Source organism: Lampetra planeri, chromosome 13 (assembly GCF_965212315.1).
Source record: "Lampetra planeri chromosome 13, kcLamPlan1.2.h2, whole genome shotgun sequence".
In the NCBI taxonomy this organism is placed as follows: Eukaryota; Metazoa; Chordata; class Hyperoartia; order Petromyzontiformes; family Petromyzontidae; genus Lampetra; species Lampetra planeri.
In genome coordinates, this window is record NC_136119.1 from 5,719,258 (window position 1) to 5,863,436 (window position 144,179).

At 44.4% G+C, this 144,179-nt stretch overlaps 1 protein-coding gene across 1 annotated transcript; it reads left to right on the plus strand.

Annotated features, from left to right (window-relative positions):
* The first annotated feature begins 22,550 nt into the window (after positions 1–22,550).
* LOC144721967 (A disintegrin and metalloproteinase with thrombospondin motifs 7-like) lies at positions 22,551–114,649 on the plus strand. Its single transcript, XM_078599972.1, has 24 exons — positions 22,551–22,985; positions 23,537–23,886; positions 24,425–24,650; positions 24,756–24,952; positions 25,512–25,595; positions 26,312–26,439; positions 26,950–27,099; positions 44,308–44,451; positions 45,613–45,760; positions 47,831–47,923; positions 50,115–50,260; positions 57,508–57,677; positions 59,815–59,948; positions 60,908–61,028; positions 62,332–62,576; positions 62,912–63,053; positions 68,709–68,835; positions 79,652–79,865; positions 88,184–89,161; positions 89,437–89,589; positions 91,925–92,098; positions 100,831–100,977; positions 101,912–102,071; positions 112,855–114,649. The coding sequence occupies exons 1-24, from the start codon at positions 22,838–22,840 to the stop codon at positions 113,013–113,015; spliced, it is 4,740 nt and encodes a 1,579-aa protein (XP_078456098.1). The 5' UTR covers positions 22,551–22,837; the 3' UTR covers positions 113,016–114,649.
* Positions 114,650–144,179: the final 29,530 nt, after the last annotated feature.

A 144,179-nucleotide genomic window follows, 5' to 3' on the forward strand; every position in this document is an offset into this window, starting at 1 on the left:
TGGCTACCTACCTCCTCGTAGGTGGCTGTGCCGTGCCGTGCCGACCTTCATAGGTGCTCGCTAACAGCACTTGCCCCAACAGTCTTGTTAAGGCTACACGAGGAGATATTTGCCTTTTGCCATGCTGCTGCTGCTGTAAGTGGCTTGCGTGGAGCACTTTTGGCAATGTGCTGGTTCCCCTGCACTCTCGATTCCATCGCTCTGGCTCGGCTCATTTTGGTTCCATCCTTTGTGTTAATTACGCCTGGTGCAGTAATGAAATATGCAGGATTTCAGCCGTTCGTAACGTTCTTACTGCTCTAAAAGTAAGTCAGGATGTTTGGAAAGAGGCCATCAAGTGCAGGTGATAGCAGAGGTACAAAAAAGAGACCGGAAAGCAATTGCCTTGGACTACCTGGAAAGCGTTTTTATTTCACGACTTGTTTTTTGAGTTTTTTTTATATAATTTATCATAAATAAATCGATTTTCTGTTAAATGTCCTTTGAAAAGTTGTATTGCATTAAGTCCGGTTTTAATACGCCTTGCAGACAAGTTTTTTTTCTTCCGTAGAAACGTATCTCCAATTATATAATGGAAGTCAATGGTAACATAAGGTTGGACAAATGGAAAATCGCTTTAGAGACTATTCAGCAACTTACTGTTCCGTATATAGAAGGATCCCCTTTCGTATTCCAGGCGTGCGCTACTTCAATCAGCTTTACATTTTATCTGCAAGACATAATAATAATATGCGGGTGATTGCTTTACAAAATCACCATGTAAATGACTGGTTTGAAGCAATCAGCTATAAATCATTAGAATTCTTAAAAGTAAAATGGCCTGAAATACCAATGTTCCCACTGTGTCAATGTCATCATTTGTGTCACAAAGCGTTTAAAAAACAATCATGATATTTGCTTAAGGCTGATTATGACTTGAATACATTTCTTTATCAACATATGTGTTGTTCAATTTACCTTTTGCCATAGTTTTAAGATGAAGAACATTGCTCCGAAATAATGTTGTCAGGCTTATACATGAAGATGCATGTGACTTATGGTGGTGGTGGTGGTGGAGGAGGAGGGAGGAGGAGTGTGAGTCGGCAACATCAGGGCACCACCGTGGGTTCGATCCAGAACCTGATTGCCTGTATACTTGGAGTTTGCGTGTTTCTCTCTGTCGTCGTGCGGCTTTTTCTCCGGCTCCTCCAGTTTTTCCTCCACATTTAGAAAAACGTGCGTTTAGAGTATTTGACTGTTATACATTTCCACATGGTAAGCCACTTCGTTGAGCTATCATTTGTGGCCAGGACAATTCTGAAAAAAAGATCGAAATAGCTCAGTGGGCCTTACCTGGTAAAATAAAACAAATATCTGTTGTTATCGTTTATGTATGTGTTTAAGGTCAGGTTTATAATAAGGGTTCCTGTGATATACATTTTTCATAAGATACCATAATATATTCTCACGATGAAGCAGAAATACAAAAATCAACGGCGCTATATGTGGGCACCTACAGTACTTGTGGATGCAGTCAGCGGTTCACCACGAACATTAAACCTGTAATCTGCAACACAATTTTCACACCGTCATGACGTGTCATAGATAACGCTGGTCTACAATTTTTAGATTTTGATGTACTGAATTAAAATATGACAATTAAAACAACTGATTGGCTACTGTTCCCAAGATATTGAAGTTTTTTTTTACATTTTACGTCTATGTAGATAGTGTAGATAGTAGAGTTTTACTCACAAATTGTAAACCTAGGTCTTTTCATGTGCTTATGGTTGCTTTACATGATAACATGTCACCTGTCCTGTTCATGTAATAGTTAAAAAATCAGCAAAAGGGTTATATAAATAAAATGTATTATAAAACAAAAGGCAAAAAAACTATTATGTATATCTAAGCACATAGTTTAGTCTTTATTCAGTGTCTACTCGGCGCTTCTTGGCTTGTCTCTTGTATTAATTAAATGGAGCATCTCTTCAGCAATAGTCTGCAAACATTGATGGGCTCCATTTTCCCTGATAGCGTTTCTCCATTGTCGCAATGTCCTGGTGAAATCGCTCGCCATGCTCGTCGCTCACTGCTCCGCAGTTTGGTGGGAAAAAATGTAGATGAGAGTGTTGGTGTTTCACCATGTTTGTTTCAATACCCAAATTGAGCAAATCTTCCATACATTTGTATGTTAAAGTGTTTTGCATTATTCAGTTTGTTTTAAATTACCCTGTGAGCCAGGAAGCTCTTAAATCGGGTTTCATCAACAAGAAAACAACACCGCTTTTCCCGACACATGCAGCAAGTCACGGTAAAATAAATCAATAATAAAGAACAACAGATATGCAAAATAAAATATAGATAGTAAATCATAATTGCAATATGAAAACATTTTAACATAGATTATTATTAAAAAGCATGCTGTATCTCTAAAATTACTCATGGAAATCTGCCATATTAATTATAATACAAATACGGCCTAAAACACGATGGCATTATATTGAGGAAATACAAAAACATAGCATTCACAAAAAAGGTCGCTTACAGGCAATTCATATTTGTACCTCGTATAACTCTTTACACATTGGCAGCTCGGCAGGAATTTACTTGAAAGTCGTGATTTAAAGTGAGTGATCGACGGAAATGACTGCAGATCAGGTTTTGTGGCAATATTGTTCGACAGACGAGGGGCAGCCACCGAAAAAGCTCGTTCACCATAACATGTTTTATATACTTAATTTGGAGCTTTCGTGACTGCAGGAATTACTCTTTGGTTCTTTCGGTGAAGTCACGAATAAAGAGAAAATAATAAATTAAATACTACCATACGACGTTTCGATTGCTACACAAGCAATCATCATCAGGTACAAATGAAATGTTTTATATCTGGAAACGTTCGAAATGCTAAAAAAATCCGTTCCTATTCTACAGAGAATGCTAGCAGAGCTAGCCTGTGTGATGTAAACTAAACTCTTACATCCCTCATCTTGTCTCAATGCATCTCCACTTGTCTCTCTGCAGCTCCATTTGTCTCTCTGCATATCTGCTTCTCTCTCTCTCTGCATCTCCGCTTGTCTATGCAGCCCCAATTGTCTCCCCCTGCAGCTCGGATTTGTATCTGCAGCTGTTTTTTTTGCAGCTCCATTTACCTCTTTGCAGCTCCGCTTATCTCTCGGCAGTCCACCACTCTCGCGAAAAGAACACCGCTCGCAGAGCCATGTCGGAGAGAGACGTGTTTTGGTGACGGAAACAGAGAGCTTCAAAATGGTGTCTCTGTGTTGCGAGGCTTTACCAAAATGTGTTTTTTTTAAGAGCAGGGGCACATGGGGCTTTTGAAAAAAGGTCATTGTCGTGCACTATAAAAACCCAAGCCAGTCTCTATGAAGTGCACAATGCCTAGAATAAATAAATAAAGGTATGAGAGGAATTAGCCGTTTCCAGAAGAGATGAAAAAAATCTGGGGTAAAAACACAGATCTTAGGATCTCCGCCCCCGTAGATTATGGGAGTTGCAAATGTTAGGATGCGTGGATTATTGGAGGGCGTGTTATTTGAGTTCTACTGCATTACAATGATCACGATATCAGTTTCGCATCTGAAATTGTATTTAACATTTTTATCATTTTGTTTTTCTGCGATGACATATTCAAGTATGGCTAAATATTTTTTCAAGTTCTGCAACTGCAGTTAAATCCAACACAAGCCTTTCAGTTTCAGAAATCTTCTATTTAATGTGACTTACAAACCTGCAATTCTTATAATGCACGTGCTGTCAGAAATGGTATTATCATGTAATCACTGTGCCATAATTGCTCCGGAAAGCGTTTTACAAAGCAATACCTCGGTCACAGCATTTTTTAAAAACTTTTATTATTGTTGTTAAACTTCAATTATTAAGTCACAAATATTTTGTTAGCTATTTAAATGTTTGAGAAAAATAAAATGCACCACCTTAATCGTGACATTACAATATTTTGTTAATCTAACAATACGATTACTGTGTCTCTTATATCACAGTATTGCCCCATCACAAAAAACCCTCTATAGCATTTTTATACCGTATTGTTGAAATATTCCCCAGTGAATGACCATGGATAATCCTTTGAAAATACACTCTAATTTAATTGAGTATAAATAGACATATTATTTAGGTCTCAGTAGATGACTGCTGGAACACGCCTAAGTATGACTGCATTGAACTCGCTTTGTCTCTATAGTCACCACAGGGACTCGAGGGTGTGCTGACAGTATTAACAAATACAGATACTACTCGACTTACGAACTGTTTACGTTCCTTAGACCCGTTCGTAAGTTGATATATTTGTATCTCGGAATTACATATTTAACTGTGCATACGGCCAGTGTTATAAAATGTATTATGGTTCAACGTAAAAGGAATAAATACTGCATTGTATATACACCATAAAATAAAGTCACGTGAAAAAAAAACAAAATCTGTTTCATTTACCTTGAGTCCTGATGCTGGTTTGTTTGTCAGAAGGAGGATCGTTCCGCCCAACAAAATAGTTCCACGGTTCCGGTTAGTAAGTACGACCGAACATTCACAAGTAGGATGGTTAAAAAATGATGACGATTAATACGCGCACTAATCAATGTTCCATGTTTCCAACCGTGCATCTTTCCATTGCAGTACTGTTATCACGTTGTAATACTTTTATCACATTGTAATGCTGTTATTACATTGTACTATTGTTATTGCATTGCGATATTGTTATTGCATTCATCAGGTGATGGTGGTAACTGCATGTACGTGTCGTGTAAACGATTCAGAGACATACTTTCTCGGAGGCACTTTCTTAATTAACAACTTTCACGGTCTCGTCCACACACTCTCCACAGTAGCTCATTCTAGCCTGTACACAACACTAGCCTTCTAACACTGACGGCGCTGACTGAGATAGCCAACTACTATCCTTCATAGCGAAATATCCAGCGAAGACGTTTAGAAACGACGGCGACGAGACGACAGCAACGACGAGACGGGTCCATTCCCAAAACCGGCAGCCTCCAGCTCCCCCTCTCAGCTCCTTTTATGCTCCCAGCGCGGCCTGGCTCCGCTCTCCGCACCTCCCTTCTCGAACCCGCTAGCAGGTTCCAGGGGCCTCCAGACAGGGTCCTCCGTGACCCTTGCCCCAGTTCCTCCGCCCTGCCCACACCCCGCACACACCCTCACTGGCATGTGTACTGTCTGTCCACCACAGTTGCCGCTGCTGTCCACCAACTGACGCTATTACACTACATATGTAACATTGAACTTCTTTCGCACCGTACGTAGCCAACCGTGACAATGCAAAAAGCAGTTCAAAGAAATGAGTTCTTAATCTAGACATAATCATGTATCATGCATTCCTAGACATAAGCAACTTTAGTTCAATATTGCTTTGAAGCTTTCGTGACTGCAGGAATCCATACTCTTTGGTTCTTTCGGTAAAGTCACGTACGTATAAATAAAATAAAATAGTTCAATTAATTATTATATTTTTCAAGTTCATTCATTCATCTTCCAATCCAGATTAGAAATTAACATAGTCTTTGAGTAGTTTTATGTTGTCAGGTTTCTATATATCATTTCTGAAGTGGACCAAACGTAATTGCAGGTGGAACCCCATGGCGATATTCATGCCTGGCATTCACAGTGTGACATATCACACCTCTTACTCAACCCGAAATTCGCTGTCGACCTGAATATTGAACAAAAATTCTGCCTCCGGCCCAGTCGTACATAGTAAGACTGCCATTCTTGATTCAAAACTTTCGTGACTGCAGGAATCGATACTCTCTGGTTCTTTCGGTAAAGTCACGTAGATAGAAAAAAGTAATAAAAGAACACGACGTTTCGGTCGCAACACAAGCTGCCATGTAGGTTGTCGCAGCTGTGCTTAGCTTCCCCGATGTGTTGTCGGTATGTACTCCGTATTGTTCGGCACGATGTCCGACGCTCTTTGTGCTGGAAACATCTTGACGGAATTCATCTCCTCAAATTAATATCCTGAAATATATTTTCCGAAGAAGCTCCAAGCTCGTGGAGTGAAATGTCAGACAATGCCAATCAACATGCGGTACACCCCAGAAAACCCATCAGTTACAAATCGCAATCATAACAGCGCAGTGGAAAGCTTCCACTTCCCTGCTGTACTTCAGAATAATAAACTCTCCAGCACACATTGTTAGATTTAATGACAGCACAAACGAAACAGCCTGGCATGGAGAGGCGGAGAGGCCACTTGATGTTTATATATGTGTTCTTTCACCTCCGATGCATCTTGAAAAATATGCATGTTGTATGCTGATGTAATTTGCCAAGTGTATGGTGAACATCGTTCGCACCATACATAGCCAACCGTGCGAATCGTAGGTGTGGGAAAGTGTGAGATTCCATTTGAGCTTGAGATCAATATAATGGAATTTTGGAATGCGAGTGTTACGAGGCTGCAATGGTTGTTAATGCGTTGGTTTGTAATTGTGACTTCGGATAGCTGAAAGGGACTGAACCGTGTATTTATCTGAGTAATTGCTTGAACTGGTTCATTTATATTCAACCTCAGACATTAAAAGACACCTGCCCATTACACGTTTATTGTTTGTTCATCAATAAATGCACACATTACAAGCAGTTTCATTTACATATGAATTGAAAGCTAATGCTGCATACAGAGATGATTAGTGGGTTTCAAAGCTATGAAAATACATATTATAATAAATACAGCAAGTGCACAATAGATTAGATATTCGGAAAATATGTGTGCTGTGTAGTTATAGTGAGACACCGTACCATGGCTTCTAACAGCTGTCTAGATTTGATGCTTTGAATGTATATTTGTCTCATGAAGTGGCGTGCGGTGAGGTCAATGGTTGGGGAGGCACTGGCTAGTATCAGAGCCAGATTTACACATATATGAACCCGATAGAGGTAGCTTAAATTCACCATTAAATTGGCAGGTTGCACAATGACTATTGGTTAGGCGGCCGTATGTTTCATATTTAATATCAGCATTCTTTACAACACACGCATACAGGTCAGGTACGCATTCGATTCACGTTTTATTGGTGAATGCAGTTCCACTATTCATACTCATTCAACACAAATGAAAAAATATATTGCATGGTCTTTCCTTCTGGACAAATATGTCAGTGACTTTGTTGTAGAACTCCTCTTTATTCTCTTTTAGTTTTAAAAGTCTCTCCGTCTCAATAGAGATGATTGCCAGGGATGAAAGTCGTCCTTGGTCAGTCCGATTCCGACTGTATGTTTTCAGTCGTTTCAAAGCAGAGAACGACTTTTCAACGGACGCTGTTGTGGCTGGTATAGTGAGCACCGGCTGGAGTAACTTTGTCGCCTCGGGAACCGTCGGCATCAGATCGTTCTGGGCCAAAAATCTGAGGAGCTGTCCGAGTGATTTGCCTTCGTTCCTCACTATTTGTGAACTATACTCATCCGATGAGGTCAGCCTTTAGTCTAACAAAGTCAAAGTACCTTGCATATTTGATAGGCTCTGCAGTTTTGTGTCATCGAAATGTTGTGACATTTCATAAATTTCGTGCAATCAACTAAACCAAGCAAAGTTAGCTCACCGAAATGATCAAACCTAGCTTTCATTTGAACATTAATATTGTCCAGAATGTTATAAAACATTATTTTCCTCTCATCTCTGATCGGCTGTTTACTTCGGGCATTGTCTGCCAGGCCAAGTGTGACGCATTTCTGCTCGAATCGATCATAGAAACTGTCAAACGCTTGTCTCTGGCGTTCCACAACTCCCATTGTGTCGCGGATTCAGGCACAGCAGAATCCAATGTCCATTACTTTATTCTGCAGCACACACAAGAGTGCATCGGTTTCATTGAAAATGCCCTCATATGCCATTATGAAGAAGCAGGTTGATGTTTTTGACAGCCAGAGATCATATCCGGCGGCCATCATCAGGGTGTCATTGTCCCAACCATTGGGATTTTCGCTCATTATCCGGAACACAGCACGCAGATCAGATTGGTACATGCTGATCGTCTGAACTAGTCTAGAATTTGAGCTCCATCTCGTGGGCGCTGCTCTTGGTAAACGTCGCTTCACAACATCGTCCAGGAGGTGGGTGCGCTTGGTCGACTTATTGAAACACGTCGCAATTCCCACAACTGTTTTAAAAAACTTTACACTCAGGCATACATTTTGCTGAATGCGAGAGCACCAGGTTCAATGTGTATGCATAACAATGGGTAAACGTGGCTTTAGGTACCTTTTCTTTAATCTTGGCCTGCACCCCATTAAGATCTGATGCCATCACAGAGGCTCTGTCATAAGTCTGAGCTACCAGCTTTTCAACGCAATCGTATTTCCCCAACACTCACAAAACATAATCAGCAATAGCCGGTGCTTGTCTGTCATCACTGACATAATCAAATCCCAAGAACGCCTCCCTCACCTCACAAGTCACCTCACTTTTAGCCACATAACGCAACATTACAGAGGCCTGGGCTTTGTTTGTGACATCCGTTGTCTCGTCTACTTCGACTGCAACAAATTGGGCTGCATTCATCTCCTCTTTGATATCCTTTCTAATTACATCACCGACTGCTTCGATTAAATCGTTCTGTATTCTGTTTGATAAGGCAGAAAACACAGTGGATGTTTCCAAATTTCTAGCTTACTTTTAATCTTTCTCAGCAAAAGCCGGTAATAGCTCTACATAGTTGCCACGATAAGAAGAGCTTGCACTCTCATCGTTACCACGAAATGCTAATTCCTGTTTGGCTAGGAAGCAGGTCGCATTAATAAGGATTTTTTTTAAACCTGTCGGTTTTCCTTTATCTTAGCATTGTGGATGCTGATATTTAATCTCCGCTGTTCAAAGCCAGATCTATCCTTGAAGCTCCAACAGTTTCTAAAGCAATTTGGCTTTGAATGTGAGTTGTCGATCTTTCATTTTTTTTTAGGCTCCTAGGTAGATTTTTCAAGTCACAAAATCCCGCGTTAGTCCAAACGTTGTCGGTAGCGGAGAACAGAAGGTAGGGACAGCAACAAAGGCGATTCTTCGTAGCACAGCCACACAGCCAGTCTTTTCGTTGGTACCACTCCATTTGAAACGACCGTGTTATTTTCTGTCCCTTCGTTTGAAGTAGGTCCTTAAGCTCGGGCATTGGTCCTCCATTGTTTTTCACTCACTGTTTTGATTGAAAGTCCAATTTTGAGAATTTTTTAAGGTTAGATATAACGTTTTCCATTTTTGCAGCCGCTGGAATTGTTTTGCTAGAGCTGGCTAACGTGGAGGGAGAGCGAGCGTCAATTATGCAGGCTCAAAACACACCCCCCTCAGTGAGGCAGATGTGATAGCCGCCTAACTGAGGGGGGCGTGTTTTCACTGAGGGAGGCGGGTCTGACACGCCCCACTCAGTGAGGCAGATGTGATAGCTGCCTCCCCTGGTGCTTTTCCATTGCAGTTTCATGACGAGACCAGCGAGCCTAAATATATTTATACACATACGTGAAATAAGTTACCTAGACTATGGAAGGCGAGGACATGAAATGAAGGGGTCTACAAACATTACATTGGTGACATACAGAGAGATAGTACCAGGCACGCGCTTATTGCCCGCGCTCCATCCAGTTTCTGAGGGGTTGGGCAATCAGAGGGGAGGCTGAGCTCGTCGCTGCCTCACCTCTCGTCTCTCTCTGTATTTGCAGCGAAGCTCCGCAAATTTGGCGATTTTGACTAGAAAAAATTATTGGAATCATATAGAAATGACATTTATAACACAAATCAGTGGAAAAATCTTCATATTTATTTTATTATTTATTTTTCGTAACAGTTATTTTCATTGGCGTATGACAGGTGAGGCTCTGCCCCCCCTGCCTCCCCTGACCGCACGTCTCTGGTCTCCTGGTAATAGTTAATTTTGAGAAATTTTTACGCGGCATTCTTGATGACCATGACATACATCATGATGTTATAATGTCAAATCCGAAAAAGGTTAGGTAAGTCTGAACATGTTTCATCGTGCACTTTTATGAGTTCAGTTCATCACGAAAACACACAGTAAGCTCCTTGGAAAAACACTGCTTTAAGTCTCTTGCAAAACTGGCACAGACTCAAAGATGGATTCCGATCATCTGCCGGTAACTGGTTACAGGTCTTCGGGTCAGAGACTCCGAATCTGCGCTGGCCGTATCGCACAATGTTTAAATGCAGGTACAGCAGCGCAAGCACCTTGGGCTGCGAATCATAGAGGGTGTCTAATGGGGTCCATTGATGCTGGCACACACTGCTCGGCAACATAAGCTGTTCTATGAATCACTCATTGTATTGAATTGATTATTAAAAGAGAAAATCCCAACCAAGGGTCCATGGTTCAAAGAATGGTCCACAAAAGTGATTGGCAAGGGTTTGGCGCGCGCATAAATGGGTCCTCCAGATATAATCTCAACATCCTGTCCGATGTGTTTTTCGGTTTGTGCCAAGTGATGTTCTGCACGATGATCGACATTCCGCATCGCATTCCAGGAGCTTCTTCAAGAATCTGAAGTTCCTGACGAAGCTGCCAGCACATGCGGCGACTTCACGGCAAACGCACGGCACAACCCAAAAAGCACATCGGAGAGTGGCGCACAGCACAACTGTGAAAAACCTCTGCAATGGCATCTCCACACCTTGTCCACTCCACTCAGCTCCTGACCTCTCTCCACCGTAACCATGTCCCCAATATATTTACATTTGCTGCCAAGTTTCAATTTAAAGTGGCGCAGCAAAAATATTGCATTTGTGTTAGCTGTTTATTTCATCACACTCACTACATCCCAGAATATTGTTATTCCTTGTGTGCCTTCAGCTCAATGTCATTACCCACTGTACACCTCCACTCTTCTGAAAGTCTCGCGTGGCCAAGAGGCGTTAAATGAGACAATTACTTGCTGCGACCCACTCAAGTCACGTGCGGTGGTGGCTGCAAAAGGGTGAGAAGGACTTGCAGCGCAGCATCCCGACTGCTCTGCTCCCAGCGGATAATAATGCCACGGTGTCACGAGCATTGCCATAGTGAGTGCAGGTATAAGCGCATGTTACAGAGATCCCTCCAGCTATTGCCGGGGCTGCCAGAGACTGTCGTAAGCAATAAAGGTACTGTCGTAATAATACATGTCATGTTTTTATTAAGGAAAGCCTCCTTGAGTGTGGGATACTGTTTTGTTTATTTCCCCCAAGAGGATCCTGTGTCAGGATGTTTCGCTGGTTCTATTTAAGAGTGGTATGTGGGTGGAAATCAGAATTGCCAGGAGAAAAGCCATGCAACATACAAAGGAACAACACTCAAAGCTCCACACAGATAGACGGAATAATGCCCTGCTCTACTGCCGTCTCCTGGCCGCTTCACGGCTGTAGCATACAACGCGTAATATTCTCATGCACTATCCCATCGCAGGGTCAGCTCTACTTAGCGTCCTGGATCTGAACACCCTCTTAATAATGGATCTGTTCAGTGAAGTATCGTGTCGTAGTTGTAATTGGGCCTGTTGTAAACAATGTAATAAATAACAGGTGTTTTAAAACATTGACCCGATTTGAAATCGCTATATCTCTGCAACCACGAACCGCCCATGAATGAAACTCTTACCACTTGAAAGGGCGGGGCATAGAGAGGGCGGGGCATATAGTTTCAAATGATTACCGCGGGATGCCTCTCCCAGCGCATAAATAGCCCCTCCCAGCGCATAAATAGCCCCTAGCCTAAGTCATTCGCAAGACACACTGCCTCAACGTTGGATAGGTCGCACGGGACCCCAAGACTTGGCGCTACACTCTTGGCCCCCAAGATCCCCAGACATCATCACACCCTGCGACTTTTTCTTGTGGGGATACGTCAAAGACCGTGTTTTTGTGCCACCATTAGCGACTAATCTGGATGACCTCAAAAACAGAATCACGGCAGCGGTAACTTCAGTGGAAGAAGACACTTTGAGAGACGTTTGGGACGAATTCAACTATCGTCTCGATGTTGTCCGTACAGCAGGTGGAGGGCACATAGAGCATTTATAAAATGGTTAGTAAAATTTGATAACTCATTAAACCGTTTGTAACTTTTTGTGTAATTGTAACACGTTGCCATCGTTAAATATACTGCTTTTAAATTGTGTCCATCTTTTTAAACACCCTGTACAGTATAATAAAACAACTATTCGTTTAAAGAATCAAACATGTGTAATAAATGACTTGACCACGATCTCTGGCTCAGTGTCCTTTATTTGGTCCGTACTGTATTACCCACACGGCTGTCTCTTCTTATTCTCTCAGTGCTGGTTCCGATGTCACTCCAGTCACCATCAGCAGCCCCGCTGCTGTTCTTTGTCGCTCTTGCAGCCCCCACAGCAGCTCCGCTGCTGTTACTCACTCTCAGCCCCCTTGGCTGTAATCGCTGCTGCTCACTCCGCAGCGCTGACAGCCTCGTGCTGTCTCTCTCTCTCTTCGTCGCTCCTGCGACTCTCTGCAGCCACACCGCTGCCTCTAACACACAGCCTTCCTGGCTGTACTCTCCTCTCTCTTCGTCGCTCCTGCGACTCTCTGCAGCCACACCGCTGCCTCTAACACACAGCCTTCCTGGCTGTACTCTGGGGTCGGCTCCCGCTCGCCGGTGGTGCCCCCTTCCTCTCGTTCGCCCTCGTGGCCTCACCCTTTTCCATTCACAACCCGACTGCCTTCTCTTTCCGGTTTACCCACTTAAGGACCCCAACCTTTCACCCACGTCACCTGGCTCCGCCTCCTTGTGACGTCACATCCGGAAGGTCGCTTTCGCCCGCATTACACCACCCTCCCCCATAGAAAAAACCCAGCCGACCTCGGCTGAACAATACCAAAGCGTAATGCGGTGAACCGACCTTCCCCCTTAAAGGACACTAAGCATGTAATATAACAACAAGAACAACAACAGCACAAAGCACAACAACGCACATCCGCATGTCGTACACGACAGCCACCCGGCCCCAGGATAGTGGAGATGATGTAATTCCGGGCCGCTTAAGAAAACCCCAATAATTACCCAAATAACCGCGATGGACGCCCCAGTATTTACATTTTAACAGCAATATTATTTACACGTGAAAACAACAACAACAAAAAAATTTCTGCTCTTACCCACCAGCAGTCCTCCCTTGAGGACCAACACAGACCTCAGACGTACACAGCATGTATCCACAGTCACTCTCAACAAACCAACAAAACCCCTAATCGCACACCCTCGCGTGGAGAGAGCCACGCTCCCCAGCGGTAACGTTTAATTCGCCGTAACCCTCACCGTGGTCGTCAACCCACGGCAACATCCATTTACCATATTCTCAGCTAGTGCCATTTCGGGGATGAGCAGCACTCGGCCATGCTCCTCCCTTACTATCCCATCAGCGATGGACACACACCAGCCTTGCCAAAAATAATGACGTTGCAACGTCAACAAAGTCTTCTGCACCCCTAAATGCAATAGTGTGTCACAATGGAGAGTTCTAATCAACTCGAATCGCAAGGACGTTGGTAGCACCACACGCCAGCTTTCCTGGAACCCTTCTCGCCACCTAAGCAGACCATCTCGGAGAGCGGTTCGCGGCCCCACAGCCGTACTCGGACTCCCATTGTCCCTCATAGACCGCTTCCGCATGGACAACAACAACTCATCCATCATTTGTTCCCAAATCCAGACAGACCGCGGCAGATTCAAAACCCCGTCAGTCGGTCCCGGTTCCATCGGAGTATCCGACTTCTCGACGGCCAACGTAAGCGGCTGAGGGGGGTTTAGAATCGGCGAACACCTATGCGTCCCCGACGCACATTTACAAGGGGCGCGCCCTGGTAATCTGGAAAGTGCGTCAGCGTTCGCATGGCGCACTCCCTTCCGATGTTGAATTTGGAAGGAAAATGCCTGTAGCGTGTCCAACCAACGTGCCCACTGTCCCGATGGCTGGTCCATTTTAAGTGCATATTGCAAGGCCGCATGATCCGTACGCACAATAAAAGAACGACCGTAAAGGTACGGTCGAAATTGCCGTAGGAAAACCAACCGCCAAAAGTTCTCTACGAGTGACACAGTAGCGTGTTTCCGCAGGCGACAAGACTCGGCTACCATACGCCACGACGCGCTCTACGCCCCCTTTAGACTGTGATAATACCGCCCCATTACCTGTGTCACTCGCGTCCGTATCAAGAATGAAAGGGCGATCAAAATCGGGATAATCCAATGTCGGAGCCGTAGCCAATAGATCACGCAGACTCCGAAAGGCCGCCTCTTCCGGCTGTCCCCAAACAAATTTCCGTCCTTTACCCGTAAGGAGATGCAAGGGCCTCGCAATCGTCGCAAAACCCGGCACAAATCTTCGGTAATACGAGGCAAATCCCAAAAACCGCCGAACATCCCCCACGGTGGCCGGAGTCGGCCAATCCCGGACGCACGCCGTCTTTTCCGGATCCGTGGACACCCCCTCAGCACTCACAATGTGCCCCAGATAACGGACGGACCGTTGCAGTAGGTGGCATTTCTTTGGTTTAAATTTTAAATTCGCAGAGCGCATCCTCGTGAACACTGTCTCCAGCCGTGTTAAATGTTCCTCAAATGTGCGGCTGAAGACAATGATATCGTCCAAATATATAAGACACGTCTGCCACTGCAACCCCGTCAAACGAGCTCCATCAATCTTTGAAATGCGCTTCATAGCCAAGGGAAGATCAATCCCTCGGCAAGGCCAGATATCAACGACCCCCCCCACGGGGTAATGTTCTCTTATAGAGACAATAACGCCCTAACCCAAAACCCGTGAGCCCCCGGCACACCAGGTTCAGTCTGCCACCGCACAACTGAACCATGACTCCCCGAGCCATATGAGCACACGGCCCATTAGTTTAAGACATACCACGGAGGTTTCGCCTCCGGGCTGTCAGGTCAGCCATCAGCCATAGGCCGACGTGACCACCACTCGTGCATCACCCAATCAACAATGGCAGGCATAACAGATGGAATATTTGCCCCACCGAGGTTTTTCCCGCGCGCTCAAAATGGCGGCCCCCTTCGCCCAGCGCGTTCGCGCAATATCTCGCGCGCACTCAAAATGGCGGCCCTTTCCGCAAAGCGCATCGACGCCATACCCCGCGTGTGCGCAAAATGGCGGCCCAACGTGCGAACACGTGGCCAGTTTTCTCCATTCGTGCACCCCAGCTTCCCTTTGCTGGGGGTCACAAATTGCTTCCCCCGTCTTATTGTAACAATCCCAACAACGATAGACGCACAGCCCCAGCTTGCTGCGCGCAGCAGTCATATCGGGGAATTTTTAACCAATATTTTACCAACCACATTGGGTACACAACCCAACTCGCAAAGCAACTCGTGGCTGCATGCGACCAACCGAATACGCGACGCAACTTGGCGCCAATTTACGGTCCCATTAGCATTAACCTTTGAGACACCCACAACGGCGTCATCACGCACCCTCAAAGCGCGCTCTCTCTCTCACAAAGCGCCGTTACCCATAATATACCCAAAATCGCGTGTACATAACATCCATACGACCAAATAATAGGGTCCCCCTCGAATTTGTTACCAATTTCCAAACAGGTACGCACAATTAATAACATCCCAACCCCAATAGTCAATCAATGCATCGCACCCCATAACCGTACAGAACGGTGTAACAGCACATACAGTCAGCATATCGCGATCACACGCGCACATTTAAGCACAATAGCAAGCCGATCTGCAGGTAACCAACACACCATTAATCCAGTCGTAACATTGCAGCAACAACACAAATATTCTCTCTCTTGCAACAACCACATCGCCCATAGCACCTCGCAGCACAATACACCAAAAAAATATATATATAGTTTTCAATTAAGCCCATCGCACAAGGTAACCCACGAGATGATACAGCGCAAGATACCCGACGCTCCCGAGTTAATAATTAACTTCGCCATCAATATAACAACTCCACACCGCAGCGCACACACACAATTTACACTCAACAAGCACAGCATACTCTCCGTCCATTCTCAACACTCGTACACACTTTAATTGACACTGAGCAACAAGCAGATAGCGCGTTCATCGTTATTACACACACATACCCACAGTCCGAACCGCGCTCCGCACAATCGAGTCATGAGAGAAAACAAAATCGCCCCCCCCCGGCCCTCGAAAGATGGGTGAGGTGTGTGTAAGGGCCGGGTGCGTATCGTTACGACCCGCCCGGGGCTGCAACAGGAAGAGGACGGCAGGGCGGCAACTTGAGTCGTCTCGCAGAACTCGTTCGGCGACTTGACTGCTCCGTTGTCACGCACCCGAGCCAGGATGGGAGAGCTCCCGCCCCAGCAGCTGTAGCGTCGTCGTCCTCTCCTCGCAGCTCCCCCTCGCAAAACAGCAGCTCACAGCAGGCTGCTCTCCCCGCGGCACCTCCAGATGGCAGCGCAAGGCTGCCTCTCCGCCGCGATGTTGAAGATGGCGGCGTCTCCCCGCCGCGGTGAAGACAAGATGGCGGCTTCCCGCCGTTTCTCCCCTGCCACGCCCAAGATGGCGTCTTCGTGCCGCGTGGCAGATGGCGCTGGCAGCGCAGGCAAGGCGTCGGCCTGCAGACCACCATCGGCTCTCCCCACTGCCGTCGTCGGCGTGGTGAGCTCACACGGTTTCGCCAGCACGATTTTCCAGGTCTCCAGCTGCGCCATCTGTCTCAATCGTAAGTCGGATGATGTAGCAGATCATGGCACAGGAATATTCTTTCTTCCGAGCCGTCTTGACAAGCCGTTTCACTTCTGACACCAGTGTAATAAATGACTTGACCACGATCTCTGGCTCAGTGTCCTTTATTTGGTCCGTACTGTATTACCCACACGGCTGTCTCTTCTTATTCTCTCAGTGCTGGTTCCGATGTCACTCCAGTCACCATCAGCAGCCCCGCTGCTGTTCTTTGTCGCTCTTGCAGCCCCCACAGCAGCTCCGCTGCTGTTACTCACTCTCAGCCCCCTTGGCTGTAATCGCTGCTGCTCACTCCGCAGCGCTGACAGCCTCGTGCTGTCTCTCTCTCTCTTCGTCGCTCCTGCGACTCTCTGCAGCCACACCGCTGCCTCTAACACACAGCCTTCCTGGCTGTACTCTCCTCTCTCTTCGTCGCTCCTGCGACTCTCTGCAGCCACACCGCTGCCTCTAACACACAGCCTTCCTGGCTGTACTCTGGGGTCGGCTCCCGCTCGCCGGCGGTGCCCCCTTCCTCTCGTTCGCCCTCGTGGCCTCACCCTTTTCCATTCACAACCCGACTGCCTTCTCTTTCCGGTTTACCCACTTAAGGACCCCAACCTTTCACCCACGTCACCTGGCTCCGCCTCCTTGTGACGTCACATCCGGAAGGTCGCTTTCGCCCGCATTACACATGTATGTATTGTCAAACGAGCACTTTCTTACAAATCCAATGTAATAACTTTTAGACCGCAGCAACATCCCCGATTTTAACTCTAAACTTGAGAAAGAACCTGGTTGAAATATCGGCTCGCTGCCTGGATGTGAACACAGTATCTTAGTGGGCTCATTGCTCCAACCTCTGAGCTACCCAGCCTTCAGATTTAATATTAATATGCTTTGTGCTTTGCGTGTATTAATTGAACAAAAAAAAACATTGTCTGGCATGTACCTTTCAGTATCAAGAATTTTAAAGCAACGCATGTTTGGAATTATCAGCCCAGGAGTGTCACCGTATATATTGTGTTTGAGATAGTGTAAATGCAACAAATATCGATACAGATGTAGTCATAATATCGTGAATCAATCGGGCATTATGAATTTTAATATTTTTAATCATAATTTCAGCCGTAAAAACCTACACGTTGAGATAGGTAAAGATAGTGTAAACAACGGATTTTGTGTGTACTGAAAGTCAGCAAATTGTTTCACTGCAGTCTTCAGTGTCCCTTGGGTAACCTCTGACAGACTCAACACCATTATCATCAAAGCAATTATGCAGTGGCTCCATATATTATTTGTGCTGGTCATTTTTACCTCAAAATAATTATTCCATTTGATCTTTGACGTAATGAAGGCACAGTATTTATATTCATAAATTACATTTTTTTTCAAGCACTGTAAAGTTTTTCCCGATTTACGTCTCCCCCTTTCACATCGAATACGTCGTCACTTTACTAGCACCACTACCTGATTTGCGTCGCCTCAAGCTACACTTTCGTCACTGACAGCATCATCCGTCCATGTCCCGTATCCGTCGCCCCTCAGACTTCGCCTCCACCTAGCCCTGCAAATTGCTTTGATTCACGTCGTTTCGAAATTCGTTGCACCTTTCAGGAACGCATGCCCGACCTAAACTGGGATAATACTGTATTGCCCTTTTGATCCTGATTCGATGATTTTTAAAGGGAAGGTTACATCCGATTTGGTGGCGCAGCGGGAGAGCGCACGGATCGAAATTGGAAGGGACTTTGTGAGGAAGTCAACAGTGGTGTGGATATGGATAGCCTCGCCCACAGCATTAGGAATAATCTTGGGTTTTTTCGGTAAAGTCACGTAGGTAAAATGAAATAATAAAAATAATACAAAAAATTATAGAAATAAAATAAATTAAATCACGACGTTTCGGGCGCAACACAAGCGTCCGTCATCAGGTGGGACAACCACAGCAAGAAACAAATGCTGTGGTTGTCCCACCTGATGACGGACGCTTGTGTTGCGTCCGAAACGTCGTGATTTATTATTTTATTTTTATTATTTTTTATTATTTATTTTTACCTACGTGACTTTACCGAAAAAACCTAAGAGTATGAATCCTTGCAGTCACGAAAGCTTCATATCTAGAAGCATTAGGAATGCCGGGTTTCCACCAGAGGCTCAGGCCTGCGAACAGGAGACAAGCACCATCTTAATGCCTAATGGAGTGGAAATCCCTTAAATGTTTTGATTGCAAGGTCAGACCAGGAAGAAATGCCGTGTATTCAGCCTGTTGTCTGCAGTGTTTATTTATTACAGAAATCAATAATACCAGATGCTAAATTGGTCATTACAAGGCATTTCCCGAAAGAATTTGCAATGATGACAATCTGTCTTCAATTCATCGAGTGGATGAAAAGGCGCAATCTGCAGTTCAGTTAGGTTTATACTATAAATACGTATACTGTATACAAAATTCGACATCTTGTACCCTGTGAAATTTCACAACGCCACCTCACATAAACGACTGCGTTTTAGTTGCAATGCTTTAAGATATGGCTGCTGCCGAGGTGTAAAGGTTAACAAACTGAACTTGCAATCCAAAGGTCGCTGGTTCAATCTCCGACCAGGGCAGTTGAAACAACTGTGCATGTTTCTTAAATCTCCACCACCTCTGTTCACCAAGCGGTACAGGTTGGTATTCCACAGTTGGTCAGCAGGTCGGATGTGTGGTGTGGGAAATGTGGGTACTCCCACCCCAAGACGTTTAGAGCAGAGAAGAGTCGACCACATCCCGTCTAGAGGGACTCTCTAGAGCCCTTTCAAGTAAAGGCCCTTATATTCTGTTATTAGTAAGTGGCAATTACAACCGATTTTGTATCCACCTACTTCACGTAATAACCATTATTGCGCTTGTTTACCCAGAAAAGTCTCAACTTTTTTTCAGTTAAGCTTTCTTATTAGGGGATGACAATTGCTACGCAGTTCCCAATTAAGTAATTTTCAAGTTATTATTCTACACTATTTGAAACCTGACCCCAATACCCAATGGCCCGCTTCTTTTAATAATGTCACAGGATCTTGAGTGGCTACCGTGAAACATGGCGCGAATTTTATGGTTTAACAAATCCGCCAGGCGGACTGCTAGGTTTAAACCACGAATCTCTGCAACAAGCCACGTCGCCATCCATTTGGGTAACTTTGTTGACGTTTGGCACATACTACTCGCCTGGCACATTCATTGCAGTGATTAAAGCATCGTAGAGTACTTTGAACGCAGATGGTTGAGACGTTTTCATGTTCCACACACTGACAGCAGTGCCTTGAAATTAATCATGTGTGCCCCCCCCCCTCGAGGTGAAAATGGGTTGTCGGGAGTTGAACCGTGAAGAACAGGCGGTACAACCGGGTTTGGTGTAACCACCAAACTGCCTGTTCATGGTACAACCTGACAAGCCATCGCAGAGTTATACCGCAAAACCGCAACAAAAAAACTACCAACTTGTGAATTAAATAAAAAGTTTTTGTTTCTTCCTGGCAGCACTTGGTTTTATCCAACAAACTGAAGTTTGTATTCAGGTGCATGAATTGGTTTAAAAGTAACGACCGTCCAGTGTTGGCTGGTCATGCAAACTGCAGAAGAACCCATTTTTTTCTTGATGCATTATTTACAACCCAGTATTCATAAAGTAAGCTTGATTGTCTCAGCGCAGTCGCCGCGCTTGAGTTAGTTGTGTCCTGCCCTGAGTGTTTACGACCAGGTACAGATTTCGGGCAAACATGAAAGATGGTCTGCCCAGCAGAGGGTGCTCTTTCGGTGCAAAGATGAGGCACTTTAAAATGACACGTGCATGCAGTGCTGCATGCACGGCTGAGATGCGCTCAGTGCTGACTGAGAGACCCAAGATGCAACACAATGTCTGTTCTTTATCAATCTCTTCGGTTGGACATCAAATCCAGAAAAAAGGTTTCAATCATAATTTTTCCTTCAACGATATGAAAATAAAATATTTCAAGGCACAAGCTGCTGGTAAAGTCATGAATGGATATTGCGTTTCGCAAGAGTTACAATTTTCTTGGTTTTTCCTAGACACAAGCGTAATTCTGACCATGATCCTACATGAATAACGCATGAGGCACCGAAAATGGCAGTTTCATTGCTCCTCAAAACAAATTGCATGACCTGATTTTTTTTCTTTTTCCAGAACACCATTGGCATGTATTCTGCATCAGCAAAGACACGGTGTGAAATCCCCGAAACGCAACCTGATCCTTGTATCCTGGGTAGCCTGTGTGCCTTGGTTTCATGATGTGCTTCTGCGGCCGCCTGGAATGCTCTTCCTTCCGATTTTAGGAAGCCACTGGAGTTACGCACTTTTAAATCTAGATTGAAAACTAACTTCTTTGTGTTTAGTTTGTAGCATTGTTTGCTACGTATGGTGCAAAATAAGTTCAACATACATACGTGGCCCACTCATAAATAGGCTCTTTTGACCCAGGAATGACCCAGGAACAGCCTAACAGCCTAAGGCCCAGGAATGGCCTGTAATAGAGCAGGGCCTTAGCCTACATCCAGGCTGCTTTCTCCACCAATGGAAGTGCTCTGAAAAAGCAAACCAACAAAATGCTTGGGTCCCCAGGCAATTCAAGAGGCCGCGGATTCATGAAAAAATAGAGGTTCATGAATTATCATGGAAAGGTGTAATCCTAATAAGCATTATGAGATCATTACATATAATACAATCAATCTCTCTCATCTCTATCTTGAACGGAACACTCTTCGCTCATATTACTTTTCTACATTTTTTTCATATTTCTCTGTCAGTTGCGTATTGATGCAACATCACTTGTGACCTTGCATTTACACGTAGTTTCCCCTTCCTTCTAGTATACTCTAAACACCACTTAATAATGAAACGATTTATAATGCGTACATTATCACGAAAATCCAAGACAATTTCTGGTCGCGACCGGTGACAATTTATCTTGTGCCAGTCTATGTCCAAACCCAAAACGTGTAAATTTCTCTCAGCTAAATGATAAATAAATAACGTTTGATATATATGTATGCATACTTACGTATGTTTATTCCTGTTATCCCAACAAAATTACACTCACCTGGCAGAGAAAAATTTCCTGAATTTATTCACAATTTTTGAGATGGCGAACGAAATCATCACATTCGGCCTGCTCTCTCATGCCCTCTCTCATGACAATCATAACGTTAAATAAAAGAGCATAAATAACTCGGCAAATGAGGCACTAAAAGTATTTTTTTGTGAATGGAAATTCATGGTTTTGTACAACGAAAAGATTTAAAGACACTGATTACATCTGGTTTTCATCAATATTCTCTTGCGGACGAATACCAATTCACTGCTTCACTCGCATTCGCTTCATCTCAGCGTTTCTGTCTCTTTAATTATTAAACTTTACTTCGTTCATTATGATTGCAGCTTTGAGGTGAAGCGTAAGTGACTTTGTCGCGTTGTTCGAATACTTGACTCGCCCTTGGGCAATCAGTGTGATGCTTGGAAAGTAACCTTTGCTCTTCTCGCAAAAACTCAGACCTTATGCACTTTCGCACTTCAACCACACAGTGAACTCATTGCGCCATGGCACACCACTGTCGCTGCTGTTGCTGCAGCACATGGATTCCACTTGGAATAGTCATGGGTGGGTTGGCGGGTGAGTGGGTGGGTGAGAGAAGGGGAACGAAAGGGGAGTGTGGCTGGAGGAGGCGTGGGGGGGAAGGGCTCACATATGCTCTGGACTGAAACATGAATCCATCCCACTGGGGGCCCCAATGCAAGAGGAACCCTGGACATAAATCCAAACTCCCCTCCCAACTAGCTTGCACCCCAACCCCACTCGTACGAGCACGCCTCCTCCCTCCTGCTAAAGCAGCACAACCAGCGCGTGTGTACACTCGCACCAACTCAACTGTACTCCCCGCCATGGGAAAGGACCACTGACAAACGCGGACCTCTTGCTTCCCTTCTTTGTGTCGTTATTGGATTTTTGTTTTCTTGCAGGCAGCTTGAACCCCCACCACTCACCCACCTCTCCGCCGTCCTTCCCTGCGTGAACCTCGTACATGGGGCGAAGGGGCAGTCCCTGCCACGTTGGCCTGACGGTGTCAGGGGGTGTCCTGCAAGTTTCCGCCGCCGCCGCGTGCCATGCAGGGGAGCTGGGGGTGCCACGAGCCCAAGGGGCACAGCTGCGTGCGCGCGCGGCCACCGCTGCTGCCACCGCTGCTGTTGCTGATTTGCCTCCTCACGTGGTGCGCGGCGCTCGGAGAATTTACATTCCCAGACCAACGCCAAGGTGTGTCGTCGCTAAAGTGCTCTCTTAAAAACGATGCATTTATAAGATGTGTTTGCGTACCAAAACCATATATTGTATACATTCGAGTTTATTGAAATGCATTGCTGACTGCCGTGCGCATTTCTTGTTTGTTGCCGGGGGAAGTGCTTGTTTTTTTGTTTGGTGCCATTAAAGGAATGAACGTCACGAAATATTCCTTACGGCAGCCGCAGCAGCAAAACTTGGAAGGATTACAAAATGAAACTTGCATAACAGTGTAGGAAGCGAGAAAATAAATGTTCCGTTGTGTATAAATAGGTCAAGTTGTGACTGCTGAGTGAGTACATTCCAAACGAAGTCATGTGAATGAGCAAAAGCAAGCAAGAGAGAGGCACTTCGGTGGTTGTCAGGTGGGAGAAAGACTAATGTCTGCAAATAAGTAACCTTTTTTTTATCATCGCCTGCTGCAATATCAACCACGGCGACAGGCTCTTGACTTCAGGCATACGCGTGTGTGTGTGTTACATTGCTGTTGTTGTCGATCTTATTGTTGTTGTGTGTGATGCTGCCAGAAAGTTTCTTAAGAAGTCTACAAGACTTCCAAGTGGTGTACCCCGCGCGAGTCGATGCTTCGTCGCGCTTCTTGTCGCACGACCTGCTTTACCACGAGCCCCTCCATCAACCTGGTCGGTGGCAGGTGCCAGCGGACGCCTCGTTGCACTACGTATTCGAGCACGATGGCAGGCAGCTACACTTGAACGTGACACTCAACAGTGGCTTGTTGTCGGCCGGGTACGTGCTGGAGCGACAGCAGGGTAAGACCCACCGACAGGGCTCCAGAAACACGTGCCACCACACTGGAGACATCCTGGAGGGAGCGGCTGTCCGAGGAGCTGTTGCTGTCAGCACATGTAATAGTTTGGTATGCTTCTCGACACAACTTGTTTTGTTGTTTTTATTTCACCCCTAAATATGAAAAGCCACCGCGTGGCCCAATGTGAAGTTGACTTGATGAACGTAAAACAAGACATTGCGTGGGAAATTAGGCATGTAATGGTTTATCCCTTCACCTACCTACCTGCCAACCCCACTCCCTCCACTCTTGCCTCCCCCACCAAAATCGATTCCATGAATTGTCAAAATTTGGGGTCGCGATTCATTTCAAGAAACACTTTGTTTTTGGTCTCGCTTCTACCATCTTTATTTCTGTCCTGTTTTTACAGGTCTGTTTGCTCCATGAGCCAAATGCAACATTGACAGACTTCTTTTATATAATTTGCCTAAATTCGAAGTAATAGATTCTCACGCATGATTTAATGTATCGCAAGTGAAAGACTCGACTTTAACCGATTCGTAAAAGTTGTATAAACATTCCACTATCTCGCATACAACTCACAGAAAATGAAGAAGAATAAAATCTAAAAATACTTTTCTCATCTTCAAATATTTGCCCTCTCCAGACTGGGGTTCTTTCTTTCTCCCATGGAGAGCACTACTTTATAGAACCAGTCCGTGGTGTCGTCAGAACAGAGGGATCTCCACAACCACACGTAGTCTACAAGCGTGACCCGGCAAGTGGCCATCACGTCATCTCCAAACGTCATGCCCTCGTGCACCCTTCACCTTCAGGCGCGGCGATTCCTGGAAATTCCACCTCAACAAAGGGTACGTCGTGTGGCGTGACGGGTAAGGCTTGAGAACGAGGAGCTCTGTAAGGGCCGGTACAAGGCTCAGCGACAATCGTGCCCATTTGGTTGTAGATTCAGAGGTTGGCAAACGCGTGCATTTCAGATGCCCCACGGCACGCGCAGAATGTGGAAAGGCAGCGGGAGAGGTGGCAGCGGAGGCACGGGCCTCGTCGGAGAATCGCCCCGAGGTCCACAAGCACGGAGCGCTGGGTGGAGACATTGGTGGTGGTGGATCCCAAGATGGTGCAGTACCATGGAAGGAACAACATAGAAAATTACATCTTTTCCATCATAAATATGGTACGGTGGAAAACAAGGTTACCGGGTGGGTAAGGAGGATGAGGCCATTGATAAACCATTGATCAAGCATCGTTTGTAATCTTAAGACTGAAGCGTCTGATTACCATCGAGTACAGAAGTGATGTACAAATAGTCTGTTCTTGCCTTATTACTGTTGCAAATAATTTACAGGTGTGGAATACCTGACCTTTTCATAGCCCTGTCAGTATAGATTAATAGATGTTGACAGTTTTTAGTAATCTGAGAAAAGACACAAAATGTGAATGTGTGGCTCATTGTTTAACTCAGCTGCGTTTATTGTGCTTGTTCCAGTATTGATGAAAACATTCGGTAAATTTTGACTTTATTAAGCCAATATAATGACCAATTGTTTATCATTAATCTCAACACATTAAACACTCTAACCTTAAATGGGAAAAATAATATTGACGAATGAGTTGATTTTTTAAATTGTGCTTGAGCACCACTGCTGTGGCAGTGTCATCAAATAGTGTGTTCATCGTTGCATGACAATTTATTCTCACGAATCTTTTTTGTTATCGCTGTTTCATGCTTGCAGGTGTCTGGATTATATCACGATGCGAGCATTGGGAACCCAATAAACATTGTTCTGGTCCGACTTATCATTTTGGAAGAAGACCAAGTAAGTTGAAATAAGGATTATAATGTCACCGTCATCTGAGCACACTTTTCTGTAACTGCTGAGAATTTTCTTTTTATTTATTGGCAGCTGACAAAGGATTAGTCACGACTGGGAAAATTTAAATGGAAAGAATAAAACAAATGTGTGGAAGTGCACGGCCATGGCTGTAGAGAACCACAGGCAAAATAATACTTTTATTAACTAACGCTGATTTATTTCTGAAAAGGTCAACAAGAAAAATTCAATATTTGGAATACTCTTGCCAAGAGCATATGATAACCCAGCAAAAATGTATTAAAGTCTGGCTGCTAATAAGACTCAGAGGGTTGAAATTGTACAATAGTTGATGGCTTAAACAAGCACTCATTGACATTGGTCTGGAAAGTAAATCAATAGGCTGATAGACAAAACATACTTTTATTTATGGAGAAAACAGAATGGAGTTCTGTTAATACATAACCTTTTAAGGAATGGCACATTTTCAAAACAAAGAAATAATGGTAAGCTTTTACATGTCCATTTATGTTGACGCATAGATTCGAGCGACGTTTTATTGAGTGCCCACTAATGTGGGCAAGCAATCTCAAGCTTTTCACCACAACAGCAGCTTTGATGAAGCAGCTGCAAACCCGGGCGATGCGGTTCAAACATGGTCTTGTGTTTTTATGATATCTTCCAGCGATCACATTTGCGTGCAACACTGTTCCTTCCCGCAGGAAGGTTTAAAGATCGTGCACCATGCTGACAAGACTCTGGCCAGCTTCTGTAAGTGGCAGAAGAGCCTCAACTCCAGGGAGGAAGAGTCCAACGCAACTCGGCACGACATCGCAGTGCTTGTGACTCGGTATTCAACACGCATGCTCCGCATAACCTCTCGGCGCTTGACATTGGCCAAAAAAGAAAACCCCCAATGGGATTAAACTCTTTACTTAGTTTTACTTTTTATCTCTGGGAACTTTTGGTAATAGTACATTTCAGCATGTATTCTTTAGGATAATGTTCTTTTTGCACATAATCTAAGACAAATTACATGACTACATTGATTTGCTACAGCACAATTGGTGCACAGCTTGATGAAGTGGAAGACAAAAGTTTTTACCCTTTTGTGTCAAAAATCATACCGGCCACATGCCTGGTATATTATGTTTTTTTTTGTTTAAGCAACGGTCCCAATTATATCGATTTAACCTGCAGACGCATTTGTAGAGCATAGTTGAGATGACAATAATATATTTTTACATCTTTGACTCTCACAAGAAATGGGTGTTGTTCCATGTGGTTTTGCACTGTGAGGTGGGAAACTAATGAACAACTAATGATGCACGAATGAACGCTGCTGCTGCTGCTGCTGTAGAAAGGACCTGTGCGTTGGGATGAATCGGCCGTGCGAGACCCTGGGACTGTCCCACGTGTCGGGCATGTGCCAGCCGCACCGCAGCTGCAACATCAACGAGGACACAGGTCTCCCTCTGGCCTTCACCGTGGCTCATGAGATGGGGCACAGGTAACCAAGCGTACCTTATTTCAACATCATCAGTATCATGAGCTGGTGGATGAAGGTCCTCTGCGTGACACTGCCATCTCTCGCGATCCTCTGCTATAATCAGTGGCTGGAGCGAGGCATAGGCGAAATCTTAGGGCCCCAGTAAGCTCAATGGGCTCCATATGCATTAAAACAGATATGGATGTGGAAAATACTATATTAGCTTCAATACAGATCCTAATTACTATAAAATGCTCATAATACTAATAACACTACAAAAAAAACTTTAATTGTATATAGTTTATTACAGGGGTCGGCAACCAAAATAACCTTTTTTTTTTATTCCGTAAAACACTCAATATTTCAAGAGCCGCGATGCACGTGCATACAAGACGGTCCTTAATAAATAATACCACTAAGCGGTCCTGAAAAGAAACACATGCTGCTCCGGAGCCGCATTTGCCAACCCCTGGTCTATTAGCTTAATGATTTCACAAAAACTCTGATATTAATTCGTGTAGCGTGTCCATTTACAATGTTTGTTGTCATGTGACACGCTCAAAAATAATGTCTGCTTCGGTGCCTGCAATAGGTTTGCAGCACGAGTGGATGTGACAATCCACCCAGCACCTGCACACGAGCTGATTTCATCGCTCTCTCTCCCCCTGATGTACGTCCTCCCGGACATGTTCCATTTCTTGGCTGTCACTCCACGATTATTCTTGAACCATTGTCCTTCATCTGTGGTCGCGATGTGTCTTGCCGAATCCCGCTTTCTTTTCTTAACAGTTTGTACGATGTCATCAATTGGAGAACATTCTCTAATCACTAGCCTTTTGCCCGTCCAAGGACGGGTGTATTGCAGTAAATCTGAAATTTGCAAGCGAAAAGCAGACCGCGATGTGATATTCATTGCATCAATGCATGTGCAATTTGTAAGGCCGTGGTGACACAGACCTATTTCATTTAAAGGTTATAATCCCTTGTTCATCATGACGTCCTTTTTACTTCTATGTCTCAATAGCGTTACAGAGATCGCGTGACGTGAGGGTTCTGCCTTTGTAGTGAGGGTTGTAAGTTGACGCTGTAGGCGCAGCTTTCTTGTTCCAAAAAAATAAGCTACGCCTTAACCTGTGGGAGCAATAAGTCTGACGTGTGTTTCACGTGAGGAGGCGCCTCGCCCCCCCATGTGGAGTGACGTCACCTGCAAATTATTATTAATGAGGGGGGGGTGCTACATGCGGAGTGACATCACCTGCTCATGATTATTAATGAGGGGGGCTGACCGACGTGGAGTGACATCACTCTAGGGACACACTGACATTCTTGGCTCATTATGGTAGCGAATGATGTTCCTGTCTCAAGTTGTAATTCCATGCACGCATCCCGCCATGCAAATCTATTCATACCCTGTTTACTAAACTTAACAAATTTAAACCCGTTGAACATATGGCATGCCTCTAATTTCTCCTGTTAATTTGCTGAAATTAAGACAGAATATGCGTGTTTTTATTTGTTTTATAATGGTTCCCACATTTAGAACAAATATTGAATCGGCCTTTCATTCAATAACTAGTCCTTTAAAAGGCCGCTGAATTCCCTACTTAGACAATACAATACGTTTCTAATATTCCTTCATTTAATCATTATAAAAGCACATTTTTATTTCTACCTTATAAATATTGTTTTAGGATTTTATATCGCCGTGATTTACATTGTCATTACTAATTACCTTAAATTTATATAATTTGTTTACATGTAAAATATATAATCGTCAACATTTTATTATTTCATTATTTGCTTAATTCATTAATATTTCATGGACGCTGAATTGTTTTGTTTACACTTCTTTGCATTTTGTTTCACGTTACATTTGATCTTGTTTTTATTCTAAAATGCATTAATTTAATTCTAAGCATTCCTTAACAATTCTTCTTCTATTATCAATGGCTTCGTAATAATTTTCAGCTGTGTCAATCCATTGCTGAATGTCGGCCTCCCTGTGCTGTGACAGTCATGGGGGGGGGGGGGGTTGTTTAACCTACTTCACCATGTCGTTCAGTATGGATTGGTGAAGGAAGAGGGGGGACAGGACCGGTTTACCTTCCATTAAATTATTTCAATGGGCTCTAACCTAGTTTTAAATAAAGGATATTTATCTATGTAACCATGGATGCCACAAATATAGAGGACTGATGAGCAGTGTTAGTTCATGTGCTGTCAATGAGCCATCTCCTCAAGAAATAAATGCAATTATTTTATCATCTTATATGACGTGACATTTCATTCAACAAGATGCCATTATCACTCCGGTGCCTTTAACCCACTTTTCCAGATTAGAAAATGACCCATAATTACGCCATTCTGTAATTATTAACGCATCCTTCCCTGCCTTTCTGACTACAATAAAAACATATCTGTGTTTGCGAGTGGTGGCAGTGGCCTGTGCACCCCTGTTACCCAGCACCAGGGAGGCAATGGTTGGTGGATCACACACATTTCATGAAACTCCCTTCCCGTAGGTTTTGAGATCACCATATCCTGGCTTGCCAGGAGATGGCAGTATGGCAAGTTGACTAATATCCATCTAGTTGCATCTGTATGGGGACAGAGTGTTGCCCCCCCCCCTCACATGTGTGGGGTTTTCTCCAGGTGCGGCTGTTTTCCTCCCACGTGTATAATGACTCATTGACGGAGTTGGCAAAACGTCACAATTCAGGTCCACAAGGATTATAATTTCTCTTCTTGGTTCTTTCGGTAAAGTCACGTAGAAGGGAAATAATAAAATAATAAACATTTAACATAATAACATAATTCTCACGACGTTTCGGCCACAACGCAAGCAGCCGTCCTCAGGTGAAGACCAGGTCTGTCGGGGAGACAGACTTCAGACGCTGTCTCCCCGACAGACCTGGTCTTCACCTGAGGACGGCTGCTTGCGTTGTGGCCGAAACGTCGTGAGAATTATTTTATTGTTTTATTTTTATTATTTTATTACTTCCCTTCTACGTGACTTTACCGAAAGAACCAAGAAGATGAATCTCTGCAGTCACGAAAGCTTTAAATCGAGGCTTATAATTTGTTATAATTTGTTGTTCACCGGTTCTGGCTGCCTTCCCACGTGTGCGTGGTTTCCCACATCTGTGAATCTACAGACACAATACCGCTACAAGAAAGAGCTTGACCTCAACAACGTCCCTTACTGCCAACTCAGGTCCCGAGTCGGTGGTAAGGAACGTTGTTCTGGGATCGTGCTGTCACCATCCCGGAATCTCATCCAGATCTGTTAGAAGGCTAGTGAACAGATTGGAACAACGTGGACATCCAGAATGAACACCTAGTTTGGAACCCAATCATCGTACCTCCTGGCTTTGACATTTCTCGAAGACACTGGTGTGACCATGAACGACATCAAAATATCAACAGGCCACTGCACACATCTCCTTCACACAGTCGTGTGTCTGGCCATGCAACCTCAACTATGGACTGTACAATAAACCACTGTAGTCTGCGCTCCTTGAATAGCAAAGAGGAATAGCAAAAGTACACGAACTCTCTCCTGAAGCCCTCTCATGGCCAGCAGATCTCATCATTGGAATTTAGCTCCTGAATATATTGCGATACTCAAGAATAGGATGTAATTGTGACTCAAGCCAAATTGGACAATAGTAGAACATGGTCGGCAAAAATTAAAGCTCTTGTGCATGAGATTATATCAAGGTTGAAGAATGACCACAAGAAAAACATCGGCAGCCTGTGCTTAAATATAATTAATGCATCAATATTTCACAACAACGAATTCCCTTGTCTTCATCATCGGGGTCAAAGATAGAAATGGATTTTTATTTTCAATGACCACTCTCTGTTGGACCATTTCTCCTTATTTAATGAGAATTATTTTAACAAAGGTCCATTATGTGGGTCACAAATATACGTAGCGGTTAAAACCAATTCAGGAACCTTGAATACATCATGACATCGTCAGTGAGCAGTGCTTTGCCTACAGAATTACCTTGGGATTATTACAGAATATAATTTGTTTAAATTACTCACGGGAGATAAATAATAAAAGATCAAAACAGCTAATTAGACAAGGGAATAGAGTTCAGTGTCCAAACATTGCTTGGGGCAAGGTTAGGATGAGGTATTGCGACCAGGAGGGTGACTGTACCTCTTGTTGAATTTTATTTCAACCGAGTACCCCCTTGCCTGACCCAACATGGTTCTGAGAAATACATGTATGAATAATGAACGTGAAAATTTTTACCAAATGTCCATTTTGTGAGGTATCTTAACTGGCTGACAACTGCAAGCAAATGCAAAAACATTTATTCGTGCTCGCTGGTTATTTTTGAAAACCACATTGTTTACGATCAATGAGTTTAGAAATGTATTTTTTTTTATTGTTCTAGGTTACCATATGTTTTTTTTATGTTATCATAGTTACTTTATTCTGTCAGAATCATACATGATTATTCACCAATGACTCTCATGTATGATTTAATTTCATACATATTCTTGGTTCTTTCGGTAAAGTCACGTAGATAGAAAACAAAAAATCTAAATTAAAAGCAAAAAAGCCACGACGTTTCGATCGCAAAACAAGCGGTCTTCTTCAGATGGAAAGAAAAGAGGGCAAACCTCAGATGTAGCTGCTTATACGGGCTCCAGAGGGAGTGGGCGGGGAAAAAGGGCTGCGCGAGAGACAGGGGGAGAGAGAGGGGGTGGGGCACATATAGGGGGGAGGGGCGAAGAGATAGAGGTAGAGACGGGAGGAGGTAGGGATTGCACCTCGTTATACCCATCAGACAATGGGGGGGGGGGGGGGAGGAATGGTGATACACCTGCTGCGAAAGGGACAGGGGGAGAGAGAGGGGGTGGGGCAGAGATAGGGTGGAGGGGTAGAGATGGGAGAGGGGGCATTTAGACAGGGGGAGAGAGATGGGGTGGGGTAGAGATAGGAGGAGGGAGGGATTGCACCTTCGTACACCCATCAGACAATGGGGGGGAGGAATGGTGATACACCTGCTGCAAGAGGGACTGCTGATGGTAGAGGTTGACAAGGAAACACAAATTCAAATCATGACCCAAAGTGGTTGATGACATCTTTCCAATGATTGCTGAGTTTAAAACCGTCGTCTCGGTTGAAATTGTGTCCGCATATATGGATGGCTTCGTGATCGAATCTTTGTTGATAGCCAGTCGGCTTGAAAAGTACCATCGTCTTAGAGAAATCAATTTCATGTGAGCCAGCCACATTCAAGTAATGATCAGCTACGGCAGAAGTATTGGTCCTGCCGTGTTTCAGATCTGCCTTTTGTTCATGAACACGGTCCGAGACGTCGTTTGGTTGCCCCAATGTAACTACTGCCGCAGGTACAGCTTAGCTTGTAGACGCCGGGATATTGCATGTCAGGAATCTTGTCCTTCACAGATGGGATCAGGTCACGAATTTTGTGCACTGTGTTAAATCGGACCTGGATATTGTGTTTGTTAAATATTTTGGAAATCTTTTTGTTATCCCTGCTATGTAAGGTAAGGTGACAGTTTTGATTGGATCTTCAGATGATTCCTTCCTCACGTTTGGGTTGATGGCTTTGCAGATTGTGTAGTCAGAGTATCCATTCACTTTGAGAGCCCGGTGTACATGTTTGAGTTCACTGGTCAGGTGTTCATGGTCGGAGAAACATTGAGCTCTATGGTGTAGCGTTTTGATGAGGGAATTCTTCTGGGATGGATGGTGGTGGGAATCAGGTTTTAGGTAGGCGTCAGTATGGGTTACTTTCCTGTAGACAGAGTGGCTCATTGAGCCATCTGGTCTCCTTTTGATTAAGACATCCAAATAGGGTAGCATGCCATCCTTTTCTGATTGCTGGGTGAATGGAATTGATGTGGTTGAGAAATTGTTTCAGAGCCGGTCGGCCATGTGGCCAGATGACAAATGTGTAATGCGAGCAAGGATTGAGGGGGGGCGGAGTCTGGGTCACGTGGGGAGTGGGTGGAGTTAGGGTCACGTGGGAGAGAGGATTTAGGGGGAGAACCGGAAGGGGAAAAGGTAGTTGAGACAGAGTGAAACAGGAGGAGGCCACGCTGGGCAGGACGGAGAGAGTGGCGCGGTCGCCACGCGGTGGAAGACGTCGACACCGTCAGCCATCGGTGTCAGACGCAGAGAACTAGCGGCTGTGGGAGGCTAGCTGTGTACGGGGCAGCAGTGAAGCTAGAGAGCGGAGCAGCGGTGTGGCTGCAAGGTGGAGCAGCAGGGAGACTGCCTAACGGAGCAGCAGGGAGACTGCATATCGGAGCAGCCGAGTGGCTGTGGAGAGATCGTCGGGAGGGACGTGGGCCTGAGCGATGACGCCGTGGTAACGAGATTCTACGAACCCAATAAAGGACAATGGAGATCGACATCTGAGAGAGAGTCCTTTATTACATTGGTGTCAGAAGTGAAACGGCATGTCAAAACAGCTCAGGAGGAAGACCTTCCCTGCACCATCTTCTGCAGCATCTTCTAACGACGACCTCCCTCCAGCGGTGGCGCTACCGACGATGGAGGAGGAAAGCGGCGCGGGGACGAGCGGGGGTCCGGGCGTGCAGGACGTGGCCGCCTCGGTGGGCCCATTCGCGCGACTGGACGTTGAGGACGGATGGCGACAGGTGGCGGCGCAACTGCAGGCGCTGAAGACGGTGTTGGCGCAGTTGTGTGACCTTGTGACGCCAGCGACGACTTCGGGGAGGCCCGGCGGGGAACAACGGGCCGGGGCCTTGCCGTCGCCATCAACCCTCTCGACCACGCGGCACGAAGACGCCATCTTGGGCGTGGCCGAGGAGGAACGGCGGGAAGCCGCCATCTTGCGCCCTCCGCCGCGGGAAGCCGCCATCTTGCACACGTTGCGGAGTGATGCCATCTTGTCGCTGCCGCGTGAGTCACCATCGGCGGAGGACGGCGGAGCAAGAACCCGCAGCCGTCATTTAACAACGGTCAAAGAATTCTTCATCGGCGGCGATTGGAGCGCATTCGCCTGCCGTTTTCAAGCGGCCGTACGCTCCGCCAAATGGACGGACGCGGAGGCCCTGAAAGTCTTACCAACACTTCTCGACGACGAGTCCGTCCGGTTCTTCCGCTCCATCAAGGCCGACAAGAAGAAGACGCTGCAGGGTGTCTTCGAGGAAATGGCGGGTGCGTACGAGCCTCCGGACGATGCCCATCGTAGATTTGTTCAGCGCCAACGGGCGCCTGATGAATCGCCGGTGGCTTTCAGAGGTGCAGTTCTGGAACTGGCGATGGCAGCATACCCCGAGACGGAGCCGGATTTGTTGGAGCCCCTTGTGTTGGGCAAGATGCTGGAATTGTCTAGAGACCTGGGGATCCCCATGCCGGTGTGCAGCCATGATAAATTGACGTCCCGTGCTGCGGCTAAGTGTTTGGACGCTCAATTTAATCTCCGACGCTGGAAGCAGGTGTCAGCTTGGATGGGGGGCCCCATCGTTGAAGGCGGTGCTACGGGGTGGGATCCTAAGAAGGCGGTCTACGTTCCTGATGACAAGGGTCCGCAGGAGTTGACGGCCGCCTCCGCCCAGTGGCCTGCTCGGGGGGGAACGGGGCCGAGGTCCGGCCTGCTGGCGCGGGAGCGTCGGGACAGAGGGGGTGCCGCGCGCCGGAACGACGTGGAGTGTTTCCGCTGCGGCCGTAAGGGCCACTTCGCCAGGGACTGTTGGGCTCGCATCCCGGGGCCGCCCCAGCAGGAGGCCTCGACCACGGACGTCGCGCGAAAAGACCAGCCAGGACAGGCAAGTCAGTGCGCATCAGACACCCGGCAAGGCCTGTCACCTCATGCATCACCATCGCCGCGCGGTCCGTGTGTCGTTAACAACGATGTGCCTCCGATTGACCCATGTCGCTCGCTGACGCAATGGCGCCGATTGGCACGGAGGGTAGTTGCGGCCACTACGGGGTCGTCCACGGTACCGGGTTCTATTCAGGGGGTCGAGGTGCGTATTTTGGTGGACTCCGGTGCGTCCGTGACCATTATATCGGATGTCATTTTCCATCTTTTGGGCATTCCGCCAGGGAGAGTGCGAGCGGTTTATGATTCATGCATAGCGGCGAACGGGGGAAGTATGGGCATTGTGGGCCAGGTGGACGCCAACATATCGATTGGGGGGGTGTCGGCTTCAGGGACCGTTTTGATCTCTAGGTCCCTCACGGTACCCTGTTTGTTGGGGACTGATTTCCTGGCGAAAGTGCCCATTCAAATAAGGGTTGATCAAAATTGCATTCTATTACCAGGGGGGCATCAAATTTCGTTCCTACCGTTGCCATGGGGCCGGCCTGCCCCTGTTTGCCAGGTGCAGGCGCTGTCCGAAGTATCTGTTGACATTCCACATGGTTCGCAGATGCTTATCCCGTTGAGATATCGGAAGCCAGTACCTGGCGTTGAGGGAGCGGCGGGGGTTCTGTTATCGCCGTCCACGGCTATAACGGGCGGCTCGGTGCTGGTTGGGGCACAAACGATTGTCCGGCCGGGCCAGCCCCCGTTCTTACAGGTGCTAAATGGGAGTGCGGAGAATGTCAGTGTCCTGGCTGGAACGGTTTTGACTCACGCCACGACCGCGTTCACGGCCCATGACAACCGGGCCCGCCGGGACAAGGTAGGGGGGGTTTCGGGGCCTACGGGGCAGGATGACCGTTGGGTTGCCGAGTTATGCGGGGAGAATTCATCCCTGACCAGAGAACAACGGTCCGCGCTTCGCGCGCTGTTGCTAAGTTATTCCGACGTGTTCAGCTCGGATGATTTTGACTTGGGACACACCTCCCTGCTTTCCCACCACATTGATACGGGGGATGCCGCTCCGATTCGGTTGAACTCTCATCGGTTGAGTCCGACGGAGCGGGATCAGGTTTGCGGTGCAGTGGAGGACATGCTGGCCGCTGATATAATATCCCCGTCTAACAGTCCATGGGGCGCGCCGGTAGTCCTTGTGAAGAAGAAGGATGGGAAACTGCGATTTTGCGTCGATTTTCGAAAATTGAACAAGGTGTCCGTCGCAGACGCGTACCCCCTGCCGCGTATGGATGATTCCCTCGATGCCTTGTCTGGAGCGAAGTTTTTTTCAACGCTGGATCTCTCTTCGGGATTCTGGCAGCTTCCCCTCGACGAGTCCTCGAGGGAAAAGACGGCTTTCCGTACGCCGCAGGGACTGTTTCAGTGTAATTGCCTTCCGATGGGCTTGAATGCGGCCCCCGCCACTTTTCAGCGCCGCCGGTGCAGTCTATACAGGTGTCTAGAATTAACGAGTTGGTGGCGCTGGATATTTTTGGACCCTTCCCACCATCCGCTAGGGGTAATAAATATTTGCTGGTCGGGGTGGAATATCTTTCCCGTTGGCCGATGGCTTGGCCCTTACCCGACCAGTCGGCGGCGTCTATCACGGACGCCTTCCTATTTGGATATGTGCTGGACAAAGGGGCGCCGGAGAGGCTACTCACGGATCAGGGGCGAAATTTTTCTTCCAAATTGTTGGCGGAAGTGTGCGCTGCTCTGGGAACCAAGAAGGTTCGTACGTCTCCTTACCACCCGCAGACGGATGGCATGGTGGAACGGCTTTATCGGACGCTGTCGGCCATGCTATGTCACATGGTTGACGAGAAACAAGCTGATTGGGACTTGCATATACCTGGGGTATTCTCCACGTATCGGATGACGCCTCATGCGTCCACAGGGTATTCTCCATTTTTTCTAATGTACGGCCGCGAGAATGTGCCGCCGGTGGAAGTACAGCTGGGTACGGGGACGAAGGGTCCTGTTAAACCTCTCCCCGAATACATTCAGGACACTTCGACGCGTCGCCGAGGCACAGGAAAGGGCCCGATTGGCTACTGCCAAGACTCAGGCGCGAAACGAGCGTTGCGCCCGGCGCTCGACCGGTACATGCCCCTGGCGAGTGGGGGACATGGCATGGCTGCACTGCCCGCAGGTGCGGCCGGGGACCTCCCCTAAGCTTCACAAACCATGGCAGGGGCCGGTTAAGCTTATTGAAGTCCCTAACCCGCAATCCGCACGGGTTCGGTTCGGATCGCGGCACTGGTACGTTCATACGTCTAGGTTGAAGCCCTACGTGGCCCCGCGGACGGATGCGTCATCCCCTGATGTTGCCTTGCCGGTGTCTGTTGCACCCATCGCACCTCTGCCCTTGCCTGTTGACTCTGCCAGCGCGCCTGTCGTGCCTTCTACAGACGAACCAGCCGTGACGCAGGCGGATGTGGCGAATCCTGCTCTGGGTGGGCCTACCACGGCGACGGGGCCACTTGACCCCACTGCCCCTCCAACCCCACCACAGACACGGTTGCCAGAGACCCCGGACTTGGGTCTCTCTGGGGGACGGGACCTTGGCGTTGACGGGCCTCCAACAGCGGCGGGCGGTTCTACTCCCGTCGATCTTAAAACCCTGTCGCGTTCTCGGTCTGTGGGGAGACCGCCGCCCGTTCGTGACGGGCCGGCGACCCGCACGCGTTCCAAATCCCTTTCCTTTCGTTGATTGTTCTTGTTCTTGTTGTTCTTGTTATCGTTGTTATATTCTCCGTTGTCCAGTGATGCCAGATGGTTACAATGTTGCTCGCATTATTTTATTATATTTATTTCAGCCGGGGACGGCTGCGGTTTCATTAGGGGGGGGGTCGTGTAATGCGAGCAAGGATTGAGGGGGGGCGGAGTCTGGGTCACGTGGGGAGTGGGTGGAGTTAGAGTCACGTGGGAGAGAGGATTTAGGGGGAGAACCGGAAGGGGAAACGGGAGTTGAGACGGAGTGAAACAGGAGGAGGCCACGCTGGGCAGGACGGAAAGAGTGGCGCGGTCGCCACGCGGTGGAAGACGTCGACACCGTCAGCCATCGGTGTCAGACGCAGAGAGCTAGCGGCTGTGGGAGGCTAGCTGTGTACGGGGCAGCAGTGAAGCTAGAGAGCGGAGCAGCGGTGTGGCTGCAAGGTGGAGCAGCAGGGAGACTGCCTAACGGAGCAGCAGGGAGACTGCATATCGGAGCAGCCGAGTGGCTGTGGAGAGATCGTCGGGAGGGACGTGGGCCTGAGCGAGGACGTCGTGGTATCGAGATTCTACGAACCCAATAAAGGACAACGGAGATCGACATCTGAGAGAGAGTCCTTTATTACAAATGTGTCATCCACGTACCTCTTCCAGTGCGCACCGAGTGTTTTACCACACTACAGGTGTACCGAGGTGCAATCCCTCCCTCCTCCCATCTCTACCCCACCACCTCTCTCTTCCCCTGTCTCATCCCCCCTTCCCGTCTCTACCCCTCCCCCCTATCTTTGCTCCACCCCCTCTCTCTCCCCCTGTCTCTGCCCATTCCCCCCCCCCCCCCATTTTCTGCTGGGTGTGTAGTGTCTTGTAAAATCACTCACTCGGACACGTTGTTACAGGTCACCTGCTTACACTTTATTACTCTATTCTTGCACCAATTGTAGGCACTTCTGTTTCTATCTATACGGCCACTTTTGTTAACTAACTTCCCCTATCTACTTTACACCTCGCTAACCTGCCTGCGGCAGCTCTTCCTCTCAGCAGCTCCGCACTCACAGCTCCGCACACAGACAACAGCTCTCGCTCTCAGCAGCTCCGCACTCGAGGCTCCGCACAGGGCAGCTCCCGCTCTCGGTAGCTCCGCACTCAGCAGCACTCACACAGAGCTTGCACACAGCAGCGCTCACACAGAGGCTCGCCCACAGCAGCGCTCACACAGAGGCTTGTACACAGCAGCGCTCACACAGAGGCTTGCACTCAGCAGCGCTCATACAGAGGCTTGCACACAGCAGCGCTCACACAGGGCTTGCACACAGCAGCGCTCACCCAGAGGCTTGCACACAGCAGCGCTCACACAGAGCTCACACACAGCAGATCTCACACAGAGGCTTGCACACAGCAGCGCTCACACAGAGGCTTGCACTCAGCAGCGCTCATATAGAGGCTTGCACACAGCAGCGCTCACACAGGGCTTGCACACAGCAGCGCTCACCCAGAGGCTTGCACCCAGCAGCGCTCACACAGGGCTTGCACACAGCAGTGCTCACACAGAGGCTCGCACACAGCAGCACTCACACAGAGGCTTGCACACAGCAGCGCTCACACAGAGCTCACACACAGCAGCGCTCACACAGAGGCTTGCACCCAGCAGCGCTCACACAGGGCTTGCACACAGCAGCGCTCACACAGAGGCTCGCACACAGCAGCGCTCACACAGAGGCTTGCACACAGCAGCGCTCACACAGAGGCTTGCACACAGCTTCCCTCACTCTGCGCCACTGCCCTCGCCTACGTACCCTCAGACCCGCTCACTCGTCCGATCCAGGTGGGGGGATCAACCACCACCTGCCCGGCGACTCACGAGGGTTGAGGTCCGTCCCTGGCTTGAGCGGCAGCGGCGAGATGTCTTCACCTTGGTCCCAGCAACCCGAACTCCCACTCCGCTCTCACGCGCCTCCTTATATCCTCCTCCCAATTATCCAGCTCCTCCCTTGTATCTCTTTAGGGCCAGACAGGCTGGCGCCTGTCAGGCCATCAATCACCCCTTATCGCACGTCTCCCTGGCAACACCTCCGGTGTCAGCGTGCAACCCGGGCCGACCCCTTCTGCACCCGATTCTCCCCTTAATGAGGTGGTTTGCTCGTGCAACCTCACGTTGCACACGCGCACCTGCCTGCCCTCGGTTGCCCTCGGCCAACAGTGCGCACCGCGTGTTTTACCACACTATAGGTGTAACGAGGTGCAATCCCTCCCTCCTCCCATCTCTATCCCTCTCTCCTCCCCCCCTATCTCTGCCCCACCCCCTCTCTCTCCCCCTGTCCCTCTCGCAGCCATTTCCCCCGCCCACTCACTCTGGAGCCCTTATAAGCAGCTACATCTGGAGGTTGGCCCTCTTTTCTTTCCAACTGAAGAAGACCGCTTGTGTTGCGATCGAAACGTCGTGGGTTTTTTGCTTTTAATGTAGATTTTTTGTTTTCTATCTACGTGACTTTACCGAAAGAACCAAGAATATGAATTCCTGCAGTCACAAAAGCTTCAAATCAAGATTCAACTTTAAACAGTCGTTCTCAGGGTGTATGCATGAAATGACAGAAATAGTTTTACATCATACATTTATAAACAACCTGACTACCCCTAGCGGTCCGCGTAACCCCGGTTACGCGGACCGCTAGGAGTAGTTTCTGAGTCATACTGACTCAAAGGAGCTTCAAGAGGTTATAATGGTAAAAGGTTGCTGGATTGAGAGTTTGTGATTGTGGTATGGGTCTGGCAGGGATGGTGGATCAAAATAGGGTGGAAGCCAAACTCGCGCAACTCATTTTACATCGAGCCTTTAACTCAATACAATATACAAATAATGAGTTAAATCTAATGTATTTCGTCACAAAATAAGCATTTCCTCTTGCAAAGCAAAATAGTCAAAGAAATATTACAAATAATAAATTTTATTTGTGAGGTCAAATGTCGTAATTATGTGAACCGATAAATTTAATTCAAAAAATTAAAGTGTGTCGTGAGTGAGAGCTGAACAATTTCTTGGTAGAGAATATGTATGCTCATTATTTTCACATTACGGAATTACGTCAACTTGACTGATCATAAGCGGAGCAGATTAGGTATGGCGATTTCAACCGTGAATGTAACACGGCAGTGTTGAGGGAGTGGGAAGACGTGCCAATCAAATCAGTGCTTATAAAAAGGAGGATTTTTGTTGTATACTTAATGATTGGATTGCACCCATCTGAATGAAGACTTGTGAGATTAAGAATGACATACGTGATTTGATTACCGTGCATTTATGGAGAGGAATTTGTGAAGTAGCTGCGAGGGAGTATTCCCACCGCACATGGAAAAGTAGCCAAACGCGAACTTTTGATGAACCATGCCAAAGGATTGGGAGATTAAAGAAGGCTTTTGTGAACACAGGTACCAAAATTAGAAGTATTGTAAAGATATGTGCAGTGTAAGTACAAGTACAGGACCTTAAGATAATCAAAGGCCACCAATTGAAAGAATCCAGACTTAAGCGGATTTCTGTGTAGAGTGGTATTTTTAAATGGAATACACATTGGACTTAATCAGATTATAGTGCGAATTCTCAAATATCACTTCTAATTGTCATTTCACAGCAGTGATTTTATTTAATAGGATCCACTCAGGACGTGGGACATGTTTTGCGTCATATTTCTCGGTCCATAATGTACTCTCACAGTTGGATGAACCACCTTGACTAGTGGGATGTTTTTTTTCCTTCCCTTTTTAATGAGCTTCACAGCTGCTAGGTGTAATCGCATACTAAAATGCATATTTGACTCTTGCGCTTTAAAGATAGGCACACACTGAATGATCCCCCTTCGTTGTGTCGAGTTTGTGGTGGAGCACTGTGGCAGTGGTTCACGCACTGCACGATGCATCCAGCGAGCCGTGTTCGAGTCCCGGCCACGGTCAATGTTAGTGACGAATTATTTCTGACCCGGGCTTTGTTGATGCCTCTCCTCCGACCTCTACAAACCAACCGTGGTGAAGTATGGTAAAACCAATCCCCATGACTGACGTGGCATGGGGATGCCCTTTTTCCAGCAATAGATTGACAAATTACTGTTAGATTAAGTTGATTGCGTGACTTTATTGTGTCGAGTGTCTTGTAAATGTAGTGGAGGGTTTATTTAAATTGGAAAAGCAGCGCTGACTCGATGGGATTGTGTCATGAACGAAGACGTTCGGAAGCGACTTGGTGTGGCCCCCATTGCGGACAAGATGCTTGAGGCAAGGCTTCGGTGGTACGGCCATGTCATGCGAAGTGAAGAGTCATCAGTGGCCAAAACTGCCATACGTATTGAGCCAGAGGGCCGCCGCCCACGCGGACGTCCGAAGAAGCGATGGATGGATCGAATAAAGGAAGACATGAAGACGGTCAACACATCCCCCGAAGATGCCCTGGACCGAGCCAAATGGAGAAGACAATGCCGAAAAGCGGACCCTGTGCCACAGCGGGAACAACGCTAGGAAGAAAGAAAGGAAAAGCAGCGCACATGTCTATGAAAGGAAAACAAATATATAGAGCCCAAAAATACTGTGGAGCATGACTAAAACACATTCCCAGCGAGTAGTATTACATATCCTTGTTAATACTCTCTTTGGTTCTTTCGGTAAAGTCACGTAGAAATAAAATAAATAATAGAATACGACGTTTCGATTGCAAACATACACAGAAAGAGACGCATAAACAGAGAGACACAGAGAGAGAGAGAAACATACACAGAGAGACAAACACAGAGCTCTGTGTGTCTCTCTCTGCGTGTGTGTCTCTCTATGTGTCTCTCCCCCATGTGTGATGTGTGTCTCTCTCTCTGTGTTTGTCTCTCTCTCTCTGTGTGTCTCTCTGTGTATGCGTCTCTCTCCGTGTCTTTGTTGTCTCTCTCTCTCTATATGTGTGTCTCTCTCAAAGCTTGCATTCATTCACACCTGATGATGGTTGCTTGTGTTGCAATCGAAACGTCGTATTCTATTATTTATTTTATTTTATTTCTACGTGACTTTACCGAAAGAACCAAAGAGTAATCCATGCAGTCACGAAAGCTTAAAATCATCCTCGTTAATGTTTTTTTTTACAGAAGTTATATGTTAAGAAGTTATCTGCTCAGGGCATTATATAAGTAATTAGCTATTCATCAAAGCTAACACAAGAACATCCCTTCAGATCAAGTCATCTCATGGGCTCAAAGCAAAGTTCCCTACTTCACAAATCATGTTCGCCATCCTTGTTTTGATTTGTCTTCTCAGATAAATTTCACCAGAGCTTAGAAATAATATACTGCACACCTGCTACAGGGTGGACTTATGCGTGCACATGAACTTGGCAGCCCGAAGTTGGATTCCCAGCCACAGCTAACATTAGTGGCGTTAAATATCTGAACGGGTCCTGGTACTCCCCAATCGTTTCACCAACCCGTAATGACCAGCATGGTGAGGTATGGACAGACAACCATGATTGACACACGGAGGGGGGCCTTCATGCAGCAGTAGATTGACAACTTAATGAATGCCTGCCCATGCCAAGTTGATCATGGTGGGTTTTTTTCCCCTACTTCACCACACTGCTCATTGTGGGTTGATGGAGATCAGTAAACAAAGGGATAATAATACATGACATACACGTAGTGAAAATACAACTTTAAATACAATTCGAGCTTGTTTATCGGAGATAATTGGAATTTTCATGGATTCGCAAAGGCCACCTCTATTACAGCAACGGGATGTCATGACACCAGGTGTGAGTGACTGAGATCTACGTGATGGTAGGATGCAAAGTAATTGCCCCATGCTGTGGGCATGTGACAAGTTTTAACAACATTCAATTCGATTAAATTAACTTCAAATATAATCATGATGCTCTTTTGAATCTCTGAACCGTTTATTGATTTTCTAATACAGCCATTCGTTTCGTCATTTAAAATATCCGTTTTCCCCAAAAGGTATAAATAATATAAACCTTTTGTTTTTTACAGAATTGCCCCAGAGGATGTCAAAAGCATCAGCTGGGTTACAGATTGATGAGACAGTCTATATATAAGATACAGTACATCGGCACATCATACATAACATGTGCTATAGAGTCAGAGATGGAAGACGTTTTTAAGGCCATATAAATAGACACGGGGATAGGCATGTTTTATTAGCAATGTGTAACGCTCAAGAGACATTCCTGGCTCTGAGTAGGTGGGGCAGCGTTTACAACAAAAACAAGCTTCTGGAAATTTTAAAGGCATTGGGTTATGTACCCTGGATGAGTTTTGGATTTAAACGTTTTAGATTTAGGATTTTCATATATTTTTTAGAGTGATTTGAGATATTTTTTAGGGTCTTCAGATAATTTTGCACCGTGTAATCCTTTCACCTGTCCTCACGCTCACAAAAGTGACATCACCGATGTCGCATTGCCCCACTTTTGGTAATGTAATTCTTTACGATAAATTTGAAACTAACTAAAACAAATTCGGATCATCATTTACATATATATACCCAATTTTGGTTGAGGTCTATATTAGCATGGTTGGCTACGTATGGTGTGAAAGAAAATATTTATACATATACACATTTTCAGATGATCTTGGATTATTGGTAAAAAAAAAATAAGGAACATATCCAGAATATGTAGAACCTACTAATCGCATCGTATGATTTTCATCCGCAGCTTTGGGATTCAGCACGACGGGCAGGGCAACGACTGCGAGCCGGTGGGCAAGCGGCCATTTATCATGTCCCCGCAGTTACTGTACGACACCAGCCCCCTGACGTGGTCGCGCTGCAGCAAGGAGTACATCACCCGTTTCCTTGAGTGAGCGTAGCACGGAGCCATGGCCGTGATCGATCACACATGTGTGCACCGGTGGGGCCGCGAGTCGATCGCAAAACACAAAGCCACGGAAAGCCAGCGAGGGACGGCACCGTCTCTCGCTGGTTTAGACAGCTATCAACCACATAGAGAGATGCGAACTTAAAATAAGTTGAATTGTCTCAAGAATGACATTGTTGGCATCTTGGGGCGTGGTAGGCCACTGCTGTGAATTCTACAGCACTCTGACTGTTAAGTCACCCAACCAATATGGACACATCACCTTTAATGTGGCCCAACTTGGTGGGTCGCAGAAGCTAAGCCGGTTTATGCCTGGTTAGTACCTTGGATGGGTGACTAGCAGGCGTTGTAGGCATGGTTTCTGTGGGGTGGCTGGGCGATGCGAGTGCTGAGTGTCGCCTCGTAGACGTGGGTTTTCTCTAGACGCTAAGATTTCCTCTGACATTCCACACACACATAACTAGTATTGGTCAGACATTCCAATGCAGGACCTTCCTGAAAACAAAAACAAAACATCTTGAGACATTACTGGGTAAATAATTGGCATTGTTATTAGTATTAGATATAAGGTGATCATCTACGATTGGCAATATTAGTGAGGCTGTAGACAAAGTATTAGCGGTAGACATGTTTAAATAACGTTTAAAAAACGTGGCTACAGTCTTCACTGCAATTCATATTAAACCGTTTAACCCCATTTGGGAATGGTATGAGAGCAGCGCAAGTCAAATTTGCTCATTAATATTTCTGTGCAATATTTTAATGTGTAATGAAAGGGAATCATAATGTGCCACTGCCACCACCCATGCCACAGAGTGCAGTGCATACCATATACGTTGTGTCTCAACGTTAATAATCTCTGACGTGGCCAACATCACTTTCACCACAATCCATCCAAAAAAATATTATGTTTTACAGGCCAGAAAGCAACAATAAGAGGCCATGTTACATTCAAGACTGGCTTTGCACAATCACGAAATAAGTTTTTAAATATTCCAAAAATGTTTAATAAAAAAAATCTGCAGCACATTAGCAGCAACGTTCCACACTTGCCTCGGTTATAAACGTAAAATGATGGCTTTGTTCAGTGCAGAAATCCTTTGCCCCAAATCTCGTGACATTAAACTCTGTTATGATGCCCAGCCGAGGCTGGGGATTCTGCCTGGATGATGGCCCAGCAAAGCCTCATGACTTGTCCGTGCCATCCCTGCCTCCCGGGAGCCTCTACGATGTCAACCAGCAGTGCCGGCTGCAGTATGGGCCGGACTCACGCTTCTGCGATGGAGTGGACGTGAGTTGCTGATTTCGACCACAGATTTTAGTGGTGTCATGGTTATCACACTGTTACAAAGTGATAATCAATTACTTCTGATTTATGCAAATGAAATGCCTATGTTACATATAAGCCAGATAATGAAACAAGAGAATGCAATAGTCAATTCAAAGATAACCCATAGAAATTAGATGATACATTCGTACTTAATTTAATCACGATCCTGATTCGTGACAATTCACCAGAGACCATCATTCATTAAATGTATATCGACTTAGACTCCCAGAGAGCATCCTAACTCATGAGAACATGTTTTTAAAATTATATATGCAGGAGGTTGTTAGGTTCACAACATACTTTTTGTATTCGTTTATTTTTAATGAAAAAGGGCCATTCATCGCCAGTGATATATATTTTTCCTTTTAAGGCCAGAGTGTTATTGACGAATGTGTTGAGTGTTTTGTTACTGTCTTTAGTGACTTGAACTGGCATTCTGCTGCAACTGCAATTGAGTTTCTCATCACCATCTAACAACAAGAGATCAGTGTGACCTGCCAATCCTGCCTCCGAGTTGCAGCAGAATAGGAAAACCACACAATTCCCTGAACATTACGAAGTGTTCATTTTCACACCACTGGCATAGTATTTAGCATATTTTTTTCTACTCGTTTTACGGAACCTTAATGAATATGACATGGAAATGCAAATGTATATGTTTTTCATCCCATACAATGCCCTTTTTTATCACTAATTACTCTCACCAGTTTTTTTGTACAGGGAAAGAAAAATGAAAAGCATTTGCAGGCTTCATTTATTTGTTTACGTAGTTGTTTGAATTTTGCCTCAACTTATCTATGTTGTATGTTGTTGAACTTCTTTCACACCGTACTTAGCCAACCGTGCCAATCGGTGTTTCAACTATGAAGAAAGACACATTGAACAACAAAAAAATACGGTCATTTCTACTTATACATATTTAGCTTTAAAAAAACAAAACCCAATTTGCAGAAAAGGCAAGGGTGCCACGGTGGCAAGATGTTAACTACCTTGCCCGGTGTACAGGAGGTCGTGGGTTCGATCCCGACCCTGACACCTGTGTTTGTGGAATTTGCGGTGTCTCTCTCCCCGTGGTCGTGTGGATTTTTCTCCGGGTCCTCTGGTTTTTCTCTCCACATTTAGAAACATGCTTTTAGAATATTTGGCTGCTATAAATTTCAACGTGACAAGCCACTTCGCTGAGCAATCATTTGTTGCCAGGTCGCTTCTGAAAAAAAGCTATATAGCTCAGTGGGCCTTACCTGGTAAAATACAAAAAAAGCATTGCACAAATGCAATTCACGATTTCCTTGTGTTTTTCTCTTTCAAATGTCAGAGTACGTTTAAAAGCTTGTCTTAAAACACGTTAATACACTTCAACTTGAATCATTCCCCCATTTCTTAGTTTTCAGTTTCACGAGTTATCGTCATGCTGAAGCTGCTGTGTCTTGTCCTTGTATTTTTTTTTTCTTTCATACATCAGAGTAAGTTTGAAAGCTCGTCTTAAAACATTAATTCGCTTCGACTTGAATAATTTAGCCATTTCTTAGTTTTTAGTTTCACGAGTTATCATCATGCTGAGCGTCCGCTGCTGTGTCTTATCCAGTGCTTTGGGATCCTCGATGAAAGGCGCCTGATGAATATAATTATATATCAAGCGTTATGTGTTGATGTTGAAGTGAGCCAGTCGAGGGCTACGGGAGGGACGCCGTGAACATTACGAGACGTCGCCAGCGGGCATTGCCGGATGACGCGTTCCACCGTTTGGCTTCGACGGCCGTGGCCGCTCTAATATCCTCCGCCGGTGTGACCGGCGGGGCGCCCTGCTGTGCGACGTCCACGCGCGGCTCGAAGCGGACCGTTGCCTTCCTTGGCAGCTCCTACTCCAGCGGTCTCTGTGCCGGGGTTGGCGGCGAGGCTCTCGGTGGGGACGTTGCCATTGTCCCACATCGTTCTCCACCACCGCTCGACGTCGAGAGCTTGAGGGCACTGACTGGTTGAAGGAAGGTAGTAAAAATGAAAACCAAAATAAACCTCCTTGTGCGCGAGCAGGACGTGTGTCGCACGCTGTGGTGCACCGTGGGATCGACGTGTCACTCCAAGATGGACGCTGCAGTCGAGGGGACCAAGTGTGGCGAGGATAAGGTAGGATGATGCCCATCGCGCTGTGGAGATTACCGTGGCCACCTGTCCTTGTTTTTCCTGGATCGTCCTCTTCATGAGGTAGATATCGTGGAAAATCTGCAGGTCTTCCCGGAACATTAAAAGTCCCAATTTTTGTCAGTTGTGTACTAACACACTGCTCAAGACAATGCATTCAAATGTAGTGTTCGTCTCTTATAGTATTGTGAGATATTTTTCTTGCCATATTTCACATTTTCCCCAATCTCAGGGGTGTCAGCCCTTGCGGGGTCGTGCACAAATGCCCTTATTTTGTAATGCAAGTCATATCCAACATGGTTTCCTCCAAAAACGAGTAGAGCTCCTTTGTAGGTTTTTTTTTGGTTGTGCTGGATAGCTGTCCAGTGGAATTTCAAGTTGTAACCCTTGTTTCAACTTGTTACACAGAGAAAAACTTTGGGAGCAAAATATCAGACGTCATGCCAAACAACACCCGGTAGAACCTGAAAACACATCGGAGTACTATGAACAGAGCCCCTCACCCAAACTTGTTCCCGCTGGAAAACCTCCGATAAGACAACCTATATTGACTTCCCACAATGTAGTACGCGTTTTAGCAACCCCGTGGAATGGAGAGCTGAGTCAAACCCCTGGCTGGCACATGAACTCACAAACTCACGTGAGCCACACATTCTAACCACTGCAGCACCCAGTAAGACTCGCTATGCGTCGTAATCTCAGTCCAAGCAAATCACATGACTAACTTCTTTCCAGGTCCCCCCTCGCAAAAGAGGTTTTTAACCTCGATGATTTTTTTTACCTGGTTAAATAAAGCTTAAATAAATAATCCCCCCGCCACTGGTCCTGATCACATCTGCCGATCAACATATTCGCATGCATCACACTGAATTATACAGGGTGTTTCAAAAACATGTTAACATTTGTATGGGACTATCGTTTTGAATAAAAAAAAGAACGGACAATAATACACTGTGACATGATAACAAATGTCATGTTAATATTTTCAAAAAGTCAAAGAGTCTCCACTTGTTTGCCATCATTGTCAACACATTTTTTTGAAGCACTCTGTACATTATCCAAGTCCTGTTGTTCTACAGTGTCTCTTTCTGTGGGTGATCTTCTAATACATGAGGGGATAACTGCTCTGCAAGAGTTCTGAATTAACACTTCGTTTCATGGCGTTGGCCTTGATAGCAGCATCTTATGCTGTATTTTTTTCAAAGACTCACATTTAAATTTTGGCAATGAGGGACAATTTTAATTGACAGAAACTTTACTTAGAAGTTTGACTTTGCTTAGAAAGGTCATATGAACACAGGATGTAATTATTGATGGTGCCTCGTGGATTAGAAGTGGTGGATTAGATGGGTGAAACAAAGCTCACGTCAGTGTCTATTAAGTTTGTATGTCGGGGAAGATTAATACAATTGTTGTGGTTCCACTCTCGTAGGTGCTAAGCTCAAAATCAAACCGTTGCTTTTGGGTACACTTCTGTAGTTCTAATTAACATCTCAGACAACTTGTATTTATCCATAATAATAATTATCCATAATAGAGGTTTTTGGGTTAGATCGCATAAATATTCACGTGAAAACCTGTATTATGGATAATATTGGTTGTGAAATCCTACGTGTTAAACTAACTTGTATTTAGTCTGACAAAACTCGATGAAAAACGTCAGTAATTCCTATTGCTCTGGATTATTTGGATAATCTATACAAAATCTTCAACGTTCAGAAAAATGTCCCATAATTGTCACCGAGGACCAACAAAACAACATGTTTTAATGTATTTGTGCGTGAATTGCATATCAATAATAAACCATGGATATAATTTCCAAGGCATGTGTAAATTCAGAATTTCATTTCAGCAAGAACTGTCTGCAGCCAGATTTCTGTCAGGGTAGCTTGGTTGTTGTTGGGAGGCACTGTAAAATATCCCATGAGAAATTAAGCCCTGTGTGCTTTAATGCTCTAAGTACAGCTTTCAAAAAAGGGCCACGACCCCTTTTTGCTTCACATTCATATTTTGTTTACCTTGCCTGGCCTCGACACTGGTGCATATGGTTGTGTGCAATCACGTATTGCCATTCATAAGCCTACGTATTAAAATGTATTGCCATGCGTGTGTTCCTGCGTGTGTGTGCGCGCGTGTGCATGCACGTGCGCATTCGTTCGTTCCTGCGTTGGCCCAGTGGTGCTTCCATGGCGAGTGCGTGACCGTGGCTCAACGCTCGGGCTCCATAAACGGCGACTGGGGAGCGTGGAGCTCGTGGTCGCACTGCACGCGCACATGTGGCGTGGGCGTGCAGTCAGCTCTCCGCCAGTGCAACAACCCCACGTGAGATAGGCACCGCACACCCATGCCCGCCAAGTGCACTGCTCCACCGAACCTCTACCCAAGCTTTCGTGACTGCAGAAATTATACTCATTGTCTTTTTTCGGTAAAGTCACGTATGTAGAAATAAATAAAATTGAAATAAATAAAATGAAAATAAAATAAATCGTTTCGAACGCAACACAAGCGCTCATCATCAGGTGGAAATGGGGTGAAACATATAGCGAGGGAACACACAGGGGGACACCACGTACATAGCACATAGAGAACGGCAAACTTCACGTAAGCAAATGCAACAATACCCATGCGCGAGATGAACGTGATTAAAGAGGTGGCTGGGTATTCCTTTCCAGCTCAGACCCCACGTGGTGGCCCATATATAACCTTGTTGTAACGGCTCTCTCGCTGGTTCAGCAGTTCCACTGCTGGATTATATATTTTTATCCGCCTGAGGACGACCGCTTGTGTTGCAATCGAAACGTCGTGATTTATTTTATTTTATACCTACGTGGTTTTACCGAAAGAACCAAACAGTATGGATTCCTGCAGTCACGAAAGCTTCAAATCAAGATTCAACTTTAAACAGTCGTTCTCAGGGTGTATGCATGAAATGACAGAAATAGTTTTACATCAACCAAGAAAATAAGAAGTGAGAAAGACGTTTGAAAATAACTAAACAGAGAAGGCAATTAGAAAAATATTTTCAGTCGAGATTTGAAGATTCGTAGTGTATTGGAAGTCCTGACCTGTAAGGGCAACGAGTTACAGAGTTTAGGTGCCGCAATTGCAAAAGCACCTTCACCTCCAAGTGTGAAGCCGATACCGTGGAAGAGTGAGAAATACACAATCTGAGGCTCATAATGATCTTGATGGTATATATGGCTGAAGGAGGTCATGAATGTAGGGATGATCAATTGCATTTAAGGCCTTTAATACGGGTACAGAGGGGAGCCAGAAAAGGGACATCACAGGTGGGATGTGATCGTTAAAGGGTATACCAGTTAATACCCTGGCAGCCGAAATTTTGAACATACTGCAGCCTGTTTAGGAGCTTGAACGAGGTTCCAAAAAGCAGGGCATTGCAGTAGTCAATACGGGAGGAAACAAATGCATGCATCCGTATTTCAGTATCTGCAATGTTAGGGATGTGATGGAGCCGTGATTTGTTTCTCAGGTTGAAAAAAGAGGTTTTCACGGTTCTGTTGAATGGGACTCAAAGGATAAAGTTTGATTGGCAACATGTGTACATGTGTATGTCCCTGTCGAGATTGTTGAGCGAGCCAATGGATGGCTTCAGGAGTAGCCGACTGATGAATATCTAAAAAGCGAATGAGTTAAGCTTGTCGTGGTATGCTATGTCATGAGCCGGCACCTCTGAGACTGAAAGTTTTGTTGCAAATGATCTATTCAACATTGATATAGAATTATGTAACTTACGGCCAAATATAGCAACATCTTATTTTGTGGAGTAGCTGTGAAGATGTCAGTTCTGGGTTGTACAGGAACACACCTGATGGGATAAGCAACCATCCTTTTAAGACTGTGACCCTACTGTCAAGCAGCCAGCAACAAACAGCACTAATGAAGGTACAATAGATACTGCGTATATATATAAGACTACTACTGTGAGCTCGGAAGTAGATCTGTAACATTGTCTTCCACACTATTCTCTGACACGGGGTGATGCAGTGCTGGATGCAGCTTTCCCACATTGAAATGTCTTCGTCTCCATGAAGCAACGTTGATCAGAGTGCCATCGCCATGTGATTGGGGGAAAGGGCCAAAAAATTGACGAAAAAATAGACCAGCCCAAAAAAATACAAACCAATCAAAAAGCTAATTATAATTGTATTGTAATTTTAATTACTGAACTATAAATGTGTAAATTAGTTGGTGGTTGTTGACCCCTTCAGCTATGCTCTTTTAATAGTTATTATTTTCTAAAATAATAATCTTAGTTTTGTGTATTATTGTGTTTCTCAAAATATTTCATTCTGTAGTCCAAGAACGAAGCAGAGAAGTAGTTCTGTCTATTTAAATGAATGATGACAATAATCATCATTTCTCAATTCTCGACCCAGCCATTGCATTTCCTTTTCACGGTGTGCAGGTAAAATATTCACAAAGGCACTTTTCAGAGAATTCTACAGAATCACAATACATGCTCCTTTGAATTTAATGAAACTGTCACGGTAAATATAATCAGATGCATACGGTGAGGGAAAAAAGTATTTGATCCTCTGCTGATTTTGTACGTTTGCCCACTGACAAAGAAATGATCAATCTATAATTTTAATGGTAGGTTTATTTGAACAGTGAGAGACAGAATAGCAACAACAAAAATCCAGAAAAACGCATGTCAAAAATGTTATGTTCAAATAAACCTACCATTAAAATTATAGACTGATAATTTCTTTGTCAGTGGGCAAACGTACACAATCAGCAGGGGATCAAATACTTATTTCCCTCGCTGTACATGCATGAACAACAAAGAATGCAATGCCAAATTTAACATTATATATTATAAAAAAAAGTGTCACTTTTACTAGTTTTACTACATTTCAGAAAAATGTTTATTTGTATTTTGTGCACTCTTAATAATAATTTACAGCCCCTTTTCAATTAACCAGTGAATGACGGCTTCCCTTCACCTCGTCATGCTGGTCATAAGAAGGTTGTTGAAGCATATTTCACCATGCTGGTCAGTGCGGTCCTTTCAAGGTGGGAGAAGCTCAAGACCAGTTCGTATATCACTCACTAATGATGTGAGCCATGGTCGGGAATCAAACCCAGGTTACCGGGTTCATAGCGCAGTGATTGAACGACTATGCCAGCATAGATTTACAAGCAGGAAATATGCCGGTCTAAATTACGTAATTTGTTATGTTTTTCATTCTGTTGTAATTACTCTGGGTGGGGGAGGAAATTTAGGGAGTAGCTGTGAAAATCTGAGTTCTGGATTATAAAGGAACACGCCTGAAGGAACAAACAACCGTCCTTTATAACTTATTTTTTTTTCACCCAAATATATCCTCTTTTATATGTGCAAATGGCTCGAGGTCAGAAATAAGAGACGTAAGTAATAAGATGTGTGTGTGGGGGGGTAGTCTGTAAAATGTGTATTCTGCACTTATGCTCATGTATTCTCTCAAAAAAGCATTAGCAGCTTCGTTAGAATGAACTTTTGAAAAATGGGTTCGAGTTTTTTTTTCCTATGCCGTTGAGTTCCTAACTGCCTGCCAAGTACAAACAGCAATGTGGCCATATGTCACGCAGATGTAGCTTGAAAAATCTTGAATTTTACAAACCCCCCACCACGTCACGTGGCTCACTCTCTTGGGTGCCTTATATAATGCAGATTATAATTTCCCCTTCTGTTATTATAGTTGGTTTTCTAATTTAAAAGACATTCTAGTGGTTGGTTAGCACATTGGACTTGCGATCAGAGGTCGCCATTTGGAACTACGGCACGGAAGTTGAAACAATGGTGCAAGTTTCTTAAATCCCACCTCACCCCTCCCTCTGTCCACCCAGCTGAAAAAAAATGGGTTCACCGCAGTTGGATGATCGTTAGCAAGTGTGGGGTGAGGTAAAATATGTGTAATCCCACCTCCCCCATGAAGGCATCTGGGCAGAAGGAAGGGGAGGCCTCCACTACAGAGGCCCTTCCACCAGCAGTAGTGTGATCAAGCAGTTGCAGACCTGCACCTTTACCTTGGCCTCTTACAGATATACAAACACGTGTTTACGTGAAACAGATTTTTTTTTCTACTCCCATTTCTCGGCATTGCATGAATCTGGAATATAAACACAGCAGTCTGTGGCATGCATTATAGTGCCTCGTATATTAAATTGGCTGGAATGGTGGTGGTGGATTGGTGCTGTGAACCTGGTGACAGGATTTTTATTCCTGGCCAATGGCAAACATTACTGACAAATTACATCTGAACAGGTCCTGGTTGCCCTTTCAAAAAACTGCACTGATCACTATAGTGATGTATGGACAAAACTACCAGCATGACCAACGACAAAGAATGGAGGCCTTTATCCAGCAGTAGATTGGCAAAACGGGACAATAAAATAGTATTTCTTATTACGCACATACTATTATCATGGTTGGCTATGTATGGTGTGAAAGGAGTTCAACATACATATCTATTAAATATGCAGGGAACAAAAGCTAAATCACAACTCCTAAAACACCAAAACATAAAATGTCATATCTATCAATGATGAGAAAACGCATCATGTCTTGCAGTGCACATTTTTGCATCCTGTTGAAACTATCTCTTGTTATGCCATTGATTGCAGAGGATTGAACCCCTTAGCAGTCCCATGTGTTAGTACCCTTCATTTAACCAATACATTGAGACTGTGATATATTGCCTCGTTTGCAAGGGGGACCTGAGTTGTTATAGTGATCATTAAAGTAAAGAAAATGTATACACATTTTTAAATGTGACACATCTAAAGACTAAATGTTACAATAATTTAATACAGATTTTAATAAGTGGGACGGGAAGTCAGCCAAGAATGGAAGACACATGGGAGGAAGCCGGTGTTGGCAAAGCACGTGTTACATACACATGAGAACACGTGATACGGACGGTCGAGTATGGAGGCTGGCGAACATTCGAGTGGGAGGATGTTCACTGGCGAGCACGCACATGGATGCTGTTATACAAATTATCAACAAAGGGCCACGTGCTTTATTAATGTGCACCGGCCACCATGGAAATTCTGCCACAATTCTATCATCAGTGACCACGTCACAGTATTCAGCTGCCAGGGTGGATTATGGAACACGTAAGCTCATAAGCCTTGGCAAAAAAAATTAACGTTTAAACTGCAGTGAAAATGTTGTGCACAGTGCCTGGCGTGCTAATGACTAAGGTTTTCAGTCTTGAGTTGAATTACTTCATGCAAATTCACCTCAGATGTGATGTTTTTTGTCGCTGACTGGACTGTAGTCGTCCTTGTGTGTAGAGATGGAATCTGATCTGATGAAGCTGCATGAAAGTAGTCCTTGTTGCCAGTCATGGCCTTTAGCCTCCGACTTCCCCACGCGCGTTCCCACCCCCGCGCTCCATTCAACTGTTGTTCAAAAACATTTCACAGCGGTCACTTTTATTTTTTCAAACACCAGTTGCTCTATAAAGTAGGGTTGTACCATCGGATCAGATTGGATTGTATCGGAAAGTGTGCAATCCCCGACCCATCCTGTCTAGCAGTTTGGGAGATTGCCTTTGCCTTACCATTACAGCGGATTGCAAATTATGGAAAAGAAAATAACATCATATTAAGTCCAATCTCTATCTTAAAAAAAAACATATACCCGCATTCATTGATTTCATGTGCAGCGCAACAGTTTTAACCTTTTAAAACACATTCAAATGGCTATAATTCGTACATAGAATAGTAGTTAATCACGTAAAATGTAAAAAACACGTTTGAATAGAAATATCATTAAATTGTGAATGAGTAAACTAACTTGTGAACAACCTCAGAACCGCACAGTTATGTCATTGCAGTCGGTGGAGTTTCAGGACAGGTGGAGAATATGCATCATGTGCTGAATTTTATGTTGAAATAAACCATGGCAATTATCATTGACCCCTCTTTGAACGTGGATATGGAGCAAATAACTTTTTTTGAATGACATTAGAAACAAACTATTCTGCAAAAAAAAATCACCCGCCACTGTTGACCTGACAATATTTCTTCTTACAACATTGAAAAATATTGTATTTCACTCGGCAAAGATGAAAAGTTCTTTGATTTTTTTTTTCATCGGTTGGGTCCATGTGTGTGAAAATAAAGTCCTTCTTTGATCAAGTCCTTTGAAAATCACCAGAGGTTAACGTGCTTCTAAAATTCTAATTTCGGTTATATTTTATTCTGAAGCATCAATAGTGACGCCGGGAGCCATACAAACTCTTAATCCTGCCAACGATGTCATACCCTCCAGGGCAATTCCACGTCCACTGTGAAGCAGATGGCGCATATTTTACAATCATTACACCGCAGTAACCAAGGCGGCCTGCGGGATTTGACCCGCAAACGTCTGCAACAGATGCCGAATGTGTTACCCACCATTTTGAAATGATGTCCAAACCACCTCGGTCTTGTTGTCTCCAGCCAGTGCCTAACGCTGAGTTCACAGTCAACATATTTTCTTTATAATTAAATTTAAGTACTCTCATAGTGAATACAGTTGTTCATTCAATTGGTTTCCCAGTAATGTTTCATGTACAGAGTGGCAGCGCTAAGCATAAGCAAACCAAACAAAAGCTTACGGTCCCATTCAGCTAAAGGGACCCAAGTTCATGAGAAAACTTAAAATAAACTCGTTTTTATAAAAGCCTTTTTTTTATTCACGAAGCGCTGAACAATTATGCAACAGTATTGTGGCCACACGAGTGGTCGTCCGGGCCGTACGGAAAAGAGAGAGACGTGTAAAAGCTTTAACAATCACAGTGGATTATGACGAGGGAGAACCAAAAGCAACAGAAAAAACATTGATTTTGAAGCGTCCCTTTAAATTATGAACAGAGGCTGAGTTACGGATGTGAATCGTGAGTGCATTCCATATGCGGGAAGCCACGGCGCAGAATGCTTTGTTACCCTTAGATGCAGAGGTGGGACAAAGTCATTGTTATGCAAGTCCAAGTCGAGTCGCAAGTCATCAAATTCATGACTCGAGTCTGACTCGAGTCCAAGTCACATGACTCGAGTCCACACCTCTGCCTAGATGGAAGACGTCTCCTCGCGATGTGGAAAATAAAACGTTCTGAGGAGCATAGGTGTCAATATGGTGCACGTTGATTCAATAGGTCACGACTATACTGCAGGTCGATGCGAGCCCTCTAAATGCTTTAAAAGTTAATAGTAGAATCTATGCCTTACTAAAAGCCAGTGGAAGGAGACCAGCACTGGTGATGTGTGTTTGGAAGGAGCAGTTTCGATAAGAGGTTGCATTATGAATCACCTAATTTTTCAAATCATAATAACAAGATCGTTCATGTTTAAAAAAAACCTAACTCATCTCTACACACATCTCTTCTCTTATTACGCTACATCTCAATTTCTGCCTGCATTTTTCTTACCTCGCTACATCTATATCTCTTGTCGAAATGTCTCCTGTCATCTCAATGGAGCCCAAATATTACTTCTATTTCAGCACCACCGGAGCAAGTCCATTGCCCTCGCTTTTTTGCCAACCGTCGCGTCGGCTCTCCGTCTGCCCTCAGGCCTCGCTTCGGCGGACGGTACTGCGTCGGCGAGCGCAAGCGCTACCGGACGTGCAACGTGCAGCCCTGCTCCGCAGACGCCATCTCATTCCGGCAGATGCAGTGCAGCGAATTCGACACGGTGCCCTACCGCAGCGGGCTGCACGAGTGGGCGCCACTGTTTGGCACAGGTGAGCAGCGGGTTCGCCAATGTTGCTCTGCACGGGCGGCACCAATTAGCCGTGTCTTCCCTTCTGCGGTTACGTCAATATGTTGCTCGTGATAGAACGGTGTAATGCTGTAAAACTGGGTAAGAACACAGAAGATAGATTTATGTATTGTATTTCGCCGAGTTAAAGATTCATGGCATGCACCGATCATGAATCATTCAGTTTACACTGATAGTATCTGAATTTTTTGGAAAAACTGCAATCTTACAAAATAATAGATTTTTTCCTAAATGTGAAGCAAATTTAGCTCCCAAATGTAATGAATTTGACTTTAAATGTTAAATGTCATTTTCAGAATGCCTTAAAAAGTGTAATCCCCTTGCTGTCATGTGTCCATTATATTTATTTATTCATTAATCAACTTTGAAATTTCAGTGACCACTTTTATTTTATAAATATTAAAATAAAAAGTCAAACGGTTTCAAACTCCATTGTTGAAAGGCATGTATATACTTCATCTAATCTACACACATAATCCACAAACATTGTGTCCGTTGAGTTCGGTTAACTGTGAAGGAATGTTAAGTTTTTCAAATTATAGACCCATTTTGTTCCACATAATATTTTTATAACGAAACTATTTTTTTTTCCAGGTAAGGCCGACTGAACTACTGTATGTAGCTCTTTGTCAGAAGTGACCTGGCCACAAGTGATAGCCCAATGAAATGCCTGAGCATGTGGAAATGTATTGCAGCCAAATACTCTAAACGCATGTTTCTAAATGTGGAAGGAAAACCAGGGGACCTGCAGAAAAATCCACGTGACCACGGGGAGAACATGCAAACTCCAAATATACAGCCATCAGGGTCAGGATCGAACCCACAATCTCCTGTATAGCAGGCAAGGTAGTTAATATCTCGCCACCGTGGTGCCCCATGCCATATAGGAGGTATTATCTCAAGTTAAATTGCTCTGACATAAGATGGCATTGAGTACACTGCCTTTCGACCAATCCACTTCTGGATGAAGGTTTTACCACGCTGTCAGTTATGGGTAGTTCTTCTTGGTTCTTTCGGTAAAGTCACGTAGAAATAATAAAACTAAAATAAAACATAATAAAATAATTCTCACGAATTAGGGTGCCACTTCCGCCAATTTCAGACTCTGTCTTATCGACAGACCTGTTCTTCACCTGAGGACGGCTGCTTGCGTTGTGGCCGAAACGTCGTGAGAATTATTTTATTATGTTGAATTGTATTTTTTATTATTTTATTATTTCCATTCTACGTGACTTTACCGAAAGAACCAAGAAGATGAATCCCTGCAGTCACGAAAGCTTTAAATCGAAATTGTGGGTAGTTGTTTGACCGTACTCCACCATGCTGGGTAGTGTGGACTGGTGGATGTGGGTGGGGGGCAACTAATGACCGGTTCATCTACCACTCTCCACTGATGTTAGCCGTGAGAGAAAATGAAACCCGAGGCCTCCAAGTTTCATAGTGCTGCGCATGAGCCAACGCACCACCCTTAAACCCAAGAGGGAATCACTTTCACCACAGAGCGATGCTAGTTGTGTCCCTTGAAACCAGCGCTCGCGTGCTTTACTTTGTTTCATTTTTAATCACCAGGGGACACTTGTTTCGATGAAATGCCCTAATGCATGGCATGATGGCAAACTGTGCAACGTGAGGGTGCCACTTTCGCCAATTTTAATAGCAACAAATTGTGATACTGCATTAGCAGTAGTGCACAAACAAGGAATAACAAAAACGGAACACGGAGAGATAATCTCTGTTATTTAAAAGGGCCATTGCCCAAAACATTGGTATTTTTTAATATATAAATACTGTTATATACATCAGCGGTGGCCAACTGATGTCTCCCGAGCCGCATGCGACTCTTTCATCCACCACATGCGGCTATCTATCGAAGTGGCATAACGTAGAACATACTATCACAGTAGCAAATAATAATACATTAACGTTATATAAGTTGTATGATATAATAGTATATATATACACTTGGCTCTTTGCATAACTCAAGGGTACATTTTGGCACTTGGTCTGTTACAGGTTGGCCAGTTAGTGATGTCTGTGTTGAGTTCTGTTACTCACCAAAGTTGGGCTCACGATCTCTCCTCTATCTCTGCATGTGCCAGCAAACTTGTGTGAGCTGCACTGTCGACCTATGGTGGGCTATTTTTCCGAGAAGATGCTGGATGCCGTGATTGATGGAACACCCTGCTACGAAGGCAATGCGAGCCGTGACGTTTGCATCGATGGCATCTGCAAGGTGCCGGCTGCTGGCAGGATTCCTGCAATTTTATTTAATGCCACACGTAGGCACAAGAGTTATTCCTAATCAACGGACCATGTCTTTTTAACTCTCAGTAATGCTGAAAAAAGAACTTTGTAAATACCACTTTTAGTTTGCAAGGATATTGCGATTTTCTATTTGGAATTGAACTATCTTTGTGCCACTATGAACTTTATTGCACTTTTCTCATCTTATTGTAATTTATATAGTGTCTTTGCCAAGGCGCTTGACAGATAATTACCAATTAGAATTCAAAACCTTGAAGACGTCAAATTCATGAACAAAATTACCTTACAACACAGTTCACAATGATACATTTGTCACTGTGTTAAAAGTATTAACATTTTTTACTTTTTTGCAGTGAATGCTCACAAAATAGATTGTTTTAAACTCAACATAAAATTATTTATTACATATATATAGAATGTTGTCTTGCTAATTGCATCGTGCTCTTTGAGATACGCTTCTGACAGCCACTGGAGCTACACACTTTTTAATTTAGATTGAAAACGAATTTCTTTAAAACTGCTTTCCGTGTTGAGTTTGTAGCATGGTTGGCTACGTACGCTGCTAAAAAAAAGAGTTCAACATACATGGCCTACTCAGAAATAGGCTGTTTTGGCCTAGGAATGACACAGGAACAGCCCCCGAACCTCTAATTAGCACGGTTGGCTACGTACGGTGGGAAAGAAGTTCAACATACATACACACATAGACTGACACAGATACCAGTAGGCTCACACAGAGACCCACAGTATGTTGTCTTTCCCCCGCACCTCCGATTAGAACAGTTGGTGCAAAATAATTTCAACATACATTATGATTATACCTAAACCGCCATCCCCACCCCCGCCTCACATTTCCACAATGTGGGGATGAATCCTGAATGAGTTCTGTGGCTAAAGCGGACGTCTTTTACAATTTCCCGTTGCCAGAACGTAGGATGTGACTACGAGATCGACTCCAACGCCATGGAGGACCGCTGTGGAGTCTGCCAGGGTAACGGTTCCTCCTGTGAGACTGTCAAGATGACCTATGAAGAGACGGAGGGGCTCGGTAAGGGAGTGGCCACCATCGCACAGATTTTAATGTCCGCCTGGCTGTGAGCTGCAAACACATGTCAATGTGTATTCGTGTGTGCGCCATCTCAACATTGTAAAAATAACATTGGTGCGAAAACCAAAAGATAGTTCCACAGCCTGGCAATAATTATATATCCTGCTTGCCGCATCACGTTGTTGTTGTTGTTAATAACAATGCAAGCGACATGTACTCAGAAGTATGCCGTGTTGATCAGCCAATGTGTGCTTTTATAATGTCATTGTTATTTGTGACGATACATTATTTAGAATAATAGTCACAGTATAACGTATATGACATCTCACAACATAACAGAAACTCCCAACTTGCTGTACCTGTCATGATGACTGTACCATTCCTGTGGATATTGAGCACACAGCCTTGCCAGCTCCAAAGGGGAGCTCGTGTGTGGACTTTTCATTTCTGGCAGCAATTGGACAACTCAACACCCGAATTCTGGTTTCGTTATTATTATGACTCATCAGTGCATTGTCTACATCTACCATTTAGGTCTTAAGCAGTGAATCTCCCCCACTACAGTCAGCCAGCCAGCCAGTCAGTTGCTTTTAACCATATTGGCTATCGTCCCATCTGATCACTACCAGTTCATACAACCCCCTCCATAGATTTTTTTTGCAGATGGCACCCACTGCATATGTGATCTCGACACCATCATCTACGTGTGACCTAGATACTGTGTACAAATCTGGACACTGTCTCAATATTGGATGTTAAACAAAGAGTGGACTTTAGGTAGGACACGTTGCTAGAGGGCATGGTGGCTGGTGGCAGCTAAAAGAGGGCGATCGAAACTCGTGGTTCGTTTTTATTTTTCATTTGTATTTTATTATTATTACTGAAAGAACCAAGAATAATTCTACATTATACACTGCCAGTACACTCATCCAGCTTAATAACCATTGCTACAGTCTACATTATAGACTGCCAGTACACTCACCAAACTTAATAACCAGGCGACAGTCTACATTATAGACTGCCAGTACACTCACTCCGATTAAGAACCAGGCTACAGTCTACATAAGTGTTTTTATTTTTTATTATATGTATTTTCTTTTATTCACTTTATTTTCTATTTTTATTTTTCTATCCACGTGACTTTACTGAAAGAACCAAAGAATAAGCCTGACCACTGCAATGAATAAATCACATCATAAAGATGATGAATAAATATATTAATTTGTAAGTAAACTATGTTCAAGTGTTACCAAGGCCCCGGTGCATATTTTACACATCCGGTGGCGACCATTCGTGCTGGCAGGCTACGTGGACGTAGGCCTCATCCCCGAGGGGGCCCGGGACATCCGAGTGGAGGAGGTAGCGGAGGCCAGCAACTTCCTGGCACTGCGGAGCGAGGATCCCGCGCGCTACTTCCTCAACGGGGACTGGGTCATCCAGTGGAATGGAGACTACAAGGCAGCGGGCACCACCTTCACGTACGCACGCAACGGCAACCTCGAAAACCTCACCGCGCCGGGCCCCACCATGGAGCCCGTCTGGATACAGGTGGGGGCTTCTCTGCCACTCTCGAGGTATCCGCGTCGTTACACACGCCACACGCGTGCAAGTGCGGGTCTTTTGATACAACACCAAAACGCTGGTCAGTGCGGGTTTGGAAAAGAGGGGTCCAATGACCGATTCAAATCTCGCTGGTCATTGGCATTAAATGTGGCCAAGAATCAAACTCAGGTCACCAAGTTCCTAGAAAGCATGGATTCATTGTTCATAATTGCGGTGATGGTACTGCTTTGGCTGCTGCTGGTGGTGGTATTGGCAACTCTTTCTCGATATGTATTAAGACTTGTCACCTTGCATTTGTTGCCAATGTGTGCCTGGAATAGCTGCTTTTCCAGGAGAAGAATCCAGGCATTCGCTACGAGTACACCATCAGGAAAGATACCGACTCCGACAACGAGATTGATCCTCCTGAGCTCTTCTGGCACTACATGCCGTGGTCTAAGTGCACAGTGACGTGTGGAGCAGGTGAGACGTGGATTTCTACTTTCCGTTGTGTTTGTTGCTCAAAGCAAGCCCAGGGAAGCAGAGTGCATCCCATTAGTGGCTCGATGTTTATGTCGATTTTAATCACCGAGCAAAATGAGGGTGGCGTGGGGGGTGAGGTGATATCCTCAATTTTCAGCTCAAAACGAGATTGACCATGTCGTAATGTAATTCTGACTCTAATGCTCTTCAGTGGGTGGACAAAAATAAGGCACTGGGTCTATTAGAGGGGAAATTAAGCCTGATTGCTCATTTCCATGATAATGCTGAAAACGCCACGTGCACTTTTGGCTGTTATTCATTTGTGCCATTAATTATACATGTGTTGTTTTCAGTGAGGAACGTGGCGACCAAATAAATACCCTCAATCCCTTCCTCCCTTTCCAGAGATGTCATGAATTGCTGTGACTCATGGCCTCAATGACTATCGAAGAATATATATTATTGGTTTTTTCGATAAAGTCTTGCTGTGGTTTTCACACCTGATGATGATTGCTTGTGTTGCAATCGAAACGTCGTGATCATTTTATTGTTTTATATTTTTATTATTTTATTGTTTCCCTTCTACGTGACTTTACCGAAAGAACCAAGAATATGAATCCCTGCAGTCACGAAAGCTTTAAATCAAAATATTGAAGAATATATTTGTTTGGCTTACCACCATGGAACTTGCGTTATCTCTTATTTCGTAGTAGTAGTACTGGTAGTAGTAGTAGTACAAGTAGTGTGTCAATTCACTGCTTTACCACATTTGTTAAGTCCAGGTTGGTGTTGTTCCAAAACTAAAACTCGGATTGCCCGGTTTATATAGCAATGCGCTCTTCACTGCGCCACCATTCCACCGTCGTGCCAAAATAAACTAAGGAAGACAGGTTTAAAATGCACCCTTTGCACTGAACATTTGACACGGCTATCTTGGCAAGGCAGATGCCAAATCAAGAGCAGACTTTCATTCACCTGGGCCACATTGGCAAAATATCCTTATTATTAAATAAAAATATAAAGAGCGAATATATTTGGAGCTCTAAAATACCAACTGCTTCATTTTAAGTTTCATAAGGTGTAAAATCATTCACCCCCATCTGTTTTTTTTAGAATCCTGTTTCTGAACCCAATAGCTGAAACACATTCCTGAATCGATAAAGCCCTGTCAAGTCTGCTGAGTAGCAATTAATATAAGAGCTTTCTCCCCATTTTTGTGGCTGTGCAAAAGCACGCTTGAATACAAATAACAGTTCAGACAAGAGGCCGCTGGGTTTGAACCATCACCTCTTGAGTTGTGTATAAAGCGACAAGGCGAGCACTATTTTATGAACATGCATATGCACAAAAACGTTTAATTACTGCACTCTTAAGTACCGTTAACTTTTGACCTATGTTATTTTAAAGTTTAATAGAGCATTTACATTTCTGGAAGCAAGCCAAAAGCTCCCATTTTTGCACATTACTCTTACAACGTTTGCCAATTGATTCCATGTGAAAAGCATTAAAATGACAGAGGCAAATATGTAAAACCAATGGAAAATGTATCAAAATTACACATGAACTTTTATGTTAAAAAACATAATCCAACTGTAATAATTGTATGAAAGAATGTGTTAATTATTATGAGCCACAGTTAGCTATTCAGATTAATATTTATAATCGTAAGCTCGAGTATATACACAAGTTAACGAATATATGAGTTATACCGCTTATTCTTAGGTTTTTTCCGGTAAAGTCACGTAGGTAAAACATCAAAATTAATAAAAATAAAATAAAAAATCACGACGTTTCGGAGGCAACACAAGTCTCCGTCATCAGGTGGGACCGTTTAATTTCAGAGTTAATGTTGTTTTTCTCATGCAATTAGTTTAGCTTTTTCCACATGAATGTACGTACCAGAGGTGGTCTAACTTCTCGATCCTATAATCCACATACAAACAACATCTTCATATGGCCAAGAGCTGCAAGACACACAAGACTTTGCACATGGCTGTGGAGTTTTGAATTAAGAAATCTGAGTACGCCCCAGGCGTTCTCACTTCTAGCTACACTGCCAGGGGGCTAGTGTCCCGGGCTGCTTTAGAAATCTGCGGGAGCACTCTAGGAGTGGCTCATGGATAGCTTCACCGCCAGGGATGAGTGACCCCCGATCAGCGCTACTGCCGCAGGATTTTTTTCCTGTTTGAAATAAAGATGTATTGAAGTTAGAATTACCAGCGTTTCTCTCTCAAACTCACCGAGAGCCACATGCAGACTCACGAGTCGCGGTTTTGACCACCCCCAGTTGATTACTCTCAGGCTTAGAATGCAGACACGGCAGTTGCCACAAGGGCAATATTTTTTTGTATCCAAGCATACCTTGCACAGCCATAGGCAGGTGACAAAGGCACAGGTGTACAAACTAAATTACCAGTGTAGCTGCTGGACATGAGTGGAATGTACTGAAACCCACCACACGGGTCTGGTTCACTCCACACGAATCCATACTTCAAAGACCCCCCCCCACTACCTCCAAACCTCCACTCCACTCCTCCCACTCTTGAAATTGCCTCAAGCACTCAAAGAGCCTTTTGCCCCACTCTTAATTAAACTCTAGATGCCTTGGCTAGACAAGGTAAGACAAGGTACATTCCTAAACCTCATGTAATAACAAAGCACCATAAGACAAATCCTGAGAAAGAAAATTTACCAAATGTCAACACATAACTTTTAAAATATAACCCTCTACTTGCCGGATGTTTTAATCTGTGCACAAAGCTATAAATAATATTATCTCCAAAAATCTGACACGTTTTTCAGCGTGATGATACATTTTTATTGAAGGGATAGAACAGCGGCGCATTCGTTACCACACTGCACTACGAACATCGGATACTTGAGTTCGATTCTTGCCCACATTTAGCACTGATGGCGAGTGAACTGGTCCTGGGCCAATATTTTAATCAACATGCACTGGCCAGCCTGGTTAAGTATAGTACTTGTGTTTTTGCAAGAGTTTGTCGTCACTGGCAAGCCCTTGAGTTGTATCTGAAAATAATGCATGAGCTTTACTGGACATGCGGATGGAATGTAGAAACTTGCAGATAAACCCACGAAATAAAAAAAATGTTAAATCTATTCCAGATGGCGGTTTAACCAGACAGCTTGAAGTCTTTCAATTCGCCTGGAAAGGATTCAGCAGGAACTTGTAACGATAAGATTTTCCGTAAACTATCTTGCGGTTTGTTCTCCTATTTATTATAAATCACCATATTTATAAAAGGCAAAGTTGTGAATGTGTGTCTGTTCAAATTGTTTAGCGTACTTCCCGACATGCAACAAACTGGAAATTTGCCATGTGGGTACTTTTCAGACTGTACACCATGCAAAAATTATAACAATACACTTTAGTTTTTGTTTTTTTGGGGGGGGAGTTCAATAATGCATATATTTTTTGCACAGCAAGTGAGCTGTGACGTCAAATCTGTCACGTGACGCACTCATGTGGAAGCGTAATGCATTGTAGTGTAGCGGTTAGCGCGCTGCGCTACGAACCCGGCGACCCGAGTTCGATTCCCGCTCACGGCCACCACCGGTGACGATTATTTGAACCAGTCCTGGGCCTCCCCTAGGTCGACTCAGCCTCAAACGAGTAAATGGTGTGGTGGGGAGACAAAGGCAGCGTGGTGAATCCAGTGATGCTAGTATATTATATGGGTCATATTTTCAATTACATGAATGGGTGTTTCATTCAGACTCTGTCTTCCCGACAGACCTGTTCTTCACCTGAGGACGGCTGCTTGCGTTGTGGCTGAAACGTCGTGAGAATTATTTTATTATGTTTTATTTTTATTATTTCCCTTCTATGTGACTTTACCGAAAGAACCAAGAAGATGAATCCCTGCAGTCACGAAAGCTTTAAATCGAAAAATTGGATAGAGATACTAATGGTGTAACGATTAATCGATTCTTAAACTTGTATCAATTCTTAAGATTCCAACTTGAATATATGTAATGGATTCACATTACCCCTGCATCCACTAAAGGCAACTACATTCACTACAATGTAAAAACAATAATCTGGAATGGAAATGTGACCCTAAATTTTGAGAAGTCACAATAATCATTACACCCCTAAGATATACAATTTGTCTTCAATATTCACAATCATTCCTGGACTGCACATGAATGAGAACAAATTAATACAAAATATTTACACAAATACTTGAAATCCTGGGGTGGAGTGGTGATGCAATGGTTAGCACACTGCACTATAAACTCAGCCCAGAGACCCGACTTTAATTCCAGACCACAATATCTGTGCAGAGGGATATCTGTACCAGTCGTCATATCTCCCTCTTCACCAACCAGTAGTGACCCATAATGGTGAAGTATGGTCAAACAACGCCGACATCATCGGGAGGCCTTAATCCAGCAATATTGATCAAGGGCAGACTAAAAGAATGATTGTTATTGACTTGAGCTCTTGCTGCTATACAGTGCCAACTGAGAATGTGTTGACATGGAGGCATTTATTTTGAATTGTATTCATATCAGTAAGCAACAGTTAGTTGTTCAATAATGATATGAAAATGTGGTAATGACCTTTGGATGGCTTGCATGGTTTTGAACAGAGATCAGTGTCCTGTAAATATTTATTTTGTCATAAAGGGCACTCTCTAATATGTAAATATAGAAAAAAAATAAAAAGCTCCATCTCACCCCAGGCCAGATTTCTATTGCATGTGTGAAGTGTGTCAAAGAAAGCAAATGAAGACAGTGTCCATCAAACTCCTCTAAATCCAGCAGGCAATTCCACCACAAAGCTTGCCTCTCAACATTGTAATTACATTACCATGTTTTCTGACAGCACTGTACATTTTCTGCAATTAAATTAATTTCACTAACCTTTACTACAAAGATTGTACAGCTTCTGGAAAAATTTCGATTTGTAGAAATAACTTTATAACTATTTTTTTTACTATTTTGGTTTGTTATTTTAATTGGGGAAACTAAAGTGTAATTTTATGCAATGTGTATGAAATCCATAAAAATGGTCGCCTTTGTCTCCCCACCACACCATGTGGTGCCACGTTGCATTTTTTTTTCTAAACCGTGTACAAGATAGCATGGTGCTTGACAGTTTGATGAATAGTTTCATACAAGACTATCGCATCACTTTTTTGGGGGTACTTGGGTCCTTTTAGCGCAAGATATGTTACAAAGAAACCATAGACGGGTGATGAGTGGATGGTGATGGATAAGATGGGTGGCAGATGGTGATGGAGATCACGCGTGGTGAATGTGATGGAGATGACGAGTGGTGATTGAAAAAGATGGTGGTGGGGATAATAAGTATATTTGTCATTCACTACATTCTTATAACACAAAAATATCATGAAGGTACAAGCTAGGTGTATACCTCGTAAGCTTTACAGAACATTTATGTCTTGAGTCTAATGCAGAACTGGCTGACAGTGACAAATCACGGACAGTGACCTGCACTAACTTACATGTAGATGAATGTTATGGATGATGATGATGATTATGTAATTCGTGATGAAGATGATGACACTGAATGTGACTGATATGATTACATAATTGAAGACAGCATAACCGCTACATGTCGTTCGTTGACCAGGCCAGTGTGCGCGTTCGTGTGTGTCCCACCAGGTGTGCAGCGGCAGACAGTGAGCTGCCTAGAGAGGACGGCTGGCATCGTGGAGGAGAAATTCTGCAATTCCACAACACGACCGGACGATCGCCAACGTGCGTGCAACGAGCAGGAGTGCCCCTCCCGGTGAGCATTCCTTCGTGCACGCCCCCTACCACCCCTCCTGTATGGCAAGCGGCTATTTATATAGTTAGCTAGCTTTTTTTTTATGAATCACAGTTGCTAAGCACAGGCCCAAAGGCCCAGCATGCCAAAGTGGGAAGCAACAAACAACACTCCTGATCGTTTTGAAGGTGTAATAGATGGCTGAGTAGTGTGCGCGGCTCGCAATCAGAAGGTTGCCAGTTCAAATCCTTGTTGAAAATAAGTATCACTTTGTGTGGCGAAGTCAGCAGTTGTCCGTTGGATGGACTTTCCCCCGCCATAAGAACATGTACGCTCCCGGATTGGTTGAAGTGCGTCATGTGACCGCAAGCTGCCCACTTTGAGAAGCAGCAACATGACGGCCACAGCTTCGGAGACGCAGCCACGGAAAGCTGACGGTCGATCCCCTCACACACGGCTCACTCATACACACAGCTCACTCACACTCACACACAATCGCATGCACCTCAGAGGAGACGGGTGATTCAGAGTGAGGTAGAGCCGTGCTCCGTCCACTGCTGCCCTGAGGGACCCCCGTGCTCTCCACTGCTGCCCTGAGGGAAAGCCGTGCTCTGTCTACGTCTGCCCTGAGGGTCACCCGTGCTCTCCACTGCTGCCCTGAGGGAGAGCCGTGCTCTGTCCACTGCTGCCCTGAGGGAGAGCCGTGCTCTGTCCATTACATTAGTACTCGCGGTTTTTTGGTGCTTAAATCCACTGCTGGATGAAGGCCCACCGCACGCTGTGCGAGTGGATCATAAGGATTTACTTGACCAGTCTGTTGGGGTCCGCCGTACGCTGTGGTTGTTGGGGGGTGCCGCAGGCTGTGGTTGTTGGGGGGTGCCGCAGGCTGTGGTTGTTGGGGGGTGCCACAAGCTGTGGTTGTTGAGGGGTGCCGCAGTGGTTGTTGGGGGGTGCCGCAGGCTGTGGTTGTTGGGGGGTGCTGCAGGCTGTGGTTGTTTGGGGACGCTGCAGACTGTGCTTGTGCGGTGGCGCCATAGGCGCTCCCCAACAACCTAATAATATGCAGGTAATCAATAGCAGGGAAGGTGGATCTCTTCAGCCTTGGAAGGCCGTCTACCTAGGAGAAGGAAACTCTGATGTAAAACCTACGGCCCGAGGACCTCGCTGTCACCGTCCCAGCTTGCTAGGCCATGGCAGACGAACCCCGGGTTTAAAGGGTGGGGTCAGTTCTGCGCACACTGCACTCCACTTGAAAGCTCCTTTGCGCAGGCAAGAAGGAAATCTTCACGTCTACCCCCCCCCCCCCCCCCCGGTCTCACTAAGTCCTGTAGCGATGGAAAAGGGGCGAACTCGGCAGGTGTAAGATGACACTGGCAGCCGCAGTTTCAATCCTGCATGCAGGCGGCTCAGGCGCAAGTGGTCGTCTGATGATGACCTGGAAACGACATCATCACCCGGCAGCACCCTGAGCGACCAAGCAGCCTTTTCTAGGGACAGCACTGCTTGCTCCACACGGAGAGGGGCCTAGAAAAGGTGGCCTAAACAAAGCTCGTCTCCTCCTCCCTCAGTTGGCTTACCGCCGTCAACGGGCATCTTCATATGCGGTCGAATTACATCAAAGAATCGACGGCGCATCCCACTCGCCTTAAAAGGTGGGAAAGGACTCAAACTCGCATGCTGGAACATCAGAACCATGCTAGACTCAGCTGACAGCACTCGACCTGAGCGACGATCCGCTTTAATTGCACACGAACTCGCTCGGCTGGATGTTGACATCGCCGCCCTCAGCGAAATCCGCTTTTCAGAGGAAGGCAGTCTGCGGGAGCATGGCGCAGGTTACACTCTCTACTGGTCAGGTAAACCAGCGACAGAGAGACGCCGTTCAGGTGTCGGCTTCATGATCAGGGACTCTATCGCTACCAAGCTTGCAAGCCTGCCAACTGGTCACTCTGACCGCATGATCTCAATGCATCTACCACTTTGTGACCAACAACACGCAACGCTGCTCAGAGTGTACGCTCCAACTCTCCAGGCAGATCCCGCTGATAAAGACAAGTTTTACTCTGACCTACGCAGCCTTCTGCAGGATATCCCAGCTGACGACAAGATTGTCATCCTTGGCGACTTCAACGCCAGAGTGGGCAGAGACTCGGAAACCTGGAGAGGCGTACTTGGAAGGCACGGCGTGGGCAGCTGCAACGACAATGGACGCTTGTTACTTGAACTCTGTGCGGAACAGCAGCTTTCCATTACCAACACCATCTTCCAGCAGAAAGACAGTCTGAAAACAACCTGGATGCACCCTCGGTCAAAACATTGGCATCTCATAGACTACATCCTTGTGCTCCAGCGTGACCTAAAAGATGTCTTTCACACCAGGGTAATGCCCAGCGCCGAGTGTCACACAGACCACCGTCTTGTCCGCTGCAAACTCAGCTTTCACTTTAAACCCAGACCAAGGAACGGTGGCGCCCCGAGGAAGAAGCTCAAAGTCTGCAGCCTTCAGTCTGCCGCGGTCAAAGCAGCTTTCCAGAAAAGCCTACGATCTAGGCTAGAGGAACCGAGCTGCCTAGGAGACACGCCTCCGGTTCCTGAAGTGCTGTGGGACCGCATCAAAACTGTTGTTCTGCAAACATCTGAAGATACCCTCGGATTCTCCACGAAGAAAAACAGAGATTGGTTCGATGAGAACAACTTAGAAGTCCAGGAGCTGCTGTCAAAGAAGAGATCAGCACACCAGGCCCACCTGGCCCGACCATCCTGCCCGCACAAAAAAGCAGCCTTCCGCCTGGAATGCAGCACCATCCAGCGCAAGCTTCGAGAGATTCAGAACGAGTGGTGGACCAACCTCGCAGTAAAAACTCAGGTTTGCGCTGATACTGGCGACTACAGGGGATTCTACGAAGCTCTAAAAGCGGTATATGGCCCCTCGTACCAAATCCTGAGCCCCCTGCGGAGTGCACACGGGAAAGAACTGCTCACTGAAAAGGACTCAATCCTGAACCGCTGGTCTGAGCACTTCTACACGCTCTTCAATGCTAGCCGCTCAGTCCAAGAACCAGCGATTGACCGCATCCCACAACAACCAGTGAAAACCGAACTGGATGTGGCACCAACATTACAAGAGACTGAGGAAGCCATTAAACAGCTGAAGAGTGGTAAAGCTGCAGGAGTGGATGGCATCCCTCCTGAAGTATGGAAGAACGGAGGCCCAGCACTGCACACCAAACTCCATGAATTCTTCGTCTGCTGCTGGGAGCAGGGTAAACTCCCTCAAGATCTCAAAGATGCAGTCATCATCACCCTGTACAAGAACAAAGGGGAAAAATCAGACTGTTCCAATTATCGTGGCATAACACTTCTGTCCGTCGCCGGCAAAATCCTCGCAAGAGTACTGCTGAATAGACTGGTACCCGCAATAGCTGAAGATCACCTCCCAGAGACCCAGTGTGGCTTTAGAGCCAAGCGGGGAACCACAGACATGGTGTTTGTCCTGAGGCAGATTCAGGAAAAGTGCCGGGAGCAAAACAAAGCGCTGTACGTCACCTTTGTGGACCTGACAAAAGCGTTTGACACCGTGAGCAGGCAGGGACTTTGGAAAATCCTGGACAAGCTAGGCTGCCCACCGAAGTTCCTCACCATGATCGTCCAGCTTCATGAAGACCAGCTTGGACAAGTCAGACATAGCAACAATCTCTCGCAGCCCTTCCCTATTGCAAACGGCGTGAAACAGGGCTGTGTTCTTGCTCCCACGCTGTTCACCATTTTGTTCAGCATGATGCTCCAGCAGGTCACAGAGGACCTCGACGACGCTGATGGCGTATACATCCGTTTTCGTCTCGACGGGAGCGTGTTCAACCTGAGGCGTTTGCAGGCCCACACAAAGACCATGGAGCAACTGATCAGGGAGCTGCTTTTTTCTGACGATGCCGCCCTCCTTGCTCACACAGAGGCAGCTATGCAGCGAATTACGTCTTGTTTCGCGAAAACAGCTCAGATCTTCGGCCTTGAAGTCAGCCTGAGGAAGACTGAAGTTCTTCATCAGTCCGCACCCCATGAGGAGCACCATCCACCAAGCATCTTCATTGAACAAACAGAACTGAAAGCTGTCCACCAGTTCAGCTACTTGGGGTGCGTGATCTCGTCTGACGCCAAGATCGACAACGAAGTCGACAACAGGCTGGCCAAGGCAAACAGTGCATTTGGCAGACTATACAAACGTGTCTGGAACAACAGAAACCTTAAAAGAGCCACAAGGGTCAACGTCTACAAAGCTGTTGTGCTGACCACTCTCCTGTATGGCGCTGAGTCCTGGGTCACGTACCGTCGTCACCTGAGTCTCCTCGAGCGTTTCCATCAGCGCTGCCTCCGCACAATCTTCAATATTCACTGGAGTGACTTCGTCGCCAACACTGAAGTCCTCAAGTCAGCGAAGGTCATCAGCATCGAGGCCATGGTCCTCAAGACACAGCTTCGTTGGGCAGGGCACATCGCCAGGATGGAGAACCACCGCTTACCTAAGATTGTGCTGTATGGGGAACTGTCCTCTGGCCATCGCGACATAGGGGTACCACGAAAGCGATACAAAGACTCCCTGAAGAAGTCCCTCACTGCTTGCTGCATCGATCAACGTCAGTGGGCAACACAAGCAGCTGATCGCAACTCCTGGCGGCACACAGTCCACCAGGCCACCTCCTTCTTCGAAGATACCTGCAGGGCCCGTATGGAGGACAAAAGGAGAAGGAGGAAGAACCATGATCCCTCAGCACCCATCCCAGATGAGACCTATACTTGCAGCTGTTGTGGCAGGACCTGCTTGTCCCGCATAGGCCTCTTCAGCCACCAGCGTGCCTGCAGAAGACGTGGATGTCCTTCCTAGATCTTCGTTCGCGAAGCCAAGCCATGATGATGAATCAATAACACATGGGCTTTTTTAATACATGAGAACTATGTTGCAATAGTGAAATATAATTAGTATTGATTTTAAAACATCATTCGTAGGGGTTGCTAGTAGAAAATAACTTTTCCGGTGGGAATGTGTTCAGGAAAAAAAAAGGGTCTAGCAAACTTATTTTGAAAAAAAAAAATACAACTAGGCGCGTAAACATGCATCAATTCATCGAATAAAACACAATCTTTCACATTAACTTTTATTTTTTACTTTGCCTCATTCGTACAAACTCTATCGTAACAATGCTGCACATTCTGCAAAGCACGAATGGGCATATTGATTTAAGATGTTTTTAGCAAATTACTGAGTGTTTATACCTGTGGGATAATACTGGAGCACCTGGAGAAAACTCACGCAGAAAGGGCAACACGATATTCCATAAAGATGGGACAGATGATTTCAGTCTGCTCATCGCCGTACCGCCTTCTGCTGGCGAGCGAGGGTACGGCATCTCTATGGCAACAGGACGGAAGTTGCCGTACATTTGTGTGGTTCCCCCAACCCTTGTCACCACAGAGCTGCATATTGTTGCATGCCTATGTAATTATTATCATTTACAGTGTACAACGGTCTATATATGTACGACACAAAATAGACATTCGTACAAAAGCAATGTTTTCGCATTTGAATTGTCTGCATATTTGCATAGAATGTATTATGTTATACCCAGGGGCTGGCAATCAGTGCAAGCTAGTGAGTATTCATATTCTTATGTGAGTGATGGGTTTGAATTAAATATAATGAAGTGGCTGAATGGCTCAAGAGGTCAGACCACTGAGTTAGTACCGCTGAGATCCTGAGTTTAAATCCACGCAGCTACCTGTGATTAAACCGGGTTTTCAAGTGCAGTAAGTTGACGGTGTCAGCCTGATCACCAATAACTACAACAACAACAACAAAATTCAACACATTACAGTTTTTGTGAGTGTCTAATTTGGCAAAATTCAGCTGTGAGAATTCATATCGATTTGACCGTTATGTGAAGAACATTTATCTCATCTTATCTGAACGTAATTTATATAGTACCTTAACCAAGGCGCTTTACATAGAATTAAGAATGGTACAAAATGAATATAATGGTAGAGATGAGGTGAATACAATATATGAGAGGAAGTAATGGACAAATCTGTGATGCGTGAATTAGGTAAAAGCAAAATTGATGAGAGCAAAGATGATTAATCGATTTAATGGATGGAGAATGAGTGGTGGCCATGTAGAGAGGTGATGAAGAGGGAGCCGGAACGATAGTGGTTATTAAGGGGAGATTAAGGGGTCGTGGGGTGAGCTAAAGAAAAAAAGTGAGTTTTGTAGAAGGAGCAGAAACTCCTGAGCGATGATGACTGCTTGAACGTGCAGCGTTAGTGGGAATGTGCTGCCGTTTATATTGTGGGCCAGAGGTCACTTGAAGGAATCTCACAGGTAGCTCTGTGATTCCTGCATCTGTGTCCCATTCTCTCACGAAGAATCGCATTGCTCTGCAAAATATCTGAATGAAAATCTTTGTCTCATTACATGATACCAACAGCACAATTGGTATAAAACTAGGGGAAAATGACAAAAATTGTAAAGTAAAAAAATTGCACGTAATCTTCCAAAGGGATTATTTTAAGATTGCTTCCTGCTGTAATAAATTTCACCACAGCTGCATACTGACTTGCGAGTGAAAACAGGTGCAATTACCCCAATGATGAATTGCTAGATCTGTTAAGTATAAATTCCGTTAGGAAATTACAACATGGGTTTGCACATTAATGACAGATCAGGCGCTGTATTCATACAACAATACCAGAATAATAACTTCAGCACTGTGGTGACAGATGGTAAAGGTTTGTTGATTCAAAAATGTATGCAATTTCTGCTCAGGAATGCTGAACTGAGAGACCTCATCAGTGTACACCATCTGTTGGAATGTAGGTGTTAATAGATTGTGTGAAACTTACATTGAATAATAATACTATGGTAAGAAGACCCCATGCCAAATTTTGGGGGGGGTATCCTTTGGAAAAAGTGAACTTAATGAAATGCAACCTACGAATGTGTCTCAAGAAGAAAGATAGGAATCAATGCGTGCTACCGGCTATAACGTGGCAAAGAAAAATGTATGTTGACGAAGAAAATATAAAACAAAGCTGAGAGAATGTGCAACACAATTCTGAAAGGTGCATGATTGGAATTCCACCGAGAGATGAAAAGAGCAACACATGCACAAGTTAGAAATACAGTGATTGTTAAGGAACATGAGTGGGCTTGGGCACGACGCGTCATGGCTAAGAAGGGGACAACGGAGGTGGTCGCGTGTGATGGGGTAATGCGTGTGTACATCTGACCAGCATGGAAGGATAGGCAAAAATTCCCCTTTAGAACTCCCTCGAGTGGAGATCTGTCTGCCAGCATTAGCAAGTAATGTCAGGACTGCACCTTTATCCTCTTACCTGTTATCCATATGTATGTTTTACCGTGAGGATAAAATTAGTAATTTGTATGAATAACAAATCAGATAAAATAAGTATTTATCTCTGTCGCAGTAATAAATGATCAGAATAGTAACAGAGAATATTTAGCAAATAAAACTTTGTAAATACTGTAGACACAAAATGATAAGTTTCTACTTCCTACAATCACAAAAAATAATAATTAATAAATATATTCAAGTCACACAACATGAACTTAATTATCACAGATTTATTGTGAAAGTCCCATTGTGCAAAAAATAGCATTTTATTTTATACCCAAAGTATAAATTATTCAAAAATGGAAATGCAATTGTAAGGCATACAATGCTTGAGCAGCTCATGTCTGAGAGTTCAAATACACGCAGGCTTAACTTACCATAAAATCTGCATAAAATAAATAATAAATAACTAAAAAAGATTGTTAAGCCGGGAAATGCTTTGTAGCCTGTTGCCTACCACTATTGTCCCTGAGATGAAGAACATTTGGTTCAGAAATAAAAACCCCGAAGGCATTGAACATATTTATCTGCACATATAAAATGAGAACTGCTACAAACTATACACAACTTCAATCAAGGAAAGAGATATGTGAAAGTCAAATATCCACATCAAAAAAATGTGTTTCAAACGAAATACAAAAATAGACCTCACGTCGTATCTCCACATTGAAATAAAATTTACATTTTGTCCATCATTATTGGAAATTTTATGTAACCAGCAGAATTTGTTTAAACAATTATATTACGTCTTGATTTGAAGCTTTCGTGACTGCAGGAATCCATACTCTCTGGTTCTTTAGATAAAGTCACGTAGATAGAAAAAATAACAAAAGAAAACACGACGTTTCGGGCGCAACACAACAGCAGATAATTTTCTCACCTGAAGACGGACGCTTGTGTTCCGACCGAAACGTCGTGTTTTTTTGTTCTTTTTTTCTATCTACGTGACTTTACCGAAAGAACCAGAGAGTATAATTATATTATGGCCTGCTTTCAATACTCTGGATCAACAAACCCGTCTGCTGACGACACCTAGGAGATCAAAACCGCGCAAGAATTTAACTTGCTTGATTAAATGGTGCTGAATAAAATATGTGTGGAAGAACTAAAATATATATTTTATGCATTATTCCAAAAGAGTGATCGATATACTTTTTATTTAGACTATATTTAAAAACAAGCAAGCTTCCCTATTAGCAAGTCGCTGTCGCCTGCCAAAGTGTGTGGAGGTCAGGACAAGCAAAAAAATAATGCAATTCAAGAGAGTGAATCGTGTGTTTAGGATTGGCCTTCCATGCAATTATTTTGTTGAAAATTATGAAATTAGAAATATACGAACAAGCATCGCCGCAAATGTGAAATCTTGGCAAGACCCTCCTGAAAAACAGTCACGAAACTCGTGGTAACAAAAAATTAATTGGGATAATAATGGGGCCTTGTGAGTTTTGCAGATTCTTGCCATTATGCTGTTTAACCTAAATATTTTGCTTCCGCACGCATTACAGGACAATACTGTATATTTAAGTGAGTATAACATACCTCGGAAACCACTCCCAACTTATAAATTGCATGCATATACTGCAACTATTGAACAGTTCTGAAATTGTATAATGTCAATTGTTTCCCTGGAAAAGCATCACTGAGTCTCAAACACTAATAATTAGGAGGGTCCAGCTACGTACATTGAGATATTTGGCCAATCCTATTACAGAGTGTTTGGCTTTGTAGGAATAAACTGGAGATACGACAGGGTGACATTCACAATTGCCATCTTATGTCCACCTCAAGACACATGGTGTATTTTTTAAATAAACATCACCATACAGTTTTGCCATCATTTTGAAAAATTATGTTATGAAGTTCAGTTTATCTTCTTGGTTCTTTCGGTAAGTAATAAATAATAAAAATAAAACATAATAAAATAATTGTATTATGTTTTATTTTTATTATTATTTTTATAATTTTATAATGTTTTATTTTATTAATTTATTACTTCCCTTCTACGTGACTTTACCGAAAGAACCAAGAAGATGAATCCCTGCAGTCACGAAAGCTTTAAATCGAAAATTGAAGTTCAGTTTGTTATTTTTCTATCTTAACAGAAAGGCACACGTGTTGTCAGCTGTATTTGACAGTAGTCAAATATGGCACAACATATCACACATTCTGGCAGAAGACCATGTACCAGAGCTCAATCTACACACATCCACTCAATAAAATTGAGCAATTATTTTGTCTTTTGTCTGCCTTTAGATGGGTGGAAAAAATTCCACGACACACCTGCATGCGTACGTTTGTTGGAAAATATTGATTTATTAAACAAATATTGAATGATATGGACAAAATTGCGGCTCGTGGGACATTAAGGATCTTGAGCTTTCCTTAATTATTAAAAAGGGGGAGATGGATGACAGTATCCTGTGCACAATTCTGCCGCAGATTTTCCATATTGGGTCAAGAATAATGTTTAAAATATGTATACACCCTCTGTATTCAAACGTGCAAAGGTTGCTTACGCTGTACTTAAAATGATACAGACGTTTCAATGTAAGACTCGCTATCATCATTGGTGTCACCTATGACTTCAGTGGTAATTTTTATTAGATACAAGAAACCATGGCAATATATGAAAACATTAATCGCTTTATTAATGTGGCAGCTAACCTATCCATGCTGTTTATGGTAGTCAATACTTCATGTTGAACATAAATCAAAACCAGAGGCTCTTCCAAAATTTTACTTACATCTTGTTTAAAATTATAGTCCTGTCGGTCCACTGCTGGGTGAAGGCCTCCCATACTGTCAGTTATGGGAGGGTTTTTGTTTACCATTCTGCACTACGCTGGTGAGTGTTGATTGGTAAACGGGATTGGTAAAAGAGTCCAGCACGTGTCCCAGTATCACTCGCCACTTCGTTAGCCATGGCCAGGAATTGAATTCAGGTCACCATATGCAAAGCACAGTGAATGAACCACTGAACCACCATGTCTGCATTTGTTACGGTAGTCTGCTTTTTTATTTGACCCATACATGTGTTGTAAATTAGGCAAAAATTTAATAAATCTCATCATAATGTGATGTGTGTACAGCAGACATACAACTGTAGTAATAACCTCTATTCTTGCAACAATGTCTTTCTCTTTCTGATATTAACCTCCCCGCTGCTTAGGCCCTATCTACTCCTGTGTCCTCGGCCATCCACACCCAATACTCAGCTATCCCCGCCCTTTGCCCATTTCATGAGTCGAGCATGAGTCCAGAGAGTGTTAAACCAGGACAAAAGTCCAGAACATCACGAATACTTCATGAGACATTGGAACAGCCTTTCAAAAACAGGACTGATCGGGACAAACCAGGACATTTCGTAGTCATAGCAATGCTTTAGCAACCGCAAATTGAGTTGGTGCCCCTCTCCTCCTCCCTCATTTCATCAGGTGGTGGGCAGGAGACTGGCAGAAGTGCTCTGCCACGTGTGGACGTAATGGCACGGCGCATCGCACAGTCCTGTGCTTGCGCAGCATCGGGCCGGATGCACAGAAGGCTCTGCCCAACTCCGAGTGCGAACATCTGCCCAAGCCCAAGCTGCAGAGCCCCTGCAACCAGCACGTGCCGTGTCCCTCGCGATGGGTGGTCGGCAACTGGACTGAGGTCAGAACGGGAACCCGCAATGGCATTCAATCACTGCGGGAGCAGCCATCCACAGCCTCTGCTCCCTTGCCACCCTGTGTATTTGCTTTCAAGCATTTGCGTTGGTAGCTCTGCGATGTGATTTTTACTTTTACCACATGTTGTTCAGCAGGGTGTTTGCCATTTCGCTCCACGTGCTCAGATCTCAATTCTGTTTCTGAAGAAGCACCCAGCAGGTGGAGCATAATGTTGGACATCATGCCAAACAATACAAGGTGCAACCTGAAAACATCAGAGCTGTAACAGAACAGCCACAAAGATCTAAGTAGCTGTATTTTTTGTTGTTGATAACCGATGTGGTGGAATGTTGCCGATGGTGAGCAAATAAGGTTGAATGTGGGTCAACAACTCACATATGTGTTACAAATAATTTTGAAATGTATTTGTTGCACATACAACAAGTTCCCTTGTTTACCCAGTGGGGTCATGCGGTGATCATGGCAACCCAACTTCTGTATCCATCATGCTGTAAATGACGTAGCCTCAATTGTTATTTGTTATGTTCACATTTTTTTCTTATTCTGTATATTCAGAGGCCGAGCAGACACTTTCCCTTGCCTACATTGGCTGCGCTCCCCAGGCCAAACTGCCCAGGCAACAGGGGAGGGTAGGGGTCAGGCCTCCCAGGGGTTTTGTATCATAGACATCGTCTGCTGTGATTTTGCAATTGGGAGTAATTTTGTTGTGTCTCTTCCCTGTTGATTTGTGCAGATCATTTTCTAATTTGGCAAAAATGGACCAATACGCCAGCTCACGTGGCTATACCTATACATTATTAATAATTATCGATTTCGGCTGAGATTAACTTTAATGGCTCAGTAACGTGCAAGCATGTTGGAAAAAAAACAGAAGCAATAACGTTCCATTGTTCAGAATTGGATTTGTAAAACATTGGAATGCATGCAACAAAGTTGTACATCAGGAACTTAAACCTGTTTATCGTCGGCTTGACACGTACTGTTACATTGCTGTTCAAGTACAGTGTACAATGTAAGCATACAACACACAGGGTCACACGTATACAGTCCTGGGCATGTACACATGCTTGTGCATGAACATATACCTGTGCACATATATTTGTCACGTCTATGCATATTCACACTCAGACACACGTGGAGGTTGTGTACATTGGGGGGGTGTTGTAAACCTGGTTAAAAAATAATTATCCGCAATCAGGAATGCAGCCAGTATCGTGACAGCCCGAGAAAGTTGTTCTACATAGAAGAGTACTGAGTGCCAAGACGTGAGCATTATTTACACAGGTTTTTGGCCAACACTGCCGAGATCCGCAGGGTCATAGTGCAAATAATCAGTGAGGAGCTTTGAGGGAGCCAGTGGCATGCATGGAAGGGAGCTCATTTAGCGCCTCTCAAGAGAGTGAGCATAAAAGCCTATTCTGTAAACCCAAGTTTCCATGACGGTGAGAAATGAGGCAGGAAAGGCAATGGTCTCCACAGGATGTGGTTGATTCTTTGCAGCGCGTTATTTTAGCTTAAATGTGTTTTTTAAATACATATTTTTGTCTAATCTGATGGTAAAGTGGCACAGTGCTAATACGTGTGCCTCACAGCAATACACACCTGGGTTCGATTGCTAACTCAAGTGTCTTTTCTGTGAGAAGTTTGTATGTTATCCCACTGTTTTGGGTTGGTTTCCTCTGAGTTGGCCAACGATCGAAATGCTGAAATATTACCTGCAAATTACTGAATTGGGTTTACTCCCCTCAAGAATCTTGAGATTCAATTAGGCTTTCCTGCGTGAACAAGTGTATATATGATAAAAATTAATATGGACAAATGAATATAAAATAGCCTTTGTAGACTATGAAAATTAAATTTAAAGGAAATTAATTCAGTTTAACACGTAGGCTTTCGCGACCAATATTGTTCATAATCAACGATTTTTGGGTTTAGATCGCGTTATTTATAAATGTGTCGTAACAGGAGTGAATTATCCAGCATTTCTGAATCGCTAAAGCATTTACATTTAAATATAAGCAATAGTGTGTCCATGCATGATTGGAATATAATCGATACTATAACACAACAATCGGCTGATAATGTGTTTAATCTAACAAATGCTAACCAAATTAACAAATTTTCTAGACTTTACAATAAACAAATCCCTATTAAAAACGAACAATTTAAAAACAAAACCGTAATGAACTTGACTAACACTGATTTAACCACTGACATGATTTCTGTCCTTTCTAAAGGCCTTAACTTTGCCGTTACCCCACGCACAATTCCAGTGGATGAGATAATTGCTGAGGTAGAATCAGCAGTAAGACTCCTTCCACATAATGAGGCAGAGATGACTAGACACGAGGTTGCCAAAATAATTGAGAATAGTAAAGTACCGAAAGTAAATATTAGCTCGAACGAGGCAAAAGCCTTAAGAGAGCTTCGTCTAAATAAAGATATTCAAATCCTAGCAGCTGATAAGGGCCGCACTACTGTAGTGATGTCACGAGCCGATTATGATAATACAATTAAAGATTTATTAGAGGAAAGTACCTACATTAAAATTAAACGAGATCCAACTAATACTCTGGAACGTAAGACTACTGCAATCATTGCAAATTCATTAATCCCAAAAAATGAGCAATTCCTAATTAAGCCAAGGGCTTCAAAACCACCTAGACTGTATGGGCTACCAAAGATCCATAAAATCGGCATCCCTTTACGACCCATAGTCAGTACAATTGGCTCTGCCACATATAAATTAGCAAAATATGTAACTAAACAAATACAGCCCTACATCGGTAGGACATCATCATTCATAAGAAATTCAGAACATCTTGTGAATATGATCAAAGATATTAAACTTAACCCTAATGATATTTTGGTGAGTTTTGATGTGATTTCGCTATTCACTAAGGTTCCAGTGAGCGAGTCGCTTAAATTACTTGATACACTGGTAAAGAATACAGATTTACCAAAAGATATTCCGAAACTCGCTGACCATTGTTTAAATAACACTTACTTCTTATGGAGAGGTGAATTCTTTAAACAAAGGGAGGGAGCAGTAATGGGCTCTCCTTTATCTCCTGCTATAGCAAATTTGTACATGGAAAACTTTGAAACCAGAGCACTTGCCTCGAGCACATTAAAACCATCCTTTTGGTTTAGATATGTGGATGACACTTTGGTTGTCTGGCCACATGGTAAAGATACACTTAACGATTTTCTAAATCATCTCAATGCACAAAACCCGGCCATTCAGTTCACCATGGAAATGGAGGTGAATAACACACTCCCGTTCCTGGATATTTTACTTGGGCATGGCCTAAATGGTAAAATAACACACAGCGTTTACAGAAAGCAAACGCACACTGATGCCTATCTGAATGCAAAATCGCATCATCACCCAGCTCAGAAATCCTCTCTTATCAAGACGCTCATACATCGGGCTAAAACAGTGTCAGATGATGAAAGTCTAGTGAGAGAGATTAAACATGTTAAAGAAGCACTAAGACAGAATGGCTACAATAATGCTCAAATTAACAGAGCACTAAATGCCAAATCACGATCGCAAAGCAACACTGCTGAAAGCGATCAGATTATTAAAACAATAAAAATACCATTTATCTCAGGAGTAACTGACAAATTAGCCCGTGTTTTGCAAAAGCAAAACATTACAGTAAGATTTGGTACAGTACACAAAATTCAACAACTAGTAACGTGCACTAAAGACGAATTACCTAAATTATCAACAGAAGGTGTATATCGGATTAATTGTGTATGTGGCAGATGCTATATTGGACAGACAGGGCGTAACGTTAGTGTAAGACTAAAAGAACACCAGAGAAATATTAAACTATCGCAAACACAACTGTCGGCAGTGGCAGAACATGCTTGCCAACAAGGACACTCAATTGATTTTGACAACGTTGAAGTGTTGTGTAAAACTAGTTACTACTGGCAAAGACTAATTAGAGAATCCATTGAGATTGAGAGAAACAGAAATAACTTTAATCGCTCAGACAGCTACAGGCTTAGTGCGGCCTGGAAGCGTATTATTAAATAAGATGCATTACAATTCCTTATAAGGGAAACAAGCACTAACTGATTATTAATGTAGCATAATCACAATAGAACACATTCCAAATGATTACTAATCTACAACTCGCATCGTAACAATAGCCTTATTACTAATCAAGTATATAATTACAATAACCCCCCCCTCAAATCTTTGCACCTGATGAGTTAATGAGTTAATGATGACGTCACCCTGCTGCTGCTCTATATAAGAACGGGAGACACAGCAGAGCCTCACCATTCTGGCGAATTGCCCGATGATGCTGGATGCAATTACCAGCGAAACGTCGTACTCAAACTGTAAATGTTGTGGTTTCACGCTTCAACACACCGGTGGGCTAAAGCAGTGAACTATTTGTCTTTTGTCAACGTGACACTTTTTTACTGATTGGCCGTGTCGGGTGGTGGAGGGTTACGACACATTTATAAATAACGCGATCTAAACCCAAAAATCGTTGATTATGAAATTAATTCAGTCATCAAATTGATTGAAGCTATCACAAACCAAGGCCTAAGTTTAGAATTTACAAAAATCTAGAAATGACAAATAGTATGTACAAGTATGAAATATGCACAATGGGTTTGCACGAATAAATAATACAGTTTGTAATAAGAAGAATCAGGCAAAAGTTACACGTTCTCACCAAAGTTATTCACAGTAACATATTGTTTTCCAAAATTTATAGATATACTTCAATGGTAGATGTTTAATCATGCATTATTATACTCATATTACGTACTCCTCGTTATTAACGAGAGGTACGTTCCGGAGATGCTCGTGAATAACACATTTCATGGATAATTATGTTGGCTTATGAAAACCAATCTTTGAAACAAATCACCTTAAATAAATACATAATACGTGAAAATTATCTCATCACTTTATGTAATTACTTTATCTTACCACTTTTTCGCATCACATTCTCTCTCGTAGATTTATCTCATCACTTTCTCTTCGTGAAGAACGAGGGAATACTGTTTCGGGGTAGAGTGGGACAGTTTCTGGGAAGCGGGACATGGGATTGGCCGAGATGTTCATGGAATTGGGAAAAAAGCGAGAAAACAGAATGATTGGTGGAGAAGAGGAGAAGATGACAGATAATCTGTCCAAAAGTATTTTTCAGGCAGCCTAGGGAAACGTTATGTCTTGTGCAACGTAAACCACTTTGATTCAGTCCGGTAAATGGCAGATTTTTATTCCTTTAATTTAGGAGCTCCCCCTTACAAAACTCAGCTCACACAAAAGTTTAGGAAGTGACGCCCTGCTATGGCCAGGGGCTTGTTCTTACATGCTGTGTGTACATTAATATGCATGAGCACACCTCGCATGAATATGCATAACATGTTACATTACATCGAGATGAATATACATGAGCTTGCTCCATGTCACACCTAGGTCCATCAGAACGGTGTACAGTTCAACACAATACCACCAGATCTCAATACAAATCAACTCCTGCCACCTAAACACGGATGCCATTTTCCGAGCTGTTCGGGTCACAACGGACTCATGGCAATCCAGAATGTTGGCAACCCGACATTAACACGACCGCTGCAGTGTCTAGAGGCCACTATATTAATGACAATGTTGAAAAAAATCTGATCTTAATTCACATCATGACCATGAATTTCAATAATTTGTCCCCTAAATTTGGAAAAGGGGTGGGGGATCATAATATTTCTAATACATCTTATGAAATGCATATTTTCAACAAGGGGCCATCTTGTACATGCTTCTTCTTATGTATGGCTGACGTAAATGCAGAGCAACAACTACAATTTAGCATTGTTTGGCTCTGACGAGGGCCCTTGGCGTGGCTTGTGTTGTTGCTCTGGAGACCGGGAAATCAATGGTTGATGTTCGGTCGCCGCGTTGATGCCATTCGATGTGATTTCTCACTTAACAGAGTGGGTCGCATGAAGTCTGCCATTAGCAGCGTGAAAGTTTCCTACCACCATATCACCTTGTCCCAGATTTCATTGGATTTCTCACGATTCCCAATGCTAAAATGGACACGTCAATTGCACACAGGAGCCCATTTAGCACGGCCTGAAAGCAACCCCGTTAAGGAGACATTGTCACACCAATTATTTCCAGATGCCAAAATATGGGTAAAAAAATATCCAAATGTCATTAACCCTTCACCGAGAGTTGCAACAATGAGGTTCAAAGTACAATTTAGTTCTATATATATATTTTTTCTTTTTCTCTCTTTCCATTGTTTTTGCGTTCTCATTGTTTCACAGATGATAGCTGAGGACTACTGTTGTGCTGGTTTGCCAAGGTCTATTGAGAGCATTGCACCCTGGTTCTTTGTCTCTTTGTACATTCATAATGAAAGGAAATGTTACAAGTGGGTCAGTTTGGTTGCTGATTACTAGCCTGATAAACTAAGCATACAAAAGATGTTAAGTTATGATAGCAGTTGATGTAAGTTTGCTGTGAAATCAGTGATAATTTGCTGTTTCACACCTTTGTTCCATAGGGCATTTAACATGGCTCATTGGGTGCTGGCTAACTGTAATGTTCTACATTATGCCTGAAGCAAAGCTTCTTTCTCACCATCTTCCATTCTTTCCCTTGAACTGCAGATATCCAAAAGTGCTCATTAGTGGTAAATATTTGAGCAAATATTACTTTATTTCATTGTGAGACAGAATTGTCTAAGTTATGGCAGTGGAACCAAAAAAAACATACTTCAAAAACAATTCTGATTGCTGTTTACGACTGGATATGCTGAAAAGTGCCGTACTTTTCAGACGTTAAAATAGAGGGCACAGCTCAATAATTTGTGTGACAATTCCCCATCTCAAACTTTTGAAATGCAGTGAACGCTGCCGTGCAAAGTTGAGAAAAACTGTGCAGTTAAATGCATAAAGCGCAACTTAAATAGTTCTAAAATCGGCATTGAGTTTAACATTGTGATTGTATCATTCAATTGGGTCGACTATTCCTGTTGTTAAAATGTTCATCAAAGAGCAGAATTGCGTTACAAATTAATCCTATATCAGCATTTATACTTAATTAATTTTACATTTAAGAGGAATTACTTTCACAGACAATAGGATGAAAACTCCTCTTATCTGCAAATGTAATTATCCGTGAACACCCACCACCACAAATTCAGTACAAAATAGAGTTCCACATCAATATGCCGTGTTAATAAATAACACGAGAAACCAGTGGGCCTTTGCAGTACCAGCAGTACACAGAATCAATGTAAAGCAGTCAGGTTTGACTGATGACCTGGAACACACAGATTCACTGCGATCACTCGCTCGTCAGTGGCCAGTCGCATCCTTATCACCCTCGTATCACTACTATCGCCATGGTCACAGCAACACATTCCTCCACCCACATTGAGGAACTCGCTCTCCCAACCAGACTGACGTTCATGTCACCTGTGACGTGTTCAACCACCACACTGCAGGTCAAAATAATTATCTTTCTGCTTCTTCTCTCAAATTGCTCGACTTTGGAATCCCTCTTCCATTGTTTCTTTTCCCCAAGTTCGTGTAATCTTGCTCAATTCACAGAACACATAAACGCTCATCGCGAATAAATTAAAGTGCTCTTTGCCCGTGGGAGCTTGGCATTTTGAAGCTTTGGACCCTGTGCTCAGCAAATGTGTTAAATAATTTTTTTTTATATAGAACTACCAAGCTTTTGAATTCCCATCTGTAGTCTCTTCTACAGTTTTTATAATCTTACTCACCTCAAGATTAGTGTAAGTATTTAAACTGACGATAAGCTCACTTGGTGCGTGAAAGTGTTTTTGTTTAGTGGATTTGTTAAGCGCACTTCCCCTTCTCCCCCCACCCACCCCTTTTTCCCTTTACTTGTGTTGCTCTTCCCTTGCCTTCCCTTCCTCGTATAAAACTCTAAGCTCCTGCTTGCAGTCCCTACATGAGCGGGGCATTGAGCCCAAACGTCTCCCCTTCCTAGAACCCAGGAGCAATGAGCTCAGGCATCGGGCTGAAACATTTGTGTACCTCCCCCCCCCCATTGGTACAGTTTGTGCCTTGTACCAAGTTCTTGTCAAAAATATAGTGTAAGCCTTATGTATTACAACTTCAATAGTGCTGTATTATTGCTGAGCTTGTGCTCAACAACTGTGATTTGATTTTCTTTGTTAAATGTATATATACAGTCAAAACACAGTGCTGCGTTGTGTGCTGTGTGCACAATGACACCTTGCTGCCGGCTCGACGATCCTTGTTCACTTATGTGTGTCTCAGTGCTCGGTGACGTGCGGTGGCGGAGGGGGGAAGAGGACGCGCTCAGTGGAGTGCGGTGACGATGCTGGTGCCACCTGTGACCGTGACACGAGACCGTCCTCCGAGAGTGCCTGTAGCACGTCGGCGGCCTGCCCTATTGGCGGAAAGGAGGCAAACTCTGGCGGTCCCCTGAAAAAGCAAAACAGCAGCTTCCCGGGGAAGCAATTTGACGGCCTCGCTAATCGCAGATTGGAAGGCGACCAGCTGCCCATTGCGCATGGGACTGTGCCTTCCTTTGTTGCGCCCCAAGTCTTTCCATCTAATAATGTGGCATCAGGTAATGATGACTATTATGTGCAGCCCACTACAGAATCCATAGAAAATAGTGTCCCAAACAGCCAAGCCACACATCCCACAGTGGGAAGTTTGTATGATGACTATAATTTTATTGGTTTCCAGGAAGACCTCCTCTATGATGCTGATACTAATGACCCGATAATCAATGGCAGCAAATTACCTCTTGTCTATGACGATGAGTTACTCAGGTCATCCAACAAACCACTGGGGGAGGAGACCACAACTACTTCAGCTACGTTTGCACATTCACCAGCCCATGTGGGACAAAAATGGCCGTCTTCAGAATCTAACGAATTAAACCCGACTGGCAATCCAAGCACGGTCACAGGAGGGTTAGTAGTAAATGTTGAAAAACTCCACAACAATTCATCATCTTCCAAAAGTCAAAACAAGCTGACAAGGAATAAGAGTGGCCACAAGAAGAAGAAAACTCCCCTCGGGGCATCTGTGGCTCCCAGTGCGAAGACCGCAACGTCGACCTCACTGGACACTTCGCTGCCACCCAACGGCAGTCGCTTTTCCCATCCGACTTCTTCTTTCCCAACTCGGCCTCACATTGAAAGCACTGTGTCAGCAGCAAAGAACATGGTCCACCCTACTCAAGATCGAGAACCCCGCTGGGTGGTCGGCAACTGGAGTGAGGTACTGAGAATTTCTCGAACAAAATACAAAGTGGTCAAAGACTCCCCTCCTTTTCTGCCACTCTGTCGTTAGTCTCAACCACTAGCCATTGTCCCGTCTAGCCACATCCTGTTCAAGCTCACTTACTTTTCTTAACAGATTATCCCATTTCGACTTCAGGGGAGATGATTTGTAGAGGAAGCATTCAGGGAGGGGACAGGGCAGATGAGTGGGGGAGGTGAGTCAGATTCTGAACTTTCTGCGGCATGAGAGTCTTGATATGCGCTTGTTTGCAGTGCTCAGTCACGTGCGGCCTGGGGTCCATGTGGCGCCGGGTGGAGTGCAGTGCAGGGGAACCGTCGCTGTGCACGGCCACAAAGAGGCCCGCCCCAGCCCGGCGCTGTCACGTACAGCCCTGCGCCACCTGGATCGTCGGCGAGTGGACCAAGGTGGGGCGACGGAATCGGTGGCGTAGCCTGGTTGGTATGGGCACTGGTTAGGTTTGCCACTTCTGATGTGCCAAAAAACCGAGATAAATCATGGGAAGAAGAATATCTCACAATACCAGAATCGGGGAGAACTACACGTGAATGCGTCGTCTTTAATGGTGTATTGCACAACTGACAAAACTGGGACGTTTGATGTCCCAGGGGAGATTTACAGATTTCCCAGGACATCTCCCTCGACGAGAGGACAATCCTGGGAAAACCAGGACAGGTGGCAACGCGAGTCCTGGTCCAAGGAATGAACCGGAGCCCCCTGTGCACCCTCTCCCTCTCCGCTGCCCGGTGCCTGGGTCTCTGCAACCCGAGAGCCCAGTTGCACCACCTGCACCATTGATAGCTGCAGCACTGGTTACAGTAATTAAGGTGGTCTGAAAAGTGGTAGGTGGGAATTGTTTGTGCGGCGGTGCTAAGATAATTAGTCTCCCCTCTGTGCATGTGGGTTTTGCCGATCATCCGGCATAGTTAATCGTTAAGGCGGACGAGTTTATTACTTGTTTTCATTCATGTATTCATTTGAGAGCAACAGGAAATGCAGCTGCTTCCCTTTGAAAGTTTTCATCCCCATGGCTGCGCTCATTTTTCCCTTTACAACAGGAGATTTAACAGGCAGTCAGAGCAGTGTTCAACCAACCACAGCATTGCAATAATTTCCCATAAAGTAGGGCTGCCATCATTCACCAATGCCCCGCTGCACAGTGATCTCTAGGCACGTCAGGCAGGATAGAAAATGTTTACGTTGAAGGTCCCGCCATTTTCATCAACACGTTTTCGTCAAGGCTACACAATTAGACAACTGTGTTGTGGATAAAGCGTAGAAACAACCATACATTTGGTTTTATATAATAACAAACTCAACTATATGTTTGAAAATCTCTTAAGGTTTATGGACTTTTTCTAAGGATTAAATGAGCCTTTAGAAAATTTATTTTTTTACATTTCGTATGCCTTACACTTTAGAGTGTTTTAGCGCGAGCTATTATGAACATGCCATCAAACCCAACCTTGCCTTAAAGGCCCGATTCATGACGGACACAACCAAATACACATTGCACGCAGGCTCTGTTGAATGCGATTCATCACGCCTCATCACGTTCCGCACATCCACGTTCAGTTTGACCGATTCAGAGGCAAGTTCAGCTTTTGCACACAACAGGAAAAATCGTCTTAGACCAGAGAACGCCAAAAGGCGTTTTGGCGTCCTTTGGTCTAACACCGTTTTGAGACTCGGCTAAAAAGAAAGCTGTCTCTGGTGTGGACCAATCAGTTTCAAAGACAATGGCATATATTATCAGAGTATGTTTTTTTGTTTGCATTCTGACCACAAGTATTGTGGTTAATGCAGACATGATTCCTTGTAAAACGTTTTAGTTTCGTATTCTAACATCTTAACACCTGTTTTTTGCCAGAAAAAAAGGGGAAAACTTATTCTCATATTTTGGTACTGGCAAAGGAGGTCCCATGATGTAATTTTTATAAATGTTTAAATGTATTTGTTCTTACCTTGTCTACTTCCTTGCTGTGCTTAAGTGATTTGACCTTTAAAAATAAAACTCACTGACTTTCTACTACGTTGTACAGTCGAAACATCACCATGCAAAAATATGTTCAGTTATGTTGGAAGAGGTCATAAATGACATTTCCGTGTCGTAAATCTATCAATGGTGGCCTCATACTGTATACATGTGGTAAACGTGTGTCGCATTACATGCGGGTTTGTAAACCGGATGTAATGTTTCCCAAATTTTTAATCAACATCTTTTTTTTTAAGATTACACACACAGTTGCTTGCCACAAATGAACCACAATACCTGGCTGATCTCGTCAAGGAGCATAAACCATCACGCGAACTGCCGGCATCCTCGCAGTCGCTTTTGGCTCGTCATCGAACAAAGACGGTCACTGCATCACGCGCTTTTAGATGCGCTAATGCGGCTGTCTGGAACGCTCTTACGATATTAGGAAACCACTGCAGCTATGCACTTTAAATCTAGATTGAAAAGTTATTTATTTAGAACTGCTTTTTATGTTATTTGTTGTCCTTCCCCCTCATCTCCAATTAGCATGGTTGGCTATGTATGGTGCGAAATAAGTTAGTTATATATATTTGTACACGCATACCTAAGGGTAAACCAAATGCCCTCTAGAAAGGTTCACTGGAGCTTTCTCTAGTGGAGGCCTTTCTGCCAGCAGTGGCATGAGCGAGCAATTCATTACAGGACTGCATCTTTTGACTCGTCCCAGATGTAGATTGTTGTCTCCTACGTGGCACGTGGTGCAGTGCTTGGAGGGCTGCGGAGGAGAGCGGCGGACGCGCGAGGTGCTCTGCGTGGACAAGCGGGATGGGCGACCCTTGCGACCCTTCCACTGCCAGTCCCTGCTGTCCCAACCGCCCGACTCCATGTCCTGCAACACCCCGCCGTGCCTTGCCTGGGACGCTGGACAATGGAGTCCCGTAAGTGGCAGGGACTCGGCCCATTAGGGCGTGCAGACAGTGAGTGGATTGACGCTGCATAGCACAAGCCGCTTGGGGTATTCGCGAAAATAATTTCAACAGTATGGTTGTGAAATGCGGTCATGGAATTGGAATATTTTGGGCAGTTTTTTGCAGGAATTACCATTTGTTTTGTGTGACATCTCATGGCTCACTCCCTCTTTTAATCGGAGGTGATGACAAGAGTGAATGTTTGACATCCATTTTCATCTACTTGTCTAGACAATGTCGGTACATGGTTAAAGGCTGTTGAGTAACAATGCAATAGTTGCCAGAGAGGAATTAAACAACGAGGTGTAAGTGCTTGGACTACTCAACAAGAGACGATGCTTTCCACAACAGTGAAAAAATATATTTTCATTCAACTCACAACTGCATGAGACAATATAGTGCATTTTAATTGGTTTCTATTCCAAACTTTGTTGGTTTCTTGAGAGTAATTCTTTGTATTGTTTAGAACTTGACCATGAGGAGCTGGTCAAAGCTGAAGATGAGGGTATGAATTAGTTATTTCTTCCTAAATTTGAAACAGATGATACTGGTATACATTTGTAGTGGCGATACGCGCTGGGGTAGCGATCAGGTGCCAGCGCGTCGGGATTGGATGTGTGTGTGGTGACGCGCGCTGACGGTGAGGGATCAGGGGTCAGCGCGGGATCGTGTGTTGTGTGGTGCTGATTGGCTGGGTGCCGGTGACGCGCTGGTGTGGGAGTGATCGGGTGGCAGCGCGGCGTGATTGGGTGATGAGTGGAAACACGCGCTGGGGGAAAGCGGATCGTAGAGATAGCGCGTCGTGATTGGTTCACTAAGGAGCGATGCTCACATCGAGGTCCGCATCCGCTCCGTCTCCTGGGAGGAGGGACTATATAAGGTGATGCGCACAGGCGCACGGGGAGAGTGTAACCAGCGAAGACTGAAGACGGAGAGGAAGAGACAGGGCCCTGCGGTACCCAGTCCCGCTGTCCTGTGAGGACCCGGACTCGGTGTAACCCAGAGGCGGAGTGTAGGGGGAGCATGCAGTGTCAGCATGCGGAGTGTGTAGCCAGAGAGCTAGAGTCTACATGAGACGAGTGATGTGTGTAGCCAGAGAGCTAGAGTCTACACGAGACGAGTGGAGTGTGTAGCCAGAGGCATAGGGTCTACACGAGACGAGTGATGTGTGTAGCCAGAGAGCTAGAGTCTACACGAGACGAGTGACGTGTGTAGCCAGAGAGCTAGAGTCTACACGAGACGAGTGATGTGTGTAGCCAGAGAGCTAGAGTCTACATGAGACGAGTGATGTGTGTAGCCAGAGAGCTAGAGTCTACACGAGACGAGTGGAGTGTGTAGCCAGAGGCATAGGGTCTACACGAGACGAGTGATGTGTGTAGCCAGAGGCCTAGAGTCTACACGAGTTAAGTAAGAGTGTAGCCAGAGGCAGAGAGTCTACACGAGTTAAGTAAAGTGTGTCGTCGGAAGAATAGAGACCACACGTTGTATTGTGACAAGTCAAGATTTAATAAAAAGTGTGTTACCCGTCAAGAAGTTTCCTGCCGTCATTTCCGATACTTCAACTGGCGTCAGAAGTGAAACTGTCTTCCAAGCATGGATACAAGGAAGACCAATCGGACCCACGGGATTGACCGCGAGGACAACCTTGACGACCCGGGCCAGCTGCCGTCGGGGGGTGAGGATGAAGAATGGCCCACGCTGCAAGATCCGCCGACGGTGCCGGAGGAGCGACGGGGGACCGAGGCCGTGCTCCGTGAGGCGCACTCTCGTCTGGCGGAGCTGCTGCTCGCCGCCGCGTCCATCCTGGCGGAAATCAGCTCGTCGGCTGGAGCGGAGACGGCGGCGGAGATTCTACAGGGTCGCCCCGCAGATTCCCGCCAAAATGACTTGGCGATTCCCGCCATTTCATCGGCGTCGACTTTTGGCGGGAACGGCGACCGCCACGTGGCGGCGGTTCTCCAAGCGCGCCCTCTTACGTCATCAACGCGCGCTGCGGACCGCCATCAGTCATCCGCCATTGGGGCCGCCATCTTACACACCGACGGAGCGGCGGGAAGGAACCACGACGCGGAGGACGACTTCATTTTTCAACAGCGCCTCCCCGCATTGTCAGCCTTCAAGGCGGAAGGCGGGGACTGGGGCCAATTTCAGCGCAGGTTTTTGGCGCATCAGGAGATGTCTGCCTGGTCCGATGCTACGGCGCTGCGGGCACTGCCTGCCATGTTGGACGACAACGCGCTCGCGGCCTTCATGTCTGCTCGGAGGTCGGGCCGCTCTACGCTGAAGGCAGCGCTGGGTCTCATGGCCAAGGTCTACGGACCTCCCTCGGCGTGCCGCCATCATTTTTACGCGAGGCGGAAGGCGGACACGGAGACCGCGCTCGCCTATCGCACGGCGTTGCTGGCTCTCGCCGATGCTGCATTCCCTCGGATGGACGAGGAGGGCCAGGATGCGATGGTTTTGGAGCAGCTGCTTAAGTTGGCGCAGGACCTGGGGGTCCCCATCAACACGGCCGACGAGATCGACATTTCTTCCTTACGGGTCGCTACGAGTATACAAGCGCACGAGGTCCTTCAACGCAAACAGGGGATCGTCTGCAACGCTGCCGTGGCCTCAGCTCCGGGTCCGGTGATCACCGAACCCCAAGTCGTCGGTCCGCGAGAGGATGCGTTCGCCGCGGAACGACCAGGGGACTGGAGGTCGGGGGGTCGGTCGCCTCTGCGATCGGCCCGCAAGCTGGAGCAACCGAGATCACCGACGACCCTCATCACGTGCTATAACTGCGGCCTCCGGGGCCACGTGGCGTCCGGTTGCCGCGCTCCCCGTCAGCGCGCCATGGGATCTCGGCTGGACGACGACCAAGGCCCCAAGGCATCTCTACAAACCCCGGCAAGTCGCGGCACCTCACACGCTCGGCCCACACACTCGACATGCATGGGCCGTCGCGGGGCGACGGAGGAGGGCCGGTTAGGGTTCGGGGATTCGGTTCGGCGAGGGGGTTTCGGCCGGGACCGGGGAGACATTAAATGGTCGGAGTTGGGGCACAGAATTGTGGCTGCTTCAGCGGGTTCATCCGTCGTCGCGGGTTCTATTGATGGGGTCGAGGTCAGGGTATTGGTGGACACGGGGGCGTCGGCGACTATTATATCGGACCTCATTTATAACATTCTCCCCGTACAATGCCGTCCGCTGCTCCCAGTGGATGTGCCATTTTTCGCCGCAAATGGGGGATCGTTGGGCATTATCGGTCAGATTAGGGCATCCATTTGCATTGGAGATATCAAATTGTCGGGACCCGTTTTCGTTTCGTCTTCTTTGGCGGTTCCTTGTCTATTGGGCACTGATTTTTTGGCTAAGATGCCCATTAAAATTCTAATCGATCAGCGTTGCATTGAACTACCATCGGGTCGCCGTATTTCATTTTTGACGAACCCTACTGAGATTCGGACGGCGTGCGCCACGATACAAGCGTTGGCGACGCAGACCGTGCACGTGCCCCCGGGTTCACAGATGCTAATTCCCCTCCGGTTGCGGAAACCATGGGTGGAGGGGACTTTGGAACAAGGCATGCTTTTGGGTCCTTCTAACAGGGCTGTCGGGGGAGTCGATTTGTCGGTGGCTCACACTTTGGTTCGGGCGGACAAGGATCCGTTTGTAATGGTTTTAAACGCTGGGTCGCGGCCAGCCGTCATTCAGCAGGGTACCGTGCTGGCTCACGCGGCGCGGGTTCCTGCGGAGGAGCGGCTGGTTGCGCACGTTGATCCGAGCCCCACGCAAAACATTGAACCAAGGGAGGACCTTGAATGGGTCCATTCGCTGTGCACGGGCTCGGACGATTTGTCAGGTGTGCAGTTGGGTGCGCTGCGCGAGTTACTCAGGGAATTCTCTGATGTGTTCAGTAAACATAAATATGACATTGGGTGTACGGATTTGTTGCGCCACCACATTGACACGGGCGATGCGGCGCCGGTCAGGCTAAATCCCTTCCGACTGAGTCCTGCGGAGAAGGTACTTGTTCAGTCGGCCGTTAACGATATGCTTGAAGCCGACATTATTTTGCCTTCCTCCAGTCCTTGTGGAGCACCTATTGTGCTGGTTAAGAAGCAAGACGGGTCCTTGCGATTTTGCGTAGATTTCCGTCGCCTGAATAAGATCTCTGTGGCTGACGCGTATCCGCTCCCCAGGATGGACGAGTCCCTCGATGCATTGTCTGGTGCGCGATATTTTTCGACTCTTGATTTATTATCGGGATTCTGGCAGTTGTCACTCGATGAAGAGTCTAAACCTAAGACAGCATTTCGGACTCCAGGGGGCTTGTTCCAGTTTAACCGGTTACCCATGGGACTTCACTCCTCTCCAGCGACGTTTCAGCGTCTTATGGAGTTGGTTTTGTCGGGCTTGCAATGGGAGAGGTGCTTGATTTACCTTGACGATGTCATTGTTTTCAGTAGAACATTTGAGGAACACCTCCAGCGATTGAGAGGGGTGTTCTTGCGAATGCGATCGGCTAAATTGAAATTTAAACCGGCCAAATGCCACCCTTTTCGTAAGTCCGTTAGATACTTGGGTCACATTGTCGACTCTTCGGGGATCTCTACCAATCCCGCGAAGACGGACTGTGTCAGTTCATGGCCGACACCCACGTCAGTTGCAGACGTGCGCAGTTTCATCGGTTTTGCTTCGTATTACCGCCGATTCGTTGAGCACTTCGCCACTATTGCAAAACCCTTGCACGCTCTAACGGCGAAAGGTGTGAAGTTCCGATGGGGACCGGAGGAGGAGGCCGCGTTCTGCTCCCTCCGGGACGCCTTGGTGGGTGCCCCACCCTTGCGTTATCCGGATTTTGCGAGTCCCTTCTTGCTAGATACGGATGCTAGCAACACGGGCATTGGGGGGGTACTGTCCCAGGTCGTTGGGAGAGTCGAAAGGGTGGTCGCTTATGGTAGCAGGGTGTTGTCTCCGGCGGAGCAGCGCTACTGCGTCACCCGTCGTGAACTGCTCGCCATTGTATTTTTCGTACAACAGTTCAGACCGTATCTCTATGGTCGTCACTTTACGGTCCGGACGGATCACGCGGCGCTACAGTATTCGTTGAGGGTCGCCCAGCCCTCAGGCCAATTGTCACGGTGGTTGGAAGTCCTCCAAGACTATCAGTTCACGACCACGTACCGTAAGGGGTTGCGACACACAAATGCCGATGCCCTGTCGCGATTGTTGCCTTATCAGAAATGTGCGTGTCTATCGGGATCGGCGCGCTGTAAACCGCCGGTTGGGGAAGATAGGGGGGCATTGGTTGCGACCGCGGACACACCAATCGGGGATGTTCCCGCTACCTCTCAGGATCGGGACTCGCTGCTCTCACTGTCGCTGAGTGAGTGGGGCCGCCTCCAAATGGCGGACAGCTCCCTGCTAGCGTTGCGCCGCAGGGTGGGAGGTCCTAACGAGGACCAGGAGCGAACTGGCTCCTATGTACTTAAACAGGGCATGTTGATGAGATGGGACAGTTTGTCCCGGCGGCATGCACTGGTGGTGCCTTCTGCTGTGAGGGGGAAAGTTGTTTTGGCCGCACACGAACGCCTCTTGCATTTGGGGGTAAACAAAACGCTTGCCCTGCTTCAGCGTGATTATTATTGGCCGGGAATGGGGGGCGACGTGGTAAATATTCTGAAGGGATGCGTTGAGTGCGCCAGGTGGAAACCACCGCCCGTGGCAGCTAATCCACCGCTGCAATCCATTCAAGTCTCGCGCACTAACGAGCTTGTTGCGCTCGATATTCTGGGGCCCTTTCCAGTCACGCCTAGGGGTAATAAGTACCTGTTGGTGGGGGTCGAATATTTTACCCGGTGGCCTATGGCGTGGCCACTCGCCAACCAGTCGGCGGCGGCTGTGACGGACGCCTTTGTCGAGGGCTACGTCCTGGACAAGGGGGCTCCCGAACGCCTGCTGACCGACCAAGGGAAAATTTTTTCAAGTAAATTGCTGCAAGAGGTGTGCGATCTGTTGGGCACTAAGAAGGTGCGTACTTCCCCGTACCACCCGCAGACGGACGGGATGGTGGAGAGACTCCACAAGACCTTGACTTCTATGCTGTGCCAGCGGGTGTGTGAGGCACATGTTGATTGGGACCTGCAGGTCCCGGGGGTCCTCGCCGCGTATAGAATGGCCCCCCATGCAGCCACGGGGTTTTCCCCATTCTATCTGATGTACGGTCGGGAAGCCGACCCGCCAATGGAAACGCAGCTTGGCCTGTCCGCACCACGACCTAATTCTAAATTGGCAGAACATATTAAATTTAATATTCATAAGCTGACAGAGGCAAGGGAGGCCGCACGGCTTAATTCGCGGGCTCGCCAAATTGCTAACGAGCGGTTGCGTGCACGAAAGGTGTCCGTGCACGACTGGAGACCGGGTGACAGGGCCTGGCTGCATTGCCCTCAGGCGCCTTTGGCTACGTCGCCTAAGTTGTTGAAGCCATGGCGGGGACCCGTGGAGGTCGTGCGTGTTGCACGCCCCCAGTGCGTTCAGATAAAATGGGGAAAGCGACGGTGGTACGTCCACCCCTCCCGACTGAAACCGTTCTCGCCTCCATATGGCCTCCCCTTGTGTCGTGAGGGCCGAGCATGTGACGTGACCGACGACCCAAAGGGGAAAATGTCCTTGCCTGATCCTCACATGCTTCCGCCTGATCTCCTCCCAGGTCTCTCGGAACTGACAGCTGCCGACCACCGGCGGCCGGATCTTCACGGCGGGGCCGGTCCTTTCAGGCCCGACCCGCGCCGTCTAGAGCAACCGGAACCACCGGACGGTCGTCAGCGTCCCGTCCCATATGACGGACCGGCCAGACGGACTCGCGCCAAGGCGCGCTACTTTTCATGACCTACCATGTGAGGAGTCGAGGAAGTTGGAGCGCCTCGTCGCTGCGGTAGTCACGGGGACGCCGGGCGCGTTCATTTTCTGGAAATCACTTTTATTATGTTGTTCGTCGGGCTGTATATAGCTTTTTATAAGGTGTTGTGTGTTATTGTTGACTTTTCTTGTGTTAATTGTCAGATTGTACATAGGTTGCTGTTGTTGTTGTGTTACGGGGCACACTGGGGGGGTGGGGGTTTTGTTGTGTTAACGGTGTGTGAGGTTGTGGTTAGCAGCCGGGACGGCTGCGAGCTATGTGGGGGGGGGGTGATGTAGTGGCGATACGCGCTGGGGTAGCGATAAGGTGCCAGCGCGTCGGGATTGGATGTGTGTGTGGTGACGCGCGCTGACGGTGAGGGATCAGGGGTCAGCGCGGGATCGTGTGTTGTGTGGTGCTGATTGGCTGGGTGCCGGTGACGCGCTGGTGTGGGAGTGATCGGGTGGCAGCGCGGCGTGATTGGGTGATGAGTGGAAACACGCGCTGGGGGAAAGCGGATCGTAGAGATAGCGCGTCGTGATTGGTTCACTAAGGAGCGATGCTCACATCGAGGTCCGCATCCGCTCCGTCTCCCGGGAGGAGGGACTATATAAGGTGATGCGCACAGGCGCACGGGGAGAGTGTAACCAGCGAAGACTGAAGACGGAGAGGAAGAGACAGGGCCCTGCGGTACCCAGTCCCGCTGTCCTGTGAGGACCCGGACTCGGTGTAACCCAGAGGCGGAGTGTAGGGGGAGCATGCAGTGTCAGCATGCGGAGTGTGTAGCCAGAGAGCTAGAGTCTACACGAGACGAGTGATGTGTGTAGCCAGAGAGCTAGAGTCTACACGAGACGAGTGGAGTGTGTAGCCAGAGGCATAGGGTCTACACGAGACGAGTGATGTGTGTAGCCAGAGAGCTAGAGTCTACACGAGACGAGTGACGTGTGTAGCCAGAGAGCTAGAGTCTACACGAGACGAGTGGAGTGTGTAGCCAGAGGCATAGGGTCTACACGAGACAAGTGATGTGTGTAGCCAGAGGCCTAGAGTCTACACGAGTTAAGTAAGAGTGTAGCCAGAGGCAGAGAGTCTACACGAGTTAAGTAAAGTGTGTCGTCGGAAGAATAGAGACCACACGTTGTATTGTGACAAGTCAAGATTTAATAAAAAGTGTGTTACCCGTCAAGAAGTTTCCTGCCGTCATTTCCGATACTTCACATTGATAAAAATGAAACGTACCGGCTGTATACAAACACCACTGTCCCTGGTCGTCTCACAATCAGGGGAAGAGTGTTAAAGGACATCCACAACTCTGTAGCGTCACCATGTGTAAAGGGGGAACCATGCAAAAACTAAAGGGGGCTGAGCCTTCAGAAGGTGGGAATCAGCCCCCCTCAGCCCACACATTATGGAGGTGGATATCCATTATTACACAAAAACAAGTTTAACGTTTACTTTTGTTTAACCAGATTAGAACTCATGTGACCACGATACTCTTATTATGTATATATGTTGAACTTATTTTGCACCGTACAAAGCCAACCGTGCTAATGTCATGAGCAACAGTGACTTGAGGCATTTGTCTGCCAGTAGGGGGGTGATACTTGCCATGTATAACCCCGGTTGAGTAATTTGTGGCTACATTTCAAAGTTGGCAAATTTTGACCCTGACTCCAGCACACAATGGCATAGTCTTGCGTATGTTCGCTGCAGGGGCCAGACACAAATATGATGGACGACAACCATGAGTGAATGCGTGCTTGTGGAGAAATTAACAACGGAGTGATGGGTTCCTGCGGTCTCCGTTCCGTGGCGGCAGTGCTCACGTGCGTGTGGGGGAGGGACGCAGCGGCGCCCCGTTCTTTGCCCCAAGCCGGGACGATGCTACAAGAAAATGAAACCTGACAGCAGCCGCGCTTGCAACCTGCAGGCCTGCGCCGAGTGGCTGAGCGGACCCTGGGGCGAGGTGAGGGAATTGACAATTGCAAATCTGTTATCTTATAATGTATGCAAACATATGCACAAAGCTTCTTTGTAAATCACTAATTATGCTCTCTTTAACTTTTTTTTGTTTAATTTCAGGTGCCTGCAAGTTTAATGTATATTGCTGATTTTATCCAAATTTGTAGCATAATCTTGGATTTATATTGCAAACAGATTTGATAATTAACTTTTTATATTCTTCCAATATTCAAATTGTGCCATCAGTCTCATGAGACAGTGTCCAATCGGAACTCTTGCAGAGCCATGTATCACTCCCCATACGTTCGAGAGTGGTCCATGGAGAGATATATCACAGAACCGCGGCACTTTTGACATCCCTTAAAGTGACATTTTTAATCAACACTCAAGGAGTTGCACTTCCCACATGCCGTGCTCCAAAAAAGTGTTTGTCTCACAGTAATCAAGCTAATATTGTTTTAATTCTTAGAGCTGGAATTCGGCCAAATTAGGTAGAAAACCAAATTTTACGTGATGGGATTTTTTGTTGCATTAAAGGGTCGAGACCATCAACTTTGCTTACACTTGAGAACCTAGTTGATCACAGGCAGGTTACCCAGATCTGAACAAAGAATCTCAGTGGTGCCAGCTCAGGCCTCTAAACTCTGATCCACCAAGCCACGACAGTTTACAAGTGTATTACAAAAAAACGCAAACGTGTGACAATAAAAAAAAAATTCTGCGGCACATATGAACACATCAACACAACAAAAAAACTAATTTATAAAATGCCACGCCAACAAGGGCATTGTACAGATCACTTTGAGTCCCCCACACACACAGCACAGACAGTCAGCACATCTGTAAAGCATCTCAGGCACCTCTTTAACCTCGCTGACACATCGCTTCTCAATGTCCCACCCCACAACTACCCTCCTCCCAACCCCGTGTTTTCACAGTGTTCGGCAGCCTGTGGGGGAGGCGTTCAGAGACGGCTCGTGAAATGCGTAAATGCCACAACGCGCAGAGCAGAGGACAACACGACCCTGTGTGAGCACGTGCCACGGCCGGACAATGCTCAGAAATGCAATATCCATGAGTGTGAGACTCATGACCCAAGTAAGTATAGGCAAGGCTTAACCCCACTCACCTCTGCATTCCTATATCCTCTTAAGTGTTTGGTGTGCTGCAACACTCTTAGAGAAATTGATTTGATTAAAATAAGTTAGGAATTCTATCCTTGCACGAATCACAATTCTCCAGGCTGTGCGCTACAAATTCCAGTGATCGTTGTATCTCCAAGTAATGGTCTGCAGAAAAGCTTTGGAAAATAACTGTAGATGCATCATCACTCTGGCACTCGCATGCAGGAAGTGATTAGGTAATGCATCAAAACGAAACGAAAAATATAAGTTATCAACACTGCCACATTGAACTTGAGGATTTATATACTACGAGCTATATGGTGTGCCTGACCATCCAAAATCAAGTTATATACATTAATTAGATTTCAATCATAACTACAAAAGCTAGAATTGTATCTACTACTTGGTTGATCATTGTAAAACCACTCACTTTGCTTTTATATTATGTACTCTATAACCTGCCGGCTCACGAAATATAATTTTAGATTTGCTTCTCTCTCCAGTTAAACTAGACTTTGCATTTACATGAGAAGTGGTGCATGAGTGTGGATTTGTTATACTGACAGTTCCAGTTTACAAACACCTTATAAATCTGCAGTTTGGCTGATAAGACAGCTGGTAAAGTATATCAGAATATATCTTTTTTTGGGTGAAGGTCAGGCTGGGGGAATCGTGCAGTTGTCTTTCTAAAATGCCACCCAAGAAGCATGGATTGGACGTATGTAAACATTAGATGGCACTGCCTCTATTGGAAATGAAAAACAAATTTTGAAAGCCTGCAAGACCCAGGCAGCTTTGTACAGTGCCGAGAAAACGTTTGTGAACCCCTTAGGATTTTCACATATTTTACATATTTCAAACCTAAAATGTTATTAGATCTTAATCTAAGTCCTAAAAATATGTAAAGATAACCGGATTAAGCAAATTACACAAAACATGATACTCTTTCAACGTGTGTTTATCCTCAAATTATTCTACATTCAATAACCATGTGTGAAAAAGTAGGTGAACCTTTAGATTTGATCACTAAGCAGCAAAGACTGCAACTCAGAATTTCCTGTAACCGTTAGTCAGTCTCTCGCATCGGATTTGTGGAATTTTGGCCCATTCCTCCTTACAGAACTCATTCAACTCGGTAACATTTGAGGGTTGCCTTGTATGGACAGCTCGCTTCAGGTCCTGCCACAACATTGTAAATGTGGTTTAGGTCCGGACTTTGACTAGGCCATTGTAAAACGCAAATTTCATCTTCTTCTTATGCAGATATATTTGTATGTTTAGGATCATTGTCTTGCTGCAAGAACCACGGTTCAGCTTCAGCTCACGGGCAGATGGCCTGACATTCTCGTCTATAATCTTCTGATACAATGTAGAATTAATGGTTGTGTCAATGATGGCAAGCCATGCAGGTCCTGAGGCAGCAAAGCAGCCCCAAACCATCACATTCCCACCACCATGCGTGACGGTTGGAATGAGGTTCTTCTGTTCGAAAGCGGTGTTTGGTTTTCGCCAAACATAACATTTCTCATTGAAGCCAAAAAGTTCTACCTTTGACTGGTTTGTCCAGAGAATAGTTTCAGAAGTCTTGTGGATCATCTAATGTGCTATTTGGCGAACTTCAGACAGGCACCAATGTTCGTTTTGCGTTTTGGAGAGCAGTTGTTTTCTCCTTACTATCCATCGATGAACACCATTCTTATTCATTCTTTTTCTGATAGTTGAGTCATGAACACTCACATTAGCCAAGGCGAGAATGGCCTGTAGATCCCTGGATGTTTCTCTGGGGTTCTTTGTGACTTCTTTGATCATTTTCTGGTTTGTTCTTGGAAAGATGTTTTTAGGAAAACTGCTCCTGGGTAGAGTGACTGTGGTCTTGAACTTTCACCATTTGTAGACTTTCTTACAGTGGTTTGGCGGAGCCCCAAATCCTTATAAATGGTTTAGTAACTCTTTCCGGACTAAAGCGCCCTGGAAAGGACAGTATATAAATCCGAAATAGAATAGAATAGATGAACATCAATCGTTCTTTTTCTGAGGTCCTCAGAGATTTATTTTGATCATGGCACGACCTGTTTCCACACACCTTTATGGTGAAGACCAAACTCACAGTTTCTGATCTTTATATTGGGTGGGCCTCCCAAACTCACCTCTGAAGATCTAACTAAATATTTAAACACCTGATTCTTATTATTCCCTTAATTGAGCTCATTAAACCAGGGGGTTCGCTTACTTTTTCACATACCCTGAACCTTAATTACTCAGTTTGTTGAATTCATATATGATTTTGTTTCAAAGAACACGGAATTGTTTAATATAAATCCTATTGTATATTTAAGAAAAAAACGGTTTTGATTCAAGAACGCTATGATGGTAGAACTATGGAATTTCCATAATTATCATTGGGGTTCACAAACTTTTTTGGCACTGTATGTATGTAAATTGAACTTATTTCGCACCGTATGAAGCCAACCGTGCTAATTGCAGCTTTCAGTGCGATATATAAATCTAGACTATTGTTGACAACCATTTGGTGCTGTTATTTGTGCAAGAAAGAAAGGCCTTGATTTCCGTGCACACAACAAATGAAAATTAAAATGCCCTTTCCTTGATATATTCCATTCAATTTCTCTATTTTAAATAAATATACGTCTTTCGGTAAAGTCCAAAGAACCTATCTACGTGACTTTACCGAAAGACCCAAAGAATATGAACACCGTGACATCTTTCATTACTTTGGGTTCAAAAAGTGGGCTTTAAAACACACACACTTACTTGAGTGACATGCTGCGTGCGTGGCTGTGTGTGTCAGCAGTATATGTGCTCGCCAATAGCACTTTACTCAACAGTCTGTAAAGGCTGTACGAGGGATGTTTGTCTTTGTGGGCAGCATTAGCGCAGTGTTTACACCTGGCGACCTGTGTTCAATTCTTGACAACGGCTACCGTCAGTGGCAAGTAGGCCTCGGCATGGTAAGGTAAAAGTTAAAAGGTAAAAACAACGAGCCTACCTTTACCCTACCTTTTACCTTACCACAATACAATCACTCTACCCTACCTTTTACCCTTTAGCATGTAAGGTAAAAGGTAAAAAGCAACGAGCCTACCTTTTACCCTACCTTTTACCCTTACCCCATACAAATTACCCGATTACAGGGTAATTACTAGGGAACTACACATGAACAAGGTTTATAACGGTAAATGCTAGGTAGAGCGCTTTACTCATATAAAATACTCTCGATGATTCCAATTTTACACGCTTGTTGTTGTTGTCATTGTTGTCGTTGTTGTCGTTGTCATTGTTGTTGTTGTCGTCGTTGTATCCTCAAATCTTGTAACTACATTTTTACCCACTTCCTAATATGGTATCGACTGCAAACTTGGTATACTTATGTCATACTGATGACAATATTATATTCTATCATAAAATCATTTTTAGATGTTATGTTTCGGCTTGGGTCTAATTGTCCACGGTCAACTGACGTTGGCTGTAAATCACCACGGCCCCTTACGTCATGGCAAGCTTCGGGGCCACTTCCTGGAGTCGTGGAGTTCTGCCATTACTCGTACATTTAATAAAAGTGTGTTTTTTTTAAGTTGTTTTTAATATTACTTATTAAATGGAGGCCACGGACTGCGCCACGGAGCTTTTAGCGGTAAACAAGGCACCGTATTTACCGGGTAATACTTCACACTACCTTTACCCTACCGGGTAATTCTTCCGAGCTACCTTTACCCTACCCTTTACCTTACCCCTTGGCATGTCGACATCTTTACCCTTTACCTTTACCCTTTTACCCGGTAAAAAGGGTAAATTACCTTACCTTGCCGAGGCCTAGTGGCAAGTAATATCTGAACTGCACCTGGGCCTATTTAGAATCACAATTTTATGAGTATCTGGTGCAGTGTATCAACATCGCCACTGGGGAGACAAAAGCACTGGTCTTGGGCACACCACCACACTCTTACGAGCCATGTTGACGTTCATAGGTGCTCACTAACAGCAATTACCTACTATAATCACCCAGAAATGTCTGTCCGTCCCGCGCGTGGCGTCCCTCCACATGAGAACCATCCCCCAACCTGACGTCACTCCACACGAGGCCCACCCCCACCATTAATATTCATGAGTGAGTGGATTTTTACACGAACGCAGAGGAAGGTCGAGCCGAATTAAATAATTTATAACACAAAGTCGCTTCAAATATGACGTTTCTTTACAGAAAGTGACGGTAAAAAATAAATCTACGCAGCACAGTGCGACATCCGTGCATGACGTCACTGCAAAAGACCCCCCCCCCCTTCATTAATATTCATGCACGTGTGGAAATTTACACTAACGCACAAGAAGGTCGCGCACTCCACATGCCGCACCCCTCCCCTCATTAATAATCATGAGTGGGTGACGTCACTCCACATGCCACACCCCTCCACATGCCACACCCCTCCCCAATAACCATTAGCGGGTGAAGTCACTCCACATGGGGCAACACCCCGTCCTCATTAATAATCATGAGCTGAACAATTTTTCTATTGAATATTTCAGATTTACTGCAATATACCACCCGTCCTTGGACGGGCAAAAAAGCTAGTTGCCCCAATAGTCTGTTAAGGCTATACAGGAGATTTTTGGTCTTTGTATGTGTAACGACATAAATGGCGACAGTGGGTGTACTATGCACAAAGGCTCACTAGAGGGCAGATTCCGGATGTCACGGAGGTCGGGTCAGGACATGATACTGTGGGTGAACCCGTGAGAGCACGTGACCGGACGAGGGGGCACTGGGGCCCCCAGAAAGGGGGTGAGCGGGCCACGTGATGTGGACCTAGACTCTTCGTGAAGGATCGAGAAGGGGGCGTGCCCAGTGGCGGAGCCCGGTCACGCCACAGGAGATATAAGCTGAGCCCCGAGAGGGAGCATGGCTGTTCAATCCGGGGAAGAAGTCGTCTTCTCCGATCTTCGCTGCTCAGTACACAACGAGACGACGGCGTGTCGGCAGTTCTCGTTCAACCATATCGGGAATCTGTTCAAGTGGTTAGGTGGTTAGGAACGGTGGCCACCACTTACGCAGTTAACCTGTAATGTACATAGTCGCTCGGAATGTACATAGTTAACCTTGGAACGTTGAATAGTGTTGGTTGTGTTAGAGAATACAACGTGTTGCCTCCCAGTCTTGGTGTGTGCCTGATTAGAACCCACTACATGTGGATATGATTATGTACATTTTTGCATATAAGTCTGTGTTTGTGTGGGTGGGAGCGGTGATATTGTGCTTATCGCACTGCGCTACAAAACCGGCGACCCGAGTTTGATTCCTGCTTATGGCCAACACCAGTGATGATTATCTTAACCGGTCATGGGCCTCCCCTACGTTGACTCAGCTTCAATTGAGTACCTGGTTCGGTGTGTAAACTTCGCCACTAGGGAGACAAAGCCAGGTAGGCGTGGTGTTGGCCACCCACTCCCTTGTGTGCCGTGCCGGCCTTTATAGGTGCTCGCTAACAGCACTTGCTCCTTCAGTCTGTTAAGGCTATATGGGTGATCTTTGTTTGGTTTTTGTGTGTGAATTTCTCAGAGCTTTAATTTTCTGCCACAAATGGGAATTCTTTCTTGATGCCAGTGCCTCCATTTAGTTATGGCAATTATCATTAGAGCTTTTCAGAGAATTACATTCATAAGCACTGCCCCATTGGGCACTGCTGTTCTTGAACTCACGGATAAAAGGGAAGCAAAGAGGAGTTTTTTTAGTTTTCAGTCAAAACATCCAGAATCTGTTCTGACAGCCCAGATTTCAGAAGGCAGATGTACTCTTTATAGAGTTCAACAAATTTCGCCCAAGGTCCCTGTGTCTCATAGCTGTGGCATGAATCTCCAAGGGATCATTCACACTTGTCTGCTCCTTCTATTGTGCAGCAGGCAATCAATTAAAGCGTGAAAATGTGCTTTTTTACAAGGGCACAATTTATTTCATGCTCATTTGTGATGGCATTGTATGCCTATTGTCGACATTCCAGTTATTTTTCAGTACCATTTTTTCCCCGTTCGGAAATTATTTGACAGTTATGATGAGGTCAAGGATATATCATTTTTTTATGAATGTCAAAAAAGCAGCCTCAGTTGCAGAAATATAACAATAGGCACTAACATTATTACAACTCTAACGCTATCATAATATCACAGTATCCCAAATGATGGTGCTTTAATGTAATACGTAAAATTTTTACTTAAAACTTTCGTAACTGCAGGAATTAATATTCTTTGGTTCTTTTGGTAAAGTCACGTAGATAAAATAATAATAATAAAAAGAAAGTGAATAAGAATAAAATAAAAACAAAAAACCACGACGTTTCGATCATAACACAAGTGCTCATCATCAGCTCTTAAGGCTAACTGTTTATAAAGGTTTAGAGATGGGCGTAGCCCAAGTGTGTCAGCAGCATGGGCGGAACAGCTAATGTTAATGTAGGAGAAAACAACGAACCGGCAGTGGGTCTCCACCAATCAAAGGGCCGCTAGGCAATCATTGCACCTCGCTCCACACACCCACACTGCTGACGGTGGAGGTTGACAAGAAAACACAAATCAAGTCATGACCCAAAGTGGTTGATGACATCTTTCCAATGATTGCTGAGTTTATAACCATCCTCTCGGTTGAAATTGTGTCTGTATATATGGATGGCTTCATGAACTAATCTTTGTTGATAGCCAGTAGGCTAGTAAAGTACCATCGTCTTAGAGAAATCAATTTCGTGTGAGCCAGCCCCATTAAAATAATGATAATGAGGCTAACCCCCCTTCTCCTGATGACTACCACTTGTGTTGCGATCGAAACGTCGTGTTTTTTAAATCACTTTACTTTTTATTATTATTTTATCTACGTGACTTTACCGAAATAATGATAGATTACTTATATCCATCCACAACTGCCTTTTATGAAGTTATACCACAATTGCAATATGGGAAACATTTTACATCTCATTATCTCCCTCCACTCATACATTGCCTGTTACCAAATCACCTGCAATGGGCCCAATCTTTGAAGCTAAGCACGGGTTGTGGTTGTTGTTTGACTTGCATCCCACTGGGATTTTTGCCCACAGTGTTGGTGTACGGTGCTTTTTCTGCAATATTTTGCTGTCTTTTCTTGGATTTTCTGTTTGCACATAGTCACTTTAAGATGTCTTCTTGTTCATGTTTTTGTTTTTTTGTTTGTTGCGGTTGCACCCGATTCAAGAGCCGAATGGCTCACAGGGCTATACCTAATAAATTAAACTTGAAACTTGGGTTGAGCCTGGATAGCGCGTGCCAGGTTGTCACGGGGGACTGTGTGGTCAGCAACACAGCAACTCCATTGTTATACAAAACTGTACTGTAGTTCAATGCTCCTCGCCCTCACTAACCGGCACTTATCAGTGCGGTTGAAGTTTGGTCAAATAACTCCCATGACCCAAAGGGTGTTAAAATAAAATTTATAACCTAGGATATGTTTTTGTTACATCACAAATATCTGCCTTGTTACTGACAGTTCTGCCTTGTTTATAACAGTATTGAGGTGGGAAGGGGGGACATTTTATTCTTGAAAATATTTAATGGTTCAGTGTAATTGTAACCATTTGGATTTGGCGTGGGTTATGTATGAGATGTTGACATCTCAGTTTGCTGTGTACATTTGTGGCTTCATGTGGATAAAAACAAATCACAAAAGTTGTGTGCACACATGCTGCTTTGACCTTCCTATTCAAAGCAGCAGAACTGACAAATTTAACAACATGAGTGAAACTTTCCCCTGAGAATGTAATAAACTACCACTGTGCATCTCCGTTATTTCTCCATCCACAGCGCACTGCATAATAAGGCATACTAAAGTAGTAACCTGCAGAAAAATAATTACAAGCTCCCAGGTGTTTGTAATACGTACTTTGTTCCAAACGGTATTTTATATTCAGAAATACATATATAAAGCTGAGATATATATTGTAAATATGTAACAATTAATAAAAACTCACTGCCATATCACAGCTGATGCCGATAATTATTATGAACATGAGAATAAACTAAGCTCGAGTCTGCCTAACGATTTTATTCGGAACGTTATATATGCAGCACTTAACAAATAACACAATATTGCTCATAATATACATTTCTCTCCTGAGATTTCACTTGCTTTGAATTATGCAATTAATATCAACAGAAGCTTCAACTTAAATTCCTCCCCTGGGAAGGAAGGTCATCGGATGCAGTATGCCATGTTCAGCCTGCTTTATCATCACTTCAATATTTCCCCTTCCAATTTAGCTTTCATTTCGAGCCTTATAAGCAGGATTTACTGGAAATCCCCAAGTGTATTGATGTGTGTTTGCTGCTATCTGTCATAATGAGTTATTTAATAGTACTTGCACGGTAATGGCATCATGCAGGTATACTTTTATTTATGCGATTGAGAGATTAAAAAATATATTTTGCTCCAACACACCTCATTAATTTTTTATTCTTATTTCATCTTAATATTGTAATAGATGCGTATTGGTGTTTATTCATCTCGTAACCTTTGTCCTCCTTCACGGTTCGATACATTTTCTGAATTCAGGATTCGATTTAATATTAAATTAGGTATTGGCCATTGTGGTTAATTTGTCAGTAGTCAGAAGGTTATTTCCAGCCCGTTTAGCTACACATCTCTTTTTCAAGAGTAACCCAGCCAGTGTCAGCAAAGTGTTATTACACATTACAAGTTATACACGTGCTTTATATGTATTTATATATCGTTAATTACAACATAATCTTTAAACTAAGTTTTTCTGCAACTATCTACATTCACAGGATTGCTTTAAGAGTGTATCTGGTGGCTGCATGCTTTACAGAACCAACCGAATACAACACATACAAATAGAAAAAAAATCATCATTCAACTGTGCACAGTTCAATACATGTATCGTGAACATAGCCACTGATCGATGCATTAATGCAAGCATCGTGCTCATGGAGAGCAATTTGTTGGCCGAACTTAAAAGTTAAATGTTAAAATACACCAATAAAAAGTGTCGTACCAAAATGTTGTGGTCAGGAAACATAATTAAGGAGATGTAAAAAAAATGTAAGAAGAAATTAAGGAAGGAAATGGCGTTCCACCGTGTAGATCATCACAAGCATAGAGACACTGTGTGTCTATGTTGTGTGTCTCTCTCTGTGTGTCTCTGTGTTGTATCTCTCTGCTTGTGTGTCTGTCTGTCTCCGTGTTTGTGTTTTGTCTCTCTCTAATTTAGTTCTACCTGATGACGACTGCTTGTGTTGCAATCGAAACGTCGTATTATTTAATTTATTTTCTTTCTACGTGACTTTACCGAAAGAACCAAAGAGTAAGTCATCTAACTCTTAGATATGAATTGATGCCGTCCTTCCATGTCTGCAGTGGTCTTCCTCTTTGAGTTTAGTTTGTTGTCCTTCCCCCGCACCTCCAATTAGCAAAGTTTGTTACGTACGGTGCAAAATAAGTTCAAGATACTTACATACATAGGCATACTGTATTCCTTCCTTGGCTTGCAACAATTAACCATAACAATGTTGGTTTTGTTGCATTCCCTACACTGCTGCTCCTGCTGTCACTGAGAAAAACGACAGGGGGCAGTAAAAAAGGCGACAGCAGTTCTAGTGTGAACTATGCCTGCTACTCCTATGCAGAATGTCCCTAAGAAGTGTGGATAATACAATATTTCAATCCAATTTCCCATCGAGTGTTCAACTGCTCCATTGTGCAATTGGACTTGGTGTGGCAGTGAAATGCATTGATGGTATCAGAGCTGAACCCCCATTTCTTCTTCCTGCATGTGCTTCTTGATGTTAACTACAGGAGGTCGTGGTTTTCCATTTCCGACCCTGATGCCTGTATATTTGTAGTTTGCACGTTCTTCACGTGGTCACGTGGATTTTTTCCGGGTCCTCCTTTTTCCCTCCACATTTTGAAACATGCGTTTTGTGTATTCGGCTGCAATAACATTGCACAAAGATAAACCACCTCGTTGAGTTATCATTTGTGGCCAGGTCCTTTCTGAAAAAGAGTTATACAGCTCAATGGGCCTCACCTGGTAAAATTAAATGAGTAAATAGTAGTAATAGTCTACATGGATCTAGAACTTTACCAATCAGTGAAACCTTGTTTCGCATTGGTCATTTCTCAGAAGAATTAACAAACCCAGTCCATTTGAAAAACATTATTCAAGTCAGCATGATCATTTTCAGTTTTTGAATATGGGATCCACGGGCTCATGGAGCCAAGGTGCCAGGCTATGAAGAGGGTGGCCTAAAATTACAATTCTGTGGTTGAACTCTGGCCTGCCTGCCTGTTAAATCTCCGGTCTTAGAAGCAAGGACGAGTGAGGCCATGGGTGCGAGATCTTTTCATGGGAAGCAGCTGCATTTCCTGTTGCTCCCAAATAAATACATGAGTGAAAATGAATACACTTTTCCTCAATAACACTTAATTGTGCCGGATTATTGGCGCCAGATGAGAGACTCACGATCTAAGCACTGCCGCCATGACCACTTTTCCACTCATTGCTTTGCAGATCGCCTTAATTACTGTCCAGCTATCGCGTATGAATGCTGTGTGACTACACAGGGGTCCACAGCACAGAGGAGTCCAGGTGCCGGGACAAGTTTTTTGTCTCCGTGCCACTGTTCCGGCACCTGGACTCCTCTGAGCTTTTACTCATTGCACGAGGCTCAGCAACTGCCCCCATTGCTTGTTGTTGATTTGTCTACAGAGCACACGTGCGAGAAGGACCGAATGTCGTTTACATTCTGCCGGCGTCTCAAGCTGCTGGGCCGATGTCAAGTGGCAACCGTGAGGCTCCAGTGCTGCCTCACGTGTCACCGAGACATTCAACGCAGCCGCCCGAGGGGCAACGAACACGTCTCCAAATAACGACCAAGGCAGCGTCTGTCAAAACCTGTGCTCTCCATTTTAGTTTCATCCAGTCCGGCGAGACTGCTTAAGAGTCACATTAACACCACCGTTCGTTCCCTTGGCCCTGTCGAAACGGCTGTGGATGAGCGATGAATAACTCAAGGACGCCGACAGCAGTAAAGGGTAAAATAAGTCCGTTCATGTTCTGTATGCTGGTTAAAAAAAGTGTTCAAAGTGGTGCCCGTGTTCTGCTACGTGTGTACGTATGTTGAACTTCTTTTGCACCGTAAGTAGCCAACCATGCTAATCGGAGGTGCTACAAGCATGGAGTGTCTCATATGCAATTAGAAAATATTTGACAAATAGGACAAGCCATTGAGGGCAGTTGTAGCCTTGTTCTTGGACCATGTGATTTAGTAATCTTTTGTCCTTCATGTACTATATGCTATCCAGAGGTCCTTAATGACTGTAATACATTTCAAGTACTTGGAAATGTTTGTACGTCACACTATTAATATGTTTATATCGATTTTGACTGTAACCACTACAATTCAAGATGAAATGTGCTCACATATTCAAAGAGCTTACGTGCACTCAAATGTTTGGTTCCAGGTTTTTGTTTTGTTTCAGTGGTACCGAATGAATTAACACGTGGTGCTATGAAAATGAATTGGTGTAAAATCCCTGTGGTTCAAAGGGTAATAACCATGTCAAGTGGTGCTGATAGTGTACTGTATATCCACATGCATGCTTGTAGCTGAGTAATGTATGGCTTTGTTATTTTATTGTGTACACCCTTAAAACAACTGAAGTTTATACCGGATACATAGTGCTTATTTCTTTGTAGCTGTAAATTATTTCTACACTTGTGCTAAAGCAGGTTTCATACCGATTTCTTTTTTTCAAATTTAAATCGCCTCTCACTGCATATGTACTCAGGAGGCAGGTGCCACCTCATCTGGGTTCATCCTCGGGCTCCAAATTAATGCATTGGATAAAATATAAATTAAAATCTTGATTTGAAGCTTTCGTGACTGCAGGAATCCATACTCTTTGGTTCTTTCGGTGAAGTCACGTAGTTAGAAAGAAACAACTGCTGAAGAACTCTTCAGCAGTTGTTTCTTGCTGTCGTCCCACCTGATGACGATTGCTTGTGTTGCGATCGAAACGTCGTGATTTGTTTTATTTTATTTCTAACTACGTGACTTTACCGAAAGAACCAAAGAGTATACAATTAGATTCTTGTGGGTTTTCAGATTACTTTTATTCATTGTTGCAACATCGTAATTGTTACCTATCACCTACCACTGCTATATGGAAAATGAAAATCTTGATAATGGTAAACAATCACAAAGAATGGTTAGGGATTCCATAATACAATTGAAATCGTGAGGTATATTACTGAATCCAGACTGACAGGAAGTGCGAGGGATTAAAACAAGTATAGTCTTCAGTTTTATATTACTATAACATAGTTTATATATGTAGACTTGAAGTTCATGGTTACTGATTTTAATCGGTAATGATTTGTGCCTTGAATTTCCTTGTGGTGCTCTGCTTTGGACTTCGTATGGATTTCTTTTCAAAAAGTGTCATCTTTCCACTGAATGTTGGTAAAAAAAAATATTTAATAAAGAAAATCAAAGACCCTCCAATCACGTTGATTTAATTATTTGAGGAAAATGCTTTTCAGAACTCCGCCAAAGTGAAAATTCTCTTTACTCAGCAGAAGGGAACATTCACCCCAAGAAGCAAATAAAATGTGGTGAACGGTAAAGGTGCAGCCCTCCAATTTCTTCTTCTTGCCACTGCTGGCATAAAGGTCTCCAGTAAGGAGTATTTTGGCCAACTCTTTCACGCTGGCCAGACGTCTTAGAAGAGGCGAACGTACATACACTTTACCCCACCAACCCGACCTCACGATCGATTGCAGTATACCGATGTATACTGCTGGGTGGACAGAGGCAAGTGGAATTTGAAAAGGTATTGTTGTTTCAACTTCCATGCTGGGAGATTGAACCTGTGACCTCTGGATTGCAATTCCAGTGTGCTAATCCCTATATCATGACAGTAATCCATCAAGCATTGTCATTTATAACACAAGGGGTGGAGTTGGTAGCAAAGTGATTATCACATTTCACTAGGAACCTGGTAACCTGAGTGATTTTTGGACACAACAAACAACAGTGGTGAGTGATAAATCAACTCTGGTCAGTTCTGGGTCCTACCACCCCACTTCAACCCACAGACTAACATGGGGAAATATGGTCAACTAACTCCTGTGACCAACATGGCATTGGGAAGGCTTTAATCCAGCAGTGTTTTGACAAACAGCTCCAAAAATAAAAATACAAATTTATTCGTACGTCTATGACACCAGAGCAGCAAACAAATGTCCGTTTTTTATAGACCATGTTCTGCATCCTAAAATATGTGTAAAGAAGAGCCGACACAAGATTGCAGGGGGTTCGTCTTTTAATCCTTTTCTCCCATCCACACCTGTCCCCAGCCGTCCCAATCTCGTTCCCGCCAAAGGCCCCTTCTTCCCGCCCGTTCTCCCCTTATATCTCCTCGATTACCCCTCCCACTAACCCTCCTATTGGTGGGAATCCTTCCCCTGACACCCCTACAGATGTTTAAAAAAACATTTCCTGAAGAAGTGCATTCTGGTCCTTTTATCTCAGGTCACCATCAAAATACATCAATAATATAGGTTTTTTGGGGGGTTAGATCGCATAAATATGTGTGTCGTTAAACCCGCCACCACCTGACAGAGCCAACTAGTAAGGGTTGTCACGTAAATAGAACATGCCAATTCGTTACTTGTATAGCACACTGGTGTGTTGGAGAGCAAAGCCACAACATTTGCAATCTGAGTACGATGTTTCGCAAATAATTACAATTAGCTTCATCAGGCGCTCTCCAACACACAGGTGTGCTGTACTAGTAACGAATTGGCATATTCTGTTTACGTGACAAACCTTACTAATTGGTTGTGTCGGGTGGTGGCAGGTTTAATGACATGTATATGTACGCGATCTAACCCAAACAAAATCCTACATTATGAATTTTCTTGGTCACAAAAGCCTATGGTGTTTAAATACATACATTTAAACAATTGTGACTAGGACTGCTGCTGCGACTGAAGACAAGATGAACCACAATGCACTTTCAAACTAAACTAAAACTTAACAGGTAAGGCCCACTGAGCTGTATAACTCTTTATCAAAAGCGACCTGAACACAGATGATAGCTCAACGAAGTGCCTTATCATTTGGACATTTATAACAGCCAAATACTCTAAAAGCATGTTTCTAAATGTGAAGGAGAAAGCCCTTAGGACCCGGATAAAAATCCACAAGAGTACGGAGAGAATATGCAAACTCCAAATATACAGGCGCCAGGGTCGGGAGCGAACCCACGACCACCTGTATCCAGGCGAGGTAGTTAACATATCGGCACCGTGGTGCCCAGGGAACAAAGGATGTGTGCTTTCAGGTGTTTGCATAAGGCACAGAGTGCTTTATGTACAAATGTCTACGTGTTGTTTTAAAATCTTGGGGTTTCCTGCCTTCGAATTTATCCGTTACGATGGGGGGTTTTTCCCTAGAAAAGAAGAGATTTGATTCTGCACACGTTAGTATATTTAACTTTATTTCACATTGTGAAATTATATAAATGTAGTGCTTGAGATAAGCGTCACACGCTGAAGTCGGTGTGCGCGCACACAGCGTATAGTGGGAGCAAATGAGGACACTGGGCGCTGATTGGCTGGTCGTTGTTGTTGTCCCAAAGGAGGTGGCGTGATGTCTGAGGATGGTAGTAGGTGGCAGGGAGTAATTAAGGGTACAGGGCGTTGATTGGCCGAGAGGGTGTTGTTGTCGGAGAATGGCGCCGCAGTGTCTGGAAAAACATGGCACGTGGCAGCGGGGGCTGGGGCGAGCGGCGTCCCAGGGGATGCCTCTGATTAAATGGGAATTAATTGGCTCGGGGATAAAGTCAGGGGTTTTAGAGGAGACGGGAGTTCGCGCCTGGGAGGAGACAGAGGATGGAGAGTCAGAGCAGCAGAGTGAGTAACAGTATAGGGTAGCAGTGGAGAAGTGTAGGGTAGCAGTGGAGAAGTGTAGAGTAACAGTGAGACGACGAAGAGTAGGAAGCGGCTGGAGTGTGGAAAGAGAAGCTGATGTAGTTATGACGGAGCGGGACGGCGGAGCTGATAAAGAGCAGCCGAACTGTGGCGGAGAGAGTGGAGAGGAGAGTCGACGGAGGAGTGAAGGGGAGCGAGTGAGGCCAGCGGAACGCGGCAAGCGAGTGGAGAGCGTGGAGGAGAACTGTGGATCGGTGTTAGCAGGAGGAACGTTGAGCGATGTTGGATGGAGGAGTGTTGAGCGAAATACGCAAAATAAAGTAACGAGGAAAGACAAGAAGCTGTCGTGTCGGTTCGAGCACTACATATATGCACGTGTATTCTAATTAGGTTACGTGCCATTTTCAATAATGTAGTGCAAATAAGACTCAGCTTATGAAAGAATTTATTAAACCAACCAACCGTGCAAGGTTGATTGCAAGGTCGTGTAAATTTGTAAAAATTGCTAATCCTTTTCATTACATGTATCACTTCGACACTGAATTGTAATTATACTTAAAGTTGATTAAAACAAGCTATAATTTGAGCAAACATGAATATGATTGTCATTAATACAGCCACACATGTTTTATATAATGACACATAATTTGCACTTTCCTCATATAATTTTCAGGTTTTTTTCAAGTTCTGCAAATTTATTTCTATCAGACAGTGTCCATTCAAATCAATCACACGTTTCATCACGGCAACCTCTCTATCCCTGCAGGCAATGACGCTTTATTTCGTTCCACATTGTGACGACGACGACATCAAGACCAGTGATGCTGTTGCACCATTTCTCAAGAGCAGGCTTTCTGAGTTGTGTTTTCCACACTTGCACCTTCATGAGCCACATAAAACGCACATATGCATTATTGAGCTCCCCCCCGCCCCCCCCAAAAAAAACACACACACACAAAAGTGTATTTTAAAAAATGTTGCATGGTGTACATTCTGGAAAGTACCCACATGGCAAATGTCACGTTTGTTGCATGTCGGGAAGTGCGCTAAACATTTTGAACAGACACATTCACAACTTTGCCTTTTATATATATGGAGATGTATCGGGTCAGGAAGACGGCTCGGAAAGAATATGTGTAACGGTAAAGCTCATTACGAATAACATACATGCGCACTATTTTTTTCTTTTTAAATTTATTCTGTCCTCTTGGTTGATTAATTAATAAATAACTGAATAGATATCTCTTCACTTTTGTTATGGATGTTTGGGAATTTGGGCAAAATGCCATTGGCACATTTTGGTCTGCTCATTGTACATCAATGTCTGGTCTGCTCATTGTACAATTCTGCATAAATTGCTGGATGATGACAGAATCCTTATCGTGAAAGCCACAATTACCGGCTCAGCAGCAAAGGATGCCAAGAACAAGGTTGAAGACTTTTATTTATAAAAGATGCACGCTAATTCCCAACATTCCAAATGCCAAATTTTCAATTAGCGATGTTTATCTGCCTATCATTTATGCAAGAATTCTAAGGTAAACACAATGGTTGCACTGTAATGCGGAAAATATTTTCAGTTTTATCCTTTGTGTGTATTTATTCGAATAATAATCCACTTCTTTTAGTGGCTATTTACAGTTCAGATATTGCTCTATACTTACGTGATCCGTAGCTTGAAAATTGTTTCCCCCCCTCCCCCCACGTGGCACAATAATGGATATATTTTTCACGGCAAGTGAGCGGTGACGTCACATCTGTGATGTCACCCGCATGCGGCAGCGTCACGCAGTGTGCCTGCTGACGTCACGCATCACCCCCACTTGGCTGGGGGCAGTGAGCCCAATTTTTTTGTCCCCCTTCATAGGGCCCTGTCGTGCCGAGACCGGGTTGATGTCGTGAAGTTTTCTGTATCCCCTCTTGTTTTGCGAGCGGCGTATATTGTGCAGGGCACGCGTTGAGTTGAAATGAAAAAACAACAGGTCAAAAGAAAAAAGGGTTAGAGGCAGGCTGTGCCAGAAATCAGTCTGTACTTTGGTTGGCCATCGAACAAAGAAGGTCACTGCATCACGCGGCGCTTTCAGATGCGCTTCTGCGGCCGTCTGGAACGCTCTTCCTTCCGATATTCGGAAGCCACTGGAGGGATGCACTTTTAAATAATTTAGGTTGAAAACTGATTTCTTAACAACTACTTTTTGTGTTTAGTTTGTTACCCTTCCCCCGCACTTCCGATTACCAAGGTTGGCTAAGTACAAGTAAACACGCATACATTTTAACATGCAGGATTTCGCGACCAATATTATTCATAATGAAGGTTTTTTGGGTTAGATCGAGTAAATATAAATGTGTCCATAAACCTCCAACACAACGGTGGGCTGAAGTAGTAACTATTGCCTAGTTGTTTACGTGACAAACCTTACTGGCTTTATCGGGTGGTGGAGGATTACAACACATTTATACTTACGCGATCTAACCCAAAACCTTTATTATGCACGCATAAATTGTCTGCCAGGCGAGTAGCCCTTGAAAAAAAATATATATATATATCTCTTTACCTCAATCGGCTTTACTCGGGAAATATACTTCTGATTTTGAGACATACAGACAAGCCGCTTATCATGTAGAACGAGTGAGTGTCCGACTCCATTCAACTTGCGCTGACCACAGACGCCCTGACACGTTTGCCTGTCGCGACGCACAGACGCAAAGGGGCGCAAGCAGGAAAACGACTGTGAAGTGAGACGAGCTTAAACGATAGCTCTTTTCACGCGGACATCTTGGCAGGACGATGCTAGATTAAGTCTATTGTGCGACGAACGTCCCAACAGCTGAGTTTCATATTGATATTTCATTTTGTGACATTCAATGGATAAAAACACTGGCTATGAAATGGAAGTCAAGGCAACGTGACTCGCTCAAAGGATGACTGACCAAGGCTACAATTCGTCGATCATAATTATAAGCCGACAAGAAGTCGGTGGTGCACATCTGTTGTATGCATTGTGTTACATGGGATACATTCTACAAGGTAATGATATATGGTCAAGCAGTTGAAAGGGGGTTTTCATTACATTTAAAGGTATCTAATAAAAAAATGGTAATTCCTTTGGGAAGTCTTCAGGATCAGCATATGCATTTATATTGGAGGAATCTGATGAGCTATAAAGCTCATTTTCACAGATGTTCAGTATGGGCAGGTCAGAACGTTACAACAATAAAACAATACAAAAAACATGATAGGAGTGCAAAGTGAAGGAAAGGTAAGAAAATTACTTTTTATAAATAAACAAATAAAAATCAACTATGTTTTTCTTACCAGGTAAAGCCAACTGAGCTTGGGAGCTTATTTTTCAGAAGCAATCTAGTCAGAAATTATAGCTCAACGAAGTGGCTTATCACGTGGAAATGTATAGCAGCAACATAATCTAAACGCATGTTTCATACAGCGGCGGATTGATGATTGCTGATGATGGCTGATAATGAAGAGTTTATTGGATACAGTCACTGGAGTATAAACAAAGCGAAAGGGAGCCAGGGCGAAGTAAGACAGCAAGATTAACATAATGAAGCCCTTAATAGTCTGGAGGGCCTGAATGATTGATAGTACTGAAGTGTAAATACGAGTCCAAGCTTAAGTGCCGATGCTTCGGAGTTAAGAAAGAACATTGGTTATAATTGCATTCATCTTTACAATGGTGTCATTTGACGTTGCAGACAATGCATTGTAAAACGCTCACCTTCCTCCTGTTGTATGAATAATAATTGAGACCTAAAACCTAATTTGTCTAAAAAAAATTTTATTGACCTGATATTTTAAAAAATGTATATGAATGCAAATGTGTTGATAATCTTGATATTTTTCCACATAGTATTCACATTGTTCTGTGCACTTGTGCTAATTAGGAAGCAGAGCCCGGTATTCCTTCATTGTAAGAGGATTAATTAGCATCGCATAACCGTCCACAAATAGCATCCTGTACAGCAATGTCAGGTACATAATGTTTCTTTGGCCGGCCTTCAAAGGGACACAGATCAAAAGTTAAGGGGAGCAGATCTGGACTTATATTGGGTTGCCAACTGATTTTCCCACGATCATGGTCCCCTTGTTGATGTGCTGGGAAAACTCTTAAGTCTTCCCCGGGGACATTGTAAGTCTCATTGGACCCCACAGTACACCACTTCAATCATCCACTGGCAGCATCTCAGACATTCATCAGGCTATTTTTTTGACCCCGACATGGACAAAGACACGCTCCTGATCAAACTCCCCACCATGAGAAAGAAGAAGACCCCATCTTAACGAGGTCTGTGGTGGTCACCACAGAACCTCGTCCACAAAAAAATATATACACACAAAATAATCAACAACAGTGCAAAATATACAGAGCTAAAGGTAAAGGTGCAGCCCGGGAATGCATTGATAAAGCCACTTCTGGAAAAAGGGCCGCCAATAGCCTACTCTTCCACGCTGGCTAGGAATATTACAAGAGGTGGGAGTACCCACACTTTACCCCACCACACGCGACCTGCCAATCGACTAATTGTGGTGTACCCATTTACACTGCTGGGTGAACAGAGGCAGGGGGTAGGGTGGGTTAAGAAACTCGCAACGTTGTTTCAATTGCCGCGCCGGGAGATCGAACCGACGACCTCGACATTATAAATCCCGTGTGGTAACCATTGCACCACGGTGGCAGTAGGCTTTATACAAAGTGCCGAACTAGAATAATTCGCAAATATTTTTGAACCATTTACATAATCATCTCATGTGTTGTGCACAACCTTTTAAAGAGAGGTTAATCATTAGTATTGTAATGAACACAGCTACGATCGACAACTTCGCGACAACATGTCTATATTATTCCAAAGTACCAAAACACTGCCAGAGTTGTTGAATTGAAATCTGCCTTCCTTCTTCATTCGATAGTCAATTAATAGTCATGTGTAACTGAACTCGGTGTACTTGGCTCGAGAACCGGCGTTTATACGGTTCCATAAGCAGTCACGACTTTAACACCTAACGGAGGTGCGTACTTTCCTCGTGTTGACACTTTCATATCCCGTTCCCACACCTGCACATGCTGGATAAAAATGGTTGTGATAAACCCACTATAGTAATGACCCTTGGAGACAGAGATGTGCAAGCAGAAGATTAAATCGTAAATGTAGAAATGGCTTTTAAACTAAATCCAAGTATGTAAACAAATAACATGTCGATAATTAATTTTTGTGTCGCTATAAAACTCCATGCAAAGCAGAATGCGTTAGTCGGATTATATTCCTTGCATGAAATTTCACGACTGCTAAATAAATATTTGTTATTATTCTGGATGGAGACAGGAATTAGCAACTTGACTTAGGTTTCACCTTGAGAATAGTGTTGTAATAGCAATGCATATTTGCCTCCTGATTTAGCATACCTGTTTAAGTGTCTGGCTACGATGTGTTATCACATAGAGGCAGTGCTTGCACATACAAAACAGAACACATGACATGTAAATTATTTCAAACGACAGTATTTGAGAAATAAAAGTTTTTTAAAGGTTTAAAACCTATGCAGGATTTCATACCAAGTTTGAAGGTATTTTTATTACCCAAACCATTGTTTGGCATGCTCTACCGTATAGCATTAACAGACTATTGGGGCAAGTGCTGTTAGTGAGCACCTATGAAGGCCGGCACAGCACACTAGGGGGTGGGTGGCCAACACCACGCCCAGCCGCCTTTGTCTCAGTTAATCGTCACTGGTGTTGGTCGTGAGCGGTAATCGAACTCGGATCGCCGGGTTCGCCGCACAGCTCATACACATTCATACACACACAGATCTATCTATATAAAAGTAAAAAATTGTCTTTGGATTTGTTTGTGGGTTTGTGTGTGTTTGCACGCTTGCGAACAATTTGCCTCTCCAACGGTGGTTTTACGTAAAAAAAATATCCAGGTACCACGCTGTAAACCCCACGGTGAGCAAGCGCTATTCCTTTTTCACATCCGTCAACTTTAAATTAGTTTAATTAGCGATTTAGTCCGATTTTTGTGCGCTTCCCTTTTATTTATTAAAGACGCGTGCACGACCATACCAACTCACGCGCCTTTGGTGGGGGGGATGGCCCATGCCAAGTCGCACGCCTTCGGTGGGAGTGAGAGGGACATTTTATTTTGCGTAAAAAATGCTATAAAATACACTAAACGCTGACGTTATTTCTTCACTGTGTGATGTCCCCCCCACCCCGATGCATGAAGTTATTACTACTATACAGTCGCTAAATGCTACCACTATAGGCCGTAGATATTACTGCAGAACGGCCGGGGAGATCGTGGCTGGGGGGAGGGGGTAAGGGGTAGCAGCCCAGCCTGCCAAGGAGCCACCTCAGCCGGCTGGACAATCTAGGCGAGGCCGGAGGCTCTGCATGGGACTAGGCCTCACCACACCACTCTGTCAGGTGAGTACTTTGTGCTATACAGTCGATAAATACTGCTATAGAGTCAGCATGTACGACTGTAGTGATAGCAGGTACCACCACAATCGGTATGCACTGCTGTAATCATAGCAGGTACCACCATAGTCAGTACGCACTGCTGTTAGATTTTTAAGAGTAGTTTTGAAATATTTTTAAGACCCGGGCAACGCCGGGTACTTCCCGTCAGTTAAATATAAAGCCCAATTAGACAGCTTGAATACAGACAGAAGATTTTTTATTCTATATAAACTATACATATATACGTCGAATATTTAGCAAAAACATCGGCTCGTGTGCAAGTGCTGGAGGGAAAAAAATGCTGCATGGCACGTTGACAAAGCACAGCCAATGAATTCTGACAAAGTCCCCGCTCCCAGCTGCCTGCAAAAAAAAATCCGCCATTATGAACCGTCAAACAGCCACAACTGAGGACCCTTTGTACTCTGTCACCCTTCGCAACCGCTCAACGTTCTGCATCTTTCTGCTCAGGTGTTTCATTACGAGAATTCAAAGCATAGATACATGCGTGGGTTTTCTTTTTCTGACCTCAAAAAATAAAAGTTGACAACCAAATGAACTTGAACACGCGTTCCCCTTATACTTGGCACTCCGATCGTTTTTTTTGTACTGTTCTATCTTTCTGACCTGCCACTGTTGGGCATCTGTGAAAAAGATCTTCATAGCTCATCGGATTTCTCCACGATGAATAAAGATTCTGAGAAAGATTCTGATTCTGAAATATATCGGAATGGAACCCCAAGCAAACTGGCCATACAGTAAATACACTTAACTGCACTGGAAGTGGGAGAAACTCTGCTCAGTGGTGTCTTGTTCATTTGTGTCCATTTAGCATTTTAGAAATGTCTCCTGGGGTTCAAGGGCAGAATGGTAATTGGTAACCCGGGCTCATTCGGCAGCACATCGATGCCCACTTAAATTCCCTCGTCGGGAAACCTATTGTTAACCTCGTTAGCAAAGCCCTCAGCTGGAAGTGCCAAAGTCCCACTACAAGATAAACAATTGATTTTGTGTCATTGCTTATGTGGTGGGTAAATGTCAGGCGTAATACACCGGTCACCACTACTGGAAGTATGTAGCTCCAGCCATGGGCCAACAGGGGGCAACAGCGGGTCCGTCCTGTACCAAGTAGGGCTGTTGAGTCAGGCAATCTGGAGGGCAGTTAGGAACCGGAGGTGGACACCCCAAGCCCCCAGTGGGGGCTGGGGGATTGCACAACAATCTAGGTCCATCCAGAAGGTTCCAGAGAGTGGGCGTGGCCAAGGGCGGAGTGACCCTGGGAGCCCCATAAAAGCCGGAACCCAGAGCGGCTCTGGCAGTCAGCGTCAAGCCGAGATCGAAGAGCTCGCCTGAAGACTGGACCCTGAAGATCCCCGGACCCGAAGTCCTTATCAGGGCCGGGTCTAAGTGGGCCAGTGGTCGAGACCTGAGGCCCTTGGCTGGGTCTGCTGTAATCATAGCATGTACCACCACAGTATGCACTGCTGTAATCATAGCAGGTAACACCATAGTCAGTACGCACTGCTCTTACGTTTTTAAGAGTAGTTTTGAAAACAAATTAAGACCCGGCCAACGCTGGGTACTTCCTGCTACTTGTTAAATAAATACGTGTTGCCTCCTAAAGAAGACTCCGTCTCCATACAACCCACTACACTTGTACCAACAATGCGGCACTCACATTGGAAGGGGCAGAGAGAGATTAACAAATTGTTCTCCGACAACATGACATCACAACTCAACGACAACTGTGCGACAGTTCAAAGTGGCTCTCGCGACCACGCGTGGCATCTTTTGTAAATGTCATCGAAGGACATCGGGATGAAGATTTGTTTATGTTTGTAGTACTAGTACATGTAGACATACATTAGATTTAACCAACCCAGGGACAACTGAGATGACGGGTCTCGTTGCAAAAATGTGCAAGATGCAATAGCAAAGGAAGAATATAAATACATGTATGTACAGTAATTGTACCCACGGGATGGATATGTGGCAAAGTAGTTAGCGGACTGCACTATTAATACACCATGTTACGTGAATTTCATTCCTGGTCATGGGCTAACATCAGCGGCAAATGATATCTGGAGCAATCCTGCCCTCCCGATCTCCTTCACTCACTCTGCACTTACCAGCTTGGTGAAGTATGGCTAAACAACCCCTATGGCCTAAAGAAGTTGGGAGGCCTTTATCCGACAGTAGATTCCTGCACTATGCTCAATAGCAATATCTTGAGGATTATAACATTATTTGTCTGAGCGTAGTGGTGGCTCATCGATGTATATTCAAGTGTTGCGTGCACAACTTCATAAAAATAATCAATCTAATAAATGTATGTATTTGCAACACCTTTTATTAATAATATACTGTTAGCTTTTCATTGACAGCGATGATAGAGGAGCTTTTTTTACTTTATCACATAGAAAAAAAAGCAACACAATTACACCCTACAAGTGCAATGCGAATAATCTAAAGGCTGGACAGAATTGTGTACACGTAATGTTACCCTCTTCAGACCGCAAAGGATTTGCCTCTGATATCTCAAAACTGTCAAAATGGACATCAAGTCAGTACTCATCTGTCATTTACAGCCCTGAGCCAGTGGTGGAAATTCCACTTTCCTATGGCAGGGGCGGGTTTATCTAAGGGATAACCGAAATACCCAAAAATATGGAATAACCGCTGTTGCTCTTCCACGCAAAGTTTTTTTTTTCCCCCAAAAGTATTTCACTGAATAAACGATTCAGGGACACACAGAAGGCGTGTATGGGAATTGATACCAGTATAGACACAATGTGAAGTACAATGATTATTGATAACGTTTGATATTTGAACCTGTCTATGTGTTTCAATAAACTCTATATCCCTGGTGTTTAATTCCTTAACTCGGAAAACCCTCTAGGAGTCTAGGGAAGGATGGGGTGGGGGAGAAGTAAATGGAGGGTGGGCGAAAAGGAGGGGTGGGCGAAGTGGTACAACTTTTATCGAGGGAGCTAGCCGAGCGAAGAACAGACGAGTGAGGGTTCGTGTGAAGAACCCAGTGTAGGACCCCTACCCCTGGGGAGTGTATCGGAATCCCTTAATAAACCTCTGGCGAAAGTCCTTAACCAAAGACCTGCCTTAGCATCGTCATTTGCACCTCAACACATTGACTGCATTTCCGTGTGTTTTTTGTGAGGTTGTAAAAATCGCAGGCTTATCATTTGCCGGTTTGTTTTTTTCTCCGGGTTAAATGCAAATCTCGAAACCACCTATGGGAGTCAATGATCGGTGGGGACACTAACACAACTTCACGCTATCCCGCAGGCAATATTTTTACGTGGCATTGTCGTAATTTCAATTATTTCCAAATGCAGCGCGCAAGTTGTATCCCCGCCCACCCCTGAAATATTATTCGCTCTGTGAAACATTTTGTTGTTAATGAAAATAACGTATACACCACCCTATAGGGGAGGCCTCTTAAAGCTTAAGGAGCTTTCAGCTTCAGGAGCTTTCAACTGCAGATTGTGATAATGAAGAAGATTATGATGGTGGGCCAGTATCATCCATCGTTATATTAATTCCCTACGGAATTAGAACAATACGCAACACGACATTCACATCTCCAGTAAGGAATGCATTATACTGGAATTCAAATTGACTTTTAATTTGCTTCAAAGGAGGTTAATAGTTCGAATATTATCGTCACAATTTCGATGTGTTCTCCACTGCTGGACAAAGGTCTCCCTGCATCGTCACCATCCCTCATGATTCAACCCTGCAACCCCATCCATTTCACTCCTGCACATGAACTCATCTCATCGCTCCATCTCCACAGTAGTCCTCCCGGAGGTGTTCTCTGTCCATCGGTCATCGTCCCGGCAAGTGGTGTGTCAAGCCAATTTACTTTTCTCAACAGTCGGTGTAATGTGAGACAGATTTGTAGATGTGCCTTCGGTTCACGTGTTCCCTTTTCTGTCTCCAGGTGAAATTATAAAAGTGCATCTCTCTCCATGCACGTTTCCTTTATTCTTCAGACGTACTGGTACATTCCTTTGAATCAACGCCTTTTCACAACTGAAAAAAAAGCCAACCGTAATGCTATTTGCTATTCATTTGTGTTTTTTCTTCTTCTTCTTCAAAGATTTGATTAACAGTTCCGTAACTGAATTATCATCTTACCGAAATGCAATTTATTTAGTGGTTGGTCGACCTCTAAAACCTCCATTCATCGGTTCCCTAAAATCCTTGTGAAAAATGCATATACCTGCATTCGGAGGCTGATTGGTCTGTAATTCTTTGTATTACGTTTTTTGTCACCCTTTTTGAAAAGAAAAATGATTGCGACATCATTGCACGACCAAGAAATGTAATTTCTGTGCAAACCTTTTCATGAATACGTTAAGACATGTTATAAAAGAACACATCCCTTTAACCAAGTGATAACAGGGTTTTCCCAAGTACATTTTGTTCTCAATGTATTCGAGCAATGAGTGTTTCATTTCCTGGCGAAGTTTGTACATTGAAAATGTAATGGTTTTATTTTTATTTTGTATGCAGGAAGGATTTATTTTTCATACTGCATAGGGTCTTGGGGAAATTATAGCAAGAATAGACACATCAAAACAATCACTTTTCCAAGAAAATACGCCAGGTACCATAATTAATAAGCCAAGCTTGCTAGGCGTTTTCTGTGAACTTCATTATACCTTATTTATCCAATAATTTATTCCAAAGTGCAATATTGGCATTCTGTGATAATTAATGTTCCGAAAGCAAGATTTAGTATTAAGTTGGTTCGGATGTTTTTTTTAGATGTAACGGAAAAAACCTAAGAATATTTTTTTAGATGTATTTAAAATGTGAATCTAACTGCATAAATATGACAATTGTCCTATTATAGGTTTCTGCGTACTTAAAAAAATTCCACTCAATTTAATCTTCAAACAAACATGGGAAGCAGGGCTCATCTACTGTTCACATCCCTCAACTGACGGTGGAAATTCCACATTCCTATGACAGACATGCATTTATCCATTGGACGACCAATGTTAACATTTCAGAAACTTCACAGTTCCTGTAAACCAATGCAGTTCATACATTCTCTCCGATTCTATGATCTTCATATCAGGTCGTTGGGGCCATTACCGAGCAGTTGTTTTCAGTCGTGATCTGCCACGTTTTTTCGGGTCCTCCTCTCTCATCATTTTTACCGATGATGCCCATTCCACACACGTCCTCTCAGCTGTTCTATCCCCGCTATCCTCATTACATGACCACAGCACTTCATCCTCCTCTTCCTCTTACAAGCTTTTAAGAATCTCAACCTGGTGACTTTTTCGAGCCACTTCATTCCCATTATTCCCACAAAGTAGTGCTCGTCTTATCAACGCTAGAGGAGAGGCATCAAGGTGTGATTTGAGCCCTGCCAAGCTTTGCACTCGCAACCGTGCGACTTCAACACAAGGGTTGCCACCCCTGAGGCCTTGAGGCATAAAACCACCAGGACATATCATGGGGTGGGGGGGGGATTACCTCCTAATTCTGGAAGAGGGGAAAACTGCATGTACAGTAAATGCCCTGTCTTGAGTGGTGGAATATTATTATGCAACTGACAAAAAAACGTGTTTTTTGGGGGCGGGGGGGGGGAATGTCTTTTGTCAGATTTCCCAAGAGGACAATCCTGGCAAAACCAGGCCACATGGCAAAGCGATGCGAGCCATGTGCACCAACTACTGCAGCGGACAGCAGAATGAAATCATTAAGCGTACTCTTTCAAAATAATAGTACAACAGCACACACTGGCCTGCGTGCTGATGTATAGTCAACAACAAGATGGCGATTTCATGCAACGGTGGATTGATAAAAGGCTGTAAATTGTAATTATTATACATAAGCCTTGATCAATCCACTACTGTGGAGGCCTCTCCGAGCGGCTGCCACCTCTCACGATCCTACGATGTGGAATCAGGAGGCGTCCAAGACGATGCCCGCTTGGTAAGATGGAGCAATGAAATCAGCTCATTTGCAGTTGTTGTGTGCATATGTAATGCGGGCGTAAGCGACCTTCCGGATGTGACGTCACGAGGAGGCGGAGCCAGGTGACGTGGGTGAAAGGTAGGGGGTCCTTAAGCGGGTAAACCGGAAGGAGAAGGCAGTCGGGTTGTGAATGGAAGAGGGTGAGGCCACGAGGGCGAACGAGAGGAGGGGGGCACCGCCGGCGAGCGGGAGCCGACCCCAGAGTACAGCCAGGAAGGCTGTGTGTTAGAGGCAGCGGTGTGGCTGCAGAGAGTCGCAGGAGCGACGAAGAGAGAGGAGAGTACAGCCAGGAAGGCTGTGTGTTAGAGGCAGCAGTGTGGCTGCAGAGAGTCGCAGGAGCGACGAAGAGAGAGAGACGGCACGAGGCTGTCAGCGCTGCGGAGTGAGCAGCAGCGATTACAGCCAAGGGGGCTGAGAGTGAGTAACAGCAGCGGAGCTGCTGTGGGGGCTACGAGAGCGACCGAGGCCAAGAGAGGGGCTGCTGGAAGAGAAGAGAGAGACATCGGAGTCGGCACTGTGGGGACTGAGCAAAGAAGAGACAGCCGTGTGGGTAATACAGTACGAACCGAATAATAAAGGACACTGAGCCAGACATCGTGGTCCAGTCGTTTATTACACATACAATAAATACAGTATGTGCAAATCAAAAGGCCGAAAAAAATCCGTTATCGAAAAATTTACTTTTAATAGTGCTTCGTGTACAGCTCGTAGAGATGAGTCGATTGCCGCATCGCCGACTATCAACAGACTAAAATGCAGAGGTGTGGACTCGAGTCATGTGACTTGGACTCGAGTCAGACTCGAGTCATGAATTTGATGACTTGCGACTCGACTTGGACTTGCATAACAATGACTTTGTCCCACCTATGAGATGTGGACTCGAGTCATGTGACTTGGACTCGAGTCAGACTCGAGTCATGAATTTGATGACTTGCGACTCGACTTGGACTTGCATAACAATGACTTTGTCCCACCTCTGCTAAAATGACTGCATCACGGACATCATGCGATAGCCGGGGTCCTATGGTACCCCGGGGTGCCGCCATAAGGTTATTTTGCCAAAATCATTGCCTATTTAAAAATTATATAATTTCGTTTAATGGTAGTGTTATTGACGAATCTGTTCACTTTTGGTCGTGTTCCCTCTTGTGCAAGACTGCGAATGCGGTTTGACAAAACAAATGTGCACTCTATATGAAGGGCCTCTTTTCAGAACCACACATTGTAAAATTCCAAGGAACAAAAATTACCAAGTACAGGTACTGTAATTCGATTCTTTGTAAGCAGTTATTATGACCCCCCCCCCGCCGCCGCGACACGATGCAAACTGCAAATTGACTTAGACCACAACATTCCGTGCAAATATAGAGCGTTAAATGCCCCTTATTGAAAAATAAGACCAAGCTTCAATTACCATCTGGGAATTGTGTAGTAATATATATATAAAAGAGTATTAATCATAAATATTGGGGACAACTGTGGTGCAATGTTTAGTACACGGCACTATGAACAGTCATCCGAGTTTAATTATTTTTCGTATAATTAATTTATTACAAACAATCGAATAAGACTACTATATGAACATTTAATTATTATTAATATAAGTAAACTACTGTATTTGAAATTATAACATTAATAATCAGCATCACGGATAAAATGCCATTTGCTGAACATGTGCTTCGAGGCTCAAGTGGAAAGATATTTCTGAATATATTGGAAGGAAAAAAATGTGCAGCTGAAGCAAGTGGACTGTGTAAAATAGATTGATGGTTGTCATCAGATAACTGATGTCAGAGGTGTGTATCCATTAAGAATACAGCAGAAATCACAGACGCTTGAAGGTACATGACAACTGATGATGATGAAGATCATGATTTATATTAGCCCCAGTATAGTAAAATATGAAGGTACAGCCCTACAATCGCTTGCTCACACAACTGCTCGTGGAATGGTCTTTAGAGATTGAGGGTTTTTGGCCTACTCTTCCTTGCTAGCCAGGCTGCTTGGAAGAGTACCCACATTTACCCCACACCGCACACGCCTATTGACCGTGTACAGTGTAATTTTCATTGGTGAGCACATTTCATTAATTAAGTATTCTAACAATTATTTTCTTGAAAATAAAACATAATTGTCCAAGTGATTTCACAAAAAACACAACTACCACACTCCTATTACGATGGTGTCTCATTATCTATATATATAAAATCGCAAATTCTCTGTCTGTATGTGTGTGTCTGTCTGTCTTTGTGTCGCCGGACCATACGCAGTTTCGTTGGACGAAATGTGAGGGATTTGCGAGAAACGATTGGTCCGTTTGGTTTACCACGGCGGTTGCTCCTGGCAACGGGTAGCGACGCATTCGCTGCGGGGTGGACGCCATTTTTAATTCCCGTTAAAAATATGCGCACGCATTAACACGCGACTCTGAGGTAAATTCATCAAAGTTTCACGTCCTCTTCACTCCCCCCCACCCCAATGTGTGCAATTACTATTATAGGGTCGGTAGATAATAAAATTATAGCGATTAGACAGTATTATTGTAGCGCGGGGGGGGGGGGTAACGGCCCCAGTACCCAGCCTCAGCCGGGTGGGCAATTTAGGCGAGGCCGGAGGCTCTGCACGGTACTAGGCCTCGACACCCCACCACACTATAGGCCGTACATATTACTGCACAGCGGCCGAGGAGATCGTGGCTGGGGGGGGGGCAGGGGTAGCAGCCCATCTGTGTATATATGTAAGGTTATTAAGAAATATATTTTTCACCCGGGCAACGCCGGGTCCTTCTGCTAGTATACATATAAACTACGTGCGCATATCATCTGGCATTGTGATACACAGAGGCTTAGCACTGCTGAGGCGAGCAAGGTCAATTTATTAGCTTCTGGCTGGCTATGTGCTGGCCAATTCAAAATTAACTGCATTTTTCAGAAATGAATACACATGTTTGAAGCAACATTGTTGTTATAGTAATAATTATTACTGTGAATGCAGCATTGAGAAACAAGAATGGAAAGCATGTTTTATTGTATCAAGCATTTTTATGATGGAATTATCAACCTCAAAGCACAATGCGCAAACGATTTCTATTCACGCACTCATATTGATAAATAACACGTCACTGGGAAAAGTGGCTAACAGTCTCGGGGAACTGGTGTTGATTGCCGCATTGCAAAGTGGATTTTTTTTTCATTATCCAGCTTATGATTTCCGAAAAAGCACTTGTTACATTTCCAATGGACAAATCAACGGCATTTTATTTTATATTTGAATGGATGCATTGCGTATGCAACACTGGCAGACATCCAGATCTACGTGGCATGAATTCGTATTGATGAAGATAATCCCAAAAAATACGTGCAATTTGTTATATTTTTTAACTATATATAAATATATTACAAAGATTAATCATCACAGCAAGACAATGTATGTCTCCGCTACCTCAAAACCTAGATGACTAATGTAGTACTCGGATTTTTTGTATTCTTTACTAAAGGAAATACAGTTATTTAACATCTTTTGTAATGCATTTTTGAGCCGACCTTGAGAGTGATTTTATTTCAGTTTTCAATCAGCAATTTAGGGTTTTAAATGTGCTTTGATGGTTGGTTGAGTGACGGACATAAACGCTTTTTTTCGATGCGTGTAATTTCTGCATCAGCAAATCTTCTCTGCATCTTACAAGGACATTCGTTGAGAAAACACGTCTATAATAATAATATTTCTGCCTGTCATTACTTCACAGGCAAGTGCTTGCTCGCAAACCAGATTGAGAAGAAGTTGAGCGCAAAAGTTGGAGTAAAGCCTGCTATTTTATGATTGTGGTCAACGGAATGCCGACTTTAAAAAGGTGGAGAGATTGCACACGTTCACACACATCGCTCCTCGTAATTAAAATGTTAACACATTTGTCATTTTAGCACAGTGTCATACTGTGCTTCAAATATTGACGTGAAAAATGCATTACACTCACTCTCCATTGGCAAGTTCAGGGAATTCCATTTCCAGGAACAGCAACTGTGCTGGCTTTATGCACGAGTTACGAGAGAGAAGTTGTCACATTTTAGTCTTAAACATTAAGCAAACCATCCGAATTGTCGCATGGGAGTGTCAAGGGGCGTAAATGGAGGGACAGGCCAAATCTTGTGGGTGTGAACTAGAGATGTGTTCCCGATGTTGGTATTCAGTTGAAAAATCTAAACAACTGGAGTAGATTCATAATTGGTTTATTTTGGGTTCTAACGTGTGGGTATGGCTTTTTTTTATCAAACTATATCACCTGACAAAGCCAATCAAATCAAGTTGTCACGTGGGAAAATATACAAATATATTTTAGTTTATTAGCAAAAAAACATGAAGTTGAAATGCAAGCAAAATGTTGATTATATCCAGCATCATCAGGTTGTTAACAAGAGCACCGATCGGAAGTGAAAGTGCTTCCTGATCAGGGTCCTTAAGTCGATGCCATGAGGTCATTGGTACATTCATGCACGTAATGTTGCACAATTTGTGGTTTGTCCTGGCGTCCATGCCTGTGCCACGTGGATTGTGCCCTCCATGCCGCCCACGCTTGGTTTGGTCCGTTTCAGGTCAGTCCGTGTCTTGATCAAGCCTGGTTACTGCATAGGGTGGTTCAGATTGAATTCTCTAAAACGTAATATTTTATTAAGCGACGTTTATTTAAAACAGAACTCAATATGGAAAGAGGAAAAGCAAGTTTAACATGGAGGTTTTCGCGAAAAATATCATAATACAGGTTTTTTTTTAGGTTAGATCGCATACATATTTACGCGTATTATGGGAAAAAACTAATTAGGGGTCAATTCATTGGGGTAAAACGAGACATATGGCCCACCCTGTACTGTGCAGGATTATCACCCTTTTTTTACATTCTTCAGTAAAAGTCAAGATGTCTGAGGCCATTAAGTGCAAGTGACAGCAGAAGTGCAAAAAGAGACGGAAAAGAAATCACTGTGCCATATCTTGCTGCACCACAACATCATAGGGCGATCAACACTTTTTCTGGTAATTACTGTACAGTATTTTTATTTTGTGACTTATTTTGAGTATTACGACCATATTCATATACTGATGTAATGACGACTTGACTCACTTCTCTTGAGATGGCGCTTTTTTGAAGACACGTTCACTTGACATCAAGCGGAGGCCCCACTGCAACAGCCCCGAGTCTCCTGCGCATCTCCCCCTTTTATATACCAACACAAGGCCACGCCCTCCTTCTTGATCATTCTCGCTGACTCTGGACGCTCGCTCTACCGGCAGACTCCACCGTCCTCTTCCGTCACCTGACTACGTTGCCTTCGCGAACATTCCCGTAGCCACCAGTCCCTTCGCACTCACAACTGATACCCCTGTCATAACCTCCCGTGGCCATTAGTGCATTCGTACTATAAGCTGACTTTCCTGTCATTACCTCCCATGGCCACTAGTCCCCTCACACCGCATGCAGGCTCTATTGTCATTACACTAGCAAAACATTATGAATTTCCCATTAAATGTGCTTGTAAAGGGTTAGCTGCATTCTTAAGTGTGACTATATTATGTCTTGGGGCTCAAATGCTTTTTGTAGGAACACGTCTCCACTTATATAATTGTAATGCGAGCGTAAATGGGGTTGTTGCTGGGCTCGGATCCAATCACACGGCCCGGGGTATTGGGGGGCGGAGCCTGGTCTGCGGGGCGTGTGGGAGGGGCCACCGTTCACCTCGGCTCCAATGGGAGGCGAGGTGAATGGGGGCGGAGCCAGCGGGGTAGTATGGGAAGGCCGGATCTGACGATCCGGAAGGAGAGGAGTCAGGGTCACGTGGGGGGAATGTATATAAGTGGGAGCCCGGAAGAGATCGGGGCAGTCGGGGGAAGTTAAGAGGCTGAGCCACGTTAGGTGGTGAGGAAAGATCCGCGCCATCGGCCACGTGGCCGAAGGACCTCAGCACGCCATCGGCCAGCGGTGTGTGGAGTGCGGGAATAGAGGAGCTAACGGAGGAGCGTGCGGGGCACGTGAGAGAGAGCGGGCCGTAGCACGCGAGAGAGAGAACGTGCGTGGCACGCGAGCGAGAGAGCGTGCGTGGCACGCGAGAGGGAGCGTGCGCGGGCGCGCGCGAGACGACACTGGTCTGAGAGGAGGCCAGTGGGGGGTACGGAGAAGAACCTACATAAAAGACAAGCGGAGACCAGCAGTGCCTGACGGAGCCTTTTATTACATAATGGAAGTCAAGGGGAAAAGAGGTTTGATTTACAGAATTTTGCTTCATGGACAACTTCTGAGGATCTGTTCCATATATCGAAGGACGCCCATATTGTGATTATATTTAAGTGGTAATTGAGTTAATTAACTAAAATTATCTGGATGAGCAATATGTGGAATCGGTGATACAGATTTAAGATATTGGTGATATATTATAATAAATGGTCAATCGATTAAGTCTTAATGGTTAGAGCTCAGCTGCTGAGCTCTCCCGCGATATTTCTCACCTGATGACGATTGCTTGTGTTGCGATCGAAACGTCGTGATATGGATATTTTTATTTATTTATTATTATTTGATCTATCTATGTCACTTTACCGAAAGACCCAAAGAATATGGTTAGAGTTGTTCAGTCATAATGAATTTAAGGTAAACGCTTAGGCTTTTATAAGCAGTATTATTCATAAGGTTGTCATGATAATGGATGTGGGTGTACACCACATTTGCGTGGTCTAACCGAAACCATTTTTTTTTATCATAAATTTAGCTAAGTGTTAATTTAGCACTATGGGCTGAGCACAATGAGGATTTTGTCATAAGGCTGATTGTAGAGGTTTAGTATGTAATTATGAATGTAGTTAAGTATTATTGAATTTGGTCAGTTAATTTTTTATATCATAAAGATTATTTATAATTAATTTCCATGCAGCATAGCTGTCGGCTCTGTTGGAGTATTTTCTTTTCCATTTCAATTGATTTTCTAATTATTTTTTGCAAGTAATAATTTATTTTAAATACATGCACATTATGCAACCACAGATAATTGAGTCAGATTATTAGATTTGTTATTTAAGGTGTGTGCTAATTTTACAACTTGTCTCACCAATGTAACATTTGAACCTTAAGGCAGGACCCCGGGGTCCCATAGGCCCCCGGCTGTCGCATAAACTGCATTGCGACGCCATTTTATGTCTGATGAAAGCGAACAATACGGCAAGTCATTCTTCTCGATGGGCTATACATGATGCACTTATCAAAGTTTAAAAGTTTTGTTTCTTCTGCACATTCGTCCTCGCTGCACTTGGACGACACGACAACAGAATTATCCGCGCCAGGTGGAGTCTTGAAAAATAAATGAATTAATTACGATTTGGACTTATTCGGAACCCTGGGGTCCTGCCATAAGGTTAAATATACCCCACAAATACTTATCTGATATACACCCTCTGACCCTATTAGGTCATTTAGTTAAGTTAACAAACGGTGTATTTTATATGCAGTTACAAATCTCACCTTAATTTGTTGTATATCTAAGAACTGGGCTATTTTATTTGTTAATCCTGTAATATATGGAAGTTTCATTGCTTTAATCATGTTACTATTTTCATAATTTGTTTTGTTTATCGAATTTCTGTTACACATTGCTCGGTTTATTTGTTGTTTACTGTGCCCATTCCAATGCAGGGCTTGCAAAACATTTAATCTTGTATTTTGGGACGCCTTGGTGATGAGATGTTAACTACCCCGCCTGGTATGCAGGAGGTCATGGGTTCGATCCTGAGCCTGATTTCTGTATATTTGGAGTTTGCATTTTCTCCCCGTGATCGCGTGGATTTTTGGCCAGAGCCTCCGGTTTGTCCCTCCACATTTAGAAACATGCGTCTAGAGTGTTTGGCTGCTATAAATGTCCACGTGATAAGCCAATTCACTGGGCTATCAAAAGAGCTACATAGCTCAGTGGGCCTTAGCTAGTAAAAAAATGTTCAGGTGCTCATCAACTGACGCAGTTTTAGCCCGATGCATACGCGTCTTGATGAGAGAAATATTTTGTCGTGGGTGATTTGATTGTTCGTTCAAGTAAAGCATCCATCAGAATGTTCTTGCAGTATACACCATGCGTTATTTTACCTTGTGAGCCACGTCCAAGTGGGACATCCAGGAATGGGAAGGTGTTGTCCTCCTCCACTTTCATGGTTAACTAAATGGCTGCATGTTGTGAGTTTAGGTGGTCTAGAAATGTATTGCCTCTGCCATGAAGCCAGACAAGTCATCCAAAAAAAGAAACTAATGAGATGGTTTAAGGACACTCGATGCCAATGCGTGTTGTGCTTTAAAAGTGTATATGTAGAGATGAGCAATTACTGGGGATAAAGGAGAGAGCATTGCAGCTCCATCTATTTGTTTGTACATTTCTGAATTAAATTATTTGATTAAACCCACAGCTTCTAATCCACCGAGTCTATATAGATTACCAAAAATACATTAACCTAATATCCCACTTACACCAACCGTGAGTACAACATGTGTAGATACATATGTAGTGGGTTTGTAAGGAGACGGAGTCTTCATAGAGACAACACGTATTTATTGTAACAATAACAATAACTCAAGGTCCCTACCACGAAGGGGTAATGGCCCCTTCTACCCACAACCTAGGGAGGTACAGCCTCCGGGCTATCGTGCCCTAACAACTGGGCTAATTACTCTGAGCCCTCCGGCTAGCGGGACCTAGGGGAGGTTGACCCGACCCAGCCAAGGTCCTCGGGTCTCGACCACTGGCCCAAACAGACCCAGCCCTGAGAAGGGCGTCGGGTCGGGGGATCCTCAGGGTCCTAGCCTATTGACCACTGGCCTCACTGAGCTCCGGCCCTTATATGGACGGCAGGGCTTGGGGTCCAGGGTCCTATCTTCAGGTGGATTCGGATCTTCGGCTTGAGGCGAACTGAACTCCGCCGCTCTGGGGTCCGGCTTTTGGCTTTTATGGGGCTCCCAGGGTCACCCCGCCCCTGGCCACGCCCCCAATCTGGAACCTTCTCGAGGGACCTGGATTGTTGCGTAATCCCCCCAGACCCCCACCCGGTGCCCTGGGGTGTCCCCCTCCGGTTCCCAACCGTCCCCCCGGGATACCTGATCCGCGAGTCCTGCGTAGCACCGGCCGGACTCGCTATTGCCTCCTGTTGGACGCTGGCTGGAAGTACCAACTCAACCAAGTGGTGGCGGCGTATTACGCCTAACAATAACCCACCACACATATAAGTCTGCAGAATACATTATCAAACACAATTTCATTTAGAATGATGAATTCTCCCTCATTTCAATTGACATAATTAAATACATCAAACTAAATGAAAATTATTTTCTGGTTAGCTTTGACATAATATCCAAGTTTACTGAAGTCCCAATTCGTGAAACTATTAAAATATTGAACAAGGAAATGAACAAAGGTTTAATAAAAAATATCCTACAATTAACCGAAAATTGTCTAATATGTACCTATTGTCTCTGGGCAAAATAATTTTAATAACATGCTGGATGTAATCTCCAGAGAAACATTGTATATGAAATTGTCAAAATGTTGCTTACGTTTTAAGATTCCGTTTTTCTAATAAACCACATCAATTTTCTTATTTGCCCACGTGACAACTTGATTTCATTTGCTTTGTCAGGTGGTGGTGGGTTCTAGTAAAAACAATGGCATTATACCTAGACGATTTAATCAAAAATAAACTGATTATGAATCAATATTGGTCATGAAAGCGTAGTATAAAATCTGGAAGAGATATGCGATTTCAGATGATCTGGACATAAACATGGTTCCCGATTGAACCAATTGTGTTCTGTCAACGGAATAGTAATGTCACCTTCATGATGCCAGTGCCATGATTTTTCCATGAAAAGTGGCATCGGGTGATGTCACTTTATTAGAATTAAGAAGTACTAAATTAATACAAAAATATTATTTTAAAAAATCAGAAAAAAAATCCTAAATTGTCTTTAACAATCTTTATTCTAAAACTTCATCCCTCGTATGAAAATAAAACATTTACATTGAAGGCTTAAGTCCTTATACATAAAATGGATACATTATTTTCAAATTTCGTACTCCACACCTAGTTACGAATACCACTCCATCATATATCAATGTACTATATACCATTTTAATTAGTTGACATTTGAAATCACAATTCGTGGCGTGATTAGACCAAACATACTTACACATTCATCTCTATGTCTTACTAGATCAGAGGTACAGATATGGCAGCTTAAAAATTGTGGAAAGTGGTGAAAACATGGCTTAACGGATTTAAAAGTAATATACAATCTAGAAGCAAATGCACATATCCATGGTATAAACCATGAAACACAGCATTCTCACAAAAATCATGAAAAGCCTCACAGGCAAAACCAAATTCATAATGACGACTTTGTGGACTTCAAAGTATTACTATTTTGAGTGCCCGTTCTTTGATGCCTTCAAACATCTGTTTCTATACACTCCTTCCTAAAAGAAGTGGCACTTTTTTGCTGGAAGGGACAGTTAGCTGAATTAGTTAATATTTTAAATGGTGAAACATGATTTTATAGTAAAAGTTAATATTTTTAAACTTTATAAAAAATGGAAAACGAGGAGTGTTATGACTAAAGGTCATTCATTCTCACTAAACTATTAAACTAATCTAACAATGCTGTACGGTTCATCAAAGACACATACACATCTGGTTAAATTATTGAAATCCCATCGAAAGCTTCGAATCTAGTTTTATATGAAGTTTCCATATACGAGCGAAGATCTAGGAATGCATCTACTTTGTACATCGAGATGTTACTGTATGATAGTGCATGGATATGGGTGACCACCATGGGCAAAGAAAGTTGGCATAGGGCATGCAGGTGCTACGTGGTGGGTAGCAGAGGGGCAGTGTAGCAAAATACAGGGTGACCCAAAAGTCAGGACTCATAGGGTTGTTTTCAATGTTTTTTTAACACTGGCATTCAGACATTTACATTTTGTATTCTTTGAGGTTAATATTTTATCTGTTATCATTATTAATACATAAAAAAATGCTTCCTTTTCAGATGACATTTAAACTTGGAAAGAAAAGAACGAACGAGTCCAAATAGTTGGTATGTGCGGTATCCTGCATAAAAAAAAAGTCCAAAGGGAATTCATGCATCATGCATTCATGTTCATGGACGTCAGTTTGAAATTTTTATTTAAATAAATGCATTTTTGCTTATCACCTTGTGCATTGTTGTACCATACATCTGGCTCCTACATCTCTGCTTCCTGCCTCCACTAACATGCGGTGAGACCAGTGTGGTGATCAGTTCCAGTATTGCCCACAACCAGCAGTGCCACAGAGAGGCCCTCACACAAAAGTGAATTGACAAAAGGCCTGTATATACTGTACACAGCCAGTCATAGGGAATTCTCATTTACAACATCACCTTGCATGTTTAGCTGTTCCAACGTTATCCTTGGAAGAAAAATAAACTTCAAGCACAAAACATGGCCATGCTATGAGAGGCTATTCAACACGAGACCCGAGATAAGATACAATATTACACACTGCCCACTAGATAAGCAACAATTCTATCCAAATGTCTGTAGCTTTTAGAAACTAGTTGTGCTTCTCTCCGTATAATTAATAGCTATCGTAATCGAACTTGGCAGCCGAGTAACCAAAGTGACGAACACATTCAGCACCAGAACAGTTTAACAACTTTAGTCAGCAATTATAGTGCCTGCAGCACAAGCTGTCTCAACAGTGTGTAGAGCCCGTCTCGCAGCCCCAAAAGAACCGGAGGCATTGCGCACATGTACATATTGTGCATTAATTAACTCAAAAATAAATACCCTGGGACATCTTTCACAAGACTGGAACATTGCCTGTGATCGTCAGTGCCCAAATGCTCTCGGTAACTAGGGTTAGGGTTACCGAGGGCATTACTAGGCAACTAGAGTAACCAAGGGTATTCGTGTAAACGACATTGACAAACACGGCACATTCAGAGCACGTGCCTCGTGGGTTAATTGTCAACATGAAAATCACTGGCCCTATTTCATGCCTCATGTTCATTGGAGGAAACAAAATTGCGTCAACTTCTGTTCCTCGATAAAAGTCAAAGTCATTTCCTGCCTTTAGGAGCATTTGGGTAGTGCTCATCTCCTGTTTACTGCCCTGAGCCAGTTGCGGGAATTCCATATTCCTATGGACAACCACGGATGACTTCCTCACAAAGTGGTATTCATTTTGTTGACCCAAGATCATATGATGAGCAGAGACATGACGGAATGCAAAATGCATTATAAAATTCAATCACCAAAAATGAACATGTAATTACCCAAAGTACAACCGTTAATCTTCAACACAGCTGGATAAGCATTAGAGGATGCAAATTGGCATTACGTTTTCCAGATTGTTTAAATATGAGGCGTTATTATAGTTGCGGAATATTGACGTCTGGTCGCTCCCCACGCATGAAAGGAAGCTTTTCAAAACTCAGGTGGTGCTCATGACTCACCACTTCCCACATTTTGACATTTACCAACCTTTTCAAATTAAAATTAGGTAATTATACCCTCCGTATACCTGATGATTATTCAATACGTCCCACGCGATGTAGAAAAACTGATTTTGAATTACAACATAGACAGTTTGTGAGTGCATTGTGGTGGTGCAGTGGTTAGCTTTGTGCTATGAACCAGGCTACCTAAGTTCGATTCCCGACCACGGCTATGGCAAGTTACGTCTGGACGAGCTTTGGACCTCCCCTTCTTTGATTCAGCTATAAATGAGTGCCGAGTGTGGTGCATAAACATCAGCACTGGGGGGAGGGTGGCCTAGCGTAACACTACCCACATCACCACTTTCTCATGTGCCATGTCAGCCTTAAAAGATGCTTTCTAACATCACTTTCCGCAGCAGTCTATTTGGTATGAATGGAGCGTAACATGTCATAGAGAGCACCGATTCAAGTTAAGATATCTGACGATTGGTGTTTACCAATGATGTGAAGTGGAGGCCCTTCCACTGCAGTGGATGTCAGTCCCGAGTATGAAATTACCAAAATGCATCGCTCAGGAAAAAGCCTGCTTGAATATTTAAGGCACAAGTGTTGGTGAGTTTTCTAATGCTGAACCTCAATTATGCAAGATTTGAAATTTGAAGATGATAATTGAACACCGCCCACAGATGAGGTTGCTGAGACTACAAGCAACAACTCTAGTAACAAATGTCCCGGTTTGGCCGGGACAGTCCCAGTTTCAGAGATTGTCTGGGCGTCCCAAAGCATTTGTGAAGATTGGGATTTTGTCGCAGTACAAAATTGCCTGGCTTTACGCTTCACTGAGGGCAAAGGCAATTTGAGCAGTGGGCAAGGTAGGCAAAGCAAAAACAAATAAAGAGTCGATTCCCTTAATCAAGAATCGGTTCCCTTATAAATTGTGACAAAATTCGTCAATGCTTTGATCCAGTGAACATTAGAAGTGCTCAGGAGTCAACGCCGAACACAACCACAGTAAGCTCTCTGACAAAAATGGCTTCGGGGAACACGCTACTAGTACCCAGCGTGCTCTGTCAAAGAGTGCACGGCAATATGGTAATACTGACAGCACGTATGATACCAAGTTTGAGCTATGCCCCGAGTTATAAGATCACGCCGGCAATGCAGTCGATTTTGACCGTTTACAGAAATAATTGCTGTAGATGCTGCCATTCCAAGTGAGAGAGGCAAGTGGATGCAGGAGTCTGGGAGAGGAGAGAGGAGATTAACAAAATCTGACAATAGCCACCCAACGACTATTTATTGAGTTAGGGTGGATTATTATTGACAATATGTCAAGACAAGAGGCCATACATGTCAAGGCCTCTGGGATAATTGGAGCAGAGGGATTTTGGGCAAGGGAAGAGACCCCAGCTGAGGCCGGCAGGGGCACGTTGTTCTTTGTGTATAAGCTACAGAAAAGCATGCGCACGTAGGAAAATTACTTTTGTGAAAAGTTTGACACGTTATTGTTGCCTTCCTTTTGTGGTTGTGGTGTAGTTTTATTTTACAAAAGATCAGACAAAACAAGTCAATTATATGAAAGGATGCTGCATGCATGGCTGCACGTCAATAACGGAGAGAAATTGCAAGCCGTGAATGGGGATATAATATACACTCTGAATAAACCATAATAACTCGTGCAACATTTCTCTCTGTCGATGAAAATCTGTCCAATATTAGTGCTTCCTATTGGCTACAAAATATATGTTCCATATATTTACTTACACCATACATAGTGCTACATGCACATTAATCATAATTTACACTTTTCAAGCGCATTTCACCCAGAGGTTGCAAGGCGCTGCTATGACCCCCCCCCCAACCCACATACCTAAAACACATAACCAAAATAATCAGGAGAAAAGGCCTTGAAGAAAACAAGATTCTTAAGGCAGGATTTAAATAAAGCGAGGGACTCAGCAGGTCGAATATTCGATGGAAGTGAATTCCACAGCTTGGGGACAACATGGGAAAAGCCACCGGGTCACCCATTGAATGGAGGTGCGACCTCAGCACACACAATAGTCCTCCACTCAGACGACCGAAAAACTTGCGTTGGGACATAC

What these genes read in the sequence shown, in the direction of transcription:
- LOC144721967 (XM_078599972.1), top strand. Translation starts at nt 22,838, where the DNA reads ATGCAGGGGAGCTGGGGGTGCCACGAGCCCAAGGGGCACAGCTGCGTG. An exon ending in CCAAGTGTGGCGAGGATAAG is followed by an intron (nt 47,924 to 50,114) that starts GTAGGATGATGC and finishes GCGTTGGCCCAG; the next exon opens with TGGTGCTTCCATGGCGAGTG. An exon ending in TGAGCGGACCCTGGGGCGAG is followed by an intron (nt 100,978 to 101,911) that starts GTGAGGGAATTG and finishes GTGTTTTCACAG; the next exon opens with TGTTCGGCAGCCTGTGGGGG.